Source organism: Salmo salar, chromosome 20 (assembly GCF_965601325.2).
Source record: "Salmo salar chromosome 20, fSalSal1, whole genome shotgun sequence".
NCBI classification, from domain to species: Eukaryota; Metazoa; Chordata; class Actinopteri; order Salmoniformes; family Salmonidae; genus Salmo; species Salmo salar.
In genome coordinates, this window is record NC_138310.1 from 76,337,075 (window position 1) to 76,481,253 (window position 144,179).

Sequence of the window (144,179 nt, forward strand, 5' to 3'; positions counted from 1 at the left end):
CCGTGAGAAGTGGTTTGTTAGGACCGTGAGAAGTGGTTTGTTAGGACCGTGAGAAGTGGTTTGTTAGGACCGTGAGAAGTGGTTTATTAGGACCGTGAGAAGTGGTTTGTTAGAACCGTGAGAAGTGGTTTGTTTGGACCGTGAGAAGTGGTTTGTTAGAACCGTCAGAAGTGGTTTGTTAGGACCGTGAGAAGTGGTTTATTAGGACCGTGAGAAGTGGTTTGTTAGGACCGTGAGAAGTGGTTTGTTAGAACCGTGAGAAGTGGTTTGTTAAGACCGTGAGAAGTGGTTTATTAGGACCGTGAGAAGTGGTTTGTTAGAACCGTGAGAAGTGGTTTGTTAGGACCGTGAGAAGTGGTTTGTTAGAACCGTGAGAAGTGGTTTGTTTGGACCGTGAGAAGTGGTTTGTTAGAACCGTGAGAAGTGGTTTGTTAGGACCGTGAGAAGTGGTTTATTAGGACCGTGAGAAGTGGTTTATTAGGACCGTGAGAAGTGGTTTGTTAGGACCGTGAGAAGTTGTTTGTTAGGACCGTGAGAAGTGGTTTGTTAGAACCGTGAGAAGTGGTTTGTTAAGACCGTGAGAAGTGATTTGTTAGGACCATGAGAAGTGGTTTGTTAGAACCGTGAGAAGTGGTTTAGAGGACCGTGAGAAGTGGTTTGTTAGGACCGTGAGAAGTGGTTTAGAGGACCGTGAGAAGTGGTTTGTTAGGACCGTGAGAGGCATTACAACATGGTACAAGACCCATGAGTAGAGAGGGGAGTGCCAGATGTTTATCATCAAGGGCTCTTTTTCAAGGAGCTGACTGTCATTTCCTTTATACGTTTATGAAAGTGCAATTCAACGCTTTACTGCTTCGTTTGTTCTTTTGCGATGCTAAGGGTAAGTGCCTGTCGAGGGCTCTCTGAAGCCCAATCAAACGCGAGAGTCAGCGAACTGTCAGCTTTATGGAGTTGCAAAAGCTTTTTAAAATGTAAAATGTTCCTGATTTTCCTGGCAATTTGTTAACCCTTCAGACCCCAATACAATTCTAGAATGCTGCTGTAGATTACTGAGAATGTTCACGGTGAAGCTCATTTTCTCACACATTTCAAACAAACAAACAGCTCAAAACAAACAACAAATGGGAATTACAAGTTCACTTAGTTTTAAAGAACACAACCTCTTCCTTAATATGACACCACATTCATGTCAATAGGAACAACATTCATTTTGTCTTCCATTGTGTAAAGACACTCACTATCAAAAAACTATTAACACTCAACACAATCAAATTTGTAAATGCAAAGAACTATTCAGAGACTATATCAAAATGTAGATATCTTCTCTCAATAAGATTTAGTACAGACCAGGCCTGACACAAAATGTAGATAACTTCTCTCAATAAGATTTAGGGCAGACCAGGCCTGACACAAAATGTAGATAACTTCTCTCAATAAGATTTTCTACAGACCAGGCCTGATACAAAATGTAGAAATAGTAGCCTACTTTGACAACAATTCAGTGAATGTAACAAGTATTAGATAGAGACAGATAAAGAGAGAAGATACACAACTCTTCAGAGACAATAAAATATATGTAAGACAAATTCATATTTCACACTGTCACTTTAGTGTTTGCATTTAGCCTACAATATATCATGGAACTTCTGGAAGCACTGCCCCATCCTGCTAAGTGGCTCAGAACACGTAGAGCACCCAAAGGAGGTTTATACACATCTGCCACTCTTTGCCCTGCGTCCACTCCAGATGCACACCACACACCCTCTCTTGTGCCCTTCAAACTTCACCTGCTTTCAAATGAGTTACAACTTGGTCTACACGCCCTGGTGCCACACTCTTGGCTCTCCTCTTCCTGCCACTGTAGCCATATCACAAAATGACTGCACAAGCTGCATTTTGAATGCTTTCTGGGACCAGCGCCTGCAGTTTCTGGGAAGGGGCCTTTGTAGGGTGCCCCACACAAGGTACAAACATTTGAATGGCTCTTCAGTTGGTCAAGATGGTCAACCCCGCCCATTTTCTTGTTGTAATCCATTACAAGCTCTGGAGCAGATATAACTTCCTACCACTTTTAAAAACAACTCCAAAACAAGTCACTTTAGGCCCTGGCTGTGTGGTACAAGGGTGAATGGTGGGACATGCGACAGAAACACTCCATGGAAACATAGGCTCCCCTCTCGTGTGTGATCTCCCTCTTCCCCTCCCTCTTCCTCCTCCTCCTCTCTCTGCTTCCTCCTCTCCCTCTACTGGCTCCTCACCCACTGTTTCTTCCTCCTCCTCTTCCTCATCATGTTCCTCTCCCTCCAATCTCCTCTCCTTCACTCTCCTCTTCCTCTCTCCCTCCACTCTCCTCTCGCTCCACATCTCTATCCCTCCAGTCATCTCTAACTCCTCTTTCTCCATGCCTTTTGCTGCTGAGCCCTGACTCTCCGCATCACTTCCTTCTCTTTCACTGACCTAGAGGAACAGAGTAACAGAGGGAGAGGAGAGGAGCAACAAATAAGACACAATAGTGGTCAGGAACATAATCTCTCTCTCTCCCTCTCACACCATCTCTCTCCCTCTCTCCCTCTCACACTGTCTCTCTCTTCCTCCTTCTCTCCCTCTCACACTCTCTGTCTTCCTCCCTCTTTCTTTTTCTCAACCATACACACTGTCTTCCTAATAAGGGGTTTCTATAATAAAGTGTGTTATACAGTTACAAGCCTCCCATTCAACACACACACACACACACACACACACACACACACACACACACACACACACACACACACACACACACACACACACACACACACACACACACACACACACACACACATACACACACCCTCTCTCTCTCCTCTCTCTCTCTCTCTCTCTCTCCTCCAATAAACTCTTACTTTCTTGCCTGAAAGACTAACTACTGAGTTCGCCAATGTTAGCTGATTAGTTACGAATCTGGGACAGTTTCCAAATGAATTGCATCGGTAGAAACAGGACAAAACAAGTAAGTTGTTAGCTGGCTATGTAAACAAATATCCAAACAAATATCCAGCTAAGCTGTCAAATAGGAAAACGAGGCAATATATAGCCTATGAATATCTGCACCTAGCAAACATGACAAAAAATAACCTAAGCCCAACATATAAACACAAATTATTCTAGCCTTCATTTCGGTGACTAGTTAGCTGGTTTTCTGTATGGCTGGCTAGTAAAAGTGACAGCTGAGGTTTGTGGCGGATGAATCAGAATTAGTTGGGTAACATAGATAATTAAGATGTTTTATTTGCATAATATGCTTATGTAAGATACTTGCCATATGTGAATGTATCTGTTAAACCATGTGAAGGGATGGCGTGATTAATGGGGAACCAATTACTTGTCTCCACAATGTCTGTGCGCAAATCACTCCCTCCTTTGGCATTGGGGGAAGGTGTATGGCAGTGTCTGGACCATTGTATGTCCCCTCTGATGTTGCACTTATCCTGGGATAGTGTATGACCTAGAGGCTCACTCCCCTCAGTGAGCTTGTCCAGGAGTGGAGTCAAGAGGGGGTTTACTTGAGATGGGAGTATCAAGAGTTGTCAATTGATTTATGCCATTGGATGAGCTAATGGTTCTGTTCTATACCGTACCAGGGAGGGACGGTTCCAGTTTGGAGTAGGAGGACCAGACACTGGTCTATACAATGAAAACTGTTGACACAGCAGTTGCTGTCTGATATGTTTTATAGATATCTTTCATACAAAACCTAACCTTGTGACCCATTCTATGTATCTGTGGTTCGTCATGTACGTTGAGAGGGGTGTATCTTGGCTATAAAAGATCTTTGTACTTTTGTGTAATCACTTTTTCAATGGTTCATTGAAAGTCAAAGTGCTTTTGCAAAAAGATCTTAACCTCTATGTGACCGGCGGGACGAATTCGTCCCACCTACGTAACATCCACTGCCAGCCTGTGGCGCGATTTTCAAAATCTTCAAAATCCTATTACTTCAATTTCTCAAACATATGACTATTTTACAGCCATTTAAAGATAAGACTCTCGTTAATCTAACCACACTGTCCGATTTCAAAAAGGCTTTACAACGAAAGCAAAACATTAGATTATGTCAGCAGAGTACCAAGCCAGAAATAATCAGACACCCATTTTTCAAGCCAGCATATAATGTCACCAAAACCCAGAAGACAGCTAAATGCAGCACTCACCTTTGATGATCTTCATCAGATGACAACCCTAGGACATTATGTTATACAATACATGCATGTTTTGTTCAATCAAGTTCATATTTATATCAAAAACCAGCTTTTTACATTAGCATGTGACGTTCAGAACTAGCATACCCCCCGCAAACTTACGGGGAATTCGCTAACATTTTACTAAATTACTCACGATAAACGTTCACAAAAAGCATAACAATTATTTTAAGAATTATAGATACAGACCTCCTCTATGCACTCGATATGTCCGATTTTAAAATAGCTTTTTGGTGAAAGCACATTTTGCAATATTCTAAGTATATAGCCCAGGCATCACGGGCTCGCTATTTAGACACCCGGCAAGTTTAGCACTCACCATAATCATATTTACTATTATAAAAATGTCATTACCTTTTGTTGTCTTCGTCAGAATGCACACCCAGGACGTCTACTTCAATAACAAATGTTGGTTTGGTCCAAAATAATCCATCGTTATATCCGAATAGCGGCGTTTTGTTCGTGCGTTCCAGACACTATCCGAAATAGTAAAGAAGTGTCGCGCGCTTGGCGCAATTCCTGACAATAAAATTCAAAGTATTCAATTGCCGTACGTCGAAGCATGTCAACCGCTGTTTAAAATCAATTTTTACGTCATTTTTCTCGTAGAAAAGCGGTAAAATTCCGACAGGGAATCTCCTTTTCGGCAAACAGAGGAAAAAATCCCAAAGGCGGGGGCGGTCGGGGTCACGCGCATAAGCTAGTGTCTCTTGATGGGCCACTTGAGAAAGGCGATAATGTGTTTCAGCCTGGGGCTGGAATGACGACATTCTCTTTTTTCCCGGGCTATGAGAGCCTATGGACGACGTGGGAAGTGTCACGTTAGAGCAGAGATCCTTAGTAAATGATAGAGATGGCAAAGAAGTTCCAGAAATGGTCAGACAGGCCACTTCCTGTAAAGGAATCTCTCAGGTTTTGACCTGCCATTTGAGTTCTGTTATACTCACAGACACCATTCAAACAGTTTTAGAAAATTTAGGGTGTTTTCTATCCATATGTAATAAGTATATGCATATTCTAGTTACTGAGTAGGAGTGGTAACCAGATTAAATCGGGTATGTTTTTTATCCAGCCGTGTCAATGCTGCCCCCTAGCCCTAACAGGTTAATTATTAAAGATGTAGTTATAAGTATAACTCTGACTGGTGTGTGAAGTTTGTAACTCTCCTCATTTGGTAATGCAGAAATTAGCCACCACAGGTTGACGCTTCGTGAGCGCAGCTCAAATTTACAGCTACATGCAACTTGTCTTGCCTGACAGACTAACAAGCTTGCTACAGTAGCTAGCTATAGCAAGCAGCTTGGGTCGTTTCCATATGATTTCCATAGAAACAACACAGAACAACCAACTAGTTAGCTGACTATATACAGTTTAACACTGCAACTACTTCCATGAGACAGAGAGCAGTCATTCGAGCTACACCGCTGATGTGCTCGCCTGTACCAACCAAGTTATCATGACAGGAATTTGCTAATCTGAGAGCTATTCCCCAAGTTTCCCAGCATCAAACATCGACAACACCAAACATAAATCTGCTGTTTACTTATTTCACTCACCTCGACATCATCGCTTTTCAAAGTGTAATGACGTGTCCGAATTTGTATCTTCAACCAACGTAGAGATAAAGCCTCTTTCACAGTGAAAAGTCGTGTCCCCTTCGGCGCCCTCATTTTGACTAATTATGTGCATAAAACTTTGAAAAATCTGGTTGATGACAACCGCCACGCAAATATGACAACAGGTTGTGAGCAAGTTAAGTTTGTGATATTGACACAGATATTATTGTTAGAAAAACAAGGCCATTCACGGCCGCTATAGTAATTTAAAGAAAGGCCTTCAACAGACGCTTTGGGTTCTAAAAAGTTAATCAGAGAAAAATTGCAGTCGGGGTAAGCATGGACCCAGACTTCTACATCGGATGCTACTGAAGTTGTTTTATACAGCAAAAGAGACAAACAAACACACACACAATAACACTGACACTTCACTGACAGTCTGACAACCTTAGTCTTGTCAGCTTTCCACCTCCTCCTTATTAGAGTGGTTGTTTATGCCCCTTTTACTACCCACCCCCAGTGTAATTCCGTTTCCCTCAGGCTCATCTTGTCCAGAACAATTTATAAAGTAATTTAGAGACTGTGTTTTGTCACTCTCAGAGTGTGACTCATCAGGCATGAGTTAGAGAGGGACTCATACAGACAGAAGCTCTTTCCCCCGCATAGATAGTTGTGGGTCTTTTGGCTTTTGTTAATATATGGTTATTGTTTTAAAAAATCGTACAAAAAAAGTGAATAAAATGAAATGAAAAGAGAGTTTTGGGTCTGTGTTGGGAAGCTACCACATGGACACGTGTTTTAACTCTGAATCACTTGACCAATAGACATACAGTTGAAGTCGGAAGTTTACATACACCTTAGCCAAATAAATTTCAACTCAGTTTTTCACAATTCCTGACATTTAATCCAAGTAAAAATTCCCTGTCTTAGGTCAGTTAAGATCACCACTTTATTTTAAGAATGTGAAATGTCAGAATAATAATAGAGAGAATTTTTTATTTCAGCTTTTATTTATTTCATCACATACCTAGTGGGTCAGAAGTTTACATACACTCAGTTAGTATTTGGTAGCATTGCCTTATAATTGTTTAACTTGGGTCAAATGTTTTGGGTAGCCTTCCACAAGCTTCACACTATAAGTTTGGTGAATTTTGGCCCATTCCTCCTGACAGAGCTTGTGTAACTGAGTCAGGTTTGTAGGCCTCCTTGCTCGTACACGCTTTTTCAGTTCTGCCCACACATTTTCTATGGGATTGAGGTCAGGGCTTTGTTATGGCCACTCCATTACCTTGACTTTGTTGTCCTTATGCCATTTTCCCACAACTTTGTATGTATGCTTGGGGTCATTGTCGATTTGGAAGACCCATTTGCGACCAAGCTTTAACTTCCTGACTGATGTCTTGAGATGTTGCTTCAATATATCCACATCATTTTCCTTCCTTATGAAGCCATCTATTTTGTGAAGTGCACCAGTCCCTCCTGCAGCAAAGATGGTGTTCTTCAGCTTGCAAGCGTCCCCCTTTTTCCTCCAAACATAACGATGGTCATTATGGCCAAACAGTTCTATTTTTTTTTCATCAGACAAGAGGACATTTCTCCAAAAAGTACGATCTTTGTCCCCATGTGCAGTTGCAAACCATAGTCTGGCTTATATATGAAGGTTTTGGAGCAGTGGCTTCTTCCTTGCTGTACGACCTTTCAGGTTATGTCAATATAGGACTCGTTTTACTGTGGATATAGATACTTTTGTACCTGTTTCCTCCAGCATCTTCACAAGGTCCTTTGCTGTTGTTCTGGGATTGATTTGCACTTTACGTTCATCTCTAGGAGACAGAACGCGTCTCCTTCCTGAGCGGTATGACAACTGCATGTTCCCATGGTGTTTATACTTGCGTACTATTGTTTGTACAGATGAACGTGGTATCTTCAGGTGTTTGGAAAATGCTCCCAAGGATGAACCAGAATTGTAGAGGTCTACAATTTAATTTCTGAGGTCTTGGCTGATTTCTTTTGATTTTCCCATGATGTCAGGCAAAGAGGCAGTGAGTTGGAAGGTAGGCCTTGAATTACATCCACAGGTACACCTCCAATTGACTCAAATGATGTCAATTAGCCTATCAGAAGCTTCTAAAGCCATGACATAATTTTCTGGAATTTTCCTAGCTGGTTAAAGGCACAGTCAACTTAGTGTATGTAAACTTCTGACCCACTGGAATTGTGATACAGTGAATTATAAGTGAAATAATCTGTCTGTAAACAATTGTTGGAAAAATTACTTGCACAAAGTAGATGTCCTAACCGACTTGACAAAACTATAGTTTGTTAACAAGATATTTGTGGAATGGTTGAAAAAAGAGTTTTAATGACTCCAACCTAAGTGTATGTAAACTTCCAACTTCAACTGTATCTGCCTCTCTGTACTGTTAGCTGAGTCTGACTTTCAGTTGGTAAGGCAGAGGGTCCTGAGCTAGGACAGGCTTGTCTGCCATGCTCCGATTTGGTCTGCTAAACATGGTCTATTTCTATAGACGATTGTGTCTTGGGCTTTTGCAGTGATGAAAAAGGGAGAGGGAGAGAGCACAGCGTATGCCAGAAGAGGAGAGAGGAGTCAGGAAAAACTACCCCTCTCATTCTGACATTTACACAAGTGACACAGCTGCACGGAGCACATATGCATTGGGAAGATTACCATTTGGAGGACAAGGAGCGAGCATGTGCATACATACAACAAACACACACGCAAACACACAGAAACACACAGATAAACACACACACAATGTGTACAACAAACACACTGTATGCAAAAACACACACTTACAGAGGGGGGTATGGAGTCCCCCAGGTATATTTGGGGGTAGGCCTAATCCCTCTGCCTGTTTCTCTCTCTCTCACACACACACACACACACACACACACACACACACACACACACACACACACACACACACACACACACACACACACACACACACACACACACACACACACACACACACACACACACACACACGCATGCACGCATATGCAGTCCCTCTACTTTGTAGAGCCAGTGAGGCCAACATCAAAGCAGATATGCCTTGGTGTTCATTCAGAGACAGACAGGCAGTTACATAACCTGTGAGCTCTTAACGAGACACGCGCTGGAACAATCAAACTCTGCCCCCGCGTGCGCACCAACACCAGGCAGGCACTGAGAAAACAACTCGCGCTTGAATGCTGTGTCCTCTCTTCTCAAGGGAAATGTTTAATCTGACATGTTTTTACCTATAGTTATTAATGCTGATAAAATATAATAATAATCTAGCCTAAATTATTATAGTAGTTCCGTTTCACACTCTGCGAGGCTGCTCAGGTCTGGACAGCAGGGTTTGTCACCTCCTTATCAGCTTTCGAACTGTGTGCTGTAGCCAAATCTACATTTTTAAATGTATAATTTATATAGCTGACAAATGTGACTCCGAAATCAAGAGGGCATGCTGTATCCAAAAGATAATAGTTTTTTGCTCCTTAAAAATACAACATTTACATATGATCCATCAAACAGCTCTGTTGATTTAGGATTACTTAACATTCATGAGAATAGATAGGCCTACAGGGAATGTAAACATACAGCACAAAGGCTTTGTGCTCCCTCCAGGCTGAAGTAAGGCGGGAAAGTGGGTGGTAGGTGGCGCTGGTAAATAACCGAAGAAATGTATAGACTATGTATGACCCGTCTTCCAGCACAGTCAAACTTGTGTCTGTCACACTAGCTCACCTCTTTGTGTCCCTAGACAGCAAACTCACTGATATACCAGGTGGCCCTACTGATAGTCAGAAGCTCACCGCAGGGCTGCCAGTACTGCCAGTGCCGACAGGAGAAACCCTTTGTAGCCTACATATAGGGGAAAGAACCCTCTTGAATTCCACACAGTTCAAGTTTCATTTGGGGAAGATCAGCTAGGCTATAACTTGTGGGCAGGCCTTATTTGAAGAGTTGAAAGGATGTCAAGTAGCCTGGTTCTAAAATCAAGTGTCCTCATGGTGTGAGGGCTGTAGCTTGTAAACAATGCTTTTGAGACTCTCAACCTTTTCTCCAACTTCATTTGTCCCTTTAACATCGTCATAGAACAATGTATAGTCTCGGATATCCTAGACTTTGGAGCAGCGTATGCTAGGCGTATGCTAAGCAACGGCATACGAAGTCTGGGGAGGATATCGTGTCGGACATTTCGAAAAGGGGAAATACGTTGTTCAGGGGAGGGTCCTTTTCAGACAGACAACTCTCCCAACAAATCACGAGTTTGGGGGGGCTGGGCTTAAAAGGCCAGCTTGAAATGTGTTCATGTTTAGCTAGCACAACAAGCGGATATGGAAGTGAAGTTACCGGTGACACACTTCCCATTTCGGACTTGTCCTCTCTGTCCCAACCAAGGACCCAGGGTTCCGATCTGGAAGCACGGTATTGACTGTGCCCAGAGGAAGGTATTGCAGAGATTATCTCTGACTCTATTCTGAGCGTGCACTATGTTGGCTGTGATAGGCCTATACAGGATAGTCGAGGCGCGCCAGCTCTGTTTTCACACCCTGATAACGTTGTATTGATGTTGTGAGAGAAGCTTTAGCTTGGCCCTCATTTGCCTTCAATTGTGTTCAAATCAATATAATGGAGATTTTAACCTGTGTGGTGTGACAAATGCTGCTGGCCTGTGAGTCTCTTGGTTGAAAAGGGAAGTTTCATTTTGTGCAGTCTGCAGTTATCCTCGTGCAAATACATTTCTCGCTCTGTCTCTCTCGCTCAATTCAATTCAATTCAATGGGCTTTATTGGCATGGGAAACATATGTTTACATTGCCATAGCAAGTGAAATAGAAAATAAACAAAACTGAAATAAACAATAAAAATGAACAGAAAACATTACACTCACACAAGTTCCAAAGGAATAGAGACATTTCAAATGTCATATTATGGCTATATACAGTGTTGTAACGATGTGCAAATAGTTAAAGTACAAAAGGGGAAATAAATAAACAGAAATATGGGTTGTATTTACAATGGTGTTTGTTCTTGTGGCAACAGGTCACAAATCTTGCTGCTGTGATGGCACACTGGTATTTTACCCTATAGATATGGGAGTTGACCAAAATTGGATTTGTTTTACCGATTCTTTGTGGGTCTGTGTCATCTGAGGGAAATATGTGTCTCTAATATGGTCATATATTTGGCAGGAGGTTAGGAAGTGCAGCTTAGTTGGCAGTGGGCAGTGTGCACATAGCCTGTCTTCTCTTGAGAGCCAGGTCTGCCTACAGCGACCTTTCTCAATAGCAAGGCTATGCTCACTGAGTTTGTACATAGTCAAAGCTTAATTTTGTGTCAGTCACAGTGATCAGGTATTCTGCCACTGTGTACTCTCTGTTTTGAGCCAAATAGCATTCTAGTTTGCTCAGTTTTTTATGTTTTTGTTAACTCATGATTTAGTAGGGTCAAATTGTTGCTGTCCTGGGGCTCTGTTTGTGTTTGTGAACAGAGACCCAGGACCAGCTTGCTTAGGGGACTCTTCTGCAGGTTTATCTCTCTGTTACGGAAGGATTGGGAAACGCTTCCTTTTAGGTGGTTGTAGAACTTAACAGCTTTTTTCTGGATTTTGATCATTAGCGGGTATCATTAGCACAGCCATCACCAGCTGGCGGGCGTCCCTGGCTGCGCCCGGCTGGCGGGCGTCCCTGGCGGCTCCGGTGGCACTGACCCAGGATTCACCAGGCTGAGGAGACATGTAAGAGGCCTGGCCCTAGGCGCAGGCACAGAACTCACCGGGCTGGCGGGCGGCTCTGACTGCTCTCCGGACAGGCGGGCGGCTCTGGCGGCTCCGGACAGGCGGGCGGCTCTGGCGGCTCCGGACAGGCGGGCGGCTCTGGCGGCTCCGGACAGGCGGCGGCTCTGGCGGCTCCGGACAGGCGGGCGGCTCTGGCGGTTCCGGACAGGCGGGCGGCTCTGGCGGCTCCGGACAGGTGGGCGGCTCTGGCGGCTCCTGACTGGCGGGCGGCTCTGGCGGCTCCTGACTGGCGGGCGGCTCTGGTGGCTCCGGACTGGCGGGCGGCTCCTGACTGGCGGGCGGCTCTTGACTGGCGGGCGGTTCTGGCGGCTCCTGACTGGTGGGCGGCTCTGGCGGCTCCGGACTGGCGGACGGCTCTGGCGGCTCCGGACTGGCGGGCGGCTCTGGTGGCTCCGGACTGGCGGGCAGCTCTGGCGGGCAGCTCTGGCGGCTGCGGACTGGCGGGCAGCTCTGGCGGCTCCGGACTGGCGGGCAGCTCTGGCTGCTCCGGACTGGCGGGCAGCTCTGGCGGCTCCGGACTGGCGAGACCTACTGGAGGCCTAGTCCTAGGAGGCGGCACAGGACGGACCAGGATGGGGAGACCCACTGGAGGCCTGGTCCGAGGAGGAGGCACAGGCTTAACCAGGATGGGGAGACCCACTGGAGGCCTAGTCCTGGGAGGTGGCACAGGACGGACCAGGCTGGAGAGATCCACTGGAGGCCTGGTCCGAGGAGGAGGCACAGGATAAACCGGGCTGTGGGGGAGCACTGGAGTTCTAGACTTGACGCTCTTTACCCATACTCCAGGCTGAATGCCCACTTTGTCCCGGAGAGCAGGCATTGGGCGAACTGGACCCTCCCAGCGCCCTGGAGACACAGTGCGCAGAGCCGGTGCAGGATACCCTGGCCCGAAAAGGCGCACTGGAGACCAGACGCGCTGAGCTGGCACAACCCGTCCTGGCTCGATGCCTGCCCTCGCATGGCACTTGCGGGGGGCTGGCCTATAGCGCACCGGGCTATGCACACGTACTGGGGACACCGTGCGCTTTACCGCATAACACGGTGTCTGACCAGTACTGCGCTGCCTCCTGTAAGAACGGGGAGTTGGCTCAGGTCTACCGCCTGACTGCGCCAATCTCCCCGTGTGCCCCCCCCAAAAATTGTTTTGGGGCTGCCTCTCGTGTCTGCTGCGCTCCCTTTCCTCACACCAGCGCCTCTCAGCTATCGCCGCCTCGATCTCCCACTGCGGGCGGCGATACTCCCCAGCTTGAGCCCATGGTCCACCTTCGTCCAGTAATTCCTCCCATATCCAGGAATCCTGAACGATCCTCTCCATTTTCTCCAAAGTCCATGAGTCCATACTATTCTCCTTCTCCTGCTGCCTCTCCTTCCTCCGCTGCTTGGTCCGTTTTTGGTGGGTAATTCTGTAACGGCTGTCTGAAGAGAGAGTAGACCAAGGTGCAGCGGAGTTAGTGTTCATCATGAATATTTAATTGACGAAAGAACACTGTACAAAAAACAGGAAAACCGACAGCCAAACAGTACTGACAGGTAATACACTGAACAGAAACAATTACCCACAAAACCCAAAGGAAAAACATGCTCCTTATGTGTGACTCCCAATCAGCAACAACGAACTTCAGCTGTGCCTGATTGGGAGCCACACATGGCCCAAAACAAAGAAATACAAAAAACCTAGAAAACGAACATCGAACGCCCACCCAATGTAACACCCTGGCCTAACCAAAATAAAGAACAAAAACCCCTCTCTATGGCCAGGGCGTTACAGCAGCAGTCAGACTAAATGGGGGATGGAGGACTTGAATGTGATCTCTTTGAAGATCACCATTTTTTTTTAATTCAGTAAGAACTCAAGTTTATTACTTATTTATTGAACCTTTATTTTAGCAATACATCAAATAAACAACACATCTATATAAACATATATTATATAGAGTGGAGAACAATGTGGTGAAGTGTTTGTACCAATTATTATATTTTATTTTTAATAAACCTTTATTTAATTTGGCAAGTCAATACAAATTCGTATTTACAATGACAACTTTTTTAGCAATACATCAAATAAACAACACATCTATAAACATATATTATATAGAGTGGAGAACACTGTGGTGAAGTGTGTGGACCAATTATTAATTTTTTATTAACATTTATTTAACCCCAGAGTTTGCAACACCACTAAGCAAGAGGCACCACCAAGCAAGCCGCGCCATGAAGACCAAGGAGCTCTCCAAACAGGTCAGGGACAAAGTTGTGGAGAAGTACAGATCAGGGTTGGATTAAGAAAAAATATCAGAAACTTTGAACATCCCACAGAGCGCCATTAAATCCATTATTAAAAAATGGAAAGAATATGGCACCACAACAAACCTGCCAAGAGAGGGCTGCCCACCAAAACTCACAGACCAGCCAATGATGGCATTAATCAGAGAGGCAACAAAGCAACCAAAGTTAACCCTGAAGGAGCTGCAAAGCTCCACAGCGGAGATTGGAGTATCTATCCACAGGACCACTTTAAGCCGTACACTCCACAGAGCTGGGCTTTACGGAAGAGTGGCCAGAAAAAAAGCCATTGCTTAAAGAAACAAATAAGCAAACATGTTTGGTGTTCGCCAAGAGGAAAGTGGGAGACTCCCCAAACATATGGAGGAAGGTACTTTGGTCAGATGGGACTAAAATTGAGCTTTTTAGCCATCAAGGCCACTGTCTGGCGCAAACCCAACACCTCTCATCACCCTGAGAACAGCATCCCCATAGTGAAGCATGGTGGTGGCAGCATCATGCTGTGGGGATGTTTTTCATCTGCAGAGACTGAGAAACTAGTCAGAATTGAAGGAATGATGGATGGCGCTAATTACAGGGAAGTTCATGGGGGGAAACTGTTTCAATCTTCAAGTGATTTGAGACTGGGACGGAGGTTCACCTTCCAGCAGGACAATGACCCTAAGCATACTGCAAAAGCAACACTTGAGTGGTTTAAGGGGAAACATTTTAAATGTCTTGGAATGGCCTAGTCAAAGCCCAGACCTCAATTCAATTGAGAATATGCCATTGGCTAGATGTGCCAAGCTTATAGAGACATACCCCAAGAGACTTGCAGCTGTAATTGCTGCAAAAGGTGGCTCTACAAAGTATTGACTTTAGGGAGATGAATAGTTATGCATGCTAAAGTTTTATGTTTTTTTTGTCTTATTTCTTGTTTGTTTCACAATAAAAAATATTTAGCATCTTCAAAGTGGTAGGCATGTTGTATAAATCAAATGATACAACCCCCCCAAAAATCTATTTTAATTCCAGGTTGTAAGGCAACAAAATAGGACAAATGCCAAGGGGGGTGAATACTTTCGCAAGCCACTGTATGCAAAACGCACTTTGACATGCTCTTGCATAAATGTCCAAACAGAACAAGACTCTTAGCGCGCGAGGTTAGCTCAAAGATTGTGTGATGGACAAAGGGTTTCCACCTACTCTCATAAAGCACAGCTCATTGGCTATCTAGCTAGCTTGGTTTCAAAATGATACGTGGTCATTTGACAAAGATACATTCAATCAAGTGAACACCGCCCATGTCATCGGCGCACAATGACGCCGTATCTTCCTTGCTAAAATTGCCTTTCCAGTGGATGTACTGAATGCAGAATGATATAGCAAAGGCTGGTTACTTTTTATGGTGTCTGAGGAATACATACGAATGTAATTTGACTGGTTGAAACAACGTTTAGCATTCAATTTTCACAGATTTCTTTCTTTGCAAGTTGAGCGAGTGGAAATACAAAATCGATTGTGCATACAAAATGGACCATTTTAGCATATGAAAAAGGATTTTATCTAACAAAACAACACTACATGTTATCTCTGGGACCCTTAGGATGACAAATCAGAGCAAGATTTCAGTAGACGGGACAACAATCCATAACTTTTAACAAGGCACACCTGTTAATTGAAATGCATCCAGGTGACTACCACATGAAGCTGGTTGAGAGAATGCCAAGAGTGTGCAAAGCTGCCATCAAGGCAAAGGGTGGCTACTTTGAAGAATCTAAAATCTAAAATATATTTTGACTTGTTTAACACTTTTTTGTTTACTACATGATTCCATGTATGTTATTTCATAGTTTTCATGTCTTCGCTATTATTCTACTTTGTAGAAAATAGTAAAAATAAAGAAAAACCCTTGAATGAGTAGGTGTGTCCAAACTTTTGACTGGTACTGTATACAGTTCAAGTCGGAAGTTTACATACACTTAGGTTGGAGTCATTGAAACTCATTTTTCAACCATTGTAGACCTCCACAAGTCTGGTTCATCCTTGGGAGAAATTTCCAAACGCCTGAAGGTACCACATTCACCTGTACAAACAATAGTACGCTAGTATAAACACCATGGGACCACGCAGCCGTCATACCGCTCAGGAAGGAGACGCGTTCTCTCTCCTAGAGATGAATGTACTTTGGTGCGAAAAGTGCAAATCAATCCCAGAACAACAGCAAAGGACCTTGTGAAGATACTGGAGGAAACAGGTACAAAAATATCTATATCCACAGTAAAACGAGTCCTATATCGACATAACCTGAAAGGCCGCTCAGCAAGGAAGAAGCCACTGCTCAAAAACCGCCATAAAAAAGCCAGACTACGGTTTGCAACTGCATATGGGGACAAAGATCATACTTTTTGGAGAAATGTCCTCTGGTCTGATGAAACAAAAATAGAACTGTTTGGCCATAATGACCATCGTTATGTTTGGAGGAAAAAGGGTGACGCTTGCAAGCTGAAGAACACCACCCAACCATGAAGTACGGGGGTGGCAGCATCATGTTGTGGGGGTGCTTTGCTGCAGGAGGGACTGGTGCACTTCACAAAATAGATGGCATCATGAGGGTGGAAAATGTTGTGGTTAAATTGAAGTAACATCTCAAGACAACAGTCAGGAAGTTAAAGCTTGGTCGCAAATGGGTCTTCCAAATGGACAATGCATACTTCTAAAGTTGCGGCAAAATGGCTTAAGGACAACAAAGTCAAGGTAATGGAGTGGCCATCACAAAGCCCTGACCTCATCCTATAGAAAATTTGTGGGCAGAACTGAAAACGCGTGTGCGAGCAAGGAGGCCTACAAACCTGACTCAGTTACACCAGCTCTGTCAGGAGGAATGGGCCAAAATTCACCCAACAATGTGGGAAGGTTGTGGAAGACTACCCGAAACTTTTGACCCAAGTTAAACAATTTAAATTGAGTGTATGTAAACTTCTGACCCACTGGGAATGTGATGAAAGAAATAAAAGCTGAAATAAATAATGATATCTATTTTTATTCTGACATTTCACATTCTTAAAATAAAGTGGTGATCTTAACTGACCTAAGACAGGGAATTTTTACTAGGATTAAATGTCAGAAATTGTGTAAACTGAGTTTAAACGTATTTGGCTAAGGTGTATGTAAACTTCCGACTTCAACTGTATATATATATATATATATATATATATATATATATATATATATATATATATATATATATAAAGCATATCTAGTTGTTGGGGCGAGAATATAGCACACTGGAACTGGTTGAGGGAACTCATAGGAGATCGTGCTCCCCAGAAGCCCAGAGAGGAGGTGCACAATACCCCCTCTGCACAGACATCATTTCAACATCTAGTTTTGAATTACATTTGGTTGAGTTGTCAACTAACGTGAATTCAAGGTGAAATCAATAAAATTCACCATGTCATTGGATGTTGGGTAAAAGTTGCGTGAAAAAAGACGAAATTCCCTTTCATAGATTACTTTTTGCCAATCCAGTCTGTTTTCCACGTTGATTCATCGTCATCACATTAAATGTTTTAGTTGAAATGACATTAAAACAATATTGATTCAACCCCTTTTTTTCCAGTGGGTCTGACATTCCAGTCCCTCATACCCAATTCGCGCTCCATGGTGCTAGCCAGTGCGCTCTTCATACTGGCAACTTGACACTTTTTGTTGTGAAAAGGTCGGTCACAGCCGGAATCTGCTGTGGAATGATAGTCATTTCGATGTCATACAACATTGTTTCCAGACGGCGCACCGCAGGCAGACAGACATCTTCAAATTAATGAACAAAATATTGTCACCGCGCTGAGCGGAAAAATAATTATGAAACAAACGCACGCTTCACTGAGCTCGGGTTCGAAGCACGAGTTAATGAATCCGCTTCCCCGATATATCCTCTTTCTGAATACAAACCAACCGTCTGGCTCTCGCTCGCTAGTCTGATTGCGCTGTGGATTCGCAATTCCGAGCGAATTTTGAAACAAATAATTCAGATTGCAGCCAGACTTTGCCAGAGGCAAGACACACGGCAGCTCACAGCACTGCGGGCAAGGTTCGGTCCGCACAGGAGAGAGGAGGTTTGAGAGAAAGCGATAGGCGCGTTCACACAGGGATAACAGCTGGACTGGATATGCAAATGAGCTGCCAGGAATGAGGGCACGGAGCACCCACGAGTCTTCTCAAGTATTTGATCAATAGGGGATATTAGGGTCAGCTAGCCAGAGCGGGCGCAGTTATAAACAACTCGATGAAGGCGCGCGCACTCGGAGCAAGTTGAGAAACTGTGTGCATCACAGACTGTCAAAACCCAACGCGACGTTTAACATATTCAGCTATCAAATGGGCTACAAGTCTACTTTTGCAACAACATGTCAGTGTTTTGTCAGAAGGACAGCGGGGTTTGAATGACTCGGACGGGGAGGACATAAATTGGCAGCCTTAAGGTTTTCGAAATGCCAGAGAATGTTTCGTTCTCCAGGAACCGCACGGAACTGGACGCGCGGCCGGGGGCGCGTCCTGCATGGGCTATCACGGTGCTGGCCAGCGTGCTGATCTTCACCACCGTAGTGGATGTCTTGGGCAACTTGCTGGTTATCATTTCAGTGCTTAGGAACCGGAAACTTAGGAATGCGGGTAAGTGGATAATTATTGTTCTTGTCTCTTTGTGTGTGTGTGTGTGTGTGTGTGTGTGTGTGTGTGTGGGTGTGTGTGTGTGCGTGCGTGCGTGCGTGCGTGCGTGCGTGCGTGCGTGTGTGTGTGTGTGTGTGTGTGTGAGAGAGAGAGAGAGAGAGAGATAGAGAGACGGAGAAAGATGGCACCCCTGGTTATAGCCTACCTTAATATTGTTGAAAGTATTTGGCATAACATTGACTTATCGACCAATAAAATATATATGTTATGAATGCAATGACAAGGAGAGATTCTGAAAATATGATTTCGGTCTTGTGCCTTATCTGAATCACTGAACGGTCTCATTCACACCAATAAGCCACGTTCAGTATCCTGAACATACTGAACGTATTCCTCCTATGCGGAAGGTGTGAACATCATATGCGTTTAGTTTACTTTATGCAGAGATAAAAAATTATGATTGTATCGAATGTTGGCGATTGTTATGGGAAAATGTTATGTCTTATTGTCTGTAAGGTGTTTTAACCTATGGCAATGCTTTGAGCGTCATTCGGGAGTCGCTTGTGATGAGCTACAGGGAGTTCTCAGATCTTATTGTCTGTAAGGTGTTTTAACCTATGGCAATGCTTTGAGCGTCATTCGGGAGTCGCTTGTGATGAGCTACAGGGAGTTCTCAGATCTTATTGTGGCACTCGATTCCTACCAAACAATGTACACATAAAGTATGGATAGATTATGATTAGGATAACATATTTAAATCTCATGGGATTCTTTTAGCTTGCTTTATTGTTGCCTTAATCTATTGTTTTATCAATATTGACCTTAATTGTTATTTAATAGTATTGTTATTAAATAATACATAAGCAAATATACATGTTTTTTGTGTGTGTATTAACAGAGGCCTACACTTTTTTATTTCCAAATTGGGTTTTGACAACATTTTTAAACTAGAACTCTTTTCATGGGCCTGTCGTGTCCATAGTGAAAATGCAAAAGTAACACAGTATAAACGATGGATTCCTGCCAGGGGTATCCACCATCGTGGAAAGACGGCGGAGGAGCACCAATTATACCAACACACGTCAGCTGTGTTACAGTTGCCGTAACATTATGTGCCCATTCGCGTGACATAATAGATTTAATTCGTTGGGCGTTTTCTGAACGGGCTAGTAGCTGTCTTCTAGGTTACTGATTCATCTTGTAATATATGTTTGAAAAAAGAAAAACAATTCAGTTGTGATGGTTTGGGGATTTATTGCAGGGGCCGGGGATTAGTTGTAGTACTGTCGGTCAATTCCAGTCTGTTGTTCTCAACACTGAGCTCTCAAACCTCTGTAGCACTTTAACAGCAGTCACAGTCGTAATTTATCGTGCTCGGTTCACTTGCTTTTTTTCAGGCATCATCTACTAGGGGCGTCATGCACCCTAAAAGTCTGAGGGGCAGCTTATTCCGGCAATCTAGAGCAATAATTATTAGGCTTAATTCTATGTATTTTTCTGCATATGCTCTGAATTTACGAACGCCCAGAGCACACTCTGAGCGCCCTCTGGCACTCCAGAGTAAATTTACTAACACTCCCTAAATATGCTTCTCTACATCTTTTCTCAAATCTGGATAAACAATTGAAAGGCATGTGAGTCTTATTCAGAACAACTTCATAAAACAACATCATAAAATTACAAGGGGGCTAGGAGTATTACAAAGAATCAACAACAAATAATAATAATAATACATCAAAAATATATATACAGTACCAGTCAAAAGTTTGGACACCTACTCATTCAAGGGTTTTTCTTTATTTTTACTATTTTCTACATTGTTGAATAATTGTGAAGACATCAATACTATGAAATAGCACATATGGAATCATGTAGTAACCAAAAAAGTGTTAAACAAATCAAAATATATTTTATATTTGAGATTCTTCAAAGTAGCCACCCTTTGCCTTGATGACAGCTTTGCACACTCTTGGCATTCTCTCAACCAGCTTCACCTGGAATGCTGGAATGCAAAGCAAATGGCTCTGAGATACAAATGATAAGATCATACACGTAACTTTAGCTAGCGAGCCAGCCAGCTAACGTTAGTTACCTAGCTAACAGTGCATTACATTTGGTTGAGTTGTCAACTAACGTGAATTCAAGGTGAAATCAATAAAATTCACCATGTCATTGGATGTTGGGTAAAAGTTGTGTGAAAAAAGACGAAATTCCCTTTCATAGATTACTTTTTGCCAATCCAGTCTGTTTTCCACGTTGATTCATCGTCATCACATTAAATGTTTTAGTTGAAATGACATTAAAACAATATTGATTCAACCCCTTTTTTTCCAGTGGGTCTGACATTCCAGTCCCTCATACCCAATTCGCGCTCCATGGTGCTAGCCAGTGCGCTCTTCATACTGGCAACTTGACACTTTTTGTTGTGAAAAGGTCGGTCACAGCCGGAATCTGCTGTGGAATGATAGTCATTTCGATGTCATACAACATTGTTTCCAGACGGCGCACCGCAGGCAGACAGACATCTTCAAATTAATGAACAAAATATTGTCACCGCGCTGAGCGGAAAAATAATTATGAAACAAACGCACGCTTCACTGAGCTCGGGTTCGAAGCACGAGTTAATGAATCCGCTTCCCCGATATATCCTCTTTCTGAATACAAACCAACCGTCTGGCTCTCGCTCGCTAGTCTGATTGCGCTGTGGATTCGCAATTCCGAGCGAATTTTGAAACAAATAATTCAGATTGCAGCCAGACTTTGCCAGAGGCAAGACACACGGCAGCTCACAGCACTGCGGGCAAGGTTCGGTCCGCACAGGAGAGAGGAGGTTTGAGAGAAAGCGATAGGTGCGTTCACACAGGGATAACAGCTGGACTGGATATGCAAATGAGCTGCCAGGAATGAGATTCTTCAAAGTAGCCACCCTTTGCCTTGATGAGAGCTTTGCACACTCTTGGCATTCTCTCAACCAGCTTCACCTGGAATGCTGGAATGCAAAGCAAATGGCTCTGAGATACAAATGATAAGATCATACACGTAACTTTAGCTAGCGAGCCAGCCAGCTAACGTTAGTTACCTAGCTAACAGTGCACTTTAACTTGAAATGAAAACAACTTTCTGTTGAAATTAGAAACGTTTAATATCTGAAAATGTAGCTAGCCGTTAGCTATACTATCTTACCCGTATACATCATGGATGAATGGACGCTTCTCTCTGTCACGGATGCCATGGTTGCCCTTAGTTTGAAGATGTAATCCGGAGACAGTTGTTTTCTCCATTCCCTTAGCTATCATACTCTAATTCCACTGATTTCAAAATTCGTTCCTCCAGAAAGTGGAGAGCAACACGTATGCAGTTCTACTATGTAATATAACACTATATATATATTTTTAACAGGATTACCTACAGATACTGACCAGCTCAAATAGACAAAAGCGTGCAATATGGCAAACCAATCCGAAGTCATCTCTAGGCATGTCCAGCCCACTCATTATCTCAGCCAATCATGGCTAGGGGGAAGGTTGCTGACTTTTTCTGTGGCTAAGGCAACCAAGCTCACAATTTAAAAATGTTATTCGTATTTACAGATGGCATACAAGTTTGCTATTAAGGCACATGAAGTTCACATGTTCCAGAAGGCATTTCTGCAAAAAAACACATTTTGATAAAATAAGTTTACGTTCAAATGGCTCTCCTGTGAAGTAGTGACCCGCGACATACACCTACTTTCCTGAAACGAGTCACATTTGAGCTGTTCTTGCCATAATATGGACTTGGTCTTTTACCAAATAGAACTATCTTCTGTATACCAACCCTACCTTGTCACAACACAACTGATTGGCTCAAACGCATTAAGAAGGAAATACATTCCACAATTAACTTTTAACAAGGGACACCTGTTAATTGAAATGCATTCCAGGTGACTACCTCATGAAGCTGGTTGAGAGAATGCCAAGAGTGTGCAAAGCTGTCATCATGGCAAAGGGTGGCTACTTTGAAGAATCTCAAGTCTAAAATATATTTTGATTTGTTTAACACTTTTTTGGTTACTACATGATTCCATATGTGTTATCTCATAGTTTTGATGTCTTCACTATTATTCTACAATTTAGAAAATAGTAAAAATAAAGAAAAACCCTTGAAAGAGTAGATGTGTCCAAACTTTTGACTCGTACTGTATATACATACATTGAGTGGACAAAGCATTAGGAACACCTTCCTAATATTGAGTTTCACACCATTTTTCCCTCAGAACAGCCTCAATTCATTGGGCATGGAGTACAAATGGTCGAAAGTGTTCCACATGGATGCTGGTCCATGTGGACTCGAATGCTTCCCACAGTTACTGTATGTCCAGTTGGCTGGTGGACCATTCTTGATACACATGGGAAACTGTTGAGCGTGAAAACCCCAGCAGCGTTGCAGTTACTACCATACCCCATTCAAAGGCACTTCAATCTTTTGTCTTGCCCATTCACCCTCTGGATGGCACACATACACAATCCATGTCTCAATTGACTCAAGGCTTAAAATTCCTTTAACCTCACTCCCCCCTTCATCTACATTGTTTTGAAGTGGATTTAACAGGTGACATCAATAACATTTTACATTTTAGTCATTTAGCAGACGCTCTTATCCAGAGCGACTTACAAATTGGTGCATTCACCTATAATATCCAGTGGAACAACCACTTTACAATAGTGCATCTAAATCTTTTAAGGGGGGGGTTAGAACGATTACTTTATCCTATCCCAGGTATTCCTTGAAGAGGTGGGGTTTCAGGTGTCTCCGGAAGGTGGTGATTGACTCCGCTGTCCTGGCGTCGTGAGGGAGCTTGTTCCACCATTGGGGTGCCAGAGCAGCGAACAGTTTTGACTGTTCGCTGGGGGTCATAGCTTTCACCTGGATTCACCTGGTCAGTTTATGTCACGGAAAGAGCTCCAAGAGGACCACTGTGAGGGGGCACGTGCCTCTCTGCCCCCTATGGACATGACACCTCTACCCTGATCTAACGCATGGGTGCAACCAGTCAAGATGCCAAGATGTGACAGTTCGCATCTAGCCTCAATACACAAAGAAAAAAATAAGTGCTCGTGTCATAGCCGCCTCCTAGTTGCATAAAAAAATGCATTCCAAAGACAACATCTATTGATAACAAGTATAGGTTTTGATGTCATTATTGTAATAAGAGAGAAATTGCTGTAGTCTGGGAATGGAGAGAGAATTCATTGGAATGGCTGTGCTAAACTGTAAAGAGCTAGTTCATCGTGCATTGGATTGTATTGTGTTGTGTAACACAGAGCGAGAGAATTGTCAGTATCACTGCACACACACACACACACACACACACACACACACACACACACACACACACACACACACACACACACACACACACACACACACACACACACACACACACACACACACACACACACACACACACACACACAAACAAACTACATGATCCTAAAGCTCTTAAACCAGAGGAAGAATACTGTAAGTACCACTGCAAGCAAAAATTGGCACTTTGCCTTGGGAACGTTCATTTTCAGTTTGATCAAACAGCACACATACAGGTAACTTCCAAAATAAAGGAAACACTTGAGTAAATAAGGAATACGAAATATATTGAAAGCAGGTGCTTCCACACTGGTGTGGTTCCTGAGTTAGTTAAGCAATTAACATCCCATCATGCCCAGTCGCCCATAAAGCTCGCCAGCTTGTAGTCCTAAAAAAGGAAATTAGTTACATTTGGTTCGTTCAGCCATTCATATGGCGGAAATGAATGGGGAAGGAATAGGGTTTTGGTATAAACACAGAAAACAAGGTCTGAGGTTAAGACAGGCTTGGGAGATCTTATACGTTTTGTTCAATGAGATAATATCACCCAGTAAACATGAATTATGAAGCCTTCATAAGCTTTGATGTGCTTTATGTGCTTTCTTTTATTACATAAATGCTTCCAAATTTACAAAAGGGAAGTTAGCTAATGAAAATGACCTCAAAGAAAAAAACATACAATATCTCCGAATCCTGTCTTTACAACAAACCTTATTTTCAGAGATTATCCAAAAACCCTACAAAAACTCAGTTAATTTCCCCCTTGGCTTTTGCCAACGAGCTATGGCGGAGTTAGTGCCTACAAAAAGACGCCATTACTATTGCTCTATATTATTTGGGTTACCATGGCTAGATGAAGAGACCTCAGTGACTTTGAAAGAGGGGTTTCAAAGGAGCATAGGGGGTTTAAAGTGTGTGCTTGTTTGTGTGTGTGTGGGTGTGTGTATGTGTGCCTCAGTCACCAGATCTCAAACTAATTGAACACTTTGGGAGATTCTGGAGCAGCGCCTGAGACAGCGTTTTTCACCACCATCAACAAAACATCAAATGATGGAATTTCTCATGGAAGAATGTTGTCGCATCCCTCTGATAGAGTTCCAGACACTTGTAGAAACCATGCCACGGCACATTGAAGCGTCCATCGAAATTGGACGTCTATCCATGTCCTGAGGACGTCAGGAAATGCCTTCAAAACCGTCCACTAGGGGTGAGAGTGAGCGCTATTACCATCAAGTAGGCTTGCGTTTTGCTAGGGTGTTGTGGACGGGGGTGGAGGATGGATGTAATCCCATGACTCTGGATCAGAAAGTTGTTTGATATCTGTAGTGGAGGCTGTTTATTTTTTGGGGGAAGTAGTTCTTGCCGCCTGTGTGTGTGTGTTTGTGCATGCGTGTGTGCATGTATTGACCTATAGGAGAAAAAATGACATGTTTTATTCCCACATACACAAAATAGGTGCAGTGAAATGTGTTGTTTTACTGGGTCAGCCATAGTAGTACAGCGCTCCTGGAGCAAATTAGGGTTAAGTGCCTTCCTCAAGGGCACATCAAAAGACTTTTCTTCTTGTCTGTTTGGGTATTCGAACCAGCGACCCTTCAGTTACTGACCCAATGCTCTAACTGCTAGGCTACCTGAGACCCCCATAGTCAGTGTGGCTGAATGGGGATATGAGGGTGAATATCTCATTGACCCTCTTATTAATATGCCTGGCTTGTTAACAGGTCCCAGAGCTCTCCTATCCCCCACTCTTAATGAGCAGGAGCCAATTAAAGGCAGGCACAGAGGTATTCTTCCTAAATGTGCCAGGGGGAGACCTTCCTAGAGCCAGACCTCATCCCAGACACAGCGCCCGGGCCCATTGACAGCACGTCGCCAGACATTGCCTTTGAAGCGTACATGGCACTCTATCTCACCCCAGATCTCTCTCTCTCTCTCTCTCTCTCTCTCTCTCTCTCTCTCTCTCTTCTCTCACTGTCTTCTCTCTTACTCTCCATTTCTCTCTCTCTCTCTCTCTTAACCCCCCTCTTTCTCCATATCATCTATCCCATTCCTCTCTCTTTCCCCCACTCCTCTGTCTATTTCCCTCTCTCTCCCTTGTGGAGTGTGCCAGAGCTGGTGAGTTGGTAGTATGTGTGTGTGTGTGTGTGTGTGTGTGTGTGTGTGTGTGTGTGTGTGTGTGTGTGTGTGTGTGTGTGTGTGTGTGCAGCACTCTACCCCTGCAGCTTCTCTTTTTATCCCCTCCAAAACTTTTTGAACGTCTGTTCTATGTGCTAATAATTGCCTTCCCCTGTGTGATGTTCACAGGTACTAAAGGTTAGAGGCTAAAATAACTGATAGTTGTCTCACCATGCTGAAATGCAACAAGTTTATAAGCATAAAGTTATAAACATTTTAACATCCTATTTTCTGACTGCCAGCCACCCATGCACTGTAAAACCTTCCCCCTAAATACCATTTACAGCTCCCTCCATCTAACTCTGCCCCTCTTTTACGATAACCATCGACCAGAAAATCTGTCTATTAATACCTTTTGCCACCTGATGTCTGAATATTTAATTGGTAGCGATATTCAAACTGTTTTGGTTTGGAAAAAGTGCAGTTAGAATTGATTCCATTAAAAAGTATTTATCAGGGTTACGGATATATTGCCTAAAATGTGTCTATTAATACCTTTTGCCACCTGCTGTCTGAATATTTAATTGGTAGAGATATTCAAACTATTTTGGTTTGGTAAAAGTTCAGTTAGAATTGATTCTATTAAAAAGTAATTATCTGGGCTACGGATATAATGTCTCAGATTATTATCAGTCTGCACCGATAATCACATTCTCTCTCTATTACACCTCCCTCTTCCTCCCCTCCTCTTTCTCCCTCCCTCTCTGTTCCTCTCCTTTCCTCCCTCTCTGTGCCTCCCCTCGTTCTCTCTCTCACTCTCTCTCCCCTCCGTCCCTCCCTGTCTTTCCTCCCTCCACCACATTTTTCTGTCCATCCAGTGGGAGTGATTAGCTGCTTAACAGGGTCTCTGTATGGTGCTTCTGCTGCTAGATTGTTGTGTGTGACCCCCTGGATCCTCTCCTATCCTCTATGTGTGACCTTAGAACTTCAAGACATGGACATAGTCCAACCCAGAGCCCAATGTGTTCAGATCACTGCATGGAGGTTAGTTTTATGCCAGTTGGTTGGAGAAAAAGAGAGGGAGGGAGGGAGGGAGGGAGGGAGGGAGGGAGGGAGGGAGGGAGGGAGGGAGGGAGGGAGGGAGGGAGGGAGGGAGGGAGGGCGGGAGGGAGGGAGGGAGGGAAAGAGCGAGAGAGCGAGAGAGTGGGAGGGAGGATGGTAGTAAAGGGCATGGAGTTAGACAGAGATAGGGAAAGAGGGAGTGAGTTTGTGTGGTAAATGTTGTGCAAATGTGTGTGTACACACTTGTGTGTGTCTGTGTTTCTGCGTATTACAGTGTGTGGTTTGAGTGTGGCCAGTGCTGTAAGTTGGTTGACCGTTCCCAGAAAATCGTTGGGGGCTTTGATCTGTACTTGCTCCTCTCCTCTGCTCCGAAGCACAAGCTGGTTTTCTGAATGGTTTCTGACTGCACTATTACTATTTTCTGATTAGTTTCTGAGTGTACAACTACTATTTTCTGATTGGTTTCTGAGAGTACTACAATTTTCTGACTGTTTTCTGAGTGCACTAACTCAATTTTTTGACTGGTTTCTGAGTGCACTATTTCTATTTTCTGACTGGTTTCTGAGTGCACTACTACTATTTTCTGACTGTTTTCTGAGTGCACTACTACTATTTTCTGACTGGTTTCTGAGTGCAACTACTACTATTTTCTGACTGTTTTCTGAGTGCACTACTACTATTTTCTGATTGGTTTCTGAGTGCACTACTACTATTTTCTGATTGGTTTCTGAGTGCAACTACTACTATTTTCTGATTGGTTTCTGAGTGCAACTACTACTATTTTCTGACTGGTTTCTGAGTGCACTACTACTATTTTCTGATTGGTTTCTGAGTGCACTACTACTATTTTCTGACTGGTTTCTGAGTGCACTACTACTATTTTCTGATTGGTTTCTGAGTGCAACTACTACTATTTTCTGATTGGTTTCTGAGTGCAACTACTACTATTTTCTGATTGGTTTCTGAGTGCACTACTACTATTTTCTGACTGGTTTCTGAGTGCACTACTACTATTTTCTGATTGGTTTCTGAGTGCAACTACTACTATTTTCTGATTGGTTTCTGAGTGCAACTACTACTATTTTCTGACTGGTTTCTGAGTGCACTACTACTATTTTCTGATTGGTTTCTGAGTGCAACTACTACTATTTTCTGATTGGTTTCTGAGTGCAACTACTACTATTTTCTGATTGGTTTCTGAGTGCAACTACTACTATTTTCTGATTGGTTTCTGAGTGCACTACTACTATTTTCTGATTGGTTTCTGAGTGCACTACTACTATTTTCTGACTGGTTTCTGAGTGCACTACTACTATTTTCTGATTGGTTTCTGAGTGCACTACTACTATTTTCTGATTGGTTTCTGAGTGCAACTACTACTATTTTCTGATTGGTTTCTGAGTGCAACTACTACTATTTTCTGATTGGTTTCTGAGTGTACTACCATTTTCTGACAGTTTTCTGAGTGCAACTACTACTATTTTCTGACTGGTTTCTGAGTGCACTACTACTATTTTCTGATTGGTTTCTGAGTGCACTACTACTATTTTCTGATTGATTTCTGAGTGCACTACTACTATTTTCTGATTGGTTTCTGAGTGCACTACTACTATTTTCTGATTGATTTCTGAGTGCACTACTACTATTCTCTGATTGGTTTCTGAGTGCACTACTACTATTTTCTGATTGATTTCTGAGTGCACTACTACTATTCTCTGGTTGGTTTCTGAATGCACTACTACTATTTTCTGATTGGTTTCTGAGTGCAACTACTACTATTTTCTGATTGGTTTCTGAGTGCAACTACTACTATTTTCTGATTGGTTTCTGAGTGCACTACTACTATTTTCTGATTGGTTTCTGAGTGCAACTACTACTATTTTCTGATTGATTTCTGAGTGCACTACTACTATTTTCTGACTGGTTTCTGAGTGCACTACTACTATTTTCTGATTGGTTTCTGAGTGTAACTACTACTATTTTCTGATTGGTTTCTGAGTGAAACTACTACTATTTTCTGACTGGTTTCTGAGTGCACTACTACTATTTTCTGATTGGTTTCTGAGTGTAACTACTACTATTTTCTGATTGGTTTCTGAGTGCACTACTACTATTTTCTGATTGGTTTCTGAGTGCACTACTACTATTTTCTGACTGGTTTCTGAGTGCACTACTACTATTTTCTGATTGGTTTCTGAGTGCACTACTACTATTTTCTGATTGGTTTCTGAGTGCAACTACTACTATTTTCTGATTGGTTTCTGAGTGCAACTACTACTATTTTCTGATTGGTTTCTGAGTGTACTACCATTTTCTGACAGTTTTCTGAGTGCAACTACTACTATTTTCTGACTGGTTTCTGAGTGCACTACTACTATTTTCTGATTGGTTTCTGAGTGCACTACTACTATTTTCTGATTGATTTCTGAGTGCACTACTACTATTTTCTGATTGGTTTCTGAGTGCACTACTACTATTTTCTGATTGATTTCTGAGTGCACTACTACTATTCTCTGATTGGTTTCTGAGGGCACTACTACTATTTTCTGATTGATTTCTGAGTGCACTACTACTATTCTCTGGTTGGTTTCTGAATGCACTACTACTATTTTCTGATTGGTTTCTGAGTGCACTACTACTATTTTCTGATTGGTTTCTGAGTGCACTACTACTATTTTCTGACTGGTTTCTGAGTGCACTACTACTATTTTCTGATTGGTTTCTGAGTGCAACTACTACTATTTTCTGATTGGTTTCTGAGTGCAACTACTACTATTTTCTGATTGGTTTCTGAGTGCACTACTACTATTTTCTGACTGGTTTCTGAGTGCACTACTACTATTTTCTGATTGGTTTCTGAGTGCAACTACTACTATTTTCTGATTGGTTTCTGAGTGCAACTACTACTATTTTCTGACTGGTTTCTGAGTGCACTACTACTATTTTCTGATTGGTTTCTGAGTGCAACTACTACTATTTTCTGATTGGTTTCTGAGTGCAACTACTACTATTTTCTGACTGGTTTCTGAGTGCACTACTACTATTTTCTGATTGGTTTCTGAGTGCACTACTACTATTTTCTGACTGGTTTCTGAGTGCAACTACTACTATTTTCTGATTGGTTTCTGAGTGCACTACTACTATTTTCTGACTGGTTTCTGAGTGCACTACTACTATTTTCTGATTGGTTTCTGAGTGCAACTACTACTATTTTCTGATTGGTTTCTGAGTGCACTACTACTATTTTCTGATTGGTTTCTGAGTGCACTACTACTATTTTCTGATTGGTTTCTGAGTGCACTACTACTATTTTCTGATTGATTTCTGAGTGCACTACTACTATTCTCTGATTGGTTTCTGAGTGCACTCCTACTATTCTCTGGTTGGTTTCTGAGTGCACTACTACTATTTTCTGATTGGTTTCTGAGTGCACTACTACTATTTTCTGATTGGTTTCTGAGTGCACTACTACTATTTTCTGATTGGTTTCTGAGTGCACTACTACTATTTTCTGATTGGTTTCTGAGTGCACTACTACTATTTTCTGGTTGGTTTCTGAGTGCACTACTACTATTTTCTGATTGGTTTCTGAGTGCAACTACTACTATTTTCTGATTGGTTTCTGAGTGCAACTACTACTATTTTCTGATTGGTTTCTGAGTGCACTACTACTATTTTCTGATTGGTTTCTGAGTGCAACTACTACTATTTTCTGATTGATTTCTGAGTGGACTACTACTATTTTCTGACTGGTTTCTGAGTGCACTACTACTATTTTCTGATTGGTTTCTGAGTGTAACTACTACTATTTTCTGATTGGTTTCTGAGTGAAACTACTACTATTTTCTGACTGGTTTCTGAGTGCACTACTACTATTTTCTGATTGGTTTCTGAGTGCAACTACTACTATTTTCTGATTGGTTTCTGAGTGCAACTACTACTATTTTCTGATTGGTTTCTGAGTGTACTACCATTTTCTGACAGTTTTCTGAGTGCAACTACTACTATTTTCTGACTGGTTTCTGAGTGCACTACTACTATTTTCTGATTGGTTTCTGAGTGCACTACTACTATTTTCTGATTGATTTCTGAGTGCACTACTACTATTTTCTGATTGGTTTCTGAGTGCACTACTACTATTTTCTGATTGATTTCTGAGTGCACTACTACTATTCTCTGATTGGTTTCTGAGGGCACTACTACTATTTTCTGATTGATTTCTGAGTGCACTACTACTATTCTCTGGTTGGTTTCTGAATGCACTACTACTATTTTCTGATTGGTTTCTGAGTGCACTACTACTATTTTCTGATTGGTTTCTGAGTGCACTACTACTATTTTCTGACTGGTTTCTGAGTGCACTACTACTATTTTCTGATTGGTTTCTGAGTGCAACTACTACTATTTTCTGATTGGTTTCTGAGTGCAACTACTACTATTTTCTGATTGGTTTCTGAGTGCACTACTACTATTTTCTGACTGGTTTCTGAGTGCACTACTACTATTTTCTGATTGGTTTCTGAGTGCAACTACTACTATTTTCTGATTGGTTTCTGAGTGCAACTACTACTATTTTCTGACTGGTTTCTGAGTGCACTACTACTATTTTCTGATTGGTTTCTGAGTGCACTACTACTATTTTCTGACTGGTTTCTGAGTGCACTACTACTATTTTCTGATTGGTTTCTGAGTGCAACTACTACTATTTTCTGATTGGTTTCTGAGTGCAACTACTACTATTTTCTGATTGGTTTCTGAGTGCACTACTACTATTTTCTGACTGGTTTCTGAGTGCACTACTACTATTTTCTGATTGGTTTCTGAGTGCAACTACTACTATTTTCTGATTGGTTTCTGAGTGCAACTACTACTATTTTCTGACTGGTTTCTGAGTGCAATACTACTATTTTCTGATTGGTTTCTGAGTGCAACTACTACTATTTTCTGATTGGTTTCTGAGTGCACTACTACTATTTTCTGATTGGTTTCTGAGTGCAACTACTACTATTTTCTGATTGGTTTCTGAGTGCACTACTACTATTTTCTGATTGGTTTCTGAGTGCACTACTACTATTTTCTGACTGGTTTCTGAGTGCACTACTACTATTTTCTGATTGGTTTCTGAGTGCACTACTACTATTTTCTGATTGGTTTCTGAGTGCAACTACTACTATTTTCTGATTGGTTTCTGAGTGCAACTACTACTATTTTCTGATTGGTTTCTGAGTGTACTACCATTTTCTGACAGTTTTCTGAGTGCAACTACTACTATTTTCTGACTGGTTTCTGAGTGCACTACTACTATTTTCTGATTGGTTTCTGAGTGCACTACTACTATTTTCTGATTGATTTCTGAGTGCACTACTACTATTTTCTGATTGGTTTCTGAGTGCACTACTACTATTTTCTGATTGATTTCTGAGTGCACTACTACTATTCTCTGATTGGTTTCTGAGTGCATTACTACTATTCTCTGATTGATTTCTGAGTGCACTACTACTATTCTCTGGTTGGTTTCTGAGTGCACTACTACTATTTTCTGATTGGTTTCTGAGTGCAACTACTACTATTTTCTGATTGGTTTCTGAGTGCAACTACTACTATTTTCTGATTGGTTTCTGAGTGCACTACTACTATTTTCTGATTGGTTTCTGAGTGCAACTACTACTATTTTCTGATTGATTTCTGAGTGCACTACTACTATTTTCTGACTGGTTTCTGAGTGCACTACTACTATTTTCTGATTGGTTTCTGAGTGTAACTACTACTATTTTCTGATTGGTTTCTGAGTGAAACTACTACTATTTTCTGACTGGTTTCTGAGTGCACTACTACTATTTTCTGATTGGTTTCTGAGTGTAACTACTACTATTTTCTGATTGGTTTCTGAGTGCACTACTACTATTTTCTGATTGGTTTCTGAGTGCACTACTACTATTTTCTGACTGGTTTCTGAGTGCACTACTACTATTTTCTGATTGGTTTCTGAGTGCACTACTACTATTTTCTGATTGGTTTCTGAGTGCAACTACTACTATTTTCTGATTGGTTTCTGAGTGCAACTACTACTATTTTCTGATTGGTTTCTGAGTGCACTACTACTATTTTCTGACTGGTTTCTGAGTGCACTACTACTATTTTCTGATTGGTTTCTGAGTGTAACTACTACTATTTTCTGATTGGTTTCTGAGTGCAACTACTACTATTTTCTGATTGGTTTCTGAGTGCACTACTACTATTTTCTGACTGGTTTCTGAGTGCACTACTACTATTTTCTGATTGGTTTCTGAGTGCACTACTACTATTTTCTGATTGGTTTCTGAGTGCACTACTACTATTTTCTGACTGGTTTCTGAGTGCACTACTACTATTTTCTGATTGGTTTCTGAGTGCACTACTACTATTTTCTGATTGGTTTCTGAGTGCACTACTACTATTTTCTGATTGGTTTCTGAGTGCACTACTACTATTTTCTGATTGGTTTCTGAGTGCACTACTACTATTTTCTGATTGATTTCTGAGTGCACTACTACTATTTTCTGATTGGTTTCTGAGTGCACTACTACTATTTTCTGATTGGTTTCTGAGTGCACTACTACTATTTTCTGATTGGTTTCTGAGTGCACTACTACTATTTTCTGATTGATTTCTGAGTGCACTACTACTATTTTCTGATTGGTTTCTGAGTGCACTACTACTATTTTCTGATTGGTTTCTGAGTGCACTACTACTATTTTCTGATTGGTTTCTGAGTGCAACTACTACTATTTTCTGATTGGTTTCTGAGTGCAACTACTACTATTTTCTGATTGGTTTCTGAGTGCACTACTACTATTTTCTGATTGGTTTCTGAGTGCAACTACTACTATTTTCTGATTGATTTCTGAGTGCACTACTACTATTTTCTGACTGGTTTCTGAGTGCACTACTACTATTTTCTGATTGGTTTCTGAGTGTAACTACTACTATTTTCTGATTGGTTTCTGAGTGAAACTACTACTATTTTCTGACTGGTTTCTGAGTGCACTACTACTATTTTCTGATTGGTTTCTGAGTGTAACTACTACTATTTTCTGATTGGTTTCTGAGTGCAACTACTACTATTTTCTGATTGGTTTCTGAGTGCAACTACTACTATTTTCTGACTGGTTTCTGAGTGCACTACTACTATTTTCTGACTGGTTTCTGAGTGCACTACTACTATTTTCTGATTGGTTTCTGAGTGCAACTACTACTATTTTCTGATTGGTTTCTGAGTGCAACTACTACTATTTTCTGACTGGTTTCTGAGTGCACTACTACTATTTTCTGATTGGTTTCTGAGTGCAACTACTACTATTTTCTGATTGGTTTCTGAGTGCACTACTACTATTTTCTGATTGGTTTCTGAGTGCACTACTACTATTTTCTGATTGGTTTCTGAGTGCAACTACTACTATTTTCTGATTGGTTTCTGAGTGCAACTACTACTATTTTCTGATTGGTTTCTGAGTGTACTACAATTTTCTGACAGTTTTCTGAGTGCAACTACTACTATTTTCTGACTGGTTTCTGAGTGCAACTACTACTATTTTCTGATTGGTTTCTGAGTGAAACTACTACTATTTTCTGATTGGTTTCTGAGTGCACTACTACTATTTTCTGATTGGTTTCTGAGTGCAACTACTACTATTTTCTGATTGGTTTCTGAGTGCACTACTACTATTTTCTGACTGGTTTCTGAGTGCACTACTACTATTTTCTGATTGGTTTCTGAGTGCACTACTACTATTTTCTGATTGATTTCTGAGTGCACTACTACTATTCTCTGATTGGTTTCTGAGTGCACTACTACTATTTTCTGATTGGTTTCTGAGTGCACTACTACTATTTTCTGATTGGTTTCTGAGTGCACTACTACTATTTTCTGATTGGTTTCTGAGTGCAACTACTACTATTTTCTGATTGATTTCTGAGTGCACTACTACTATTTTCTGACTGGTTTCTGAGTGCACTACTACTATTTTCTGATTGGTTTCTGAGTGTAACTACTACTATTTTCTGATTGGTTTCTGAGTGAAACTACTACTATTTTCTGACTGGTTTCTGAGTGCACTACTACTATTTTCTGATTGGTTTCTGAGTGTAACTACTACTATTTTCTGATTGGTTTCTGAGTGCAACTACTACTATTTTCTGATTGGTTTCTGAGTGCAACTACTACTATTTTCTGACTGGTTTCTGAGTGCACTACTACTATTTTCTGACTGGTTTCTGAGTGCACTACTACTATTTTCTGATTGGTTTCTGAGTGCAACTACTACTATTTTCTGATTGGTTTCTGAGTGCAACTACTACTATTTTCTGACTGGTTTCTGAGTGCACTACTACTATTTTCTGATTGGTTTCTGAGTGCAACTACTACTATTTTCTGATTGGTTTCTGAGTGCACTACTACTATTTTCTGATTGGTTTCTGAGTGCACTACTACTATTTTCTGACTGGTTTCTGAGTGCACTACTACTATTTTCTGATTGGTTTCTGAGTGCACTACTACTATTTTCTGATTGGTTTCTGAGTGCAACTACTACTATTTTCTGATTGGTTTCTGAGTGCACTACTACTATTTTCTGACTGGTTTCTGAGTGCAACTACTACTATTTTCTGACTGGTTTCTGAGTGCACTACTACTATTTTCTGATTGGTTTCTGAGTGCACTACTACTATTTTCTGATTGGTTTCTGAGTGCACTACTACTATTTTCTGATTGGTTTCTGAGTGCACTACTACTATTTTCTGATTGGTTTCTGAGTGCAACTACTACTATTTTCTGATTGGTTTCTGAGTGCAACTACTACTATTTTCTGATTGGTTTCTGAGTGCACTACTACTATTTTCTGATTGGTTTCTGAGTGCAACTACTACTATTTTCTGATTGATTTCTGAGTGCACTACTACTATTTTCTGACTGGTTTCTGAGTGCACTACTACTATTTTCTGATTGGTTTCTGAGTGTAACTACTACTATTTTCTGATTGGTTTCTGAGTGAAACTACTACTATTTTCTGACTGGTTTCTGAGTGCACTACTACTATTTTCTGATTGGTTTCTGAGTGCAACTACTACTATTTTCTGATTGGTTTCTGAGTGCAACTACTACTATTTTCTGATTGGTTTCTGAGTGCAACTACTACTATTTTCTGACTGGTTTCTGAGTGCACTACTACTATTTTCTGATTGGTTTCTGAGTGCACTACTACTATTTTCTGATTGGTTTCTGAGTGCACTACTACTATTTTCTGATTGGTTTCTGAGTGCACTACTACTATTTTCTGATTGGTTTCTGAGTGCACTACTACTATTTTCTGATTGGTTTCTGAGTGCACTACTACTATTTTCTGATTGGTTTCTGAGTGCAACTACTACTATTTTCTGATTGGTTTCTGAGTGCACTACTACTATTTTCTGACTGGTTTCTGAGTGCACTACTACTATTTTCTGATTGGTTTCTGAGTGCAACTACTACTATTTTCTGATTGGTTTCTGAGTGCAACTACTACTATTTTCTGACTGGTTTCTGAGTGCACTACTACTATTTTCTGATTGGTTTCTGAGTGCAACTACTACTATTTTCTGATTGGTTTCTGAGTGCACTACTACTATTTTCTGATTGGTTTCTGAGTGCACTACTACTATTTTCTGACTGGTTTCTGAGTGCACTACTACTATTTTCTGATTGGTTTCTGAGTGCACTACTACTATTTTCTGATTGGTTTCTGAGTGCAACTACTACTATTTTCTGATTGGTTTCTGAGTGTACTACAATTTTCTGACAGTTTTCTGAGTGCAACTACTACTATTTTCTGACTGGTTTCTGAGTGCACTACTACTATTTTCTGATTGGTTTCTGAGTGCACTACTACTATTTTCTGATTGATTTCTGAGTGCACTACTACTATTTTCTGATTGGTTTCTGAGTGCACTACTACTATTTTCTGATTGGTTTCTGAGTGCAACTACTACTATTTTCTGATTGGTTTCTGAGTGCAACTACTACTATTTTCTGATTGGTTTCTGAGTGCACTACTACTATTTTCTGATTGGTTTCTGAGTGCAACTACTACTATTTTCTGATTGATTTCTGAGTGCACTACTACTATTTTCTGACTGGTTTCTGAGTGCACTACTACTATTTTCTGATTGGTTTCTGAGTGTAACTACTACTATTTTCTGATTGGTTTCTGAGTGAAACTACTACTATTTTCTGACTGGTTTCTGAGTGCACTACTACTATTTTCTGATTGGTTTCTGAGTGTAACTACTACTATTTTCTGATTGGTTTCTGAGTGCAACTACTACTATTTTCTGATTGGTTTCTGAGTGCAACTACTACTATTTTCTGACTGGTTTCTGAGTGCACTACTACTATTTTCTGATTGGTTTCTGAGTGCACTACTACTATTTTCTGATTGGTTTCTGAGTGCACTACTACTATTTTCTGACTGGTTTCTGAGTGCACTACTACTATTTTCTGATTGGTTTCTGAGTGCACTACTACTATTTTCTGATTGGTTTCTGAGTGCACTACTACTATTTTCTGATTGGTTTCTGAGTGCACTACTACTATTTTCTGATTGGTTTCTGAGTGCAACTACTACTATTTTCTGATTGGTTTCTGAGTGCACTACTACTATTTTCTGACTGGTTTCTGAGTGCACTACTACTATTTTCTGATTGGTTTCTGAGTGCAACTACTACTATTTTCTGATTGGTTTCTGAGTGCAACTACTACTATTTTCTGACTGGTTTCTGAGTGCACTACTACTATTTTCTGATTGGTTTCTGAGTGCAACTACTACTATTTTCTGATTGGTTTCTGAGTGTACTACAATTTTCTGACAGTTTTCTGAGTGCAACTACTACTATTTTCTGATTGGTTTCTGAGTGCACTACTACTATTTTCTGATTGGTTTCTGAGTGCACTACTACTATTTTCTGACTGGTTTCTGAGTGCACTACTACTATTTTCTGATTGGTTTCTGAGTGCAACTACTACTATTTTCTGATTGGTTTCTGAGTGCAACTACTACTATTTTCTGATTGGTTTCTGAGTGCACTACTACTATTTTCTGACTGGTTTCTGAGTGCACTACTACTATTTTCTGATTGGTTTCTGAGTGCAACTACTACTATTTTCTGATTGGTTTCTGAGTGCAACTACTACTATTTTCTGACTGGTTTCTGAGTGCAACTACTACTATTTTCTGATTGGTTTCTGAGTGCACTACTACTCTTTTCTGATTGGTTTCTGAGTGCACTACTACTATTTTCTGACTGGTTTCTGAGTGCACTACTACTATTTTCTGATTGGTTTCTGAGTGCACTACTACTATTTTCTGATTGGTTTCTGAGTGCAACTACTACTATTTTCTGATTGGTTTCTGAGTGCAACTACTACTATTTTCTGATTGGTTTCTGAGTGCACTACTACTATTTTCTGACTGGTTTCTGAGTGCACTACTACTATTTTCTGATTGGTTTCTGAGTGCAACTACTACTATTTTCTGATTGGTTTCTGAGTGCAACTACTACTATTTTCTGACTGGTTTCTGAGTGCACTACTACTATTTTCTGATTGGTTTCTGAGTGCACTACTACTATTTTCTGATTGGTTTCTGAGTGCACTACTACTATTTTCTGACTGGTTTCTGAGTGCACTACTACTATTTTCTGATTGGTTTCTGAGTGCAACTACTACTATTTTCTGATTGGTTTCTGAGTGCAACTACTACTATTTTCTGATTGGTTTCTGAGTGCACTACTACTATTTTCTGACTGGTTTCTGAGTGCACTACTACTATTTTCTGATTGGTTTCTGAGTGCAACTACTACTATTTTCTGATTGGTTTCTGAGTGCAACTACTACTATTTTCTGACTGGTTTCTGAGTGCAACTACTACTATTTTCTGATTGGTTTCTGAGTGCACTACTACTCTTTTCTGATTGGTTTCTGAGTGCACTACTACTATTTTCTGACTGGTTTCTGAGTGCACTACTACTATTTTCTGATTGGTTTCTGAGTGCACTACTACTATTTTCTGATTGGTTTCTGAGTGCAACTACTACTATTTTCTGATTGGTTTCTGAGTGCAACTACTACTATTTTCTGATTGGTTTCTGAGTGCACTACTACTATTTTCTGACTGGTTTCTGAGTGCACTACTACTATTTTCTGATTGGTTTCTGAGTGCAACTACTACTATTTTCTGATTGGTTTCTGAGTGCAACTACTACTATTTTCTGATTGGTTTCTGAGTGCACTACTACTATTTTCTGACTGGTTTCTGAGTGCACTACTACTATTTTCTGATTGGTTTCTGAGTGCAACTACTACTATTTTCTGATTGGTTTCTGAGTGCAACTACTACTATTTTCTGACTGGTTTCTGAGTGCAACTACTACTATTTTCTGATTGGTTTCTGAGTGCACTACTACTATTTTCTGATTGGTTTCTGAGTGCACTACTACTATTTTCTGACTGGTTTCTGAGTGCACTACTACTATTTTCTGATTGGTTTCTGAGTGCACTACTACTATTTTCTGATTGGTTTCTGAGTGCAACTACTACTATTTTCTGATTGGTTTCTGAGTGCAACTACTACTATTTTCTGATTGGTTTCTGAGTGTACTACCATTTTCTGACAGTTTTCTGAGTGCAACTACTACTATTTTCTGACTGGTTTCTGAGTGCACTACTACTATTTTCTGATTGGTTTCTGAGTGCACTACTACTATTTTCTGATTGATTTCTGAGTGCACTACTACTATTTTCTGATTGGTTTCTGAGTGCACTACTACTATTTTCTGATTGATTTCTGAGTGCACTACTACTATTCTCTGATTGGTTTCTGAGTGCACTACTACTATTTTCTGATTGGTTTCTGAGTGCACTACTACTATTTTCTGATTGGTTTCTGAGTGCACTACTACTATTTTCTGATTGGTTTCTGAGTGCAACTACTACTATTTTCTGATTGGTTTCTGAGTGCAACTACTACTATTTTCTGATTGGTTTCTGAGTGCAACTACTACTATTTTCTGATTGGTTTCTGAGTGCAACTACTACTATTTTCTGATTGGTTTCTGAGTGCAACTACTACTATTTTCTGACTGGTTTCTGAGTGCACTACTACTATTTTCTGATTGGTTTCTGAGTGCAACTACTACTATTTTCTGATTGGTTTCTGAGTGCAACTACTACTATTTTCTGACTGGTTTCTGAGTGCACTACTACTATTTTCTGACTGGTTTCTGAGTGCAACTACTACTATTTTCTGATTGGTTTCTGAGTGCACTACTACTCTTTTCTGATTGGTTTCTGAGTGCACTACTACTATTTTCTGACTGGTTTCTGAGTGCACTACTACTATTTTCTGATTGGTTTCTGAGTGCACTACTACTATTTTCTGATTGGTTTCTGAGTGCAACTACTACTATTTTCTGATTGGTTTCTGAGTGCAACTACTACTATTTTCTGATTGGTTTCTGAGTGTACTACAATTTTCTGACAGTTTTCTGAGTGCAACTACTACTATTTTCTGACTGGTTTCTGAGTGCACTACTACTATTTTCTGATTGGTTTCTGAGTGCACTACTACTATTTTCTGATTGATTTCTGAGTGCACTACTACTATTTTCTGATTGGTTTCTGAGTGCACTACTACTATTTTCTGATTGATTTCTGAGTGCACTACTACTATTCTCTGGTTGGTTTCTGAATGCACTACTACTATTTTCTGATTGGTTTCTGAGTGCAACTACTACTATTTTCTGATTGATTTCTGAGTGCACTACTACTATTTTCTGATTGGTTTCTGAGTGCAACTACTACTATTTTCTGATTGGTTTCTGAGTGCAACTACTACTATTTTCTGATTGATTTCTGAGTGCAACTACTACTATTTTCTGATTGGTTTCTGAGTGCAACTACTACTATTTTCTGATTGGTTTCTGAGTGCAACTACTACTATTTTCTGATTGATTTCTGAGTGCACTACTACTATTTTCTGATTGGTTTCTGAGTGCAACTACTACTATTTTCTGATTGATTTCTGAGTGCAACTACTACTATTTTCTGATTGGTTTCTGAGTGCAACTACTACTATTTTCTGATTGATTTCTGAGTGCACTACTACTATTTTCTGATTGGTTTCTGAGTGTAAGTACTACGATTTTCTGATTGGTTTCTTGAGTGCACTACTACTATTTTCCTGAGTATGCTTAGGCACAGGTTCTCTGAAGGCACTAAAGCAGACTGGTCTCATTAAAGGGGCTTTTGAGTCTTTTTCATGGTCGTAGAGTAAAGATGAACACCCTGTCACGTACAGCAGCGTACATGCCTACACAAATCTACCAACCGACAAACTTGCTCCTTGGTCATCTTTATCGTGGGTTTGAGTTCAGAAAATATGACACCTTTTAATAAGTGGATGTGTGTGTGTGTGTGTGTGTGTGTGTGTGTGTGTGTGTGTGTGTGTGTGTGTGTGTGTGTGTGTGTGTGTGTGTGTGTGTGTGTGTGTGTGTGTGTGTGTGTGTGTGTGTGTGTGTGTGAGAGAGAGAGAGAATATCTGAGTGCGATTCAGAAAAATACAATAGTTTGTCTTGGTAAAAAGACAGAACTGTAGACAGAGAGAGAGAAAATAATAGCTTCATCGGGAGAGAGTGACAGAAAGATTCAGACAGCAGGTTCAAGTGCTGTATCACCAAGAAGTCACTCAAAGCAGGCTTTCAGCTTTCAGCTCGCTGTGTCTCCTAATGAATCCCCAGCGGACGTGTATGTTCAATTGTGTGTGGGGATTTTTTTATCTATAGAGTGTGTGTGTGTGCGTGTGTGTGTGTGTGTTTGACATTGTGTCAGTATGTCTCTATAGGATCTCTTCTCTGATAATGGATACTTTCTGTCAGGGATTTCTTCGTCGTCAGACGATATGGCGAAATCATCGTCGGAAAATGAGGACCAATATGCAGCAGAGTTGAGATAGTTCATTTTGAACTTTTAGTAAACTCAAAACGAACATACAAAAATAACAAAATAAACTCACGATTTACAGACAGTCCTGTTAGGCTCACACACGCTAAACAAGAAACAATCTCCCACAATTACACAGACAAAACCACCCAACTAATATAGGACTTCCAATCAAAGGCAACACCACACAGCTGCCTTCAATTGGAAGTCCACCCCAATTAACCAAACATAGACATACAACCAACTAGATCAACATAGAAATACGTAAACAAGGAACAGTGCCCAAAAACCCCGAAATACTTAAATCAAATGCCCTTTTAGAAAAAACACCACCCCGAACCACATAAACCAAATACCCTCTGCCACGTCCTGACCAAACTACAATAACAATTAACCCTTATACTGGCCAGGACGTGACAGTACCCCCCCCCTAAAGGTGCTAACCCCGGAAGCACCTCAAAAATAACAAACCCCCCCCCCCAAAAAAAAAAATCCCCCTAACTAAAGGGAGGGAAGGGAGGGTGGCTGCCGTCAACGACGGCACTGTGCTACACCCCCCCTCCCCAACCCACCTATATCTGGAGGTGGCTCTGGTTCAGGCAGTTCCGGGCAGACGACCCACCCCGGCAGCTCCGGGTAGACGGGCCACTCGGGCTGGCCCGGAAGACAGTCGGGCCACTCTGGCTGGCCGGAAGACAGTCGGGCCACTCTGGCAGACCCGGAAGACAGTCGGCCACTCTGGCAGACCCGGAAGACAGTCGGGCCACTCTGGCAGACCCGGAAGACAGTCGGGCCACTCTGGCAGACCCGGAAGACAGTCGGGGCAGTCTGGCATCGCCGGGCAGTCGGGCATCGCCGGGCAGTCTGGCATCGCCGGGCAGTCTGGCATCGCCGGGCAGTCTGGCCACTCTGGCATCGCCGGGCACTCTGGCATCTCCGGGCAGTCTGGCCACTCTGGCATCTCCGGGCTGTCTGGCCACTCTGGCATCTCCGGGCAGTCTGGCCACTCTGGCATCTCCGGGCAGTCTGGCCACTCTGGCATCTCCGGGCAGTCTGGCCACTCTGGCATCTCCGGGCAGTCTGGCCACTCTGGCAGCTCCTGACTAGTGGGTGGCTCTGGCGACTCTTCACTGACGGGCGGCTCTGGCGATTCCTCACTGACGGGCGGCTCCGGCGACTCTTGACTGACGGGCGGCTCCGGCGACTCTTGACTGACGGGCAGTTCGGGCGACTCTTGACTGACGGGCAGTTCAGGCGACTCTTGACTGACAGGCAGTTCGGGCGACTCTTGACTGACGGGCAGTTCTGGCGACTCTTGACTGAAGGGCAGTTCTGGCGACTCTTGACTGACGGGCAGCTCTAGCGACGTCGGACTGGGATGACGCACTTGAAGCCTGGTGCGTGGTGCTGGTACTGGACGTACCAGACTGGGAACACGCACCTCCAGGCTAGTGCGGGGAGCGGGAACAGGACGAGTCAGACTGGGCTGACGCACTTCCGGGTCCGCACGAGAGACAGGAGCTGGAAACCCAGGGCTATGGAGGCGCACAGGCGGTCTTGATCTTACCTCCTGCACAACCCGTCCTTGCTGGATGGAAATAGTAGCCCTGTACGAGCGGGGTGCTTGTACAGGGCAGACTGGGCTGTGCAGGGGCCTGATGGTAGCCGTGCGTAGAGCGGGAGTTGGGTAGCCTGGTCCTCGGAGGCGTACCGGCGACCAGATGCGCTGCGCAGGCATCCTCCTACCAGGCTGGATGCCCGCTCTAGCACGGCACCTGCGAGGGGCTGGAATAACGCGCACCGGACTGTGCGTGCGTATGTATGAGATAGTGCGCTCCTCAGCGAAACATGGCGCTCTCCACCTCATACGCTTCTCCATATAACCACGGGTAGCTGGCTTCTGGCTCTTGCTTGGCTTAGCCAAACTACCCGTGTGCCCCCCCAAAAAAAATTATTGGGGGTGCCTCTCGTGCTTCAACGCCAGTCGCGTTCCTCGGTAACGTTCCCGGTCCTTACCCGCCTTTCTCCATGGGCCCTCTCAGGCCATAACTTGCTCCCATGTCCATTTCTCCCTTTTGCTCAACTCAAATTCCCTCTGCTCCTTATTCTGCTGCTTGGTCCTGGTTTGGTGGGAGATTCTGTCAGGGATTTCTTCGTCGTCAGACGATATGGCGAAATCATCGTCGGAAAAAGAGGACCAATATGCAGCAGAGTTGAGATAGTTCATTTTGAACTTTTAATAAACTCAAAACGAACATACAAAAATAACAAAATAAACTCACGATTTACAGACAGTCCTGTTAGGCTCACACACGCTAAACAAGAAACAATCTCCCACAATTACACAGACAAAACCACCCAACTAATATAGGACTTCCAATCAAAGGCAACACCACACAGCTGCCTTCAATTGGAAGTCCACCCCAATTAACCAAACATAGACATACAACCAACTAGATCAACATAGAAATACGTAAACATAAACCAAATACCCTCTGCCACGTCCTGACCAAACTACAATAACAATTAACCCTTATACTGGCCAGGACGTGACACTTTCAGTGCTGATGTATGACTTGTATGTTATTAAGTGTAGCTCTCCATTGTGCTGTGATCTACCCGCTGTGCTGAGTGCATGATGTGTGTGTGTGTGTGTGTGTGTGTGTGTGTGTGTGTGTGTGTGTGTGTGTGTGTGTGTGTGTGTGTGTGTGTGTGTGTGTGTGTGTGTGTGTGTGTGTGTGTGTGTGTGGACGTGTTTAACTATAAGTCTCCACAAGGTCAAATGCTATTTCTAGGGAGTTTAGGGTAAAGGTTAGAACTAGTGTTAGGGTTAGAATCAGGTTTAGGGTTAGGAGCTAGGTTTAGTTTTAGGGTTAGGGTTAGGAGCAAGGGTTAGGTTTAGGGTTTGAATGGGTTTGAATTGTGTGTCCCCACAAGGTTAGTTATACAAGACTGTGTGTGTGTGTTTTGACTGATCATATAAGTGTCTTCTTGTGTACGGAGAGCGAGAGTGTGATGAGATAGAAACAGAAACAGAGCCATTGCTGGTGTAGCTCTCTCTCTCTCTCTCTCTCTCTCTCTCTCTCTCTCTCTCTCTCTCTCTCTGCTCTGCTCTCTCTGCTCTCTCTCTCTTCTCTCTCTCGCTCTCTCGCTCTCTTCTCTCTCTCACTCTGCTGCGCTCTTCACTAATGTAACGTGATTTGGTGGATTCCCATGACATTTACTTATCTGAAAGAGTGCAGGCTCCGTCACTTCACAGGCGTGTGCGGCTCTGCTCCGACAAAAGCCCCTCCCTCCTCCTCCTCCTCGCCAAACCAGAGAGAGACGCCGGGGCCACTAAGACTTCTGGCTGCTCCACTCCAGACCCCATTTACATGATTATATTCATGAAGTGTACCCAATGGAACCTCTCCAGAGCTCACTACAGAGAGCCAGAGAAGGTAGGCATGATGCGGCCATGAAGATGACTGCAACGCCCCCTATCATTCCCATTACAGAATTATGTGAAAGAGAGAAATGAGACAATGAGAGAATATTAGAGAGCATTAGAGAATATTATAAAGTAACTGTAATGGGACTAGTGGCTGTAATGGGACGATGAACTGTATGGGACTAATGTCTGTAATGGGACAAGTAACTGTTATGGCACTAGTAACTGTAATGGACTAGTGGCTGTAATGGGACTACTGACTGTAATGGGACTACTGACTGTAATGTGACAAATGACTATTGGGAATAGTGACTGTGATGGGACTATTGACTGTAATGGGACTAGTGCTGTAATGGGATTAATGGTTGTAATGGGACTAGTGGCTGTAATGGGACTAGTGCCTTTAATAGGACAAATGACTGTAATGGAACTTGTGGCTGTAATGTGACTAGTGCTGTAATGGGACTAGTAACTGTAATGGACTAGTAACGTTTATGGGACTAGTGACTGCAATGGGATTAGTGACTGTAATGGGACAAGTAACTGTAATAGACTAGTAACTGTAATGGGACGAATGGCTGTAATGGGTCTAGTTACTGTAATTGGACAAGTCACTGTAATGGGATTAGTGACTGTAATGGGACTGGTGACTGTAATGTGACAGGTGCTGTAATGGGCCTCGTGGCTGTAATGGGACTAGTAACTGTAGTGGGGCTAGTGACTGTAATGGGACTAGTGCCTGTAATTGGATGAGTGACTGTAATGGGACTGGTGGCTGTAATGGGACTAGTGCCTGTAATTGGATGAGTGACTGTAATGGGACTGGTGGCTGTAATGGGACCAGTGGCTGTAATGGGACTAGTGCTTTAATGGGCTACTGGCTGTAATCGGACTAGTGACTGTAATGGTACTAGTGTATGTAATGCGACAACAGACAGTTTTGGGACTAGTGACTGTAATGTGTCTAAGGACTGTATTGGGACTAGTAACTGTAATGGGACGTTTGAGTGTAATTGGACTAGTACTGTAATGGGACAAGTGCCTGTAATGGGACTTGTGACTGAAATGGTCATAGAGCTGTAATGGGACTAATGACTGTAATGGGACTAGTGACTGTAATGGGACTATTGACTGTAATGGGACTGGTCACTTTAATAGGACAAGTCGCTGTAGTGGGCCTAGTGCTGTAATGGGACCAGTGGCTGTAATGGTGACTGAAATGGGACATTTTCAGTAATGGGACTAATGTCTGTAATCGGACTAATGTCTGTAATGGGTCAAGCAGCTGTAATGGGACTAGTGACTGTAATGGGCCTAGTGACTGTAATGGGACTAGTGCCTGTAATGGGACTAGTAGTTGTAATGGTACTAGTGGCATTAATGGGACTTGTGACTGTAATGGGACTACTGACTGTGATGGGACTAATGACTGTAATGGGTCTAAGGACTGTAATGTGACTAGGGACTGTATTTGGACTAGTGACTGTATTGGGACTAGTGCCAGTAATGGGACTGGTGAGGTAATGGGACTTTTGACAGTAATGGGACGGGTGATGTAATGGGACTTTTGACAGTAATGGGACTGGTGATGTAATGGGACTAGTGCCTGTAATGGGACTAGTGGCTGTAATGGGACTAGTGACTGTAATGGGACTAGTGGCTGTAATGGGACTAGTGGCTGTAATGGGACAAGATATAATGGGACGAGTGGCTGTAATGGGACTAGTGACAGTAATGGGACAAGTAATGTAATGGGATTAGTGACTGTAATGGGAGTAGTGACTTTAATGGGACAGGTCACTGTAATGGGCCTAGTACTGTAATGGGACTAGTAGCTGTAGTGGGGCTAGTGACTCTAATGGGAATAGTGACTGTAATGGGACTAGTGGCTGTAATGGGACTAGTGACTGTAATGGGACCAGTGCTGTAATGGACTAGTGACTGTAATGGGACTAGTGGGTGTAATGGGACTAAAGTCTGTAATTGGACTAGTTCTGTAAATGGAGTAGTCACTGTAATAGAACTAGTTACTGTAATGGGACATGTGCTATAATAGGACTAATGACTGTAATGTGACTAATGTCTTTAAAGGGAAAAGTAGCTGTCATGGGACTAGTGACTGTAATGGGACTAGTGATGGTAATGGGACTAGTACCTGTAATGTGACTAATGTCTGTAATAGGACAGGTCGCTGTAATGGGATTAGTGACTGTAATGGGAGGAGTGACTCTAATGGGACATGTCTCTCTAATGGGTCTAGTGGCTGTAATGGGACTAGTAGATGTAGTGGGGCTAGTGACTCTAATGGGAGTAGTGCCTGTAATGGGACTGGTGCCTGTAATTGCACTAGTGCTGTAATGGGAGTAGTCACTGTAATGGGACCTTTGCAGTAATGGGACTAATGACTGTAATGGGAGATGCAGCTGTAATGGGACTAGTGACTGTAATGGGACTAGTGACTGTAATGGGACAAGGTCTTTAATGGGACGAGTGGCTGTAATGGTACTAGTGCCTGTAATGGGACTAGTGCCTGTAATTGGACAAGTGACTGTAATGGTACTAGTGGCTGTAATGGGACTAATGTCTGTAATAGGACAAGTCGCTGTAATGGGATTAGTTACTGTAATGGGACTAGTGACTCTAATGGGACAGGTGACTGTAATGGGCCTTGTGGCTGTAATGGGACTAGTAGCTGTAGTGGGGCTAGTGACTGTAATGGGACAAGAGCCTGTAATGGGACAAGAGCCTGTAATGGGACCAGTGGCTGTAATGGGACTAGTGCTGTAATTGGACTAGTGACTGTAATGGGACTAGTGCCTGTAATGGGACTACTGACTGTAATGGGACTACTGACTGTAATGGGACTTTCAACTGTAATGGGACTAGTGGTATTGGGACTAGTGACTGTAATGGAACTATTTACTGTAATGAGACTAGTGCTGTAATGGGACAATTGTATGTAATCGGACTAGTGACTGTATTGGGACTCGTGTATGTAATGCGACAACAGGCTGTAATGGGACTAGTGACTGTAATGTGTCTAAGGACTGTATTGGGACTAGTGACTGTATTGGGACTAGTAGGTGTAATGCGACAACAGGCTGTAATGGGACTAGTGACTGTAATGTGTCTAAGGACTGTATTGGGACTAGTGCCTGTAATGGGACTAGTGTGTGTAATGCGACAACAGACTGTAATGGGACTAGTTACTGTAATGTGTCTAAGGACTGTATTGGGACTAGTAACTGTAATGGTACTAGTGTATGTAATGCGACAACAGACTGTAATGGGACTAGTTACTGTAATGTGTCTAAGGACTGTATTGGGACTAGTGACTGTATTGGGACTAGTATGTGTAATGCGACAACAGACTGTAATGGGACTAGTTACTGTAATGTGTCTAAGGACTGTATTGGGAATAGTGACTGTAATGGGACTAGTGACTGTAATATGACTTTTGACAGTAATTGGACTAGTGTTGTAATGGGACAAGTGACTGTAATGGGACTTGTGACTGTAATGGGACTAGTGCCTGTAATGGGACTAGTGACTGTATTGGGACTAGTGACTGTAATGGTACTAGTGTATGTAATGCGACAACAGACTGTAATGGGACTAGTTACTGTAATATGTCTAAGGACTGTATTGGGACTAGTGACTGTATTGGGACAAGTGAATGTAATGCGACAACAGGCTGTAATGGGACTAGTGACTGTAATGTGTCTAAGGACTGTATTGGGACTAGTGACTGTAATGGGACTAGTGACTGTAATGGGACTTTTGACAGTAATTGGACTAGTGTTGTAATGGGACAAGTCTCTGTAATGGGACTTGTGACTGTAATGGTGCTAGAGCTGTAATGGGACTAATGACTGTAATTGGACTAGTACTGTAATGGGACAAGTGACTGTAATGGGACTTGTGACTGAAATGGTCATAGAGCTGTAATGGGACTAATGACTGTAATGGGACTAGTGACTGTAATGGGACTTTTTCAGTAATGGGACTAATGTCTGTAATCGGACTAATGTCTGTAATGGGTCAAGCAGCTGTAATGGGACTAGTGACTGTAATGGGCCTAGTGCCTGTAATGGGACTAGTGCCTGTAATGGGACTAGTAGTTGTAATGGTACTAGTGGCATTAATGGGACTTGTGACTGTAATGGGACTACTGACTGTGATGGGACTAATGACTGTAATGGGTCTAAGGACTGTAATGTGACTAGTGACTGTATTTGGACTAGTGACTGTATTGGGACTAGTGCCAGTAATGGGACGGGTGATGTAATGGGACTTTTGACAGTAATGGGACTGGTGATGTAATGGGACTAGTGCCTGTAATGGGACTAGTGGATGTAATGGGACTAGTGACTGTAATGGGACTAGTGCCTGTAATGGGACTAGTGGCTGTAATGGGACAAGATATAATGGTACGAGTGGCTGTAATGGGACTAGTGACTGTAATGGGACAAGTGATGTAATGGGATTAGTGACTGTAATGGGAGTAGTGACTTTAATGGGACAGGTCACTGTAATGGGCCTAGTACTGTAATGGGACTAGTAGCTGTAGTGGGGCTAGTGACTCTAATGGGAATAGTGACTGTAATGGGACTAGTGGCTGTAATGGGACTAGTGACTGTAATGGGACCAGTGGCTGTAATGGGACTAGTGACTGTAATGGAACTAGTGGGTGTAATGGGACTAGTGTCTGTAATTGGACTAGTTCTGTAAATGGAGTAGTCACTGTAATAGAACTAGTTACTGTAATGGGACATGTACTATAATAGGACTAATGACTGTAATGTGACTAATGTCTTTAAAGGGAAAAGTAGCTGTCATGGGACTAGTGACTGTAATGGGACTAGTGATGGTAATGGGACTAGTACCTGTAATGTGACTAATGTCTGTAATAGGACAGGTCGCTGTAATGGGATTAGTGACTGTAATGGGAGGAGTGACTCTAATGGGACATGTCTCTCTAATGGGTCTAGTGGCTGTAATGGGACTAGTAGATGTAGTGGGGCTAGTGACTCTAATGGGAGTAGTGCCTGTAATGGGACTGGTGCCTGTAATTGCACTAGTGCTGTAATGGGAGTAGTCACTGTAATGGGACTTTTGCAGTAATGGGACTAATGACTGTAATGGGAGATGCAGCTGTAATGGGACTAGTGACTGTAATGGGACAAGTGACTGTAATGGGACAAGGTTTATAATGGGACGAGTGGCTGTAATGGTACTAGTGGCTGTAATGGTACTAGTGCCTGGAATTGGACAAGTGACTGTAATGGTCTGGGACGGGACTAGTGGCTGTAATGGGACTAATGTCTGTAATAGGACAAGTCGCTGTAATGGGATTAGTTACTGTAATGGGAGTAGTGACTCTAATGGGACAGGTGACTTTAATTGGCCTTGTGGCTGTAATGGGACTAGTAGCTGTAGTGGGGCTAGTGACTGTAATGGGACAAGAGCCTGTAATGGGACAAGAGACTGTAATGGGACCATTGGCTGTAATGTGACTAGTAGCTGTAATTGGACTTGTGACTGTAATGGGACTAGTGCCTGTAATGGGACTACTGACTGTAATGGGACTACTGACTGTAATGGGACTTTCAACTGTAATGGGACTAGTAGTATTGGGACTAGTGACTGTAATGGAACTATTTACTGTAATGAGACTAGTGCTGTAATGGGACAATTGTATGTAATCGGACTAGTGACTGTATTGGGACTAGTGTATGTAATGCGACAACAGGCTGTAATGGGACTAGTGACTGTAATGTGTCTAAGTACTGTATTGGGACTAGTGACTGTATTGGGACTAGTGTGTGTAATGCGACAACAGGCTGTAATGGGACTAGTGACTGTAATGTGTCTAAGGACTGTATTGGGACTAGTGCCTGTAATGGGACTAGTGACTGTAATGTGTCTAAGGACTGTATTGGGACTAGTGCCTGTAATGGGACTAGTGACTGTAATGTGTCTAAGGACTGTATTGGGACTAGTGACTGTATTGGGACTAGTGTGTGTAATGCGACAACAGGCTGTAATGGGACTAGTGACTGTAATGTGTCTAAGGACTGTATTGGGACTAGTGACTGTATTGGGACTAGTGTGTGTAATGCGACAACAGGCTGTAATGGGACTAGTGACTGTAATGTGTCTAAGGACTGTATTGGGACTAGTGACTGTAATGGGACTAGTGTGGGTAATGCGACAACAGACTGTAATGGGACTAGTTACTGTAATGTGTCTAAGGACTGTATTGGGACTAGTGACTGTAATGGGACTAGTGTGTGTAATGCGACAACAGGCTGTAATGGGACTAGTTACTGTAATGTGTCTAAGGACTGTATTGGGACTAGTGACTGTAATGGGACTAGTACTGTAATGGGACTTTTGACAGTAATTGGACTAGTGTTGTAATGGGACAAGTTACTGTAATGGGACTTGTGACTGTAATGGGACTAGTGCCTGTAATGGGACTAGTGACTGTATTGGGACTAGTGACTGTAATGGTACTAGTGTATGTAATGCGACAACAGACTGTAATGGGACTAGTTACTGTAATGTGTCTAAGGACTGTATTGGGACTAGTGACTGTAATGGGACTAGCGACTGTAATGGGACTTTTGACAGTAATTGGACTAGTAGTTGTAATGGTACTAGTGGCATTAATGGGACTTGTGACTGTAATGGGACTACTGACTGTGATGGGACTAATGACTGTAATGGGTCTAAGGACTGTAATGTGACTAGTGACTGTATTTGGACTAGTGACTGTATTGGGACTAGTGCCAGTAATGGGACTGGTGGAGTAATGGGAATTTTGACAGTAATTGGACTAGTGTTGTAATGGGACAAGTCTCTGTAATGGGACTTGTGACTGTAATGGTGCTAGAGCTGTAATGGGACTAATGACTGTAATTGGACTAGTACTGTAATGGGACAAGTGACTGTAATGGGACTTGTGACTGAAATGGTCATAGAGCTGTAATGGGACTAATGACTGTAATGGGACTAGTGACTGTAATGGGACTATTGACTGTAATGGGACTGGTCACTTTAATAGGACAAGTCGATGTAATGGGCCTAGTGCTGTAATGGGACCCGTGGCTGTAATGGTGACTGTAATGGGACTTTTTCAGTAATGGGACTAATGTCTGTAATCGGACTAATGTCTGTAATGGGTCAAGCAGCTGTAATGGGACTAGTGACTGTAATGGGCCTAGTGACTGTTATGGGACTAGTGCCTGTAATGGGACTAGTAGTTGTAATGGTACTAGTGGCATTAATGGGACTTGTGACTGTAATGGGACTACTGACTGTGATGGGACTAATGACTGTAATGGGTCTAAGGACTGTAATGTGACTAGTGACTGTATTTGGACTAGTGACTGTATTGGGACTAGTGCCAGTAATGGGACTGGTGGAGTAATGGGACTTTTGACAGTAATGGGACGGGTGATGTAATGGGACTTTTGACAGTAATGGGACTGGTGATGTAATGGGACTAGTGCCTGTAATGGGACTAGTGGCTGTAATGGGACTAGTGCCTGTAATGGGACTAGTACTGTAATGGGACTAGTGGCTGTAATGGGACAAGATATAATGGGACGAGTGGCTGTAATGGGACTAGTGACAGTAATGGGACAAGTTGTGTAATGGGATTAGTGACTGTAATGGGAGTAGTGACTTTAATGGGACAGGTCACTGTAATGGGCCTAGTACTGTAATGGGACTAGTAGCTGTAGTGGGGCTAGTGACTCTAATGGGAATAGTGACTGTAATGGGACTAGTGGCTGTAATGGGACTAGTGACTGTAATGGGACCAGTGGCTGTAATGGGACTAGTGACTGTAATGGGACTTTTGACAGTAATTGGACTAGTGTTGTAATGGGACAAGTTACTGTAATGGGACTTGTGACTGTAATGGGACTAGTGCCTGTAATGGGACTAGTGACTATATTGGGACTAGTGACTGTAATGGTACTAGTGTATGTAATGCGACAACAGACTGTAATGGGACTAGTTCCTGTAATGTGTCTAAGGACTGTATTGGGACTAGTGCCTGTATTGGGACAAGTGTATGTAATGCGACAACAGGCTGTAATGGGACTAGTGACTGTAATGTGTCTAAGGACTGTATTGGGACTAGTGACTGTAATGGGACTAGTGACTGTAATGGGACTTTTGACAGTAATTGGACTAGTGTTGTAATGGGACAAGTCTCTGTAATGGGACTTGTGACTGTAATGGTGCTAGAGCTGTAATGGGACTAATGACTGTAATTGGACTAGTACTGTAATGGGACAAGTGACTGTAATGGGACTAATGACTGTAATGGGACTAGTGACTGTAATGGGACTATTGACTGTAATGGGACTGGTCACTTTAATAGGACAAGTCGATGTAATGGGCCTAGTGCTGTAATGGGACCCGTGGCTGTAATGGTGACTGTAATGGGACTTTTTCAGTAATGGGACTAATGTCTGTAATCGGACTAATGTCTGTAATGGGTCAAGCAGCTGTAATGGGACTAGTGACTGTAATGGGCCTAGTGACTGTTATGGGACTAGTAGCCTGTAATGGGACTAGTAGTTGTAATGGTACTAGTGGCATTAATGGGACTTGTGACTGTAATGGGACTACTGACTGTGATGGGACTAATGACTGTAATGGGTCTAAGGACTGTAATGTGACTAGTGGGTGTAATGGGACTAGTGTCTGTAATTGGACTAGTTCTGTAAATGGAGTCGTCACTGTAATAGAACTAGTTACTGTAATGGGACATGTGCTATAATAGGACTAATGACTGTAATGTGACTAATGTCTTTAAAGGGAAAAGTAGCTGTCATGGGACTAGTGACTGTATTGGGACTAGTGACTGTAATGGGACTAGTGACTGTAATGGGACTTTTGACAGTAATTGGACTAGTGATGTAATGGGACAAGTGACTGTAATGGGACTTGTGACTGTAATGGGACTAGTGCCTGTAATGGGACTAGTGACTGTATTGGGACTAGTGACTGTAATGGTACTAGTGTATGTAATGCGACAACAGACTGTAATGGGACTAGTTACTGTAATGTGTCTAAGGACTGTATTGGGACTAGTGACTGTATTGGGACAAGTGTATGTAATGCGACAACAGGCTGTAATGGGACTAGTGACTGTAATGTGTCTAAGGACTGTATTGGGACTAGTGACTGTAATGGGACTAGTGACTGTAATGGGACTTTTGACAGTAATTGGACTAGTACTGTAATGGGACAAGTCTCTGTAATGGGACTTGGGACTGTAATGGGACTAGTGCCTGTAATGGGACTAATGACTGTAATGGGACTAGTGACTGTAATGGGACTTGTAGCTGTAATGTGACTAGTGCTGTAGTAGGACTAGACACTGTAACGGGACTAGTGTCTGTAATGGGACTTGTGCCTGTAATAGAACAACTGTCTGTAATCGAACTAGTGACTGTATTGTGACTAGTGCTTAATGGGACTAATGTCTGTAATGGGACAAGTAGCTGTAATAGGACTAGTAGCTGTAATGGGAGTAGTGATCCAAATGGGACAGGTGACGGTAATGGGCCTAGTATATGTGATGGGACCTGTGGCTGTAATGGTGACTGAAATGGGACTTTTGCAGTAATGGGCCTAGTTCTGTAAAGGGACTAGTATCTGTAGTGGGGCTAGTGACTCTAATGGGACTTGTGACTGTAATGGGACAAGTAACTGTAATGGGACCATTGGCTGTAATGGGACCAGTGGCTGTAATGGGACTAGTGTCTGTAATTGGACTAATGTCCTTAATGGGACTAGTGACTGTAATGGGACTACTGACTGTAATGGGACTAGTTGCTATAAGGGGACTAGTGACTATTGGGACTAACGGCTGTAATGGGACTAATTACTGTAATGGTACTAGTGACTATTGGGACTAATGACTGTAATGGGACTAGTGAGGTAATGGGACTAGTAGTGTGATGGGACTAGTCAATGTAATGGGACTTGTGACTAATGGGACTAGTGCTGTAATTGGATTAATGACTGTAATGGGACAGGTGATGGAATGGGACTAGTTACTGTAATAGGACTAGTGGCTGTAATGGGACTATTGACAGAAATGGGACATTTGACTGTAATGGGATGAATAACTGTAATTGGACTAATGTCTGTAATGAGACATGTAGCTGTAATGGGACTAGTGGCTGTAATTGGACTAGTTACTGTAATGGGACTATTGACAGTAATGGGACATGTGGCTGTAATGGGATGAATGACTGTAATTGGACTAAAGTCTGTAATGAGACAAGTAGCTGTAATGGGACTAGTGACTGTAATGGGACTAGTGGCTGTAATGGGACTAGTGGCTGTAATGGGACTAGTGCCTGTAATGGGACAAGGTATGTAATGGGACGAGTGGCTGTAATTGGACTAGTTACTGTAATAGGACAAGTCGCTGTAATAGGATTAGTGACTGTAATGGGACTAGTGCCTCTAATGGGACAAGGAACTGTAATGGACTTGTGACTATATGGGACTAATGTCTGTAGTTGGACAAGTCACTGTAATGGGATTAGTGACTGTAATGGGACTGGTGACTGTAATGGGACAGGTACTGTAATGGGCCTCGTGGCTATAATGGGACTAGTGACTGTAGTGGGACTAGTGACTGTAATGGGACTAGTGACTGTAATGGGACTAGTAACTGTAATGGTACTAGTGACTGTATTGGGACTAGTGGTTGTAATAGGACTTGTAACTCTAATTGGACTAGTGACTGTAATGGGACTAGTGCCTGTAATTTGACTATTGACAGTAATGGGATTAGTGCTGTAATGGGACTTGTGACTGTAATGGGACTAGTCTCTTTAATAGAACTAGTTACTGTAATGGGACTACTGACTGTGATGGGACTAATGGCTGTAATGGGTCTAAGGACTGTAATGTGACTAGTGACTGTATTTGGACTAGTGACAGTAATGGGACTTTTGACAGTAATGGGACTGGTGCTGTAATGGGACTAGTGGCTGTAATGGGATTAGTGACTGTAATGGGACTACTGGCTGTAATGGGACAAGGGTTATAATGGGACGAGTGGCTGAAATGGGACTTGTGACTGTAATGGGACAAGTGCTGTAATGGGAATAATGTCCGTAATAGGACAAGTCGCTGTAATGGGATTAGTGACTGTAATGGGAGTAGTGACTCTAATGGGACAGGTTGCTGTAATGGGCCTAGTAGTGTAATGGGACTAGTAGCTGTAGTGGGGCTAGTGACTCTAATGGGACAAGTGACTGTAATGGGACCATTGGCTCTAATGGGACCAGTGCCTGTAATGGGACTAGTGTCTGTAATTGGATTAATGTCCTTAATGGGACTAGTGACTGTAATTGGACTAGTGGCTGTAATGGGACTACTGACTGTAATGGGACTAGTTGCTGTAAGGGGACTAGTGACTGTTTGGACTAATGACTGTAATGGGACTAGTGCCTATTGGGACTAATGACTGTAATGGGACTAGTACATAATGGGACTAGTAGTGTCATGGGACTAGTGACTGTAATGGGACTGGTGGTTGTAATGGGACTAGTGGCTGTAATGGGACTAATGTCTGTCATAGGACAAGTCGCTGTAATGGGATTAGTGACTGTAATGCATCTGGTGACTGTAATTGGACAGGTGACTGTAATTGGCCTAGTGGCTGTAGTGGAGCTAGTGACTGTAATGGGACTAGTGACTGTATGGGACTAATGTCTGTAAAGGGTCACTTGACTGTAATGGGACCTCTGTCTATTATAGGACTAGTGGCTTTAATGGGACTAGTGACAGTATTGTGACTGGTAACTGTAATGGGACTAGTGCCTGTAATGGGACTAGTGTCTGTAATGGGACTAGTGCTATAATGGGACTAGTGCTGTGATGGAACTAGTCACTGTAATGGGACTTGTGACTGTAATGGGACTAGTGCTGCAATTGGATTAATGACTGTAATGGGACTAGTGACTGTAATGGGACTAGTTACTGTAATGGGACTATTGACAGTATTGGGACTAGTGGGTGTAATTGGACTAGTGGCTGTAATGGGACTGGTGACTGTAATGGGACTAGTTACTGTAATGGGACTATTGACAGTATTGGGACTAGTTGGTGTAATTGGACTAGTGACTGTAATGGGACTAGTGCCTGTAATGGGACTAGTGCCTCTAATGGGTCTAGTGGCTATAATGGGACTAGTAACTGTAATGGGACTAGTGCCTGTAATGGGTCTAGTGGCTGTAATTGGACTTGTGACTGTAATGGGACTAGTGACTGTAATGGGACTAGTCACAGTAATGGGACTAATGGCTATAATGGGACTAGTGCCTGTAATGGGACAAGTGACTCTAATGGGACTAGTTGCTGTATTGGGACTAGTTGTTGTAATGGGACTAGTGACTGTAATGGGACTAGTTGCTGTATTGGGACAAGCGACTGTAATGGGACTAGTTTTTGTAATGGGACTAGTGTCTGTAATGGGACTGGTGGCTGTAATGTGACTAGTGACTGTAATGTTACTTGTGGCTGTAATGGGATAATTCGTTTTGACACCATGTGAAAGTTAGTCAGAATAAATCTTAAATCTTAATCATAGATTGAATGTGAAGGAGGTTTTTAAAAAATAATTAGTTAGGATGAGATCTGAGAATTTGTCTAATTTAGCCTTTAAAATATTTTCCCTGGCCGTGCTTGAAACATAATCAAACAAGTTATGTTATTTGTTGTGATTTGTATCCAAGATGGCGTAGCAGTTCAGACGTCCTCTACCCTCCTCTTGTCGTGTCCCGTGTATATATATATTTACAGATTTTTCTTCACTTATCTTTTTAAATTTTTTTCTTCTAAAAACTCAACCTCAAAGCACTCTCCTGCAACCCGCCTCACCAATTTAAAAAATAAAGTATTATTTACCTCATCTGAATTCCACAACAGAAGCCAGCCAGAGGTTAGCCATTTTCACTGGCTAACGTTGGAGTTCAGCTAGCCACGGTTAGCTGTCCTCAGCTATCCATTAGCTCGAAAAGCTATCGGCAGTTTTTGTACAGCGCGACTCAGACCAGAGCATACCGGACCTATTCTCTCTCCTTTCCCCGATTTCTACCGCAGGCTCTGGACATTTACACCTGGATCTTGCAGCTAACTAGCTGCTACCTGAGTGACTATTGGCAACGTCGGTCACGGAATTAACACACATTATTACGGAGCTAGCCAGCTGAAGAGTTCCGTCAGCCACTCGTGGGCTTTTCCTGAGCTAGCCAGCTGAAGTGTCTCCTGGGCTACAATCACCTATCCTGACCCTTTTTACTGCCGATGCGGAGCCCCATCGGGTCTTCACGACTGGACCACCGATGTTATCTGCCCGAGGGAGTTATCCAACTGGCCCCTCCGTCGCGACGTAACCTGATCGCCCATCTGCGGCCGGCTAATCGTTAGCTGTCTTATCGGCTGCGATCTGAATAGGTCTATCGGACACTTTTCTTGGGCCACTATAACTAACTATTTTGCCAACTTGGACTGGTCCCCCCTTCCACACGGAACCCCACTAACCCACAGACAGAAACGCACGAGGTGGCTAAAAACAGACCTCCCTCCATCTTCCACCAGCTTGCTACCTATGGCCCGGCTAGCTGTCTGAATCTCACTGGACCCTTTGATCACTCGGCTAAGCATGCCTCTCCTTAATGTCAATATGCAATGTCCATTGCTGTTCTGGTTAGTGTTTATTGGCTTATTTCACTGTAGAGCCTCTAGCCCTGCTCATTATACCTTATCCAACCTCTCAGTTCCTCCACCCTCACATGCTATGACATCTTCTGGTTTCAATGATGTTTCTAGAGACAATATCTCTCTCATAATCACTAAATGCCTAGGTTTACCTCCTCTGTACTCACATCCCACCATACCTTTGTCTGTACATTATACCTTGAAGCTATTTTATCGGCCCCAGAAACCTGCTCCTTTTTCTCTCTATTCTGGACGTCACAGACAACCAATTCTTATAGCTTTTAGCCGTACCCTCATACTTATTCTTCTCTGCTCCTCTGGGGATGTAGAGGTGAATCCAGGCCCTGCAGTGCCTGGCTCCACTCCTACTCCCCAGGCGCTCTCTTTTGATGACTTCTGTAACCGTAATAACCTTGGTTTCATGCATGTTAACATTAGAAGCCTCCTCCCTAAGTTTGTTTTATTCACTGCTTTAGCACACTCTGCCAACCCGGATGTCCTAGCTGTGTCTGAATCTTGGCTTTGGAAGTCCACCAAAAACTCTGAAATCTTCATCCCTAACTACAACGTTTTCAGACAAGATAGAACAACCAAAGGGGGCGGTGTTGCAATCTACTGCAGAGATAGCCTGCAGAGTTCTGTCCTGCTATCCAGGTCTGTACGCAAACAATTTGAACTTCTACTTTTAAAAATCCACCTCTCCAAAAACAAGTCTCTCACCGTTGCCGCCTGCTATAGACCCCCCTCGGCCCCTAGCTGTGCTCTGGACACCATATGTGAACTGATTGCCCCCCATCTATCTTCAGAGCTCGTGCTACTAGGTGACCTAAACTGGGACATGCTTAACACTCCAGCCATCCTACAATCCAAGCTTGATGCCCTCAATCTCACATAAATTATTAATGAACCCACCAGGTACAACCCCAAAGCCGCAAACACTGGCACCCTCAGAGATATCATCCTAACCAACGTGCCCTCTAAATACACCTCTGCTGTTTTCAACCAAGATCTCAGCGATCACTGCCTCATTGCCTGCACCCGTAATGGGTCAGCGGTCAAACGACCTCCACTCATCACTGTCAAACGCTCCCTGAAACATTTCAACGAGCAAGCCTTTCTAATCGACCTGGCCCTGGTATCCTGGAAGGATATTGACCTCATCCCGTCAGTAGAGGATGGCTGGTTATTTTTTATAAAATGCCTTCCTCACCATCTTAAATAAGCATGCCCCTTTCAAGAAATTTAGAACCAGGAACAGATATAGCCCTTGGTTCTCCCCAGACCTGACTGCCCTTAACCAACACAAAAATATCCTGTGGCGTTCTGCATTAGCATCGAACTGCTCCCGCGATATGCAACTTTTCAGGGAAGTTAGAAACCAATACACACAGGCAGTTAGAAACGCCAAGGCTAGCTTTTTCAAACAGAAATTTGCTTCCTGCAACTCAAACTCTAAAAAGTTCTGGGACATTGTAAAGTCCATGGAGAATAAGAACACCTCCTCCCAACTGCCCACTGCACTGAGGATAGGAAACTCTGTCACCACCGATAAGCCCACTATAATTGAGAATTTCAATAAGCATTTTTCTACGGCTGGCCATGCTTTCCACCTAACTACCCCTACTGCATTCAACAGCACTGCACCCCCCACAGCTACTCGCCCAAGCCTCCCCCATTTCTCCTTCTCCCAAATCCATTCAGCTGATGTTCTGAAAGAGCTGCAAAATCTGGACCCCTACAAATCAGCTGGGCTTGACAATCTGGACCCTTTCTTTCTAAAATTATCTGCCGAAATTATTGCAACCCCTATTACTAGCCTGTTCAATCTCTCTTTCGTGTCGTCTGAGATTCCCATAGATTGGAAAGCAGCTGCTGTCATCCCCCTCTTCAAAGGAGGTGACACTCTTGACCCAAATTGCTACAGACCTATATCCATCCTACCCTGCCTTTCTAAGGTCTTCGAAAGCCAAGTCAACAAACAGATTACCGACCATTTCGAATCCCACCGCACCCTCTCCGCTATGCAATCTGGTTTCAGAGCTGGTCATGGGTGCACCTCAGCCACGCTCAAGGTCCTTAACGACATCGTAACCTTCATCGATAAGAAACAATACTGTGCTGCCATATTCATTGACCTGGCCAAAGCTTTTGACTCTGTTAATCACCACATCCTCATCGGCAGACTCAGTAGCCTTGGTTTCTCAAACGATTGCGTCGCCTGGTTCACCAACTACTTCTCTGACAGAGTTCAGTGTGTCAAATCGGAGGGCCTGCTGTCCGGACCTCTGGCAGTCTCTATGGGGGTACCACAGGGTTCAATTCTTGGGCCAACTCTTTTCTCTGTATACATCAATGATGTCGCTCTTGCTGCTGGTGAATCTCTGATCCACCTCTACGCAGACGACACCATTCTGTATACTTCTGGCCCTTCTTTGGACACTCTGTTAACAACCCTCCAGACGAGCTTCAATGCCATTCAACTCTCCTTCTGTGGTCTCCAACTGCTCCTAAACACAAGTAAAACTAAATGCATGCTCTTCAACCGATCGCTGCCTGCACCTGCCCGCCTGTCCAGCATCACTTCTCTGGACGGTTCTAACTTAGAATTTGTGGACAACTACAAATACCTAGGTGTCTGGTTAGACTGTAAACTCTCCTTCCAGACTCACATCAATCATCTCCAATCCAAAGTTAAATCTAGAATTGGCTTCCTATTTCACAACAAAGCATCCTTCACTCATGCTGCCAAACATACCCTCGTAAAACTGACCATCCTACCAATCCTCGACTTCGGCGATGTCATTTACAAAATAGCCTCCAATACCCTACTCAACAAGCTGGATGCAGTCTATCACAGTGCCATCCGTTTTGTCACCAAAGCCCCATATACTACCCACCACTGCGACCTGTACGCTCTCGTTGGCTGGCCTTCGCTTCATAATCGTCGCCCAACACACTTTCTCCAGGTCATCTACAAGACCCTGCTAGGTAAAGTCCCCCCTTATCTCCGCTCACTGGTCACCATAGCAGCACCCACCTGTAGCACGCGCTCCAGCAGGTATATCTCTCTGGTCACCCCTAAAGCCAACTCCTCCTTTGGTCGTCTCTCCTTCCAGTTCTCTGCTGCCAATGACTGGAACGAACTACAAAAATCTCTGAAACTGGAAACACTTATCTCCCTCACTAGCTTTTAGCACCAGCTATCAGAGCAGCTCCCAGATCACTGCACCTGTACATAGGCCATCTATAATTTAGCCCAAACTACTACCTCTTCCCCTACTGTATTTATTTATTTTATTTATTTTGCTCCTTTGCACCATATTATTTATATTTTAACTTTGAACTTTCTTCAAACTACAAATCTACCATTCCAGTGTTTTACTTGCTATACTTTATTTACTTTGCCACCATGGCCTTTTTTGCCTTTACCTCCCTTATCTCACATCATTTGCTCACATTGTATATAGTCTTATTTTTTTCTACTGCATCATTGATTGTATGTTGTTTTACTCCATGTGTAACTCTGTGTTTTTGTATGTTGTCGAACTGCTTTGCTTTATCTTGGCCAGGTCGCAATTGTAAATGAGAACTTGTTCTCAACTTGCCTACCTGGTTAAATAAAGTTGAAATAAATAAATAGAAATTTGCTGTCGGGCCTAGCACCAGCTATCCCTACCTGATGGTATATCAACTGTCACCTCTACCCCCTACGGTAGCGTGTGTGTGTGTGTGTGTGTGTGTGTGTGTGTGTATTTGGGACTGCTTCCCTTGGAGGTCACCTTCTATCATACTGTCATTCACACTGTCATTCTATGAGGCCGTAGAAGAGGGGCTCTCGAGGGGTTGGGGAAGTTGTCTTGTGACTTCTAATACAACTGATGAGGGAGGAAGGGAATTCAGAGAGGGTATTGTCAGTGGCCATCATGCTAAGAGCTAAACACACGGAACAGGCCAAGGGTGTGTGGCATCAACGCTCTGTCGCCTCTGCTAGCACTCCCCTCCGTTTTCCGTGCTGTCAGCAAACAGCTTACACGCACATTATACTCGCGTGCCAAGGGACACACACACTATACTTGCGTGCCGAGGGACACACACTAAGACTGTGAGGGGTGCAAGGTGACTTTGAAATGTCAGCTTCATTTTCATTACATGATGAATATGGAGGGCTGACTTTGGTTTCAGATGATGTGAAGCGTAACCCAACACAAAGCCCCTCATCCCTCCAACCCTTCATCCACTCCCTCATCCACCCTCTCATCCACCCCCCCTCTCTCGCCTCCACGTAATTGGGCTGATAGAGATGAATGTGGCTGGCCCAGTGAGGCCCAAGTAAGAACCCAGCAGTCTCTGTGTTAGCATCCGGGCTGAGCTATGTTGGGATGTGTGTCGGCTGCTGGGGAGCTTGACCAACTGACTCATTGGCTGTTTTGAAGGGGATGACTAGACTGGTCTGGATGGCTCTCCCTCTCCTTTCCGTGGGTGGAGCGGGTGCTTTGTCAACAAGTTGAACAGAGGCTCAAAATGCTCAACTCTTGTTATGCCAGAGAGTCCATTTATTGTAGTTAAGAGCTTGCTTTGTGTGAAAATAATTAGTTTGGTGGATTTTCTCTTTACTGAAAAAGGGGTTCTGTCTGTTGCAACCTCTCCATACTACCCAGGCTTACCCATTAGGAAACTGGCCATTGCAGCGCCACAGTGGTCATCGCATGAGAATGGAACATGGCTTATGTAACCTGCGAGGTTCAGCCACAGGGGAGGAGTGTGTGTGTGTGTGTGTGTGTGTGTGTGTGTGTGTGTGTGTGTGTGTGTGTGTGTGTGTGTGTGTGTGTGTGTGTGTGTGTGTGTGTGTGTGTGTGTGTGTGTGTGTGTGTGTGTGTGTGTGTGTGTGTGTGTGTGTGTGTGTGTGTCAGGGTGGGTGGTAGGAGGTAATATTGGCTAGGCTTTGAGGTGGACCCAACGTTTCCATGAGCCTTTAAAAAGAATGGCAATCATTAGTGCACATTACACCAGCCACACACAAATACAGGTACGCACACAAACACAGGTACGCACACAAACTCAGCCACCACACACACACACACACACACACACACACACACACACACACACACACCACCCACACACACACACACACACACACACACACCACACACTCCCTCAACAGTCATCTTTATTCAACAGCGAGCTTTGTCACAGCTAAACCTCCCTGATGGCATGGTATAAAACTGAAGGAGCGTCTCTCCCAGACAATTGGCTCCCATTTCAAAGAGATGATCCCTCTGTACCCATGCACTCCGAATGGAGAGGGGAGGAGGGGGAAGAAAGGTAGAGGAGGTAGAAGGGAGAGGAGAGGGAATGGGGATAATTATGAATAGACAAGAGAAGATGAGAAAGGAAAGGATAGATCAGGGGGGAAAAAGCATGGAGAGGGAATGAAAGGGGACAGCAGAGAGAAGATGAAGAGGACGGAGCAAGGGGAAGTATAGGACACCAGAGAGGAGGAGTGGCGAGAAGAGGAGGGGAGGAAAGTGGAGGAAAGTAGAGGAGTGGAGAGACGGGAAGGAGGAGAGTGGAGGAAAGTGGAGGAGGGTGAAGAGATGAGAAGGGAAAAAGAGAGAAGGATAAGGGGGATAGAAGAGAGGAAAGGACATCGGAGTAGAGAAAAGAGCAGAGTGAGTACTGACACCAAGTAACTCTAGGTGGGTATAGTGAGCTGATAGTAACCCAGTTCACGTTCCTGTGTGTACCTCCAAATCCCCTGTGTGTTATTTTGGTAGGGAGCCATGGCCCAGAGCATATGCTAGAATGCTCTAACATCGTGTTTGCTTCCAGTGATGTATGATTCATTTGAATGACTTTGGCACCTTGGCCATCCTCTCTGATAAATTATTTCAATTAAACCTATTGGGACTATGCTTAATGCTAACTCTAGCCAGTTAACACACACTAAAACACACACGAGGTGGAAAATGGCGTCGACAGAGAGGGCTGCCTCACTTCTAGTCCTTAGGGAACTTTGCAGTATTTCGTTTTTTTATGTATTATTTCTTACATTGTTAGCCCAAAAAATCGTACGTTTTATTACATACAGCCGGGAAGAACTATTGGATATCAGAGCCACGTCAACTTACCAGCACTACAACCAGGAATATGACTTTCCCGAAGTGAATTCTTTGTCCGCACCACCCAGGGCATTTGAACTGATTCCAGAGCTGACCCAAAACAACGCCGCGGAGAAGAGGGAGTTGGAGCCACCGACGCGGTTCGCTACCAAGGCGTGTGGGCTCTCCTTCTCTGTTGCCGACATGAGTAAGACTGCACACTGCCTTATCCCATCTGGACAAGAGGAATATCTATGTAAGAATGCTGTTCATTGACTATAGTTCAGCATTCAACACCATAGTACCCTCCAAGCTCACCATTAAGCTTGAGGCCCTGGGTCTCAATCCCGCCCTGTGTAATTAGGTCCTGGACTTCCTGACGGGCCACCCCCAGGTGGCGAAGGTAGGAAACAACTTCTCCATTTTGCTGATCCTCATCACTGGGGCCCCACAAGGGTGCGTGCAGAGCCCCCTCCTGTACTCCCTGTTCACCCATGTACTGCATGGTCATGCACGCCTCCAACTCAATCATCAAATTTACAGACGACACAACAGTACTGTAATAGGCTTGATTACCAACAATGACGAGACAGGCTATAGGGAGGAGGTGAGGGCTCTTGGAGTGTGGTGTCAGGAAAATAACCTCTCACTCAACGTCAACAAAACAAAGGAGATGATCATGGACTTCAGGAAACAGCAGGGGGTGCACCCCCCATCCACATCGAAGGGACAGTAGTGGAGAAGGTGGAACGTTTTTAGTTCCTCGGCATACACATCACAGACAGACTGAAATGGTCCACCCACACAGATAGTGTGGTGAAGGTGCAACAGCGCCTCTTCAACCGCAGGAGGCTGAAGAAATTTGGCTTGTCACCTAAAACCCTCACAAACTTTTACAGATGCACAATTGAGAGGATCCTGTCGGGCAAACTACCTGCTCTCCAGGACACCTACAGCACCCAATATCACAGGAAGGCCAAAAAGATCATCAAGGACAACAACCACCCAAGCCACTGCCTGTTCACCCCGCTACCATCCAGAAGGCGGGGTCAGTACAGGTGCATCAAAGCTGGGACCGAGAAACTGAAAAACAGCTTCTATCTCATAGCCATCGGATTGTTAAACAGCCATCACTATCACAGAGAGGCTGCTGCCTGCATACAGACTTGAAATCATTGGCCACTTTAATAAATGGATCACTAGTCACTTTAATAATGCCACTTTAATAATGTTTACATATCTTGCATTACTCATCTCATATGTAGATACTGTATTCTATACTATCTATTGCATCTTAGCTTATGCCGCTCTGACATAGCTCATCCATATATTTATATTTATATATTCTTATTCCATTCCTTACTTAGATTTGTGTGTATTAGTTATTTGTTGTGGAATTGTTATATATTACTTGTTAGATGTAAGGGTTGCGGAACTGGTGGCAGTGAAGTCAGACGCAGGAGAGCAGAAATAGGTAATAGCCGGAGCAGTTTAATTACAAAACCCACGGCAATACAAAAAGAACCTAAAGGGGTACAAAACCCGACGCGCACCAGTAACATAGAGTACAAGCTCTTACAAACAAACAATTCCACACAAGGACATGGGGGGAACAGAGGGTTAAATACACAACAATTAATGAGGGAAATGGAAACCAGGGTGCCGGGGTGGTCGCGAGGCAGAAGACCGGACGCCGACACCGGCCTCGGGGATGACCCGGAGGGGGAGGTGCAGGGCGATCCGGACGGAGACGGTGGAACTCCCGCAGCATTGAAGGGTCCAACACATCCTCCACCGGAACCCAGCATCTCTCCTCCGGACCGTACCCCTCCCAGTCCACGAGGTACTGAAGGCCGCTCGCCCGACGTCTCGTATCCAGGATGGATCGAACGGTGTACGCCGGGGCCCCCTCGATGTCCAGAGGGGGCGGAGGAACCTCCCGCACCTCAGACTCCTGGAGCGGGCCAGCCACCACCGGCCTGAGGAGAGACACATGGACGAGGGGTTAATACGGTAATCGGAGGGAAGCTGTAACCTGTAACTCACTTTGTTCAGTCTCCTCAGGACTTTAACCGCTATGGGCTAGGTGGGACGCTAGCGTCCCCCCCGTGGTGCACTCCATCAACAGCAGGTGCATTTCAAGAGCGGCAAATTTGAAACCAAATAAATGTCAAAATTCAAATTTTTCAAACATACAACTATCTTACACCCTTTGAAAGATAAACATCTCCTTAATCTAACCACGTTGTCCGATTTCAAAAAGGTTTTACGGCGAAAGCATAAAGTTAGATTATGTTAGGAGAGTACATTGACAATAGCTGTGTGTAATGTTTTGTCAATTCAAAGACAGGGTCACCAAAACCATAAAACCAGCTAAAATGATGCACTAACCTTTTACAATCTCCATCAGATGACACTCCTAGGACATTATGTTAGACAATGCATGCATTTTTAGTTCTATCAAGTTCATATTTATATCCAAAAACAGCGTTTTACTATGGCATTGATGTTGAGGAAATCGTTTCCCTCCAATAACCGGCAGTCAAGTCAGCACCACAAATTAAATAATTAAAATTAGAAAACATTGGTAAAATATTATATTGTCATTTAAAGAATTATAGATTTACATCTCTTGAACGCAATCAACTTGCCAGATTTAAAAATAACCTTACTGGGAAATCACACTTTGCAATAATCTGAGCACTGCGCCCAGAAAAATACGCGTTGCGATACAGACTAGCCGCCATGTTGGGGAGATCTAAAATCGAAAATACTATGTAAATAATCCATTACCTTTGATTCTCTTCATCAGATGTCACTTCCAGGTATCACAGGTCCATAACGAATGTAGTTTTGTTCAAAAAAGCTCATCATTTATGTCCAAAAATCTCCGTCTTGTTAGCACATGATCTAAGCCCGCCGGACTTCACTTCATGAACGAGGGGAAAAAATATATTTACGTTCGTTCAAACATGTCAAACGTTGTATAGCATAAATCATTAGGGCCTTTTTTAACCAGAACATGAATAATATTCAAGGTGGACGAATGCATTCTCTTTTATAACGTATTGGAACGAGGGTACCCAACATGAACTCGCGCGCCAGAGTCTAATCGGCCACCGTCCAGGCCGTTCGGCGACTCCGGCTCCCTTTGTAAAGGCTGGTGACATCTAGTGGAAGCAATAGGAAGTGCCAAAACATTAATCAACCCCTGTGTGTTTCAATGGCATAGGCTTAAAGGTAATTCAACACATCAGGTATCCACTTCCTGTCAGAAAATGTCTCAGGGTATAAGATGCCAAATGAGTTCTGTTATACTCACAGACACCATTCAAACAGTTTTAGAAACTTTAGGGTGTTTTCTATCCATATATAATAAGTATATGCATATTCTAGTTACTGGGTAGGATTAGTAACCAGATTAAATCGGGTACGTTTTTTTATCCAGCCGTGAAAATACTGCCCCCTAGCCCCAACAGGTTAAATGGCCCCACAAACCGAGGACCCAGCTTCCGGCAGGGCAGGTGGAGGGGCAGGTTTCGGGTCGAGAGCCAGACCCGGTCCCTCGGTGCGAACACCGGGGCCTCACCGGGCCGGCTATCTGGCGCAGCACGGTGCGCTGAAGGTGAACATGGGTGGTGTCCCATGTTTCCTCCGCGCTCCAGAACCAGTCATCCACCGCAGGAGCCTCGGTCTGACTCTGATGCCAAGGAGCCAGAACCGGCTGATACCCCAGTACGCACTGGAAGGGGGAGAGGTTAGTGGAGGAGTAACGGAGCGAGTTCTGGACCATCTCTGCCCAGGGCACGAACGCTGCCCACTCCCCTGGCCGGTCCTGGCAATAAGATCTCAGAAACCTACCCACATCCTGGTTTACTCTCTCCACCTGCCCATTACTCTCGGGGTAAAAACCCGAGGTAAGGCTGATCGAGACCCCCAGATGTTCCATGAACTCCCTCCAGACCCTAACCACCCTAACCATGTGTATGTGACCAATACAATTTCATTTGATTTAATGCTAACTCTAACCATTCAAACACACTCTAAAACACACGCGCGCCCCCCCCCCCCCCTTTGCTAATGCTAACTCTAACCATTCAAACACACTCTAAAACACACACTTTGCTAATGCTAACTCTAACCATTCAAAGACACTCTAAAACACACAAAATGATAATGCTAACTCTAACTATTAAATTACACACTAAAATAAATGCAACGCGAATGGTAGACCTGGTGGAGCTGCTCATGTGTGTGTGTGTGTGTGTGTGTGTGTGTGTGTGTGTGTGTGTGTGTGTGTGTGTGTGTGTGTGTGTGTGTGTGTGTGTGTGTGTGTGTGTGTGTGTGTGTGTGTGCGTGTGTGTGTGTGTGTGTGTGTCGTACTCCTGGATGAAGTGTCTCACTGTCTGTCTGTCTGTCTGTCTGTCTGTCTGTGATGGTTGTGTAGCATAGTCACTGATGGGCAACGTTTTATTGTCCTTCAGATAATTCTGTTCTCCTCCTCTCCGGGAGGGAACTGCCTCTTTTCCTCTATACACAGTTTCATAGAGAACCTGAGTCTGCCAGGTTGGTCTTCATGTCATTTTCAGGATCATCCTGGCAACTGACGAGCTCGTTAACTCACAGCAGTGATGCCACCCTTAACGCTGTGCTGATGTCAACGCTGGAAAGTTACATTTTTTTTTTTTTTTTTTTTTTTTTTTTTGTCATTTAGCAGACGCTCTTATCCAGAGCGACTTACAGTAGTGAATGCATACATTTCATTTCATGCATTATTTTTTTTTTGTACTGGCCCCCAGTGGGAATCGAACCCACAACCCTGGTGTTGCACACACCATGCTCTACCAACTGAGCCACATACCTATGTTATGTAATGTCAATGAAAATATAATAACTGCCATAGGCTTGTGTTCTCACAGGCACAGCATGTACACTGATTGTACAAAACATTAGGAACACCTTCTCTTTCCATGGCATAGGCTGACCAGGTGAAACCAGGTGAAAAATATAATCCCATATTGATGTCACCTGTTAAATCCACTTATATGAGTGTAGATGAAGGGGATTACACAGGTTACAGAAGGATTTTTAAGCCTTGAGACAATTAAGACATTGATTGTGTATGTGTGCCATTCAGAGGGTGAGTAGGCAAGGGGAAAAATATTTAATGGGGTATGGTACTAGGTGTCAGTAGGTGCCAAGCTACTGCAACGCTGCTAGTTTTTTCACACCCAACAATTTCCTGTGTGTATCAAGAATGGCCCAACACCCAAAGAACATCCAGCTAACTTGACACAACTGTGGGAAGCATTGGAATCAATATCGGCCAGCATCCCTGTGGAACGCTTTTGACACCTTGTAGAGTCCATGCCCCAACGAATTGAGGCTGTTCTGAGGGCAAAAGGGGTACAACTCAATATTAGGAAGGTGTTGCTAATGTTTTGTACTCAGTGTATATATTGTATATACAGTGGATTTTTTTTACATCCCTGTTAGTGAGAATTTATTCCTTTGCCAAGATAATCCATCCACCTGACAGGTGTGGTATATCAAAAAGCTGAATAAACAGCATGATCATTGCACAGGTGCACCTTATGCTGGGGACAATAAAAGGCCACTCTAAAATGTACAGATATTGCCACAGATATTTCAAATTTTGAGGGGAGCGTGCAATTGGCATGATGACTGCAGGAATGTCCACCAGAGCTGTTGCCAGATAATTTTATATTAATTTATCAACCTTAAGCCGCATCCAACGTAGTATTAGACAATTTGGCAGATTGTCCAATTGGTGAGCGGTTTGCTGATGTCAACGTTGTGAACAGAGTGCCCTATGGTGGCAGTAGGATTATGGTATGAGCACGCATAAGCTACGGACAACAAACACAATTGCATTTTATCGATGGCAATTTGAATGCACAGAGATACCGTGACAAGATCCTGAGGCTTATTTTCATGCCATTCATCCACCTAGGGTTAGCAATGTGGTTAGGGTTAGGGTTAAGGTTAGCGTTAGGTTTAAAATCAGATTTTCCGACTTTGTGGCTGTGCCAGCTTGTGACCACTCTGCAGAGCTGCCTCCAGAATAAGATTTGTGACCGACTGGCTCAATTCGGTCTTATGTAGCAAAATTTGAAATTGTGTTTTTTTATATTTGATGGATGTAGAGACTCAGAGCTATAAAATGTTATATTATCATACTGTGACGAGATTGTGTTTGGAGGTAGGTGAAGGAGACAAGCGCAGGAGAGCAGAGATGTCCGAGATGCGTATTTTAATAGGCAAGTCCAACAAACATACAGGTCAGGACAATACCAAAAATAAACACCCTTGACAACAGTGAAACCAGTTACTCACGGAAGGAGGGAAGAAAAAACAACGCTCCTAAACTTATACACACTTTGTAATACACGCGAAAACAAATAAGGCACAACCTAAACGAGCAACCTCACATGAAAATAATCCAGCACAAACCTAGGCAGGCAACAGGGGTAATTATATACACAGAAATCAAGGCAAATGAAAACAGGTGTGAAGAACCCACAGACAAAACAAACGGAAAAGTAAAAAAGGATGGGTGATGGCTAGTAGGCCGGCGACGCCGAGCACCGCCCGAACAGGGAGAGGAACACATACACTACAGTTGAGGAACAATGGGAAAGTAATTCTGCTTTGAAAGTTGATAAACTTGTAACCTCACTTTTGAGAAAATGGCCCTTGAATGTTTTAGTACTACTACTGGAGAGCCCTTCTTTGTGGACACCCATTCAGCATCGTTCACACCCTTTTAAGCTTTAGCCCCACCCATCTCTTTAAGGATTCACATGTGAAACAAGCAAAGATTTCAAGACTAAAGGCTGGCTTATACTATGGGTGTTTTCATAATTTAATCTGGAGTGCCAGAGTGTGCTCTTAACGTTCTTAAACTCAGAGTGTTGTCAGATTAGCCGTTCGTAAATTCAGAGCGTTTTTCTCTGGAAGCATTCAGAGCCCAAACTGGATGCTCTGGCCGAAATGTATGGTTGATCCGAGCGTTCTGACCTAACAACAGTCAAACACCCAAGATAACTGGCTAACGTTGGCTAGCCATTTTACTCGCCCTAACAGAGCTGGTTAGGGTGTTTTTATGTTATCCAGAGTGTTGGTGACTGCAACTGTGCTGCTGGCAATAATTTAATTACACTTTTTTGCCAATGTTTACTGACACCGGCCATTTTCATCAGGTACGTAAACCGTACGTAAATTCATCATTAATTCTGCGCTCTGGCACACTCAGACAAGAGTGCTCTGAAATATGAGTAGATAGCCAGAGCAAATTTACCAGCTATGTCTATCATCAGTTGTAATTAAATTGTTGCCATAAACATTCTATTGAAATAGTTACTTGCAGAGTGGAGTCTTTTGTTTAGACATGTAGCTAGCTAGCTAAACAATGAACCATAATCCCAACTCATAACGTTACTACCCTGCATGAATCTGCAGGTAGCTAATCAACCAGGTTCAATGTTAGCTAGCTAAAATAAGTCAATAACTAGCAATGCAAATGGCTGAGAGATACCAATATTTCTACACAGGTCATACACGTAATTTTAGCTATCTAGCCAGCCAGCTAACGTTAGTTAACCTGTTAGGGCTAGGGGGCAGTATTTGCACGGCTGGATAAAAAAAATGTACCCGATTTAATCTGGTTACTAATCCTACCCAGTAACTAGAATATGCATATACTTATTATATATGGATAGAAAACACCCTAAAGTTTCTAAAACTGTTTGAATGGTGTCTGTGAGTATAACAGAACTCATTTGGCAGGCAAAACCCTGAGACATTTTCTGACAGGAAGTGGATACCTGATGTGTTGTATTACCTTTAAACCTATGCCATTGAAAAACACAGGGGCTGAGGAATATTTTGGCACTTCCTATTGCTTCCACTAGATGTCACCAGCCTTTACAAAGTGTTTTGAGTCTTCTGGAGGGAGATCTGACCGAACAAGAGCCATGGAACGATGATGGCCCATTAGACACCTGGCGCGCGAGTTCATGTTGGGTACCCTCGTTCCAATACGTTATAAAAGAGAATGCATTCGTCCACCTTGAATATTATTCATGTTCTGGTTAAAAAAGGCCCTAATGATTTATGCTATACAACGTTTGACATGTTTGAACGAACGTAAATATATTTTTTCCCCTCGTTCATGAAGTGAAGTCCGGCGGGCTTAGATCATGTGCTAACAAGACGGAGATTTTTGGACATAAATGATGAGCTTTTTTGAACAAAACTACATTCGTTATGGACCTGTGATACCTGGAAGTGACATCTGATGAAGAGAATCAAAGGTAATGGATTATTTACATAGTATTTTCGATTTTAGATCTCCCCAACATGACGGCTAGTCTGTATCGCAACGCGTATTTTTCTGGGCGCAGTGCTCAGATTATTGCAAAGTGTGATTTCCCAGTAAGGTTATTTTTAAATCTGGCAAGTTGATTGCGTTCAAGAGATGTAAATCTATAATTCTTTAAATGACAATATAATATTTTACCAATGTTTTCTAATTTTAATTATTTAATTTGTGGTGCTGACTTGACTGCCGGTTATTGGAGGGAAACGATTTCCTCAACATCAATGCCATAGTAAAACGCTGTTTTTGGATATAAATATGAACTTGATAGAACTAAAAATGCATGCATTGTCTAACATAATGTCCTAGGAGTGTCATCTGATGGAGATTGTAAAAGGTTAGTGCATCATTTTAGCTGGTTTTATGGTTTTGGTGACCCTGTCTTTGAATTGACAAAACATTACACACAACTCTTGTAAATGTACTGTCCTAACATACTCTAAATTTATGCTTTCGCCGTAAAACCTTTTTGAAATCGTAAAACGTGGTTAGATTAAGGAGATGTTTATCTTTCAAAGGGTGTAAAATAGTTGTATGTTTGAAAAATTTGAATTTTGACATTTATTTGGATTCAAATTTGCCGCTCTTGAAATGCACCTGCTGTTGATGGAGTGCACCACGGGTGGGACGCTTGCGTCCCACCTATCCCATAGAGGTTAACAGTACAACTTCAAATGAAAACAACTTTCTGACTAAATTAAAAACGTGTTGTTTCTGAAAATGTAGCTAGCTAGAATCTCTTACCCGATACATGGATGGACGCTTCTACCTCTCTGTCACGGATGCCATGGTTGCCCTTAGTTTGAAGATGTAATCCAGAGACAGGTGTTTTATACAACTTCTCATTTTGACTCCGTCTGCATATTTGCAATCAAATGCCCAAATTTTCTCCATCTCCTTAGCTATCATACTCGAATTCCACTGATTTTAAAACTCGGTCCTCCAGAAAGTGGAGAGCAATACTTATGCAGTTCTACTACATGATGTCTGTCAAAAAAGCCGTGTTATAAAGCAGCGGTCCCCAACCTTTTTTGGGCCACAGACCGGTTTAATGTCAGACAATATTTTCACGGACCGGCCTTTAAGGTGTGGCGGATAAATACACAAAATAAAATGATACGACCGGCATAAAAACTGTGGTATTTTTTAAATATAATAATAAATGTGAATCCACTGTGTACTCGTATGCAACTTTATTAGCAGCGTCCTCGTAACATCGCACCAACAACATAACATGAGTAACATCCTCTCTGCCCCCTAACACTCTCTGGTCGCTATGGTAATGTTTAAACATGCCTTAAAAATAAGATACAACACAAAAAAAAATATAAAGTGCATGAAAAATACAACTCACCATAATGCTAAATCAGTGGGAGCCCTGAGCTTGTTTCTCTGCAACGAGACGGTCCCATCTAGGGGTAATGGGAGACAATGACACCCGAAGTGTGTTGCTTATGTCCAGTCTACTCCGTAATTTTGTTTTGGTTGCTGTCATTGCAGAAAATCCCACTTCACACAAATAGGATGTCGGAAATGGCAACAGGGTTTTCAGTGCTGTTGTGGCGATCTCAGGGTATTCTGCTGTGACTTTAATCCAGAACACCGGCAGAGTTGTTTCTCGAACATACTTTTAAGGCCGCCGTCATTTGCGATCTCCAGCAGTTGATCTTCTTCTTGCATAGACATGCTGGATTCACCTGGTTTGTTGACAAATGGGTCCCGGATCCATTCCTTGGCAGTTCGTGGGTCTTTTGTGGTTGGGAAGTAGCGCTCAAACTCTTTTAAAAGCAAAGACAGGTGATCGTGCACCAGCTGGGACAATGAAGGCTCGGGCTCAGTCTCTTCCAAAATCCCTGCGAATGTTTTAAAAATGTCAAATATACCTCTGTTCACGCGCCGTCCCCACAAATCCAGTTTGGCTATAAATGCAGCTACTTTATCTGCCAACTTGAAGACAGTTGTCATTTTCCCCTGAAGTGACCGATTGAGTTCATTGAGCAGGTTGAATATGTCGCACAAGTAAGCGAGTTTTGTGACCCATTCCTCGTCACTGAAATGAGCTGCCAGAGGTGACTTTTTTCTGAAAAAAATCTCTGCAGCGGCTCTTGTAATTCAAACACTCTGGCCAGCGATCTCTCTCGGGATAACCATCTTATTTCTGTGTATAAGAGAAGGTGTCTGTGCTCCGCGTTCATCTCCTCACAAAGCTGCTCGAACAGGCGCGAGTTAAGGGCGTGTGCTTTGATGTGGTTAATAACTTTAACGACATCATTCAATATGCTGTTAAGTTCCGGTGGCATTTTTCGGCTAGCCAGCATTTCCCTGTGAATGACACAATACGTAGACTCACATTCAGGTGCAACCTCCTTAATCCGAGTAGTTAAACCAGACAGCCGTCTGGTCATGGCAGCAGCTCCATCTGTGCATATGCCGACACAAAAGGACCATTTCAGTTTTCCTGATATATAATCATCCAGCGACTTGAATAGTTCTGCGGCTGTGGTTTTGGTTGGCAACGATAGTGCACATAACATATCCTCATGCACATCCTCCTGATAAAGATATCGCACATAAACAAGTAGTATTGCCTTGTTGTCAAGATCTGTAGACTCGTCAACCTGGAGTGCGTACCACGGTGATGTATTAATCCTCTCCAACAATTGTTTCTCAATGTCCTCTGCTATTTCCTCAATGTGCCGAGTGACGGTGGTAGCCGAAAGAGGCACCTGTGCTATCTTTTTAACCGCAGCCTCTCCCAGAAGTTCAGGGCAAATGTCTTTAGTGGCGGGCAGGATCATTTCTTCACCAATGGTGAATGGCTTCTTAGCCTTAGCAATACGATTAGCCACCAAGTATGATGCTCTCAGTGCACTCACATTTGTTGATGTGGTGGCCCTCAGTAATTGCTTCTGTCCTTCTTGTTCATGCTTTTTTCTTTCAAAATACTCAGAAGGCTTGTCTTTTAATGCAGGGTGCTTGGTCTCCAAGTGGCGAAGCAGTTTTGAAGGCTTCATTGCCTCATTAGAGAGCCGGTCGCCGCATATTATGCAGAGTGGGCTTGGTGCGCGGGAATCACCTGTCGCGATAAATCTATATTTTAAGTAGGACTCCTGGTATTGTCTGTTAAATGCAGCTTTCTTTTTCTTGGAAGTCGTAGGCTCTCCTTCTGTCTCCTCACTGGGCCTTTTCCACTTCGCAAAGAAACTTCCAAAGACTTTTGTTTTTTATTCATTTTGCTAGCTTGTGGGTTTAATTTTAGCGGCAACGTATCACGTGACCGAGACAAGCGTCAAGAGTGAGTCATAGACGGATGTAACAGAGGGAATCCGGTCACTTTTCAAAATAAAACATCGTTCAGACTCAGATAATAAATAAAACGGAAATAATGTAAGTTATTTATTCTTTCTCTGCGGCCCGGTACCAAATGACCCACGGACCGGTACCGGTCTGCGGCCCGGGGGTTGGGGACCGCTGTTATAAAGGACTACCTACACATACTGACCAGCTCATATTATAGACAGAAGCACACTACATGGCAGACCAATCCAAACTCATCTCTCGGCATGTCCAGCCCACTCATTATCTCAGCCAATCATGGCTAGCAGAAGGTTGCTGACTTTTTCCAACCAACTAAGCTCGTAATTTAACAATTCTATTTGTCTTTACAGATGGCATACAAGTTTGTCATTAAGGCACATTAAAGTTCACATGTTCCAGAAGGCATTTCTACCCAAAAATGCATTTTGATAAAAAAAATAAGTTTACTTTAAAATGGCGCTCCTGTGAAATAGTGACGCGCGACATATGCCTAGTTTCCGGAAATTAGTCACATCTGTGACAAAAATCTCTAACCTGCATGGATTTAACAGCTCTAACGTGGTTCCACCTCCACCACTGCCAAAACAACCGCTATGCAGATGTCGGCTAAAACGGATTTAATAGAGCCCATAATCTATAAATAATAATTCTTTAAGAATGACCCACCGTTCCAATGAATGAAGCACGTTCCATGGGATGAGATTAATTTAGAGACTTCTCTGTATTCAGCAGAGAGCTTTTCTGTATTCAGCAGTTTGGCCCCGTGTTTTTATCCAGAACATTTGTTTTTCATTTCTTATTAAGGATTAACAGAGTTGGCAAGAATGATGAGGGGAAGAACATGCAGAGCTAAAAGGTCAAAAGTTGAGGGATTTTAGAGCGATGCCAACGCAACGCTTGGCCTCAGGGGTACGGCTTTTGATTGGCTACCTGAAACTAAAGGGATGAAAGGAGTAGCGAGGGCTTCTTTTTTGCTGCCACAGGGAAACCGCTCGGTGTCAGGTATCGCTTTGTGTGTGTTTGTGTGTGTGCCTGCATTTATGTGCGCCTTGGCGCATGTATATGCGTACATACGTTCCTGCTTGTGTGTGTCCCTGTCTTAAGGATTCTAACAGTGTTAGTCAATTCCTTTGTTCAGGGCCTACTTTCACGACTCCTATTTCACTCATTATCCATTCATACACGAAGCAAAACCAGCGAAGTGCTGTTTGTATCGAGCCATGCTGGCTGTAACGTCCTTGGACCTTGGTTAACCATTGTGTTAGACTAGTGTATTTTATCAACCTGTTGTTGCAGGAAATGCAAACTTATGGTGTATTCGAGGCTTCTAAAGTTTGTAATTTCCACTTTAAAATGCCAGACTTGATTTCCACTAACTAAAAATGTATCAACCCCTACAAAAATCTTCATTAATTATAATCCAAACAATAATCAATTGCTACGGGATTATTTTTCTGATGTAAATAACTGGTCAGATTAAGATCAAATCAAATCAAATGTTATTTGTCACATGAAATGCTTACTTACAAGCCCTTAACCAACAATGCAGTTTTAAGAAAAAAATTGTTAAGAAAGTACTTACTAAAATAAATTGAAGTAAAAAAAATAATCATAAAAGAATTAAAAAAATTAACAAAATAAGAAAAATGGAAAAATAACAAATAATTAAGGAGCAAAAATAAAATAACAGTAACGAGGCTATATACAGGGGGTACTGGTACAGAGTCAATGTGCGGGGGCACCGGTTAGTCAAAGTAATTGAGGTAATATGTACATGTAGGTTGAGGTAAAGTGACTATGCATGAACAATAAACAGAGAGTAGCAGCAGCGTAAAAATGGGGGTGGGGGGGCAATGCAAGTTGTCCGGGTAGCCATTTGATTAGCTGTTCAGGAGTCTTATGGCTTGGAGGTAGCAGCTGTTAAGAAGCCTTTTGGACCTAGACCTGGCGCTCCGGTACCGCTTGCCCTGCGATAGCAGAGAGAACAGTCTTTGACAAGGGTGGCTGGAATGTTTGGCAATTTTTTGGGGCCTTCCTCTAACACCGCCTGTTATAGAGGTCCTGGATGGCAGGAAGCTTGGCCCCAGTGATGTACCGGCCCATATGCACTACCCTCTGTAGTGCCTTGTGGTCGGATGCCAAGCAGTTGCCACCAAGCGGTGAAGCAACCGGTCAAGATGCTCTCGATAGTGCAGCTGTACAACTTTTTGAGGATCTGAGGACCCATGACAAATCTTTTTAGTCTCCTGAGGGGAAATAGGTATTGTCGTGCCCTCTTCATGACTGTCTTGGTGTGTTTGGACCATGATAGGTTGTTGGTGATGTGGACACCAAGGAACTTGAAGCTTTCAACCTGCTCCACTGCAGCCCCGTCAATGACAATGGGGGCGAGCTCAGTCCTCCTTTTTCTGTAGTCCACTATCATCTCTTTTGTCGTGATCACGTTGAGGAAGAGGTTGTTATCCTGGCACCACACCACCAGGTCTCTGACCTCCTCTCTATAGGCTGTCTCATCGTTGTCGGTGATCAGGCTGAGAGAGAGGGTAAGAGAGAGGGAAAGAGTGAGAGAGAGAGGGAGAGGGACAGAGAGAGAGAGAGAGAGAGAGAGAGAGAGAGAGAGAGAGAGAGAGAGAGAGAGAGAGAGAGAGAGAGAGAGAATCTACATTTTTAGAGGTTACGTTTATATTGGTCTAAGATCTGAGAAAATGGGAGGCAAAACAGATTTTTGAAAGGTCCATAATTCCGTGTGCCAGTGTCACCTTGCAGAGCGATGCAGTATGCACTTACACCTCAGTAATTTGATTAGGTGTTCATGAAGGGGAAATTGCTAGGTTACAGAGTGCTGCCCTGCACAGCGGTTTTGTTATTCTGTGTTTGTGTCTGTCTGTCTCTGTCTCCCTTACAGCTGTCTCTCTCTATCTCTCCCTATCTCTCTCTCTATCTCGCTCCATCTCTCTCTCGTTCTTTCCCTCTTTCTCTCTCGCTCTCTCTCAGTGCATAACTTGGACATAAGGCCATGGTCCTGTGCTTGTGGTGTGTTCCAATGTTTGTGCATGTGTGTGTGTTAGAGCCAGACAGTGGAAGGTAGTCAGGGTGCCAACATTTTGTTGATTCTAACCCTAATTTCATACAGAGTCACTCATCCTCTCTGCTTTTGCTGGGGCTGAAGACAGACAGACAGACACACACACACACATGCACAGAGTGTGTTTATCCTACCAACGGGACACACGGATGCAGTGATGGCGCTGGATCTTAACCAACCATGCTATTTTTTACATTTGTTTTGCTTTGTTTGTAACTTGTTTTGAACATAATGTTGCTGCTACCGTCTCTTATGACCGAAAAAAGCTTCTGGACATGCGACTGCTCACCTCAAACTGGACGAAGAGCTCTTCTTCAATGAGTCGGACGGGAGTGATTATACACACATATGACCAGGCCCAGATCCCCATTATTCGCTGGAGAAGGAAATGGAGACTTTGCGGAAAGAGATTGGGGTGCCTTGTGAGCATCAGGCAACGAGTGGCTAATCTGCCCATACCTTCCGTCCTGCTAGCTAACGTTCAATCGCTGGAAAATAAATGGGACGAGCTGAAAGCACGTTTATCCTACCAACGGGACATTAAGAACTGTAATATCTTATGTTTCACCGAGTCGTGTCTGAACGACGACATTAACCTCTATGGGCTAGGTGGGACGCAAGCGTCCCACCCGTGGTGCACTCCATCAACAGCAGGTGCATTTCAAGAGCGGCAAATTTGAATCCAAATAAATGTCAAAATTCAAATTTTTCAAACATACAACTATTTTACACCCTTTGAAAGATAAACATCTCCTTAATCTAACCACGTTTTACGATTTCAAAAAGGTTTTACGGCGAAAGCATACATTTAGAGTATGTTAGGACAGTACATTTACAAGAGTTGTGTGTAATGTTTTGTCAATTCAAAGACAGGGTCACCAAAACCATAAAACCAGCTAAAATGATGCACTAACCTTTTACAATCTCCATCAGATGACTCTCCTAGGACATTATGTTAGACAATGCATGCATTTTTAGTTCTATCAAGTTCATATTTATATCCAAAAACAGCGTTTTACTATGGCATTGATGTTGAGGAAATCGTTTCCCTCCAATAACCGGCAGTCAAGTCAGTACCACAAATTAAATAATTAAAATTAGAAAACATTGGTAAAATATTATATTGTCATTTAAAGAATTATAGATTTACATCTCTTGAACGCAATCAACTTGCCAGATTTAAAAATAACCTTACTGGGAAATCACACTTTGCAATAATCTGAGCACTGCGCCCAGAAAAATACGCGTTGCGATACAGACTAGACGTCATGTTGGGGAGATCTAAAATCGAAAATACTATGTAAATAATCCATTACCTTTGATTCTCTTCATCAGATGTCACTTCCAGGTATCACAGGTCCATAACGAATGTAGTTTTGTTCAAAAAAGCTCATCATTTATGTCCAAAAATCTCCGTCTTGTTAGCACATGATCTAAGCCAGCCGGACTTCTCGTCATGAACGAGGGGAAAAAATATATTTACGTTCGTTCAAACATGTCAAACGTTGTATAGCATAAATCATTAGGGCCTTTTTTAACCAGAACATGAATAATATTCAAGGTGGACGAATGCATTCTCTTTTATAACGTATTGGAACGAGGGTACCCAACATGAACTCGCGCGCCAGGTGTCTAATGGGCCATCATTGTTCCATGGCTCTTGTTCGGTCAGATCTCCCTCCAGAAGACTCAAAACACTTTGTAAAGGCTGGTGACATCTAGTGGAAGCAATAGGAAGTGCCAAAATATTCCTCAGCCCCTGTGTTTTTCAATGGCATAGGTTTAAAGGTAATACAACACATCAGGTATCCACTTCCTGTCAGAAAATGTCTCAGGGTTTTGCCTGCCAAATGAGTTCTGTTATACTCACAGACACCATTCAAACAGTTTTAGAAACTTTAGAGTGTTTTCTATCCATATATAATAAGTATATGCATATTCTAGTTACTGGGTAGGATTAGTAACCAGATTAAATCGGGTACATTTTTTTTATCCAGCCGTGCAAATACTGCCCCCTAGCCCTAACAGGTTAAGACTCTATCGGCAGGACAGAACAGCAGCCTCTGGTAAGACACGGGCGGGGCCTATGCATTTACGTAAACAACAGCTGGTGCACGATATCTAAGGAAGTCTCAAGGTGTAGACCACACTATCTACCTAGAGAGTTTTCATCTGAATTTTTCGTAGCTGTCTACATACCACCACAGACCGACGCTGGCACTAAAACCGCACTCAATGAGCTATATACCGCCATAAGCAAACAGGAAAATGCTCATCCAGAGGCGATGCTCCTAATGGCTGGGGACTTTAATGCAGGGAAACTTAAATCAGTTTTCCCTAATTTCTATCAGCATGTTAAATGTGCAACCAGAGGGAAATAAATTCTAGACCATCTTTACTCCACCCACAGAGACGCGCCCTCCATTAACTCTCGCCCTCCATTTGGCAAATTTGACCATAATTCTATCCTCCTGATTCCTGCTTACAAGAAAAATTGAAGAATGAAGCACCAGTGACTCGGTCTATAAAAAAGTGGTCAGATGAAGCAGATGCTAAACTACAGGACTGTTTTGCTAGCACAGACTAGAATATGTTCCGGGATTCTTCCGATGGCATTGAGGAGTACACCACATCAGTCACTGGCTTTATCAATAAGTGCATCAAGGACGTCGTCCCCACAGTGACTGTGTGTACATAACCCAACCAGAAGCCATGGATTACAGGCAACATTTGCACTGAGCTAAAGGGTAGAGCTGCTGCTTTCAAGGAGTGGGACTCTAACCCGGAAGCTTATAAGAAATCCCATTATTCCCTCCGATGAACCATCAGACAGGCAAAGCATCAATACAGGACTAAGATCAAATCGTACAACACCGGCACCGATGCTCGTCGGATGTGGCAGGGCCTACAAACTATTACATAGTACAAAGGGAAGCACAGCCGAGAGCTGCCCAGTGAGACGAGACAGATTACCAGGACGTGTACTCCGAGCATGCGCTGACCAACTGGCAAGTGTCTTCACTGACATTTTCAAACTCTCCCTGTCTGAGTTTGTAATACCGACATGTTTGAAGCAGACCACCATAGTCCCTGTGCCCAAGAACACTAAGGTAACCTGCCTAATTGACTATTGACCTGTAGCACTCACGTCTGTAGCCATAAAATTCTTTGAAAGGCTGTTCATGTCTCACATAGCACGCACTCCAGCAGGTATATCTCACTAGTCATCCCCAAAGCCAACACCTCTTTGGCTGCCTTTCCTTCCAGTTCTCTGCTGCCAATGACTGGAACGAATTGCAAAAATCACTGAAGTTGGAGACTTATACTTCCCTCACTAACTTTAAGTATCAGCTACCTGAGCAGCTTACCAATCGCTGCAGCTGTACACAGCCCATCTGTAGATACCTACCTCATCCCCATATTGTTTTTATTTACTTTTTTTGCTCTTTTGCACACCAGTACTTCTCATTGCACATCATCATCTGCACATCTATCACTCCAGTGTTAATTTGCTAAATTGTAATTACTTCGCTGCTATTGGCCTATTTATTGCTTACCTCCTTACTCCATTTGCACACAATGTATATAGATTTTTCTATTGTGTTATTGACTGTACTTTTGTTTATCTCATGTGTAACTCTGTGTTGTTGTTTTTTTGTTCTCAACTTGCCTACCTGGTTAAATAAAGGTGAACCCCCCCCCCCAAAAAAAAAACATCAACACCATTATCCCAGAAACCCTAGACCCACTCCAATTTGCATACTGCACCAACAGATCCACAGATGATGCAAAATGCTATTGCATTCCACACTACCCTTTCACACCTGGACAAAAGGAACACCTATGTGAAAATGCTATTCATTGACTACAGCTCAGCGTTCAACACCATTGTGCCCTCAAAGCACTTCACTAAGCTAAGGACCCTGGGACTAAACACCTCCCTAACTGGATCCTGGACTTCCTGATGGGCTGCCCCCAGGTGGTAAGGGTAGGTAACAACACATCCGCCACGCTGATCCTCAACATGGGGCCCGAGTGCGTGCTCAGTCCCCTCCTGTACTCCCTGTTCACTCATGACTGCATGGCCAGGCACGACTCCAACACCATCATTAACAACATAACATGGTCCAAGCACACCAAGACAGTCGTGAAGAGGGCTCAACAAAACCTATTCCCCCTCAGGAGACTGAAAAGATTTGGCACGGGTCCTCAGATCGTCAAAAGGTTTTATAGCGCACCATCGAGAGCATCCTGACGGGTTGCATAACTGCCTGGTATGGCAACTGCTCGGCCTCCGACCGCAAGGCACTACAGAGGGTAGTGCGTACGGCCCAGTACATCACCGGGGCCAAGGTGTCACTGCTGTCTGAAGAATGAACCAAGGCGCAGCGTGTGTATCATTCCACATTTTTATTTAAACTGTGAAACTATGCAAGACATACTAATAAACAAAATAACAAACCGTGACAAAGAGGTGCAACATACACTTACTCAAAATAATCTCCCACAAAACCTAGTGGGAAAAACAACAACTTAAATATGATCCCCAATTAGAGACAACGATGACCAGCTGCCTCTAATTGGAGATCATCCCAAAAAACAACAACATAGAAATACAGAAACTAGAACCCCACATAGAAATACATAAACTAGACAAAACCCCCAACATAGAAAAAAGAAAGTAGCGCCAACATAGACATAAATAACCTAGACAAAACCCCCTGTCATGCCCTGACCTACTCTACCATAGAAAATAAAAGCTTTCTATGGTCAGGACGTGACACAAGGTTCCAGCCTTCCAGGACGTCTATACCAGGCGGTGTCAGAGGAAGACCCTACAAATTGTCAAAGACTCCAGCCACCCTAGTCAAAGGCTGTTCTCTCTGCTACCCCATGGCAAGTGGTACCGGAGCGGCTCCTAAATAGCTTCTACCCCCAAGCCATAAGACTCCTGAACAGCTAATCAAATCCCCTCCCCCCCCCCCCCCCCCCGCAAATTGACCCTGTATATAGCCCGCTATTGTTATTTACTGCTGCTCTTTAATCATTTGTTATTCTTATCCCTTACTTTTTTACATTTTTTTTCTTAAAACTGCATTGTTGGTTAAAGGCTTGTAAGTAAGCATTTCACTGTAAGGTCTACACCTGTTGTATTCGGCGCATGTGATAAATAAAATGTGATTTGATTTGAAACACTGATTTGTACACACACAGGCACACACATACACACTCACACACACACACACACACACACACACACACACACACACACACACACACACACACACACACACACACACACACACACACACACACACACACACACACACACGTTTCTGTCTCTTCAGTGCAGCATGATTGATTGGGAAGCTCTGCCACAGTCCAGGGGAGGATTTCATTATTTGCATAGTAAATGGCTTGTTTGTTTATTCATCGCCTTGAGAGGGACAGGAGTGGAACGTCTGCCTGTCACTCTCACTCAGATCTCTAGGCAACTGTGCGTGCGTGCGTGTGTGTGTGTGTGTGTGTGTGTGTGTGTGTGTGTGTGTGTGTGTGTGTGTGTGTGTGTGTGTGCGTACGCGTGCGTGCGTACGCGCGTGTACGCGTGTGCGTGTGCGCGTGTGCGCGCGTGTGTGTACGTGTGTGCGTGCGTGCGTGCGTGCGTGCGTGTGTGTGTATGTTTTTTGTGTGAGATTGGGAGTAATGTACCCAAGCCTTCCAGTTAAACGTACAGTCATCTTGAGATAAGTGTAAACTCTGTTTTTGAATGCAGGTCATGATCAAAATTCAAAGAAAAAAGTCCAACCAACTTTTTTTTACCAAATTACTAATACCGGTTGTAATTGCAATTCAACGGTTCAGACACAAGACATATGTTGCAGGGTCTACAGACAATCACTACAAAAGAAAAACCAGCCACATCACGAACACCGACGTCTTGCTTCCAGACAAACTAAACACCTTCTTTCCCCGATTTGAGGATAATAATGTGCCACCGACGTGGCCCGTCGGTGGCACTGTATTATGTGGGCTCTCCTTCTCCGTGGCCGACGTGAGTAATACATTTAAACGTGTTAACCCTCGCAAGGCTGCCGGCCCAGACGGCATCCCTAACCGCGTCCTCAGAGCAGCCAGCTGGTGTGTTTACGGACATATTCAATCTCTCCCTATACTAGTCTGCTGTCCCCACATGCTTCAAGATGGCCACCATTGCTCCTGTACCCAAGAAGGCAAAGGTAACTGAACTAAATTACTATCACCCCGTAGCACTCACTTCTGTCATCATGAAGTGCTTTGAGAGACTAGTCAAGGATCATATCACCTCCACCTTACCTGTCACCCTAGACCCATTTCAATTTGCTTACCTCCCCAATTTGTCCACAGACGATGCAATCTCCATAACACTGCACACTGCCCTAACCCATCTGGACAAGAGGAATACCTATGTAAGAATGCAATTCATTGACTATAGCTCAGCATTCAACACCTACAGTACCCGATGTCACAGGAAGGCCAAAAAGATCATCAAGGACAACAACCACCTGAGCCACTGGCTGTTCACCCCGCTACCATCCAGAAGGCGAGGTCAGTACAGGTGCACCAAAGCTGGGACCGAGAGACTGAAAAACAGCTTCTACCTCAAGGCCATCAGACTGTTAAACAGCCATCACTAACACAGTGAGGCTGCTGCCTACATACGGACTTGAAATCATTGGCCACTTTAATAAATGGATCACTAGTCACTTCAATAATGCCACTTTAATAATGTTTACATATCTTTCATCACTCATCTCATATGTAGATACTGTATTCTATACAATCTATTGCATCTTAGCCTATGCCGCTCTGTCATTGCTCATCCATATATTTATATTTATATATTTATATTTCATTCCATACTTAGATTTGTATGTATTAGGTAGTTGTTGTGGAATTGTTAGATTACTTGTTAGATATTACTGCACTGTCAGAACTAGAAGCACAAGCACTTCACTACACTGAAATAAACAATAAAGAATTAACAGTACGCACACAAGTTCCAAAATAATAAAGACGATGGATATGATCAGTCTATAATTTTAATGGTTGGTTTATTTGAACAGTGAGAGACAGAATAACAACAAAAGAATCCAGAAAAAAGCATGTCAAAAATTTTATAAATTCATTTGCATTTTAATGAGGGAAATAAGTATTTGACTCCCTCTCAATCAGAAAGATTTCTGGCTGCCAGGTGTCTTTTATATGGGTAACGAGCTGAGATTAGGAGCACACTCTTAAAGGGAGTGCTCCTAATCTCAGTTTGTTACCTGTGTCATGACGTTGGCCTTTCTCCCTTCCCCTCTCTCTCTGACCCTACTGAAGGACTTTTGAATAGCCTTTGTTAAATATAGAGAGTCTGGGAACATCAAACAAGTTGGGGGAAAGGAAACATATTTCGGTAATAGAACCAGTTGGAAATATACCAGGTACATAATGAGTATGGATGTCAGTTCGGTTGTCATCTGAGACATTATGACTGATGACAGGACGACATAAACTGTACCTGGGAAAGTCTACACATTCTAGTTTCACATGAAATTGTTGTGCAATTTAAATGTTTTATATTGAAACGGTTTGTTAGGAGATTAAATTTAATTTTAGCTTGCAAATGAGAGAATTGGGTTTTTATAAAGAAAGAGCCCTGACCAATCAGTGGCCCGCCCCTGTGAAGAGACAGGGGTTATAAACGACGAAACACACCCTTCTCCCCTCCCCACTATATAAGCCAGTGACAAACTGTTCCTCAGTCTGTTCCGGGTACGTGAGGTCTGCAGCCTCTGCGTTAAAAGGACACACATGTCAAGTACAGAACTAAGCCAACCTCAGCGTGAGCCTTATTCACTACAGAAGTGATACTTCCAAGCCTTTGAGTTAGCAGCGGCCGCTGTAGACGTGGGTCAGGAAAGGACGAACGGCGTATCTAGTCTAACACACAACGAAGATACTACAACGTATCCATTTTACCACCAGTGACATTCTTCCGAGGACAAGAAGATCTCTGTTGGCCAACACGGCCAGCATCTACGACCAACCTACCGAAGTGCAGCTCAGAGTAAATATTTATTGCCTTTTCCTTTCCCAAATGGGCGGTAATTTAGAATGCATACGATAATGTATTTACGATGGCAAAGCTGTTTCTGTGTTCCTCAGTCTTCCCGCTCTTTCATTCAAGCCCAACCCCCTTTCTTTGTGTAACAAGCCGCCATGCCAGTTTAGCCCACTAGGGCACATTCTCCTATCATTTCCTTGTAACCATATCTGTTTGTTTATGCATTTCTGTGAATTATTTAGTTTAGTAAATAAATGATTTTAAGACAATTGATGTATGGATGACTCATAGTGAAGACTGGGTTCGTGCAGATAACCAACAATTTACGACGTTTGGAATGAGACTAACGTGAGGTAAACTAACACATCATTAAAGGAGGCTAATCGATCAGATATTATAATATCTGAAATATTAGGAAAATTATAACTTTGTAATCTGAATATTTTCCTTGGTGCCCCGACCTCCTAGTTAATTACAGTTACGCGATTAATCAGTTTAATCGCGTAATAATAATTACAGAGAGTTATTTGATAAACATGTCTTCTGTTTTAATGATGCCAAAGACACAACACCTGTATAAAAGACACCTGTCCACAGAAGCAATCAATCAATCAGATTCCAAACTCTCCACCATTGTCACGTCCTGACCAGTATAAAGGGTTATTTGTTATTGTAGTTTGGTCAGGACGTGGCAGGGGGTGTTTGTTTAGAGTGTTTCGGGGTTTGTTGGGCTATGTTCATATTTAAGAGGGGTGTTTGTTTAGAGTGTTTCGGGGTTTGTTGGGCTATGTTCTTTGTTTGTCTATTTCTATGTTAGTTCTGGTATGTCTATTTCTATGTGGTGTTTGTTGGGTTGACCTTCAATTGGAAGCAGCTGCTCCTAGTTGCTTCTAATTGAAGGTCCTATTTAAGAGGGGTGTTTTTTCTATGGAATTTTGTGAGTAGTTGTTCCTTGTTTAGTGTTTGTTGCACCTGACAGGACTGTTTCGTTTTGTTCTATTTTGTATACGTATTTAGTTGTTTCTCCTTCCTCAAATAAAAAGAAGATGAGTATACATATTCCCGCTGCATTTTGGTCCAATTCTTACGACAACCGTGACAGAACTACCCACCACAAACGGACCAAGCAGCGGAGGAAGGAGCAGCAGAGGAGCTTAGAATCGTGGACATGGGAGGAGATATTGGACAGAAAGAGATCCTACACATGGAAGGAGATCCAGGCTGGAAGAGATCGCCTTCCATGGGAACAGGTGGAGGCAGCCAGGAGAGCGGAGGCAGCCAGGAAGGCTGGAGAGGACCGGGAACGCTATGTGGGTACACGGCTAGCAAGGAAGCCTGAGAGGCACCCCCAAGACATTTTTTGGGGGGGCACACGGGTAGTTTGGCTGTGCCAAGGGTGAATCCTAAGCCAACTCCCCGTGCTTATTATGGGGAGCGTGTGAAGTGGAGAGCGCCGGTGTATGCGGAAGTGCGCACAATCTCGCCCATGCGCACGCTCAGTCCGGTGCGAGAGATCCCAGCCCCTCGCAAGTGCCGTGCTAGAGTGGGCATCCAGCCTGGGAGGAGGATGCCTGCGCAGCACATCTGGCCACCAGTGCGCCTCCTAGGCCCAGGCTACCCTACGCCTGCTCTATGCACGGCAGCCATCAGGCCTCTGCACAACCCAGTTTGCCCTGTGCCAGCACTCCGCTCGTGCAGGGCTACTATTACCATCCAGCCAGGACGGGTTGTGCAGGAGGTGCGCTCCAGACCTCCAGTGCCTACTCATGGCCCAGTGTATCCAGTTCCTGCTCCTCGCACTAGCCCTGAGGTGCGTGTCTCTAGTCTGGCGCCTCCAAAGCCAGCACCATGCACCAGGCCTCCAGTGCGTCAGCCCAGTCTAGTATATCCTGTTCCCGCTCCTCGCACTAGCCTTGGGGTGCGTGTCTCCAGTCTGGTACCTCCAGTACCAGCCCCACTCACCAGGCCTCCAGTGCGTCAGCCCAGTCCAACTCGTCCTGTTCCTGCTCCTCGCACTAGCCCTGTGGTGCGTGTCCCTAGTCTGGCGCTTCCTAAGCCAGCCCCACGCATCAGGCCTTCAGTGCGCAGTCCCCGTCCAGAGCTTCCGGCAACAGTGCCCTGTTCAGAGTGTCTGGCAACAGTGCCCCGTCCAGAGTGTCTGGCAACAGTGCCCCGTCCAGAGTGTCCGGCAACAGTGCCTCGTCCAGAGTGTCCGGCAACAGTGCCCCGTCCAGAGTGTCCGGCAACAGTGCCCCGTCCAGAGTGTCCGGCAACAGTGCCCCGTCCAGAGTGTCCGGCAACAGTGCCCCGTCCAGAGTGTACGGCAACAGTGCCCCGTCCAGAGCTTCCGGCGACAGTACCCCGTCTAGAGATGGCCCACAGTTCGGAGCCTGCAGAGACGGCCCACAGTCCGGAGCCAGCAGAGACGGCCCACAGTCCGTAACCGACAGAGACGGCCCACAGTCCGGAACCGACAGAGACGGCCCACAGTCCGGAACCGACAGAGACGGCACATAGTCCAGAACCGACAGAGACGGCCCACAGTCCGGAACCAACAGCGTCGCCCTACAGTCCGGAACCGACAGAGTCGCCCTCCAGTCCGGAGCTCCCAAAGTCGCCCTCCAGTCCGGAGCTCCCAGAGTCGCCCTCCAGTCCGGAGCTCCCAGAGTCGCCCTCCAGTCCAGAGCTCCCACAGTCGCCCTCCAGTCCGAGGTCTCTAGCAATGTGCATCAGCCCGAGGTCTTCAGCATTGCGCCATAGCCCAGAGACTTCGAGATGGGTAAAATTTGATAAGCATTTAGCGGGGGTGGACAGGTTAAGTTGGGGAGTAAGGCCGGAGCCTGAGCCACCTCCGTAGTAGGAGGTTGGGGGGGGTGTAGCCCAAGAACCGTCGGTGACAGTGGTTACCCTCCCTTCCCTCCCTTTAGTTAGGATTATTTTTTTTGTTTTGGGGTTTGTTTCTTTTTGTGTTTCTTTTTTGTGTGAGGTGCATCCGGGGTCTGCACCTTTGGGGGGGGTACTGTCACGTCCTGACCAGTATAAGGGGTTATTTGTTATTGTAGTTTTGTCAGGACGTGGCAGGGGGTGTTTGTTTAGAGTGTTTCGGGGTTTGTTGGGCTATGTTCATAGTTAAGAGGGGTGTTTGTTTAGAGTGTTTCGGGGTTTGTTGGGCTATGTTCTTTGTTTGTCTATTTGTATGTTAGTTCTATTATGTCTATTTCTATGTGATGTTTGTTGGGTTGACCTTCAATTGGAAGCAGCTGCTCCTAGTTGCTTCTAATTGAAGGTCCTATTTAAGAGGGGTGTTTTTTCTATGGGATTTTGTGAGTAGTTGTTCCTTGTTTAGTGTTTGTTGCACCTGATAGGACTGTTTCGTTTTGTTGTATTTTGTATACGTATTTAGTTGTTTCTCCTTCTTCAAATAAAAAGAACATGAGTATACATATTCCCGCTGCATTTTGGTTCAATCCTTACGACAACCTTGACAACCATGGCCAAGACCAAAGAGCTCTCTAAGGATGTCAGGGACAAGATTGTAGACCTACACAAGGCTGGAATGGGCTACAAGACCATCGCCAAGCAGCTTGGTGAGAAGGTGACAACAGTTGGTGCGATTATTCGCAAATGGAAGTAACACAAAAGAACTGTCAATCTCCCTCGGCCTGGGGCTCCATGCAAGATCTCACCTCGTGGAGTTGCAATGATCTTGAGAACGGTGAGGAATCAGCCCAGAACTACATGGGAGGATCTTGTCAATGATCTCAAGGCAGCTGGGTCCATAGTCACCAAGAAAACAATTGGTAACAAACTACGCCGTGAAGGACTGAAATCCTGCAGTGCCCGCAAGGTCCCCCTGCTCAAGAAAGCACATATACATGCCCGTCTGAAGTTTGCCAATGAACATCTGAATGATTCAGAGGACAACTGGGTAAAAGTGTTGTGGTCAGATGAGACCAAAAGGGAGCTCTTTGGCATCAACTCAACTCGCCGTGTTTGGAGGAGGAGGAATGCTGCTTATGACCCCAAGAACACCATCCCCACCGTCAAACATGGAGGTGGAAACATTATGCTTTGGGGGTGTTTTTCTGCTAAGGGGACAGGACAACTTCACCGCATAAAAGGGACGATGGACGGGGCCATGTACCGTCAAATCTTGGGTCAGAGCCTCCTTCCCTCAGCCAGGGCATTGAAAATGGGTTGTGGATGGGTATTCCAGCATGACAATGACCCAAAACACACGGCCAAGGCAACAAAGGAGTGGCACATTAAGGTCCTGGAGTGGCCTAGCCAGTCTCCAGACCTTAATCCCATAGAAAATCTGTGGAGGGAGCTGAAGGTTCGAGTCGCCAAACGTCAGCCTCGAAACCTTAATGACTTGGAGAAGATCTGCAAAGAGGACTGGGACAAAATCCCTCCTGAGATGTGTGCAACCCTGATGACCAACTACAAGAAACGTCTGACCTCTGTTATTGCCAACAAGGGCTTTGCCAACAAGGGTTTTGCCACCAAGTACTAAATAATGTTTTGCAGAGGGGTCAAATACTTATTTTCCTCATTAAAATGAAAATAATTTTATAACATTTTTGACATGTTTTTTTCTGGATTTCTTTGTTGTTATTCTGTCTCTCACTGTTCAAATAAATCTACCATTAAAATTATAGACTGATCATTTCTTTGTCAGTGGGCAAACGTACAAAATCAGCAGGGGATCAAATACTTTTTTCCCTCCTTGTAATCTGATTACAATATTTTTGCTGGTAATGTAACTGTCTGCAGTTACCGTTTTTTGTAATCCCTTACATGTAACGGATTACATATAATCCGTTTCTCCCGAACCCTGGCTGTTAATGGATACTCACTGTACAGCCGTGACTGAAGCTGGTAAACAGATAGACAGGTGAATGGAATTACTGGCAGAGCTGTTTCAAATCAAATCACATTTTATTGGTCACATACACATGGTTAGCAGATATTATTGCGGGTGTAGCGAAATTCTTGTGCTTTTAGTTTCGACAGTGCAGCAATATCTAACAAGTAATCTAACAATTCCACAACAATTACCTAATACACACAATTCTAAGTAAAGGAATGGAATATGAAAATATACATATAAATATATGGATGAGCAATGACCGAGCGGCATAGAGAAGATGCATTAGGTGGTATAAAATACAGTATATACATACGAGAGTAATGCAAGACATGTAACATTATTAAAGTGGCTCTCTGGAGAGCCCTGCAGTTATGGACGGTGCAGTTGCCGTACCAGGGGATGATGCAACCCGTTTCAGGACGATTTGTCCAAGTCGGCAGCCACTTGAATACAAATATGACCATGGCACTGTGGGATATAGCTGAGATGGTTGTAAATGTATACATGTTATATATATATCTCTGTGTTACATAGTTATATGATTGGTGTGAGGAAGAGGAACCGTCAGATGTCTTTGTTACTTGTCAGGATGGGTGTTGGACATTAAAGAGCACATCCGGTACAACTAATGAGATGCCAGGTTGATAAATGCAGGTATAATAGGAGCAGAGTAGGTTTCTGCCCAACGTTTGTACTGCCATGTCTTCTCTGAAGTGTGTCTGTATAGTCGGAGGGTGAGGAACTCACTTTAGAGTGCTCAATAGACAACAGTCAACACAGGGCTCATGTGATGGAGAGTAGAGAAAGGGTGAGGCTGTGACGCTAGCTAGAGCAGCGGACTGGGGTGGAGAATGAATGACCTAGGGCTCTTACCATTCATCAATCTGTAATATGCAGCTATATATATCTTGATAGTCAGCTCTGTCTTGGAGAGAAATGTTATTATTTATCCCCCAGACTGGTGTCTTCAATCAGAAGTCAGGCACACCAGACTAAAGATCACTTTACAGACACATCGCACTGAGCAGGGATCATGATCATTTAGCACTTTGATCAAAAGTGAATCCTCAGTTTTGACCAGGGTTCCCCAAATGGCGGTCCGCGGGTGATTTTATTTCTCCCCCCAGGTTTTCTGAGCAAGTAAATAAACTTTTTAAAATGTTTATTGTTGGAACGTAAAAGACTATAAAAACTCCAGCAAACAGCTCCATGTGATTTTAATTTTTGAAATCTGTTCCAAAGTATTCCCACGCATAATAGAGAGGTAGCCTACTGTATATATGATCATAAACAAATGGAAGCAAGGTTTGATTATGTTCTAGTCGCATATTATATTTGTGTGGTTTTCTTGCTGTCAATTTGGCATCTACAAATTATTTGTAGTTATGTTCCACCCACTTACTCAAGAAAAAATCGAGTTGATCATCTCTGGTTTAGACCATTTCATAGTGAAACCTACCGCACTGTTGTGGTGGTTTTGCCTCGCTCTCTCTCTCGGTCACTCTCTCTCAATTCAATTCAATTCAAGGGGCTTCATTGGCATGGGAAACATATGTTAACATTGCCAAAGCAAGTGAAGTACATAATATACAAAAGTGAAATAAACAATAAAAATGAACAGTAAAAATTACACTCACAGAAGATCCAAAAGAATGAAGACTACAAATGTCATATTATGTATATATACAGTGGGCTCCAAAATTACTGGCAGCCCTGACTGGCAATGCACAAACAATACTTTAAAAAATATAAACAATATAATAACATGTGAGAAATACTGTACTTTATTAATGTTTCAATGGAACCCACCAAAATCATACAATTATTTAATACAAAATACATTTCACCAAAATCAAGGTTTCATAATTATTGGCACTCCTCATTTAGTACTTAGTGCCACCACCTCTGACAAGGATAACAGCATGGAGTCTTTTCCTGTAATGTTTGACAAGGTTAAGGAACACATTTGGAGGGATTTTGGACCATTCCTCTATGCAGATCCTTTCAACAAGATCCTTCGCATTCTTGGGTTTGCGCTTATCAACTGCCCTCTTCCACTCAGCCCACAGGTTTTCGATTGGATTGAGGTCCGGCGACTGAGATGGCCATGCCAGAACATTGATTTTGTTGTCACAGAACCATTTCTGTGTGGATCTTGAGGTCTGTCTTGTTGGAAAGTCCACATACGGCCAAGTCCCAGCCTTCTGGCAGAGCCAACCAGATTGTCAGCCAAAATTGCCTGATATTTGGTGGAATTCATTATGCCATCAATCTTAACCAGTGCCCCTGGACCACTGGAATTAAAACAGCCCCAAAACATCACTGACCCCCCTCCATATTTCACCGTGGGTATGAGGTGCCTCTCCTTGTATGCATCTCTGTTTCGACGCCAAACATGCCGATGCTGTACCTGACCAAAACGTTCAATTTTGGTCTCATCTGACCAGAGCACCTTCTTCCAATCATAATTTAAATGACGTTTGGCAAACTCCAAGCGCTTGCGTCTGTGTCTTGGGGTCAGAAAGGGCTTTCTTCTGGCAACCCTTCCAAAGAGCCTGTGGTTGTGGCGTCTGATGGTGCTTTTTGAAACCTGGTGACCCCAAGACGCCACCAAGGCCTGCAATTCTTTCACAGTGATTCTTGGGGATTTTGTTGCTTCTCTCACGATCCTCATCCCTATCCTGGGGGGCAAAATGCATTTGCGTCCTCTACCCGAGAGGTTTTCAACTGTTCCATATCGTTTTAATTTTTAATAATTGCCCTGACAGTGCTCAGTGGTATATTCAATCGTTTGTGGATCTTCTTGTAGCCATTACCAAATTTATCAAGGTCTACGACCATCTGTCCCTTTTGAACTGCTAGTTCTTTTCTTTTCTTTATGGTGCTGGATGACAAAGGGATATTGCATGTGTGTTACCTCATTTTTGTACCCTAGTGAAAAAGGAAGTGATGTAATGGCTCAATATAGTTCCTTAACACTTGGATCAATTTAAATATGTGGAATATAATTCCTGGTTTAATTTTGGTAGATGTTATTTACAATAATATTTAAGGGTGTCATTAATTGTGAAACCTTGATTTGGAGGACATTGATTTTTAATTAAATCAATAAATGATTTTGGTGGGTTCCATTGAAACATTAATAAAGTACAGTATTTTTCACGTTGGTATTTTGAGTTTATCTCTATAATTATATTGTTTATATTTTTTAAGTATTGTTTGTGCATTGCCAGTCAAGGGTGCCAGCAATTTTGGAGCCTACTGTACAGTGTTGTAACGATGTGCAAATGGAAGTACAAAAGCTCTCGCTTTCTCTTACTCTCCAATTCAATTGATGTAGTGTTTCAGGTTTCAGGTTTCAGATCGTCCACCGGCACTGTGATGTAAAAGAAAATGTGGGTGTGTGTGGCAACGAGTACCACATTTTGCATAGTAGTCAGCATCCTCATCACCCTGACGTTCATCACCCTGATGTTCATCACCCTAACGTTCATCACCCTGATGTAATTGCAGTCAGACGTGGCTAGCTTTTAAAAGTAGATGTCTTTATACTCCCTTAATAGTTGTGTCTCATTTAGTGCTTCCTCAATACATGGGTTATGCAGGGGATTAGAGAGAGGGAATAAATAGCATTAACAGCACCAGAGATTAGATTATAGCTCATTAAGATTACAGGGCTATGTGGAATCACCTTCTGATGTGTTCATACTAGGATGCTATGCAGTGTAGCTTTTACCACAGGAGGTTAGTTGCACCTTAATTTTGGATGACGGGCTCGTCGTAATGGCTAGAGCGGAATAGGTGGAATGGTATCAAATACATCAGACACATTTACTCCGTTCTGGACATTATTATGAGCCATCCTCCCCTCAGCAGCCTCCACTGGCTTTTACCCACCCTATTCCCTATATAGTGCACTACTTTTACAAGGGTCCATAGGGCTTGGGTCATAAGTAGGCCACTATATAGGGAATAAGAGGCCAGATGTAGCCCAACACTTGTTCTATCCCTAACAATGCTCTGTTCCCCCTGTCTGTTTGTGTGGAGGAGCACATTAGCATGTCCACAACACCCCCATCCATCAGTTATACACCAATTAAAGAGCTCCAAGGGTGTAATTGGCTCATTAGCTAATTGGAAATGTATGAATGGAGGACATTTTTCAAATGGCCAAACAAGCACTAATGGCATATTTAGGATGTAAAAACCTTTTCCCTCCTCTCTCTTTTTTCTCCAACCCTCATTCTGTTTTTTCTTTCCCCCTCATTATCCTCAGGCCCTATTATGCCATTTTTTTACCCCCATACATCTTTTGGGTGACTTTTACTTGAGTAATTTTCTATTAAGGTATCTTTACTTTTACTCAAGTATGACAATTGAGTACTTTTTCCACGACCGGTGATTTTCTTAGTTACGGCAGAATGGTGAGATCCATTTGTTCTGTTCATCTTGTTATCTCTTTACCTACTTATGGTTTCTGTTGTTTAGCAGCACATTGGCTTGTCGACTGTCTCTGCACCATTTAGAAAGAGAGAGCAGAGCTGGTACTAGAATGAGACACCTCTAACATCGCGTATACCCCTCAATGCAAAGTGGTACCTAATGGGGGCTCTTTCTTTTTCTAGACTCGCTTCATTTCCCTCTTGCTGTTCTTGTATTTCTTAACTTGCCCTGACATCGTCTGCCTCAGTGTATGTCTGCCAAACCAGCCTTAGTTTTATTCTACAGAACCAGCCGTGGCTTTTGTTCCCCCTCAGTGTTAGTATCTAGACAAATGGTGTTGTCTCCTCCCCTCCAACCTGTAATTGTAAACCAACCAGGCGTAGCTATTGTAGCTGAGGCACCCTGCAGGAGGACGAGGTTCACTCACCCTTAGCCTCTCTTTCTAGATCCTGATTAACCTAGCTGTTGTTAGCACTGACCCCAACACACCCCATCCGGCCACCAGTGGTGCGCTACCCGCTCTCTGCTCTCTCCAGGCTGACCCAAACACCCCCATCCTGCCACCCACTTCACACTCTCTCCTCTACCCTCTGGCTTTCTCCAGCTAAGCTGTGATGATCATGATGAGTAAGAGCTGGCCCCGGGTCAAGGTTGTATAACAGGGTCACAGTTAGGGCTCTAGTAAATCTGTATCGCTAACTCACAGGAAGCTAAGAGATAAAACTGGGAACAGCTGTTTGTTTAATGAGGAAAGAAGGGATAAATGCATTCAGCACGCGATTAAAGCATTCATCGTTCAGAACAGAGGTTTTCTTCACAGTTCCTTATTCATATTTACTGGGAACAAGAGCAGAATGTGATACGGAATTTGAATATAAATATAGGAAGCTATGAATGACTCAACAAACATTTTTACATAACAACAGAGAAAATAGAAAAAGTACAAGATATTTCCTGAAAATCTTAACAATTTGGGATTAGCACAAAAAACTCAACTGAGATTGCCTTCGGTAGGTCAGTTGTTGCCTCTGTAGTGGTGGTGGTTGTTTCTTTCCATAGCTAGGTCCATCTTGGGGAATTATACACAGGCGTGTAGTGCTAAGCCTGGTAAGACCTTGAGGCTCTGCACTGCCCTATGGACTTACTTATTGATGTAAGCAATTACAAAACGGTGTTCTAAATGTGGTAAATAAAATAGACATGCTTTTTTATTTTACATGAGTGTAGGGGTTAACGTTTAGGTTGAGGTCTGACACTGTGGTTCACACTGTCGGTTTATCTGTCTGTCTGTCTGTCTGTCTGTCTGTCTGTCTGTCTGTCTGTCTGTCTGTCTCTCTCTCACTCTCTATCTCTTTCTCTGTCTCTTTCTCTATCTTTTTCAATTCAATTTGAGGGGCTTTATTGGCATGGGAAACATAAGTTTACATTGCCAAATCAAGTGAAATAGATAGTAAACAAAAGTGAAATAAACAATAAAAAATTAACAGTAAACATTACATGTCATATTATGTCTATATATGTACAGTGCTGGAATGATGTGAAAATAGTTAAACTACAAAAGGGAAAATAAATAAATATGGGTTGTATTTACAATGGTGTTTGTTATTCACTGGTTGCCCTTTTCTTGTGGCAACAGGTCACGAATCTTGCTGCTGTGATGGCACAATGTGATATTTCACCCAAGAGATATGGGAGGTATTTTTAATTCTTTGTGGGTCTGTTCTCTCTCTCTCTCTCTCTCTCTGATTACATCCATTGTGTGTGGCCTTGTCTGTGTGTAGTTATCAACATAGTTAGTATAGTTAGTGATACACCACATTGTGGTAGTTATAACGATGAAACACTCTGAAGTGTCAATAAATACTAAATGTATGTAAATCAGAAATGGTGCCCCAGGTTACTGAGTTAATTGTTACATGATTAAATTAATCACGTAATAATAAACATAGTTTCTTATTCGATAAATAGCATGTCATCACATTAACGATAGCAACGTCACGACACACCCTATTCCATATATAGTGAACCCATCGGGCTCTGATCAAAAGTAGGGCACTATGTACATTCTTAGAAAAAAGGGTTCCAAAAGGGTTCTTCAGCTGTCCCCATAGGAAAACAATTTCTGGTTCCAGGTAGAACCTTTTTTGGTTTCAGTTAGAACCCTTTTGGGTTCCATGTAGAACCCTCTGTGGAAAGAGTTCTAAATGGAACCCAAAATGGATCTACCTGGAACCAATAAGGGTTCTTCAAACAGTTCTCCTATGGGGACAGCCGAAGAACCCTTCTAGGTTCTAGATAGTACCATTTTTCTAAGAATGTAGTCAATAGGGTTCCAGACACACCCTGGGGGTTTCTCCAGGCAGAGTCCTGTGGACGGTAAACCTTTAGGTTGGAGGTGAAGGGTTAAAGTTCAGGTGTCTGATGATGCCATTAGAGAAGATGCGTAAGGTGACACCGAGTCAAACTTATCACACCACTGGGCTGCAAGGGAAAAGATTAACCATGACCCAGAGGTCATCATTTAGCAGTGTGTGTGTGTGTGTGTGTGTGTGTGTGTGTGTGTGTGTGTGTGTGTGTGTGTGTGTGTGTGTGTGTGTGTGTGTGTGTGTGTGTGTGTGTGTGTGTGTGTGTGTGTGTGTGTGTGTGTGTGTGTGTGTGTATGCGTGTGTCTGTGTGTGTGTGTGTGTGCATGTGTGTGTGAGAGACAGTGATTAAACTAGGAATAAAGTTAAATTGTTTGATGTAAAATGTGACCCGATTCAGGAAACTAGGCGTGTGTCGCAAGTCACCACTTCAAAATGTGTTTTTTTGGCAGAAATGCCATCTTGAACATGTGAACTTTCATGCGCCTTAATAACAAACTTGTATGCCATCTGTAAATACAAATAAAATGGTTAAATTACGAGCCTTGTTGGTTAAGCCACAGAAAAAGCGAACACCCTTCCCACTAGCCACGATTGGCTGAGATAATGAGTGGGCTGGACATGCCGAGAGAGGAGTTCAGATTGGTCTGCCATAGAAGCTTGCCAGTCTGTGTTGGTAATACTGTTGAACGCTGCTTGTAAAAAAAAAAATGTATTGTGTAGTGGAGCTGCTTAAGTGTTGCTCTCCACTTTCTGAAGGAGCACATTTTGAGTATGATAGCTACAGGAAACACCTGTCTCCGGATTACATCTTCAAACTAAGGGCAACCGTGGCATGGCATTCCTGACAGGGAGACACATTCATGCACGATGATGTATAGTGGATTGCGAAAGTATTCACCCCCTTGGAATTTTTGGGGGGTTTGTATCATTTGATTTACACAACATGCCTACCACTTTGAAGATACAAAATATTTTTTATTGTGAAACAACAAGAAATAACACCAAAACAATGAAAACTTGAGCGTGCATATCTATTCACCCCCCAAAAGTCAATACTTTGTAGAGCCACCTTTTGCAGCAATTACAGATGAAGGTCTCTTGGGGTATGTCTCTATAAGCTTGGCACATCTAGCCACTGGGATGTTTGCCCATTCTTCAAGGTAAAACTGCTCCAGCTCCTTCAAGTTGGATAGGTTCCGCTGGTGTACAGCAATCTTTATGTCATACCACAGATTCTCAATTGCATTGAGTTCTGGGCTTTGACTAGGCCATTCCAAGACATTTAAATGTTTCCCCTTAAACCACTCGAGTGTTGCTTTAACAGTATGCTTAGGGTCAATGTCCTGCTGGAAAGTTAACCTCCGTCCCAGTCTCAAATCTCTGGAAGACTGAAACAGGTTTCCCTCAAGAATTTCCTCTATTTAGCACCATCCATCATTCCTTCAATTCTGACCAGTTTCCCTGTCCCTGCCGATGAAAAACATCCCCACAGCATGATGCTGCCACCACCATGCTTCACTGTGGGGGTGGTGTTCTCGGGGTGATGAGAGGTGTTGGGTTTGCGCCAGACATAGCATTTTCCTTGATGGCCAAAAAGCTCAATTTTAGTCTCATCTGACCAGAGTACCTTCTTCCATATGTTTGGGGAGTCTCCCACATGCCTTTTGGCGAACACCAAACGTGTTTGCTTATTTTCTTCTTCATGCAATGGCTTTTTTTTCTGGCCACTCTTCTGTAAAGCCCAGCTCTGTGGAGTGTACCGTTTAAAGTGGTCCTATGGACAGATACTCCAATCTCTGCTGTGGAGCTTTGCAGCACCTTCAGGGTTATCTTTGATCTCTTTTTTGCCTCTCTGATCAATGACCTCCTTGCCAAGTCTATGAGTTTTGGTGGGCGGCCCTCTTTTTGCAGGTTTGTTGTGGTGCGATATTCTTTCCATTTTTTAATAATGTATTTAATTGTGCTCCGTGGGATATTCAAAGTTTCTGATATTGATGGCAAATTTCTGATAAAGATGACAATTCTCCACGTGACTATAGGGCTGACAAGAGTGGCGTTGACCTCACGGCAGGCACAGGATGAACTCTGGTTGACACTCAGAGCTCCTGCTGGGTAGAGATGATCAGGCACAGTAATGGCCAGCCAAGGACTGCCATGCCAGTGGAGGGGAGTGGGATGGAGGCTGCTGGAGGGTGGCTGTTGGGGCTGTCCTGTCCTGTCTTGCATGGGCATTACCCAACATCAAATAAAGAAGAGATGGATAAGGAAAATAGTATAGTAATGGACACTACTATGGCCACCTTTTCTCCATTAAAAACCATTAGGCCAGCCTAGGGGACACTGAGACAGAAAAGTGGTGAATTGCTTGGCAGTTAGGACTGTCCTTGGTCTTGTCTGACCATAAGAGTGATGGATGAGGAAGGTTAGTGTGTGAACAGGCTCTTCTATGGCCATCTTTTCCAGTGAAAATCCTAGGAGAATTGGAAACTGTAGCGGGGGCAAGTAGGGTGCTAGATTAGTTTGGTCTGGCCTTGCCTAACCACAAAACAAGGTGTGATGAATGACAGAATCAGCACCTGTACATCGATAAAAGGATATCGATTGCCACTCCCCTTAAAAATGTATAGATGAGTTACGTGCCAGAGATACTGGAGACAGCTTTAAAAGTTTGGACAAACCTACGTATTGAAGGGTTTTTCTTTATTTTTACTATTTACTACATTGTAGAATAATAGTGAAGATATCAAAACTATTAAATAACACATATGGAAACATGTAGTAACCTAAAAAGTGTTAAACAAATGGATGCAATCAGAGAAAGAGACAGACAGCGAGAGAGAGAAAGAGAGAGAGACAGTTTCATCATAGCGCTTGGTGGTTTTTGTGACTGCACTTGAAGAAACTTTCAAAGTTCTTGACAATTTCCGGATTGACTGATCTTCATGTCTTAATAAAGTAATGATGGACTGTTGTTTCTCTTTTCTTATTTGAGTTGTTCTTGCCATAATATGGACTTGGTCTTTTACGAAATATCTTCTGTATACCACCCCTACCTTGTCACAACACAACTGATTGGCTCAAACGCATTAAGAAGGAAAGAAATTCCACAAATCAACTTTTAATAAAGGCACACCTGTTAATTGAAATGCACTCCAGGTGACTACCTCATGAAGCTGGTTGAGAGAATGCCAAGAGTGTGCAAAGCTGTCATCAAGGCAACGGGTGGCTACTTTGAAGAATCTCAAATACAAAAAGTTTATTTTAGTGCAGTTGCAAAAATCATCAAGTGCTCTGATGAAACTGTCTCTCTTTCTCTCTCTTTCTCTCTCTCTGTCTCTCTTTCTCTGATTGCGTCCATTTGTTTAACACTTTATTGGTTACTACATGATTCCATATGTGTTATTTCATAGTTTTGATGTCATCACTATTATTCTACAATGCAGACAATAGTAAAAATAAAGAAAAACCCTTGAATGAGTAGGTGTTCTAAAACTTTTGACCGGTAGTGTATATAGAGAGACTTCTAAATCAAAGAGTGTGAGAGGCAGAAAAGTGCCAGAGGGACCACAGTGCCAATGTGGTTGGGGAATGCCAAAGGGGGTGGTAGGATGAAATTGCATTGGCAGAGAAGGGTGTATTAGATCATGTTAAATCAATAACAAAGCACAGTTTTCCTCATCAGTTAATGCACATTTTGAATTAACATTGCATTCTAAGTGGGTTATGCCAACTGAGACAACGAATGTGTTTGTGTGTGCCTAGCAACTGGATTGTGTAATTGCTGTTTGATGGAACACTCCAAAGACGCGCTTGTGTTTGTGCATGTGTTTGTGCCTGCGTGTGTTTGTGCGTGTGTATGTTTGTGTGTGTGTTTGTGCATGCGTGTGTTTGTGCGTGCGTGCGTGTGTTTGTGCGTCTGTGTATTTGTGCGTGTGTTTGTGCGTGTGTGTGTTTGTGCGTGTGTGTCTCTGTCTCTCTCCCAGAGGAAAAGTTCTCAGATCGCACATAGCCTTGGCCCCGTTTGTGCTTGCGTGGAGAGGGAAATTAAAAAAGGCCGACAGCAGTCCTCTTCTCTCTGTCTCTCTCTCTATCTCTCTTCTCTCTCTGTGTCTCTCTTCTCTCTCTGTCTCTGTCTCTCTTTCTCTGTCCCTCTCTCTTCTCTCTCTGTCTGTCTCTCTCTCTGTCTCTCTCTCTTCTCTCTCTCTCTCTCTCTCTCTCTCTCTCTGTATTCAACCGGATAATCTCTTATATTCCCTCGCTCCCGCCCCAGGGGTCTGAAGCTTTACTCTCCAAAGAGTCTGTTGGTGGGTTTTTACATCTCCCAATCTCCAGTAGACTGTATTGGTGCCAAGTACTGTAACTACCCAGTAAACATGCCCACATTGGCATCAAGGGGCTGTAACCAGCATTTGAGTTTTAGTGAGGTCCATCTGGGAGGGGTGGCATGGTGGGGAGCTACAAATAGCTACAGTATCTATGTAAAGAGAGCTACTGTATGAGATGTTCACATTGAAACATATCTTATTTTTTTAAAGTTCCTAACTTGTTTGATAAGATTAGTACAGATTTTCTCAGGAACCCCGCACGGGGGTCCGACCCCAAGTTTGGGAACCACTATACGAACCTCTCTTTCTGCTTGCTCTCTCGCTCGCTCTTTCGCTCTGCTTCTCCTGCGTGCATTGCAGCCTGCCTCACCACTGAGCGCCACATCACTGTCTGTCTCAGTAACCTACTCTATGTAAAGCAAAGTTATTATGAGAACTTCGTAGCCTATTTTTTGCAGATGTGATTAGAACTCACTCAGATCAAGAATATAAGCATTCTGAGCTTTGATCAACGCTGGGAGCAATATTTAGATGTTGACCCATAATTGATTTTCTTAATTGTGTACATACAGTTGAAGTCGGAAGTTTACATACACTTAGGTTGGAGTCATTAAAAGTCGTTTTTCAACCACTCCACAAATGTATTGTTAACAAAGTATAGTTTTGGCATGTCGGTTAGGACATCTACTTCGTGCATGACACAAGTCATTTTTCCAACAATTGTTTAAAGACAATCATGTCCGAATCAACACAACATTGTTTAAAGACAATCATGTCCGAATCAACACAACATTGTTTAAAGACAATCATGTCCGAATCAACACAACATTGTTTAAAGACAATCATGTCCGAATCAACACAACATTGTTTAAAGACAATCATGTCCGAATCAACACAACATTGTTTAAAGACAATCATGTCCGAATCAACACAACATTGTTTAAAGACAATCATGTCCGAATCAACACAACATTGTTTAAAGACAATCATGTCCGAATCAACACAACATTGTTTAAAGACAATCATGTCCGAATCAACACAACATTGTTTAAAGACAATCATGTCCGAATCAACACAACATTGTTTAAAGACAATCATGTCCGAATCAACACAACATTGTTCAAAGACAATCATGTCCGAATCAACACAACATTGTTTAAAGACAATCATGTCCGAATCAACACAACATTGTTCAAAGACAATCATGTCCGAATCAACACAACATTGTTTAAAGACAATCATGTCCGAATCAACACAACATTGTTCAAAGACAATCATGTCCGAATCAACACAACATTGTTTAAAGACAATCATGTCCGAATCAACACAACATTGTTCAAAGACAATCATGTCCGAATCAACACAACATTGTTTAAAGACAATCATGTCCGAATCAACACAACATTGTTTAAAGACAATCATGTCCGAATCAACACAACATTGTTTAAAGACAATCATGTCCGAATCAACACAACATTGTTTAAAGACAATCATGTCCGAATCAACACAACATTGTTTAAAGACAATCATGTCCGAATCAACACAACATTGTTTAAAGACAATCATGTCCGAATCAACACAACATTGTTTAAAGACAATCATGTCCGAATCAACACAACATTGTTTAAAGACAATCATGTCCGAATCAACACAACATTGTTTAAAGACAATCATGTCCGAATCAACACAACATTGTTTAAAGACAATCATGTCCGAATCAACACAACATTGTTTAAAGACAATCATGTCCGAATCAACACAACATTGTTTAAAGACAATCATGTCCGAATCAACACAACATTGTTTAAAGACAATCATGTCCGAATCAACACAACATTGTTTAAAGACAATCATGTCCGAATCAACACAACATTGTTTAAAAACAATCATGTCCGAATCAACACAACATTGTTTAAAGACAATCATGTCCGAATCAACACAACATTGTTTAAAAACAATCATGTCCGAATCAACACAACATTGCAATACGATGTCATTGCTTGTTGTTTCTTCTTTTTTTTACAAGAAGCACAAATAAGTTGTGTGAGACCATAATGAGCACATTACGTAGCAGGTAATGTGCAATATTTAGCAAATTTGGTATTTACCAGTTTTTTTCATATTATATTTCATTCTCAACAATCATTTTTACAGGCTAAATTCCTGTCTAATCATTCAAAATGGTTAAATTTCCGTTTCATTACAAGGGTTCTATTTCTTGCTGTAAATGTTTTTTTATTTCACAATTTTATATCACAATTCCAGTGGGTCATTTGTTCCCAATGTGAGCTCATGATATTGTCCCTATGTGTTTCGCCCACCATGTGCCAATTTATCCATACATCCATAGCTCTGTCTATGTGGTGACATTTTTCCAGCCTCTTCCCTCAGCTTTTTACCAAAACAGTGATTGGGGGGGGGGGGGGGGGGTCAGCTTTGTTATTGTTTGAACTGCAGATTGCCTCTTCAAGGTATGTTGTTTAGCACCTATTATAACTTCACAACTGTTGTTTTAATAGGTGTAGAAAGTATAGCGATAAATATGAGGAAGTAGAAATGACAGAGAGTGATAGAGATGGGGAAAAGGACAAGCAGAGGGGAATAGTAAACAGAGTAGAGATGGAAGCACAGTGGAAAAGTCTGAAGGAGAGAAATGTCTTTGAAGTGGCAGGAAATGTTTGGAAATCATTTTTGCATGAAGCATAGGCCTCTTTCTCTTCCTTCCGTAGTCATTGGACCAGAGCAGCAATATCATTCATTTTAATACCTGTAATATTAACTGGAGGAGACAGTAATGGGTAATTCCACGGTAACAAAATTGCACTGAGACTCTGATTTTTTCACCTATAATGTATGCCAAAGACGATTGATTTAAAATTTTAACAAACCATACAATTCCATGCACAAGGACTATTTTTAACAATTTACACTGAAAATGTTACAAAAACACATTTACTGGAAAAACTTTGCAGATGCAAAGTTTGGTAACAGAATTTAGGTCAAATCTCCCTCAGTTTTTTATGTGACCATGTTTTCTAAAAACTCTGTATCGAAGATGTCTGCAGAAGAATGAGATGTCAGCTATGACATGGATCCTTGACTTTGAAAAAATATATTTTGGTTATTGAACTACAGTAAGTGAAGTGGAATTACACCCTGTAACGGAATTGCGGTAACAGAATTTCATCATTGGTCCCTAATCTGTACTATACAGAAATGCATAATTATGTATATGAATGTCATTCTCTTCATAGTGATGTATCCTGAATAGGTACACAAAGGTAGAAATATCCAACATCCTCCTCTGCATATTTTGGGTATTATTCTACACACTGGCTATTATTTTTATGAGCTCTGCCCCCAAACAAGACCAAATCTGAACCACAAGTTTGGACATCAAAGTATAGCATAGTAGAGCTCAGTAGTGTACAGTAGAGTACAGTAGAGTACAGCACGGCACGGCACAGTACAGTTGAGTTCAGTTCAGTACAGTAGAGTTCAGAACACTACAGTACAGTAGAGTAGAGTTCAATGGAGTACAGTACTGTACAGTAGAGTAGAGTTCAGTACAAAACAGTACATTGTAGAGGGAGAATGGCTGGTCTGAGGTAAGGCCTTGCATCGGAACAATTTAGACTGACGAATATGAATATTAGTACGCAGGCTAAGGTGGAAATTAACTGCCATTCAAATGAGGAGTGAATCTAGGGGAATGAAAAGTACATAGTGCATGCTAATATGCTAACGCTAACAATCTTCTCCCCCTGTGTCCACTGCACAGTACACATACTTTATTTTGTCTTGGCAAAGTGGGAGTGACTTGACACAATGATTGTTTTCACAAGGCAATTAGGAGCCGTGTACCTTTTCTCATTCAATTAGCTGGGTGACGAGCGATCGAGTGAGTCAGCTCTGAGACCACATGGCTTAGTATCCTGCGTGCTAACAACACAGCAGATCTGTCTGAGAAATCCTGCTCACATCACTCTAGTTTATATATTCTTCTCCTAAAGATACATCCTCTTTCTATTCTCTCTACGCCGTCTCTAAGTGTCTTAATATTCCATACTTGTCCTCAAGTCATTCTCGACTTCCAAGTCCTTACCGAGCAGAAGTCTCCTTTAATCTTGATTGACCCGTGTGGTGGGAATAGTGTAGTATAACACAGGAAATTAGGCCCAGGAAAAAGGTAATGAGATGTGATTCAATGAAAAAATGTATTTGAATGATAGCAGGTGTTTGTTTCTCAGTGGATAGTTGTGTCTGTGTGATTGATATGCAAGGTAGGATGATAGCAGGTGTGTGTTTCTAGTTGGATGGTTGTGCCTGTGTGATTGATATGCAATGAAGTATGAATAGTACACAGTATGCATTTTAAGTATGCAGATTAAATAAGTAGTAGGTAAACCAGATTTTGGGCACGGCCCTTGACTTCCAGCCTGATCGTGAAGCAGCAGAGTATGCCATGTACTGTATATGTATGGAGGCTGCTGAGGGGAGGACGGCTCATAATAATGGCTGGATCGGCGCTAATGGAATGGTATCAAACACATGGAAACCACGTGTTTGATGTATTTTCCACCATTCCACTTATTCCGCTCCAGCCATTACCACAAGCCCGTCCTCCCCAATTAAGGTGCAACTAACCTCCTGTGTACTACATACTATTTATAATGTACTGTTTAGTAAAATCCTACTGAGAATGGGTCATCTAATGCACTATTGCGTTGATTCCAGCCATGCGTTCATTTGGGTACAGCGCATCACCTCAGCTGATTATCAGCTGTTGTCAGTCACACGTGGGTCTCGAAAGACGATTCTCTTCCTTAATTGTGTGCAGCGAATTCTACTAGATCAAAAGCCTAAATGAATATGACATCCTGGCATTTAAAGCATATAAAACTTACTACATTTTTTCACATACCGTAAATGTCTACTATTTAGAACAGAAATACAGGTATTGAGACACGGCCAAGCACTTTTTAACTCAAATGCAATTTTAAGCACTAACCCTAACCTTTCCCTTCACACTAACCCTAGCTTCATGTGCACACCCCGGTTCAACCCTAACCCCAAACCTATCCCTAGCCTCAAACCTAACCTAACCCTATCCCTAGCCTTAAACCTAACCCTATCCCTAGCCTCAAACCTAACCCTATCCCTAGCCTTAAACCTAACCCTATCCCTAGCCTCAAACCTAACCTAACCCTATCCCTAGCCTTAAACCTAACCCTATCCCTAGCCTCAAACCTAACCCTATCCCTAGCCTTAAACCTAACCCTATCCCTAGCCTCAAACCTAACCCTATCCCTAGCCTCAAACCTAACCCTATCCCTAGCCTCAAACCTTAGCCTAACCCTAGCCTCAATCCTAACCCTTACCTGTAACCCGAACCCTTTCGCTTGATAAAGGACCAATAAGCTAATGTGTTGTGGTCTCTCTCCTCTGTAGGGAACGTGTTTGTGGTGAGCCTGGCCTTTGCTGACCTCGTGGTGGCCTTCTACCCCTATCCATTGGTGCTCTACGCCATCTTCCATGACGGCTGGTCGCTGGGAGAGACACAGTGCAAAGTGACTAAGATCTGTCTGTCTGTCTGTCTGTCTGTCTGTCTGTCTGTCTGTGTGTCTGTCTGTCTGTCTGTCTGTCTGTCTGTCTGTCTGTCTGTCTGTCTGTCTGTCTGTCTGTCTGTCTGTCTGTCTGTCTGTCTCTCTCTCTCTCTCTCTCTCTCTCTCTCTCTCTCTCTCTCTCTCTCTCTCTCTCTCTCTCTCTCTGCCTCTCTAGCCCTATTTATACCTGGTTCTAACAGGTTATTTGTCTTGATCTTGTCCTCATTCTGATTGTGCCCACATTTTTATACAGATGTAGATGATTAAAATACAGATTGTCATCTGACTATGATTAGATCTTCCTGACCACCTCGGGAGGTAGGTGGCACCATTGACTTATGGCATCCATATGGCTTAAAATAAATACATATTATTTTGAAAGAATAGCTGTCAAAGAATTTGCATACAGGGAGGGATGAGGAAATATGGTCACAATGCGGAGACATATTTCTGAAAATGTGGGCAAATTAAGAATGTGGACAAAATCAGGACAAAGGCTGAATGTTAGAACCAGGTATAAACAGGGCTTCTGTTTTCTCTCTCTCTTTCTAGGTCAGTGGTTTCCTGATGGGCCTGAGCGTCATCGGCTCCATCTTCAACATCACCGGCATCGCCATCAACCGCTACTGCTACATCTGCCACAGCTTTACCTATGACAGGCTCTACAGCTACCGCAACACCCTCTTACTGGTGGGGCTCATCTGGCTCCTCACCATCCTGGCCATCATACCAAACTTCTTCGTAGGGTCACTCCAGTACGACCCCAGGGTGTATTCGTGTACCTTTGCCCAGGCCGTCAGTACATCGTACACCATCACCGTGGTGGTGATTCATTTCTTTGTGCCCATCGCCGTGGTTACCTTCTGCTACCTGAGGATCTGGATCCTGGTCATCCAGGTGAGGAGGAAGGTGAAGTCAGAGGTGAAGCCCCGCCTCAAACCCAGCGACATGCGCAACTTCATCACCATGTTCGTGGTGTTCGTGCTCTTTGCCATCTGCTGGGCGCCGCTCAACTTCATCGGTCTAGCCGTGGCCATCGACCCGGAGACGGTGGCGCCACGGATCCCCGAGTGGCTGTTCGTGGTCAGCTACTTCATGGCGTACTTCAACAGTTGCCTTAACGCCATCATCTACGGCCTGCTCAACCAGAACTTCCGTAAGGAATACAAACGGATTATCATGTCCATGTGGATGCCTGGTCTGTTCTTCCAGGAGGCGTCACAGGGGGGTACAGAGGGTATGAGGAGCAAGCCCTCACCCAGACTGGGACTCAACAACAACGATCACGTCAAGGGAGAGGCTTTGTGACGCTGACTCCAAGGTTCTTCTCTCCTCCACTCCTCTCCTCCACTCCTCTCCTCCACTCCTCCCCTATGGTGTTGTTGGACTTGTTTCTTTTTTCTTCTCTCTCTCTCTCTTTTTTCAATCGTGGAGTTCCATTTCTCTCCTGTATCTCACTGACGGCACAGTTGTGCTGTTACCGAAGCCTCAAAGAACTCTCGGGAATGGTGCGTATTAAAGAGAGAGAGAGACATACACAAAGGTGTTGATTGATGCTAACTGACTGTGTTATTCACAATTCGAAGAGTGCCATTCATGAAGCATATATGTTCTAACTTATTATGTATCATGTCCTTAAGTATACACCTCAGGCTGCCTGCCTCCTCTCTGCTGCTGTAGCATTATGCATTTCAAAGTGTAAGCCCCAAAAGTATTATTACATTTTTTTTACACCATTACGTCCATGACATTTTTGTATAAGACAGGGTATTTAAAGACACATTTGTTATCTTCACAGTTTCCTCTGTAAAAGTATTTATCACACAGTTTATTTTATTTTCTATATCGATATATCTATATCATTATGACAATCTTTATGGCCAGCGTACATTAGCGTAGAAAACAATTTGTAAAAACCCTATTGGTTGTAAATAACAAATAAGCGATGGAGCATGCCAACGGTAGGAGCTCACAAGGTCCTACTACTAACTAGGCAATTGGATTGTCAAAAGGTGCCTGATTTTATGCTCATGGTCTCAAACAGGAGATTTACCAAAAACAACCCCTTTACGATTGAACCCAGTTAGTATGGGTTAACTCGTTGGGGTTGGAGTCAGCATACAGCGTTAGGCTTAGAGTTACACAAGGATATAAGACTGAGTAGACAACTACATTAGATACATCAGCAGAGTTGGTCATTTCTGTTGAGTCAGGAATGGGGTGCTGTGATGCCCCTCGACGGAGTGTCCTGAAAAACCCTCGCTGGTATATTATAAGCACAATAAAGCTGTTTTAACTCGGATGACATTGTACTTATGCAGTTTACAGGTTTCAACTGTACTCTTAGTAATGCATGAAGACATATGACCTATTCTATGCATTTTACACTTCATGTCATTATCTTAAAACACTACAGCAAACCAACTTACTCAATACTATATGTGAATAAGGACAATACTGTTTTTATGAACAAGTTAATCTTAGTACAAATCAAGTGAATTAATTCAGGCCGTAATGACGCTGAATACCATTGTTGTGACACTGTGTTCCATGATGATGAAGAATGTGCATGATACAACTTTGATGCTTTGTGTATTGTTTTGGTTGTTTGTTTGTTTTTTATTTTTGTTTTGCTCTGAAGAAAGTAGCATCTCTATTCAATCCGTATCGCGGAAGTTCAGCGTTACAGCGTGATTGAAATGTAAAAGCAATGTTCCCACGTTAGCAGAGACTACATTCACTGTACACACTGCATATGTTAGTTCAATCGGAAATGACCGGCACATTTCTATTGATGATCTTCTGAAAACTGCTGCTGAAGATATCGATGATGTTGACAAAGATTATAGGATGATGATGATGGTAAGAGGAAGATAATTCTTAATTGGCATGTATGCATGTGGATGCACAGGGAGAAGGAGTGCAGTGGTCAAGCTATAAGATTTTTTATTTTTTAATTAAGCGAAATACATTGTATTTATTGCTGTGATTTACGTATAAAACTGATGAAGAATATGCTTTCGAAAGGTTGTCAATGTAAAAGTTTAGATGTTAATAAAGACCTTTACTTTTAATAACTTTTCTCAGTTATTATTACTGCTTTTCAGACACATTGAAAGGGGGGAAATAATAAATGAGATGGCTAAGACAATTCATTTAGAGGATGCATATGCACTTTTGGAAATTGCTGGGTTTGTAAAATACACTTACATGTTTTTCTGTGCAGTGATGTGAAAACTACAGCTGCTGGTGAGAAGTCTCTCTCCCTCTTCCTCTCCCTCTCTTTCTCCTTGCTCTCTCTTTCTCGCTCTGTCCTTTAAGCACTGTTTTTCATTCTTTTTTTCATTCCCCTCACACCCTCTCCTCCTCCCTCTTTCTCTCGCCTTTCTCACACTCTTTCTCTCATTATTTCCTGTCTGCTCTTAGCTATTCCTTCTCCGTTCACTCCACTGCTTGCCCCATGATTCTGCACATGCGCAGTACTTGAGGACGCCCTCTGTGAGCACTGCTTAGGGGTTGATGGGAGATTAATGCATACAAATTGCCTCTGTCAGCCCAAACATTGCTGAAGTTCCAGAGCACCCTTCATCTCCCTGATTTATATATTTATTTGTTTATTTACATCCCCATTAGCTTTTGCAGAAGCAGCAGCTACTTTTCCTGGGGTCCAGTGTGTGTGTGTGTGTGGGGGTGGGGAGGGTGCGGTGCATGTGTGTGTGAGAAACCTGCTCATTCTGCCATAACCAGGTCAACTCTGCACTTTCTCCTGGAACATCTCCCAGTGGGTGAGACCACACAAGTTCTGACAGACAGTACTGCTGCACTGGCCCAGATAGTGTGGATATTTTAGGGTTTGTTCCAAGGTGCACACTTGTCACCTTTATTTGGTTTGTTCACATATGACATCGTGTTAACACACATATCTCCAGGCAAAGTCTCTTCCATCTTAGTTATTCCACACACACACACACACACACACACACACACACACACACACACACACACACACACACACACGGACAGACGGACAGACAGAGACATGTTTCACAGAGGATAGTGCACAACAGAGGTGTTTAATTGATCTCTCAGCGAGAGGCTGGCAGATTGCCATGGCTGAAAGGCAAATGACAAAGTCATTGCGGTGAGATAAAGCGTCTGAACAGCCCTGTAAAAAAGCTTGTCAGGGGGGGGGGGGGGGGGGGGGGGTGTGTGTGTGTGTGTGTGTGTGTGTGTGTGTGTGTGTGTGTGTGTGTGTGTGTGTGTGTGTGTGTGTGTGTGTGTGTGTGTGTGTGTGTGTGTGTGTGTGTGTGTGTCTGAGTAACGAGAAGAGATGTGGGCCTGCCTGCATGACAGCAGCCTGAGATTTATGTCTTGACGCATCAGAATAGGAACAGACTTAACAATGGCAGGATTACATTTCTCTGACAGTTACGTCCGACCTGGCATGGATCATGGAAGGGTGGGTGGTAAGGTAGTTAGGGGATGAAGAGAAAGCGAGGACGATAGGATGGCATAGAGTAAGCCATTGGAGTATCAAATCAAATGAAATAAAAACATTTCTGTACACAGTTTAGCAGGTGTTATGACGGATGTAGCAAAATGCTTTTGTTCCTAGTTCCTATCAATCAATGCAGTAAATGTCAACAAGCACAGAATAATCCAAAATCTTTAAATAAATCCAAAATGTTGTACAACAGTAGATATATAAATAGTATGTAAACATTATTAAAGTGACCAGTGTTCAATGACTATGTACATAGGGCAGCAGTCCCTAAGGTGCATGGTAGAGTACCCCGGCTAGTGACTGAAAGGCAGAGTAGGGTACTGGGCAGAGTAGGGTACTGGGCGGATGGCAGGGTACAGGGCAGAGGCTGTCTAGTGGTGGCTCTTTAACAGTCTGATGGCCTGGGGATAGAAGTTGTTTTTCAGTCTCTCGGTCCCAGCTTTATGCACCTGTACCGTCTCTGCCTTCTAGATGATAGTGGGGTGAATAGGCCGCGGCTCAGGTGGCTGAAGTCCTTGACAAAACAGAGATGCTAGTTTTAGGTCCCAAGGAACAAAGAGATCTGCTGTCGGATCTCACAATGAATCTCGAATATTGCACGATGTTTGTTATCTCAAATAAGGACCTCAAGTTACTCTGGACCCTGATCTCTCTTTTGAGCAGCCTTTTTCATTTTCATAACATTGCAGAAATCTGAAACTTTTTGTCGAAAAATGCTTTTGTCACTTCAAGATTAGACTACTGCAATGCTCTACTCTCCGGCTACCCAGATAAGGCACTAAATAAACTTCAGTTAGTTCTAAATACAGCAGGCCTCCTTATTGTTCATAAAATTTCCAAGCAAACAGCTGGAGGCAGGGCTTTCTCCTATAGAGCTCCATTTTTATGGAATGGTCTGCCAATCTATGTGAGAGATGCCGACTCGGACTCAACATTTAAGTCTTTACTGAAGACTCATCTTTTCAGTACGTCCTATGATTAAGTGTAGTTTGGCCCAGAGGTGCGAAGGTGAACGGCAAGGCACTGGAGTGACAAAACACCCTTGCTGTCTCTGCCTTGCCGGCTCCCCTCTCTCTACTGGGATTCTCTGCCGCTGACCCTATTACGGGGGCTGAGTCACTGGCTTGTTCAGGCTCTCCCATGCTGTCCCTAGCAGGGGTGCATCATGCTGTACTCGACCTGAGTGGGTTGAGTCACTGATGTGATCTTCCTTCCTGTCCTCGGGCTTGTGCGGTGGGGGAGATCTTCGTGGGCTATACTCAGCCTTGTCTCAGGGTAGTAAGTTAGTGTTGATAACTCTTTGGTGGTGTGGGGGCTGTGCTTTGGCAAAGTGGGTAGGGTTATATCCTGCCTGGTTTGCCCTGTCTGGGGGTAACTTTGGACAGGGCTATAGTGTCCCCTGACCCCCCCTGTCTCAGTCTCCAGTATCTCTGCTGCAATAGTCTATGTGCCCGGAGTCTGGCTCCTGGAGGTCCCTGTCCCCAGTCCAACTGGTCGTGCTGCTGGTCCAATTCCTGCTGTTCTGCCTGCGGCTATGGAACCCTGACCTGTTCACCATTTGTATTTCCTTGTCCCAGACCTTCTGTTTTGACCCTCCATCTCTCTGTCTCTCTCTCTCACACCAGCTGTCTCAACCTCTGAATGATCGGCTATGAAAAGCCAACTGACATTTATTCCCGAGGTGCTGACCTGTTGCACCCTCTATAACCACTATGATTATTATTTGACCCTGCTGGTCATCTATGAACGTTTGAACATCTTGAAGAACGATCTGGCCTTAATGGCCATGTACTCTTATCTACATCTGCATTGCTTGCTCCCTGGGGTTTTAGTCTCGGTTTCTGTGTAAGCACTTTGTGACAACTGCTGATATAAAAAGGGCTTTATAAATACATTTTAATTTATTGGCCTTCCTGTGACACCGGGTGCTGTGACACCGGGTGCTGTAGGTGTCCTGTCAGGCAGGCAGTGTGCTCCCGATGGTGTATTGGGCTGACCGCATCACACTTTGGAGAGTCCTGCGGTTGCAGACAGTGTAATTGCCGTACAAGGCGATGATACAGCCTGACAGAATGCGCTCAATGGTGCATCTGTAATAGTTTGTGAGGGACTTAGGGGCAAACTACATTTCTCCAGTCTCCTGATGTTGAAGAGGTGCTGTTGCACATTCTTCACCACACCGTCTGTGTGATAAGACCATTTCAGGTCCTCAGTGATGTGCACGCCGCTTTAGACACTCTTCACTACGGCCCCGTAGTCCACGATCATCTCTTTCGTTTTGTTGACGTTGAGGGAGAGGTTATTTTTCCACAAAGGCACTCGCATCCTCCCTGTAGGCTGTCTCGTCATTGTTGGTAATCAGGCCAACCATTGTTGTGTCGTCAACAAACTTGATGATTGAGTTGGAGACGTGCGCACCCATAAAGTCATGGGTGAACACGGTGTACAGGAGGGGGCTGTGCATGCGCCCCTGTGGGGCCCCATGTTGTGGATCAGTGTGGCGGAGTTGTTGTTGCCTACCTTCACCACCTGGGGTGAGCCCGTCAGGAAGTCCAGGAACTAGTTGCACAGGGAGGGGTTCAGACCCAGGGTCCTGAGCTTAGTGCTGAGGTTGGAGGGCACTATGGTGTTGAAGGCTGAGCTGTAGTCGAAGAACAGCGAACAGCATTCTTATATAGGTATTCCTCTTGTCCAGTTGGGAAAGGGCAGTGTGCCGTGCAATATGCCTTGTCCATGGATCTGTTCGGGCGGTATGCAAATTGTAGTTGGTCAAGGGTGTCAGGTAAGGTGGAGGTGATATGGTCCTTAGCTAGCCTCTCAAAACACTTCATGATTACAGAAGTGAGTGCTACAGGGTGATAGTCATCTAATTCAGTAACAGTACCTTTGCTTTCTTGGGAACAGGAACGATGATGGACATCGTGAAGCAAGTGGGGACAACAGACTGGGATAGTGAGAGATTGAATATGTCCGTGAACACTCCAGCCAGCTGGTCTGCGCATGCTCTGAGGATGCAGCTTGAGATGCCTTCTGGGCCAGCAGCCCTGCGAGGTTTAACACGCTTAAATGTATTACTCACGTCGGCCACAGAGATCAGGAGCACAAAGTCCTCGTGAGCAGCAGCATTTGATGCGGTCGGCATTTGATGGTGAGCTATTCAAGATCGGGAGATACAAGGAGTTCTTTGTTCCTGTCCACGCGATGAATGAAAAACCCCACTGGCTGTATGGACGGGGACAATATATAGGGAGAGAGCCACGATTCCATAAAACAGAGTATGTTATGGTCCCTTATGTCTCTATGGAAGGAGATCCTTACCCTGAGTGTGTCTACTTTATTGTCCAGGGACTGAACGTTAGCGAGTAATATACTTGGAATGGTTTGCTCGCCGCCTGAGTCTGACTAAGACCCACCCCTTTTCTCCTCCGATATAAAGCTTTTTTGTACCCTAAAGCAGTGTTCTTCACTTCTGGTCCTGGAGGGCCACATGGCTAGAGTTAGGGTAATGATTGTGGTTAAGGCTAGGGTTAGGGTTAGGGTGGGTGTTAAGGGTTATGGTTGTGGTTGTGGTTGAGGCTAGGAATAGGGTTGAACATGAAGCTAGGATTAGGGTTGTGGTAGAGGCTAGGTTAAGGGTAAGGGTTGAACCGAGATGTGGACATGAAGCTATGATTAGGGTTGTGGTGGAGGCTAGGTTAAGGGTAAGGGTTGAACCGGGATGTGGACATGAAGCTATGATTAGGGTTGTGGTGGAGGCTAGGTTAAGGGTAAGGGTTGAACCGGGATGTGGACATGAAGCTATGATTAGGGTTGTGGTGGAGGCTAGGTTAAGGGTAAGGGTTGAACCGGGATGTGGACATGAAGCTATGATTAGGGTTGTGGTGGAGGCTAGGTTAAGGGTAAGGGTTGAACTGGGATGTGGACATGAAGCTAGGGTTAGGTTTGTGGTTACGGGTTAGGTTTGTGGTTGAGGGTTATGGTTGTGGTTGAGGGTTAGGGTTGAACTGGGTTGTGTACATGCAGCTAGGGTTTGGGCATAGACATAGTTAGAGGACTCAACTTGGCTATAACCTGTTTTTGCATGGACATTGCCATTGAGTGCTTCCACCATTTTAATGTAGTCAACTGGATGGGGATTCCTATTAGTTGAGAACAATCAGTCAATGATCATATCATTGTCTTCGTCTTCAAAATGGCTTTAGCACTGCTGGTGGCGGTAAATCACAAATATTAGCTTTCACTTTTTTCGGACACAACAGAAGAAGAAAAATGACTATATAGCCTCAATGGCGCTACGGCGCTGCTCATGCTTCACAGACGCCGTAATGGCATAGATACAGAGTTAATACCTCTTTCCATCTCTATGGGTTATGACTTTACTTTCTATTGTCTTTGTGATGTGACTGCTCACTTCCTGTTTTCTCTATGTCACTAACCAGTCTAATTGGGGCGTAAAACCCCAGTGATGCTTCCTCTCACAGTTCAGTTATGAATAATTGAGTTGCTATCACTGTTCTGTCTAGTGCTGCTTTGGCTTTGCCTTCTGTTTTCACCCTGCTTCTCTAGCAGCGGCACAGTACGTTCGCTGTCCTCTGGTATGTTTCCAGTCCATAATTGAGACCTAACATGTCCTCCCTGCCAACTACTTTTTGTCAGTTACCATAGAAAAGGTCAGGCAGACACAAATGCCACACACACACAGACTACACACACTAAAACTATGAGCAGCAGAGAATAATGTGGTCTTCAAGTTTTCTGACATTTTGAATAAATACAGGTTTCTATTTGGTGTGGTAAATCTTCACTCTATGTTTACAGTAGTGCCCTTTGTCTAGACTTCATTCTACCCTCTTCTATTTGCTTTGATAATGCTCTTGAATATAAAATCTGATGTATAATCCACAGCTCGCTAGTGTATGTTTCTGGCACAGCAGCGGCAACAGATATATTCATTCAGTATTTAAGAGAGCTGGGGCCAACTGCAAAGCAGCACAATAACATATTATTATTCACTAAGAGGAATTTACACCTTTTCTACACACTTATCAGCATTTGGTAATCAGACTTACCTTATTCAGTTGCATAACCCGCTCTGCAGGTGTGGCTAACTTGAACGCTCTGAATAAATGTAATTAAACAGCTGAAAACGCTCCCACTTGCTAGCCAATAGATTTTCTCGTGGTTTTCATTCAATAGGAGTTTCAGTACATTTATCTTAAACCATCTTTTTAAATACAGTGTACCTTTTAGTTAGAATTTTGTCGACAGACTAACTAAAATATATTGAGATAACCGGTTCAGAATATTAGGGATCAGGAAGACATCTCAATATATACATATTCGAATCCGTTTCAGCACCAATTGGTAGATTTAAAAATACTCTGATCTTGTAGATTATTTAGGTTTAGGTAATGATTTATTAATCATAAAAAAAGGTTAGCAGAGTCTTTACGCACGAAATGAAAATGGTTGTTTGATTCATTGGTAACACTTTACTTGACACCCAGCGTCATAACCATGTCATAATATGCCATAACAGCTGACATAACTTGTCATAACCTTTCATAATATGGTCATAACACTGTCATGACCCATATATTTACACCAGTTTTGACATACAGGGCATTCGTAAAGTTACAGCCTTATTCTAAAATTGATTAAATATTTTTTCCCACATCAATCTACACACAATACCCCATAATGACAAAGCGAAAATAATTTTGGGGAATTTTTTTGCAAATGTATAAACAAACAAAAACAGAAATACCTTATTTACATAAGTATTCAGACCCTTTACTATGAGACTAGAAATTGAGCTCAGGTGCGTCCTGTTTCCATTGATCATCCTTTAGATGTTTCTACAACTTGATTGGAGTCCACCTGTGGCAAACTCAATTGATTGGACATGACACACCTGTCTATATAAGGTCCCACAGTTGACAGTGCATGTCAGAGCAAAAATCAAGCCATGAGGTCGAAGGAATTGTCCGTACAGCTCAGAGACAGGATTTTGTCGAGGAACAGATCTGGGAAGGATACCAAAACATTTCTACATCATTGAAGGTCCCCAAGAACAAAGTGGCCTCCATCATTCTTAAATGGAAGAAGTTTGGAACCACCAAGGTTCTTCCTAGAGCTGCCCGCACGACCAAACTGAGCATTTGGGTGCCTTGGTCAGGGAGGTAACCAATAACCCGATAGTCACTCTGACAGAGCTCCAGAGTTCCTCTGTGGAGATGGGAGAACCTTACAGAAGGACAACCATCTCTGCAGCTCTCCACCAATAAAAGCCTTTATGGTAGATTGGCCAGAAGGAAGCGTCTCCTCAGTAAAAGAAACATGACCACCCGCTTGTAGTTTGCCAAAAGGCAAAGATTGAACTGTGGGGATGTTTTTCAGCGGAAGGGACTGGGAGACTAGTCAGGATCGAGGGAAAGATGAATGGAGTAATGTACAGAGAGACCCTTGATGAAAACCTGCTCAGGAGTGCTCAGGACCTCAGACTGGGGCGAAGGTTCACCTTCCAACAGGACAACGACCCTAACCACACAGCCAAGACAATGCAGGAGTGTCTCCGGGACAAGTCTCTTGGTGTCTTTGAGTGGCCCAGCCAGAGCCCGACTTGAACCCGATCGAACATCTCTGGAGAGAACTGAAAGTAGCTGTGCAGTGAAGCTCCCCATCCAACCTGACAGAGCTTGAGAGGATCTGCAGAGAAGAATGGGAGAAACTCCCCAAATACAGGTGTGCCAAGCTTGTAGCATCATACCCAAGAAAACTCAAGGCTGTAATCACTTCCAAAGGTGCTTTGATAAAGTATTGAGTAAAGGTTCTGAATACTTATGTAAATTCGATATTTCAGTTTTTTATTTTTCATACATTTGCAAAAAGTTCTAAAACCTGTTTTTGCCTTGACATTATGGGGTATTGTGTTTATATTGATGAGGTAAAAAAAATCTATTTAATCCATTTTAGAATAAGGCTGTAACGTAATAAGATGAAGAAAAAGTATAGTGGTCTGAATACTTTCTGAATGCACTGTATATTGCATTATTTTATGGCTGGTTATGACACCTACATATGAGTGTCAAAACTCACATTTATTCAAATGTGTTTTTTTCCCTGCCAAGAAGTTTCCATTGGTTTGAAAGTTTGTTTCTGAAGTCCTTTGTTGTTGTTGTAATGACTTCTTAACAGTCATGTTTTTTTCATCATATTTTAAATAACTTAAATCCCAAAGTCCAGTTCAGACTATGGGAGGCGCACAGTATTACATAGAGCCATGACTACATGGAACTCTATTCCACATCAAGTAACTCATGCAAGCAGTAAAATCTAATTTAAAAAACAGATACAAATACACCTTATAAAACAGCGGGGACTGTGAAGAGACGCAAGCACAGACACATGCATACACACACGATAACATACACACAATACACACACGTACACATGGATTTTGTGTTGTAGATATGTGGTAGTGGCCTGAGGCACACAATTCATGTGTTGGGAATGCATTGTAATGTTTTAAAAATGGTATAACTGCCTTCATTTTGCTGGACCACAGAAAAGGTAGCTGCCGCCTTGGCAGGAACTAATGGGGATCCATAATGAATGCAAATTATCCTAAGCAACACAGATGTGACGGTGTTCAGACAGGAAGCAAATTAAGGTAAACGAAACAATGTAATTAAATGGAATGATAATGTCGGCTATACCAACTGAAGGGAAATAACAGTAAATTCACAGTTGAATATGTGTTGTTATACAACGAGTGGGTCTAATCCTGGATGCTGATTGGTTAAAACCGCATTCCAGCCAGTGTCTATTCCACAAGTTACCTAAATCTATGACATTAAAATACCTATTTACTCTGTTCCATCTGACTGCGCAATCCACTGTCTCATCAGCCCATCCAGGCAACTAACAAACTTGATCTCCACTATAAAATGCATCTAGACATTATCTCACATGGACTAAGATTTAGTTTTCAACAGTGGAGATTTGTATAACCCTTGCTGTCTGTCTCGTCAACATTTGCAACATTGTTTCAATATTCAAATAAAATATCCATCTGTCTCATAGTAATGAACGTTTCGAGAATCGAAATGAGACAGACAGGCAGGCAGCGTTTCTCAGCCAGTCGAAATCATGAATCAGCTGGCATCATTTTTATGGATATATATACAAAGAAATTTAAATTGAAAAAAGGTAAAATGAAATGGAGTGCAGCTAGTTTGCAGTGTTTCCAGCTTCAGTTTGAAGTGATTGTGTTAGCTGTGTTGTTGGCTAGCTCTCGAACAACAGTGACCTGACGAGAGAGCACATTTTCTATGCCAGGCGAAATCGCGCCTCATTAAATGTGTTCATTAGAACACATTTAGAACAAACGACTGGGTTGCGTCCATAGATACAGAACAAAAAGACTGAATGACTGGGTCACGTCTCTGGTAAACGAACCGGCTTGGGTAGCAACCCTAGATTTGTGTCAGGACTATATCTTGTGGAAGGATGAAATAGTATGAATAAATTCATCAAAATAGTGTTTTTAATGAAAATATGTCAACCATTATTTCAATATGTTGGTAACTCTTTATATAAAAGTGATAATGCGCTCGAAGCCAGTGTTTGGAGGATATATTGGCCCAATATATCCTCCAAACACTGGCTTCGAGGGCATTATCACTTTATTATTAGGCCTTCTGGTCAATATTGATAGTGGCTAATATTTAACATGATAGAAATAGGAAACAGAGAAAGTTGGGGTAGACTATAATGTTTTACTGCAGTGGGCTAAATCAAAAAGTATACACCTCACACACATGGTTATGTGCTTAAAAAACAAGAGGACACCTGTACCATGTCAGATATAGAGTTGAAATGTATTACATTTTGAGATTTCATCCCAATATTACACTTTATATACATCACAGAAGACTGAAATACAATAAAACCGTTTGACATAGAAACACCAGATTTTTGGTGTTTAAAAAATATAAATGTTTATTAATTAGAAAATTTGGAAAAATATTAAGAACATTCCACCCATGAGACTACTAGAGCACAATTTGGTCATTTGATTGGCTACTCGGGTCGGAATTCCCCCCATGCTAGCAGGCCAACAGGCAGTAAATACAGACAGGAGAGGCAGAGAGGGAAATCATCATTGGACGATTCAAAGTCTCAGGAGCCATTCACCTTCAGCTACAAATGTCCTCTGCAAAGTTAAAGAGAAACAGGAAAGTTATTTATATGGAAGAAATCCCAGACTTAATGGAAATGTGACAATACGCAGAAAGGTCACCCGTGATAGAAGTCACTATTAAACACCCATCCATGTCTGAGGAAAACATGGAATCTGGTCACTGTGAGCACTGTTACCTTCAAAAAGGTTTCAGTTTAGCTAAGACATTATGGATGGCAGATTTGCATAAGCATATTTTATTTTACCAGGTAAGTTGACTGAGAACACTCTCATTTACAGCAGCGACCTGGGGAATAGTTACAGGGGAGAGGAATAAGCCAATTAGAAGCTGGGGATGATTAGTTGGCCATGATGGTATGAGGGCCAGATTGGGAATTTAACCAGGACACCAGGGTTAACACCCTACTCTTACTATAAGTGTCATGGGATCTTAAGTGGCCACGGAGAGTCAGGACACCCGTTTAACGTTCCAACCCGAAAGACTGCACCCTACACAGGGCAATGTCCCCAATCACTGCCCTGGGATATTTATTTTTAGACCAGAGGGAAGAGTGCCTCCTACTGGCCCTCCAACACCACTTCCAGCAGCACATGGTCAACAATCCAGGACAAAACCAGGACCAAACCTGGACCAAACCAGGACAAACCTGCTTAGACCAGGACCAAACCTGACCAGGACCAAACCTGCTTAGCTTCAGAGGCAAGACAGCAGTGGGATGCAGGGTGGCTATCTGCCCCTGGTCCCAAAGGTTGCATGTTTGAAACCAGAGATATGCATTATTTTTTATATTTTTATTTTAAGCCTATCCCAAACCTTAACCCTTACCTTAACCATTCAGAGTTAATGACTATCCTTAAGATTTCTAAATGTCAATGTCTAAACTTAACCCTAAATTCTGAGTTAATGCCTAAACTTAACTTTAAACAGTTCAAAATGTGACGTTTGGAACAACTTTGAAATGTAACATTTGAGAAACATGGATGAATGAATGTCTAATTCTGACATGTTACTGCACAAGCCAGAATATTTGTTTATTGTCTTCTGTTCATAAGTTCAATTTACATTTTAATATGTGATCTAAATGCAAATGATTAATCTCAACAGCTGATTTCCCAGAGTGTGTCGGTGGGCACATGATGTAATTGTTAGTGTGTGTTTCTAACAAAGAAGGAAAGGAAACAGTTGATGAAGGACCAAATTAGACATACATGCTCTACTACCTGTTCAACAACAGTCACTGGACTGACATCAGGACATTGAGCCTAGTCAACGGACTGACATCAGAATATTGAGCCTAGTCACTGGACTGACATCAGGACATTGAGCCTAGTCACCGGACTGACATCAGGACATTGAGCCTAGTCACTGGACTGACATAAGGACATTGAGCCTAGTCACTGGACTGACATCAGAATATTGAGCCTAGTCACTGGACTGACATCAGGACATTGAGCCTAGTCACCGGACTGACATCAGGACATTGAGCCTAGTCACTGGACTGACATCAGGACATTGAGCCTAGTCACCGGACTGACATCAGAATATTGAGCCTAGTCAACGGACTGACATCAGGACATTGAGCCTAGTCACCGGACTGACATCAGAATATTGAGCCTAGTCACTGGACTGACATCAGGACATTGAGCCTAGTCACTGGACTGACATCAGGGCATTGAGCCTAGTCACCGGACTGACATCAGGACTTTGAGCCTAGTCACTGGACTGACATCAGGACATTGAGCCTAGTCACTGGACTGACAACAGAATATTGAGCCTAATCACTGGACTGACATCAGGACATTGAGCCTAGTCACCGGACTGACATCAGAATATTGAGCCTAGTCACTGGACAAGGACATTGAGCCTAGTCACTGGACTGACATCAGAATATTGAGCCTAGTCACTGGACTGACATCAGGACATTGAGCCTAGTCACCGGACTGACATCAGGACATTGAGCCTAGTCACTGGACTGACATCAGGACATTGAGCCTAGTCACCGGACTGACATCAGAATATTGAGCCTAGTCACCGGACTGACATCAGGACATTGAGCCTAGTCACTGGACTGACATCAGGGCATTGAGCCTAGTCACTGGACTGACATCAGGGCATTGAGCCTAGGCATTGGACTGACATCAGGGCATTGAGCCTAGTCCCCGGACTGACATCAGAATATTGAGCCTAGTCACTGGACTGACATCAGAATATTGAGCCTAGTCATTGGACTGACATCAGGGCATTGAGCCTAGTCACTGGACTGACATCAGGACATTGAGCCTAGTCACCAGACTGACATCAGAATATTGAGCCTAGTCACTGGACTGACATCAGGACATTGAGCCTAGTCACCAGACTGACATCAGAATATTGAGCCTAGTCCCTGGACTGACATCAGAATATTGAGCCTAGTCACCGGACTGACATCGGGACATTGAGCATAGTCATTGGACTGACATCAGGACATTGAGCCTAGTCCCTGGACTGACATCAGAATATTGAGCCTAGTCACCGGACTGACATCAGGGATATTGAGCCTAGTCACTGGACTGACATCAGAATACTGAGCCTAGTCACCGGACTGACATCAGGACATTGAGCCTAGTCACCGGACTGACATCAGAATATTGAGCCTAGTCACTGGACTGACATCAGGACATTGAGCCTAGTCACTGGACTGACATCAGGGCATTGAGCATAGTCACTGGACTGACATCAGGACATTGAGCCTAGTCACCAGACTGACATCAGAATATTGAGCCTAGTCACTGGACTGACATCAGGACATTGAGCCTAGTCACCAGACTGACATCAGAATATTGAGCCTAGTCACTGGACTGACATCAGGACATTGAGCCTAGTCACCAGACTGACATCAGGACATTGAGCCTAGTCACTGGACTGACATCAGGACATTGAGCCTAGTCATTGGACTGACATCAGGACATTGAGCCTAGTCACCGGACTGACATCAGGACATTGAGCCTAGTCACCAGACTGACATCAGGACATTGAGCCTAGTCACTGGACTGACATCAGGGCATTGAGCCTAGTCACTGGACTGACATCAGGGCATTGAGCCTAGTCACTGGACTGACATCAGGGTATTGAGGCTAGTCACCAGACTGACATAAGGACATTGAGCCTAGTCACTGGACTGACATCAGGACATTGAGCCTAGTCACTGGACTGACATCAGGACATTGATCCTAGTCACTGGACTGACATCAGGACATTGAGCCTAGTCACTGGACTGACATCAGGGCATTGAGCCTAGTCACTGGACTGACATCAGGACATTGAGCCTAGTCACTGGACTGACATCAGGACATTGAGCCTAGTCACTGGACTGACATCAGGACATTGAGCCTAGTCCCTGGACTGACATCAGAATATTGAGCCTAGTCACCGGACTGACATCAGGACATTGAGCCTAGTCATAGGACAGACATCAGAATTTTGAGCCTAGTCACTGGACTGACATCAGGACATTGAGCCTAGTCATTGGACTAACATCAGGGCATTGAGCCTAGTCACTGGACTGACATCAGGACATTGAGCCTAGTCACCAGACTGACAACAGAATATTGAGCCTAGTCACTGGACTGACATCAGGACATTGAGCCTAGTCACCAGACTGACATCAGAATATTGAGCCTAGTCACTGGACTGACATCAGGACATTGAGCCTAGTCACCAGACTGACATCAGGACATTGAGCCTAGTCACTGGACTGACATCAGGACATTGAGCCAAGTCACTGGACTGACATCAGAATATTGAGCCTAATCACTGGACTGACATCAGGACATTGAGCCTAGTCACCGGACTGACATCAGAATATTGAGCCTAGTCCCTGGACTGACATCAGGACATTGAGCCTAGTCACCGGACTGACATCAGAATATTGAGCCTAGTCACTGGACTGACATCAGGACATTGAGCCTAGTCACTGGACTGACATCAGAATATTGAGCCTAGTCACTGGACCGACATCAGGGCATTGAGCCTAGTCATTGGACTGACATCAGAATATTGAGCCTAGTCCCCGGACTGACATCAGAATATTGAGCCTAGTCACTGGACTGACATCAGAATATTGAGCCTAGTCATTGGACTGACATCAGGACATTGAGCCTAGTCACCAGACTTACATCAGAATATTGAGCCTAGTCACTGGACTGACATCAGGACATTGAGCCTAGTCACCAGACTGACATCAGAATATTGAGCCTAGTCACTGGACTGACATCAGGACATTGAGCCTAGTCACCAGACTGACATCAGGACATTGAGCCTAGTCACTGGACTGACATCAGGACATTGAGCCTAGTCATTGGACTGACATAAGGACATTGAGCCTAGTCACCGGACTGACATCAGGACATTGAGCCTAGTCACCAGACTGACATCAGGACATTGAGCCTAGTCACTGGACTGACATCAGGGCATTGAGCCTAGTCACTGGACTGACATCAGGGCATTGAGCCTAGTCCCTGGACTGACATCAGAATATTGAGCCTAGTCACCGGACTGACATCAGGACATTGAGCCTAGTCCCTGGACTGACATCAGAATATTGAGCCTAGTCACCGGACTGACATCATAATATTGAGCCTAGTCACTGGACTGACATCAGGACATTGAGCCTAGTCACTTGACGGACATCAGGGCATTGAGCCTAGTCACTGGACTGACATCAGGACATTGAGCCTAGTCACCGGACTGACATCATAATATTGAGCCTAGTCACTGGACTGACATCAGGACATTGAGCCTAGTCACTGGACTGACATCAGGGCATTGAGCCTAGTCACTGGACTGACATCAGGACATTGAGCCTAGTCACTGGACTGACATCAGGACATTGAGCCTAGTCACTGGACTGACCACTTGGACTGACATCAGAATATTGAGCCTAATCACTGGACTGACATCAGGACATTGAGCCTAGTCACCGGACTGACATCAGAATATTGAGCCTAGTCACTGGACAAACATCAGGACATTGAGCCTAGTCACTGGACTGACATCAGGGTATTGAGCCTAGTCACTGGACTGACATCAGGGCATTGAGCCTAGTCACTGGACTGACATCAGGGTATTGAGGCTAGTCACTGGACAGACATCAGGACATTGAGCCTAGTCACTGGACTGACATCAGGGTATTGAGCCTAGTCACTGGACAGACATCAGGACATTGAGCCTAGTCACCGGACTGACATCAGGACATTGAGCCTAGTCACTGGACTGACATCAGGACATTGAGCCTAGTCACTGGACTGACATCAGGACATTGAGCCTAGTCACCGGACTGACATCAGAATGTTGAGCCTAGTCACTGGACTGACATCAGGACATTGAGCCTAGTCACTGGACTGACATCAGAATATTGAGCCTAGTCACTGGACTGACATCAGGACATTGAGCCTAGTCACTGGACTGACATCAGGACATTGAGCCTAGTCACTAGACTGACATCAGGACATTGAGCCTAGTCACTGGACTGACATCAGGACATTGAGCCTTGTCACTGGACTGACATCAGGACATTGAGCCTAGTCACCGGACTGACATCAGAATATTAAGCCTAGTCACTGGACTGACATCAGGACATTGAGCCTAGTCACTGGACTGACATCAGAATATTGAGCCTAGTCACTGGACTGACATCAGGGCATTGAGCCTAGTCACTGGACTGACATCAGAATATTGAGCCTAGTCACTGGACTGACATCAGGACATTGAGCCTAGTCACCAGACTGACAGCAGGACATTGAGCCTAGTCACCGGACTGACATCAGAATATTGAGCCTAGTCACCGGACTGACATCAGGACATTGAGCCTAGTCACCGGACTGACATCAGGACATTGAGCCTAGTCACCGGACTGACATCAGAATATTGAGCCTAGTCACTGGACTGACATCAGGACATTGAGCCTAGTCACTGGACTGACATCAGAATATTGAGCCTAGTCACTGGACTGACATCAGAATATTGAGCCTAGTCACTGGACTGACATCAGGACATTGAGCCTAGTCACTGGACTGACATCAGAATATTGAGCCTAGTCACTGGACTGACATCAGGGCATTGAGCCTAGTCATTGGACTGACATCAGGGCATTGAGCCTAGTCCCCGGACTGACATCAGAATATTGAGCCTAGTCACTGGACTGACATCAGGACATTGAGCCTAGTCACCAGACTGACATCAGAATATTGAGCCTAGTCACTGGACTGACATCAGGACATTGAGCCTAGTCACTGGACTGACATCAGGACATTGAGCCTAGTCATTGGACTGACATCAGGACATTGAGCCTAGTCACCGGACTGACATCAGGACATTGAGCCTAGTCACCAGATTGACATCAGGACATTAAGCCTAGTCACTGGACTGACATCAGGGCATTGAGCCTAGTCACTGGATTGACATCTGGGCATTGAGCCTAGTCACTGGACTGACATCAGGGCATTGAGCCTAGTCACTGGACTGACATCAGGACATTGAGCCTAGTCACTGGACTGACATCAGGACATTGAGCCTAGTCACTGGACTGACATCAGGGCATTGAGCCTAGTCACTGGACTGACATCAGGGCATTGAGCCTAGTCACTGGACTGACATCAGGGTATTGACGCCTAGTCACTGGACAGACATCAGGACATTGAGCCTAGTCACTGGACTGACATCAGGGTATTGAGCCTAGTCACTGGACTGACATCAGGACATTGAGCCTAGTCACTGGACTGACATCAGGATATTGAGCCTAGTCACTGGACAGACATCAGGACATTGAGCCTAGTCACTGGACTGACATCAGGACATTGAGCCTAGTCACTGGACTGACATCAGAATATTGAGCCTAGTCACTGGACTGACATCAGGACATTGAGCCTAGTCACCGGACTGACATCAGAATATTGAGCCTAGTCACTGGACTGACATCAGGACATTGAGCCTAGTCACTGGACTGACATCAGGACATTGAGCCTAGTCACCGGACTGACATCAGAATATTGAGCCTAGTCACTGGACTGACATCAGGACATTGAGCCTAGTCACTGGACTGACATCAGAATATTGAGCCTAGTCACTGGACTGACATCAGGGCATTGAGCCTAGTCATTGGACTGACATCAGGGCATTGAGCCTAGTCACTGGACTGACATCAGGACATTGAGCCTAGTCACTAGACTGACATCAGGACATTGAGCCTAGTCACTGGACTGACATCAGGACATTGAGCCTTGTCACTGGACTGACATCAGGACATTGAGCCTAGTCACCGGACTGACATCAGTATATTAAGCCTAGTCACTGGACTGACATCAGGACATTGAGCCTAGTCACTGGACTGACATCAGAATATTGAGCCTAGTCACTGGACTGACATCAGGACATTGAGCCTAGTCACCAGACTGACAGCAGGACATTGAGCCTAGTCACCGGACTGACATCAGAATATTAAGCCTAGTCACCGGACTGACATCAGGACATTGAGCCTAGTCACCGGACTGACATCAGGACATTGAGCCTAGTCACCGGACTGACATCAGAATATTGAGCCTAGTCACTGGACTGACATCAGGACATTGAGCCTAGTCACTGGACTGACATCAGAATATTGAGCCTAGTCACTGGACTGACATCAGAATATTGAGCCTAGTCACTGGACTGACATCAGGGCATTGAGCCTAGTCACTGGACTGACATCAGAATATTGAGCCTAGTCACTGGACTGACATCAGGACATTGAGCCTAGTCACTGGACTGACATCAGAATATTGAGCCTAGTCACTGGACTGACATCAGGGCATTGAGCCTAGTCATTTGACTGACATCAGGGCATTGAGCCTAGTCCCCAGACTGACATCAGAATATTGAGCCTAGTCACTGGACTGACATCAGGACATTGAGCAAATTCACCAGACTGACATCAGAATATTGAGCCTAGTCACTGGACTGACATCAGGACATTGAGCCTAGTCACTGGACTGACATCAGGACATTGAGCCTAGTCATTGGACTGACATCAGGACATTGAGCCTAGTCACCGGACTGACATCAGGACATTGAGCCTAGTCACCAGATTGACATCAGGACATTAAGCCTAGTCACTGGACTGACATCAGGGCATTGAGCCTAGTCACTGGATTGACATCTGGGCATTGAGCCTAGTCACTGGACTGACATCAGGGCATTGAGCCTAGTCACTGGACTGACATCAGGACATTGAGCCTAGTCACTGGACTGACATCAGGACATTGAGCCTAGTCACTGGACTGACATCAGGGTATTGAGCCTAGTCACTGGACTGACATCAGGGCATTGAGCCTAGTCACTGGACTGACATCAGGGTATTGACGCTAGTCACTGGACAGACATCAGGACATTGAGCCTAGTCACTGGACTGACATCAGGGTATTGAGGCTAGTCACTGGACAGACATCAGGACATTGAGCCTAGTCACCGGACTAACATCAGGACATTGAGCCTAGTCACTGGACTGACATCAGGACATTGAGCCTAGTCACTGGACTGACATCTGGACATTGAGCCTAGTCACCGGACTGACATCAGAATGTTGAGCCTAGTCACTGGACTGACATCAGGACATTGAGCCTAGTCACTGGACTGACATCAGAATATTGAGCCTAGTCACTGCACTGACATCAGGGCATTGAGCCTAGTCATTGGACTGACATCAGGACATTGAGCCTAGTCACCGGACTGACATCAGGACATTGAGCCTAGTCACCAGACTGACATCAGGACATTGAGCCTAGTCACTGGACTGACATCAGGGCATTGAGCCTAGTCACTGGACTGACATCAGGGTATTGAGGCTAGTCACTGGACTGACATCAGGACATTGAGCCTAGTCACTGGACTGACATCAGGACATTGAGCCTAGTCACTGGACTGACATCAGGACATTGAGCCTAGTCACTGGACTGACATCAGGACATTGAGCCTAGTCACTGGACTGACATCAGGACATTGAGCCTAGTCACCGGACTGACATCAGGACATTGAGCCTAGTCACCGGACTGACATCAGGATATTAAGCCTAGTCACTGGACTGACATCAGGACATTGAGCCTAGTCACTGGACTGACATCAGGATATTGAGCCTAGTCACTGGACTGACATCAGGACATTGAGCCTAGTCACCGGACTGACATCAGAATATTGAGCCTAGTCACCGGACTGACATCAGGACATTGAGCCTAGTCACCGGACTGACATCAGGACATTGAGCCTAGTCACCGGACTGACATCAGAATATTGAGCCTAGTCACTGGACTGACATCAGGACATTGAGCCTAGTCACTGGACTGACATCAGAATATTGAGCCTAGTCACTGGACTGACATCAGAATATTGAGCCTAGTCACTGGACTGACATCAGGGCATTGAGCCTAGTCACTGGACTGACATCAGGACATTGAGCCTAGTCACTGGACTGACATCAGGACATTGAGCCTAGTCACTGGACTGACATCAGGACATTGAGCCTAGTCACTGGACTGACATCAGGACATTGAGCCTAGTCACTGGACTGACATCAGGACATTGAGCCTAGTCACCGGACTGACATCAGGACATTGAGCCTAGTCACTGGACTGACATCAGGACATTGAGCCTAGTCACTGGACTGACATCAGAATATTGAGCCTAGTCACTGGACTGACATCAGGACATTGAGCCTAGTCACTGGACTGACATCAGAATATTGAGCCTAGTCACTGGACTGACATCAGGACATTGAGCCTAGTCACCGGACTGACATCAGGACATTGAGCCTAGTCACCGGACTGACATCAGAATATTGAGCCTAGTCACTGGACTGACATCAGGACATTGAGCCTAGTCACTGGACTGACATCAGGACATTGAGCCTAGTCACCGGACTGACATCAGAATATTGAGCCTAGTCACTGGACTGACATCAGGACATTGAGCCTAGTCACTGGACTGACATCAGAATATTGAGCCTAGTCACTGGACTGACATCAGGGCATTGAGCCTAGTCATTGGACTGACATCAGGGCATTGAGCCTAGTCCCCGGACTGACATCAGAATATTGAGCCTAGTCACTGGACTGACATCAGAATATTGAGCCTAGTCATTGGACTGACATCAGGACATTGAGCCTAGTCACCAGACTGACATCAGAATATTGAGCCTAGTCACTGGACTGACATCAGGACATTGAGCCTAGTCACCAGACTGACATCAGAATATTGAGCCTAGTCACTGGACTGACATCAGGACATTGAGCCTAGTCACCAGACTGACATCAGGACATTGAGCCTAGTCACTGGACTGACATCAGGACATTGAGCCTAGTCACCGGACTGACATCAGGACATTGAGCCTAGTCACCGGACTGACATCAGGACATTGAGCCTAGTCACTGGACTGACATCAGGGCATTGAGCCTAGTCACTGGACTGACATCAGGACATTGAGCCTAGTCACCGGACTGACATCAGAATATTGAGCCTAGTCACTGGACTGACATCAGGACATTGAGCCTAGTCACCGGACTGACATCAGAATATTGAGCCTAGTCACTGGACTGACATCAGGACATTGAGCCTAGTCACTGGACTGACATCAGGACATTGAGCCTAGTCACTGGACTGACATCAGGGTATTGAGCCTAGTCACTGGACTGACATCAGGACATTGAGCCTAGTCACTGGACTGACATCAGGATATTGAGCCTAGTCACTGGACTGACATCAGGACATTGAGCCTAGTCACTGGACTGACATCAGGACATTGAGCCTAGTCACTGGACTGACATCAGGACATTGAGCCTAGTCACCGGACTGACATCAGGACATTGAGCCTAGTCACCGGACTGACATCAGGACATTGAGCCTAGTCACCGGACTGACATCAGAATATTGAGCCTAGTCACTGGACTGACATCAGGGCATTGAGCCTAGTCACTGGACTGACATCAGAATATTGAGCCTAGTCACTGGACTGACATCAGGACATTGAGCCTAGTCACTGGACTGACATCAGGACATTGAGCCTAGTCACTGGACTGACATCAGGACATTGAGCCTAGTCACCGGACTGACATCAGGACATTGAGCCTAGTCACTGGACTGACATCAGGACATTGAGCCTAGTCACTGGACTGACATCAGGATATTGAGCCTAGTCACTGGACTGACATCAGGACATTGAGCCTAGTCACTGGACTGACATCAGGACATTGAGCCTAGTCACTGGACTGACATCAGGACATTGAGCCTAGTCACTGGACTGACATCAGGACATTGAGCCTAGTCACTGGACTGACATCAGGACATTGAGCCTAGTCACTGGACTGACATCAGAATATTGAGCCTAGTCACTGGACTGACATCAGGACATTGAGCCTAGTCACTGGACTGACATCAGAATATTGAGCCTAGTCACTGGACTGACATCAGGACATTGAGCCTAGTCACTGGACTGACATCAGGACATTGAGCCTAGTCACCGGACTGACATCAGGACATTGAGCCTAGTCACCGGACTGACATCAGGACATTGAGCCTAGTCACCGGACTGACATCAGGACATTGAGCCTAGTCACCGGACTGACATCAGAACATTGAGCCTAGTCACTGGACTGACATCAGGACATTGAGCCTAGTCACTGGACTGACATCAGAACATTGAGCCTAGTCACTGGACTGACATCAGGGCATTGAGCCTAGTCACTGGACTGACATCAGGGCATTGAGCCTAGTCCGGCTGACATCAGTGAGCCCATTGAGCCTAGTCCCCAGACTGACATCAGAATATTGAGCCTAGTCACTGGACTGACATCAGGACATTGAGCCTAGTCACCAGACTGACATCAGAATATTGAGCCTAGTCACTGGACTGACATCAGGACATTGAGCCTAGTCACCGGACTGACATCAGGACATTGAGCCTAGTCACTGGACTGACATCAGGACATTGAGCCTAGTCACCGGACTGACATCAGAATATTGAGCCTAGTCACCGGACTGACATCAGGACATTGAGCCTAGTCACTGGACTGACATCAGAATATTGAGCCTAGTCACTGGACTGACATCAGGGCATTGAGCCTAGTCACTGGACTGACATCAGAATATTGAGCCTAGTCACTGGACTGACATCAGGACATTGAGCCTAGTCACTGGACTGACATCAGAATATTGAGCCTAGTCACTGGACTGACATCAGGACATTGAGCCTAGTCACTGGACTGACATCAGGACATTGAGCCTAGTCACCGGACTGACATCAGAATATTGAGCCTAGTCACTGGACTGACATCAGGACATTGAGCCTAGTCACTGGACTGACATCAGAATATTGAGCCTAGTCACTGGACTGACATCAGGATATTGAGCCTAGTCACTGGACTGACATCAGGACATTGAGCCTAGTCACTGGACTGACATCAGGACATTGAGCCTAGTCACTGGACTGACATCAGGACATTGAGCCTAGTCACTGGACTGACATCAGGACATTGAGCCTAGTCACCGGACTGACATCAGAATATTGAGCCTAGTCACTGGACTGACATCAGGACATTGAGCCTAGTCACTGGACTGACATCAGAATATTGAGCCTAGTCACTGGACTGACATCAGGACATTGAGCCTAGTCACTGGACTGACATCAGAATATTGAGCCTAGTCACTGGACTGACATCAGGACATTGAGCCTAGTCACCAGACTGACAGCAGGACATTGAGCCTAGTCACCGGACTGACATCAGAATATTAAGCCTAGTCACCGGACTGACATCAGGACATTGAGCCTAGTCACTGGACTGACATCAGGACATTGAGCCTAGTCACCGGACTGACATCAGAATATTGAGCCTAGTCACTGGACTGACATCAGGACATTGAGCCTAGTCACTGGACTGACATCAGAATATTGAGCCTAGTCACTGGACTGACATCAGGGCATTGAGCCTAGTCATTTGACTGACATCAGGGCATTGAGCCTAGTCCCCAGACTGACATCAGAATATTGAGCCTAGTCACTGGACTGACATCAGGACATTGAGCAAATTCACCAGACTGACATCAGAATATTGAGCCTAGTCACTGGACTGACATCAGGACATTGAGCCTAGTCACTGGACTGACATCAGGACATTGAGCCTAGTCATTGGACTGACATCAGGACATTGAGCCTAGTCACCGGACTGACATCAGGACATTGAGCCTAGTCACCAGATTGACATCAGGACATTAAGCCTAGTCACTGGACTGACATCAGGGCATTGAGCCTAGTCACTGGATTGACATCTGGGCATTGAGCCTAGTCACTGGACTGACATCAGGGCATTGAGCCTAGTCACTGGACTGACATCAGGACATTGAGCCTAGTCACTGGACTGACATCAGGACATTGAGCCTAGTCACTGGACTGACATCAGGGTATTGAGCCTAGTCACTGGACTGACATCAGGGCATTGAGCCTAGTCACTGGACTGACATCAGGGCATTGAGCCTAGTCACTGGACTGACATCAGGACATTGAGCCTAGTCACTGGACTGACATCAGGACATTGAGCCTAGTCACTGGACTGACATCAGGACATTGAGCCTAGTCACTGGACTGACATCAGGACATTGAGCCTAGTCACTGGACTGACATCAGGACATTGAGCCTAGTCACTGGACTGACATCTGGACATTGAGCCTAGTCACCGGACTGACATCAGAATGTTGAGCCTAGTCACTGGACTGACATCAGGACATTGAGCCTAGTCACTGGACTGACATCAGAATATTGAGCCTAGTCACTGGACTGACATCAGGGCATTGAGCCTAGTCACTGGACTGACATCAGGACATTGAGCCTAGTCACTGGACTGACATCAGGACATTGAGCCTAGTCACCAGACTGACATCAGAATATTGAGCCTTGTCACTGGACTGACATCAGGACATTGAGCCTAGTCACCAGACTGACATCCGAATATTGAGCCTAGTCACTGGACTGGCATCAGGACATTGAGCCTAGTCAACAGACTGACATCAGGACATTGAGCCTAGTCACTGGACTGACATCAGGGCATTGAGCCTAGTCACTGGACTGACATCAGGGTATTGAGGCTAGTCACTGGACTGACATCAGGACATTGAGCCTAGTCACTGGACTGACATCAGGACATTGAGCCTAGTCACTGGACTGACATCAGGACATTGAGCCTAGTCACCGGACTGACATCAGGACATTGAGCCTAGTCACCGGACTGACATCAGAATATTAAGCCTAGTCACCGGACTGACATCAGGACATTGAGCCTAGTCACCGGACTGACATCAGAATATTGAGCCTAGTCACTGGACTGACATCAGGACATTGAGCCTAGTCACTGGACTGACATCAGAATATTGAGCCTAGTCACTGGACTGACATCAGGACATTGAGCCTAGTCACTGGACTGACATCAGGACATTGAGCCTAGTCACCGGACTGACATCAGAATATTGAGCCTAGTCACTGGACTGACATCAGGACATTGAGCCTAGTCACCGGACTGACATCAGAATATTGAGCCTAGTCACTGGACTGACATCAGGACATTGAGCCTAGTCACTGGACTGACATCAGAATATTGAGCCTAGTCACTGGACTGACATCAGGGCATTGAGCCTAGTCATTGGACTGACATCAGGGCATTGAGCCCAGTCCCCGGACTGACATCAGAATATTGAGCCTAGTCACTGGACTGACATCAGAATATTGAGCCTAGTCACTGGACTGACATCAGGACATTGAGCCTAGTCACCAGACTGACAGCAGAATATTGAGCCTAGTCACTGGACTGACATCAGGACATTGAGCCTAGTCACCGGACTGACATCAGGACATTGAGCCTAGTCACTGGACTGACATCAGGGCATTGAGCCTAGTCACTGGACTGACATCAGGACATTGAGCCTAGTCACCGGACTGACATCAGGACATTGAGCCTAGTCACTGGACTGACATCAGGACATTGAGCCTAGTCACTGGACTGACATCAGGGCATTGAGCCTAGTCCCTGGACTGACATCAGAATATTGAGCCTAGTCACTGGACTGACATCAGGACATTGAGCCTAGTCACCGGACTGTCATCAGAATATTGAGCCTAGTCACTGGACTGACATCAGGACATTGAGCCTAGTCACCGGACTGACATCAGAATATTGAGCCTAGTCACTGGACTGACATCAGGACATTGAGCCTAGTCACTGGACTGACATCAGAATATTGAGCCTAGTCACTGGACTGACATCAGGGCATTGAGCCTAGTCATTGGACTGACATCAGGGCATTGAGCCTAGTCCCCGGACTGACATCAGAATATTGAGCCTAGTCACTGGACTGACATCAGGACATTGAGCCTAGTCACTGGACTGACATCAGAATATTGAGCCTAGTCATTGGACTGACATCAGGACATTGAGCCTAGTCACCAGACTGACATCAGAATATTGAGCCTAGTCACTGGACTGACATCAGGACATTGAGCCTAGTCACCAGACTGACAGCAGAATATTGAGCCTAGTCACTGGACTGACATCAGGACATTGAGCCTAGTCACCAGACTGACATCAGGACATTGAGCCTAGTCACTGGACTGACATCAGGACATTGAGCCTAGTCATTGGACTGACATCAGGACATTGAGCCTAGTCACCAGACTGACATCAGGACATTGAGCCTAGTCACTGGACTGACATCAGGGCATTGAGCCTAGTCACTGGACTGACATCAGGACATTGAGCCTAGTCACCGGACTGACATCAGAATATTGAGCCTAGTCACTGGACTGACATCAGGACATTGAGCCTAGTCACTGGACTGACATCAGAATATTGAGCCTAGTCACTGGACTGACATCAGGACATTGAGCCTAATCACTGGACTGACATCAGAATATTGAGACTAATCACTGGACTGACATCAGGACATTGAGCCTAGTCACCGGACTGACATCAGAATATTGAGCCTAGTCACTGGACTGACATCAGGACATTGAGCCTAGTCATTGGACTGACATCAGGACATTGAGCCTAGTGACTGGACTGACATCGGGGTATTGAGGCTAATCACTGGACTGACATCAGGACATTGAGCCTAGTCACTGGACTGACATCAGGACATTGAGCCTAGTCACTGGACTGACATCAGGACATTGAGCCTAGTCACTGGACTGACATCAGGGCATTGAGCCTAGTCACTGGACTGACATCAGGACATTGAGCCTAGTCACCAGACTGACATCAGAATATTGAGCCTAGTCACTGGACTGACATCAGGGCATTGAGCCTAGTCCCCGGACTGACATCAGAATATTGAGCCTAGTCACTGGACTGACATCAGAATATTGAGCCTAGTAATTGGACTGACATCAGGGTATTGAGCCTAGTCACTGGACTGACATCAGGACATTGAGCCTAGTCACCAGACTGACATCAGAATATTGAGCCTAGTCACTGGACTGACATCAGGACATTGAGCCTAGTCACTGGACTGACATCAGAATATTGAGCCTAGTCACTGGACTGACATCAGGACATTGAGCCTAGTCACCGGACTGACATCAGGATATTGAGCCTAGTCACTGGACTGACATCAGGACATTGAGCCTAGTCACTGGACTGACATCAGGACATTGAGCCTAGTCACTGGACTGACATCAGGGCATTGAGCCTAGTCACTGGACTGACATCAGGACATTGAGCCTAGTCACTGGACTGACATCAGGACATTGAGCCTAGTCACCGGACTGACATCAGAATATTGAGCCTAGTCACTGGACTGACATCAGGACATTGAGCCTAGTCACTGGACTGACATCAGAATATTGAGCCTAGTCACTGGACTGACATCAGGACATTGAGCCTAGTCACTGGACTGACATCAGGACATTGAGCCTAGTCACTGGACTGACATCAGGACATTGAGCCTAGTCACTGGACTGACATCAGGGCATTGAGCCTAGTCACTGGACTGACATCAGGATATTGAGCCTAGTCACTGGACTGACATCAGAATATTGAGCCTAGTCACTGGACTGACATCAGGGTATTGAGCCTAGTCACTGGACTGACATCAGGACATTGAGCCTAGTCACTGGACTGACATCAGAATATTGAGCCTAGTCACTGGACTGACATCAGGACATTGAGCCTAGTCACTGGACTGACATCAGGACATTGAGCCTAGTCACCGGACTGACATCAGAATATTGAGCCTAGTCACTGGACTGACATCAGGACATTGAGCCTAGTCACTGGACTGACATCAGAATATTGAGCCTAGTCACTGGACTGACATCAGGACATTGAGCCTAGTCACTGGACTGACATCAGGACATTGAGCCTAGTCACTGGACTGACATCAGGACATTGAGCCTAGTCACTGGACTGACATCAGGACTATTGAGCCTAGTCACTCGGACTGACATCAGGACATTGAGCCTAGTCACCGGACTGACATCAGAATATTAAGCCTAGTCACCGGACTGACATCAGGACAATGAGCCTAGTCACCGGACTGACATCAGAATATTGAGCCTAGTCACTGGACTGACATCAGGGCATTGAGCCTAGTCCCCGGACTGACATCAGAATATTGAGCCTAGTCACTGGACTGACATCAGAATATTGAGCCTAGTCATTGGACTGACATCAGGGTATTGAGCCTAGTCACTGGACTGACATCAGGACATTGAGCCTAGTCACCAGCCTGACATCAGGACATTGAGCCTTGTCACTGGACTGACATCAGGACATTGAGCCTAGTCACCAGACTGACATCAGAATATTGAGCCTAGTCACTGGACTGACATCAGGACATTGAGCCTAGTCACCAGACTGACATCAGGACATTGAGCCTAGTCACTGGACTGACATCAGGACATTGAGCCTAGTCACCGGACTGACATCAGAATATTAAGCCTAGTCACCGGACTGACATCAGGTCATTGAGCCTAGTCACTGGACTGACATCAGAATATTGAGCCTAGTCACTGGACTGACATCAGGGCATTGAGCCTAGTCACTGGACTGACATCAGAATATTGAGCCTAGTCACTGGACTGACATCAGGACATTGAGCCTAGTCACCGGACTGACATCAGAATATTAAGCCTAGTCACCGGACTGACATCAGAATATTAAGCCTAGTCACCGGACTGACATCAGGACATTGAGCCTAGTGACCGGACTGACATCAGGACATTGAGCCTAGTCACCGGACTGACATCAGAATATTGAGCCTAGTCACTGGACTGACATCAGGACATTGTGCCTAGTCACTGGAATGACATCAGAATATTGAGCCTAGTCACTGGACTGACATCAGGGCATTGAGCCTAGCCATTGGACTGACATCAGGGCATTGAGCCTAGTCCCCGGGCTGACATCAGAATATTGAGCCTAGTCACTGGACTGCCATAAGAATATTGAGCCTAGTCATTGGACTGACATCAGGGTATTGAGCCTAGTCACTGGACTGACATCAGGACATTGAGCCTTGTCACCAGACTGACATCAGAATATTGAGCCTAGTCACTGGACTGACATCAGGACATTGAGACTAGTCACCAGACTGACATCAGAATATTGAGCCTAGTCACTGGACTGACATCAGGACATTGAGCCTAGTCACCAGACTGACATCAGGACATTGAGCCTAGTCACTGGACTGACATCAGGACATTGAGCCTAGTCACCGGACTGACATCAGAATATTAAGCCTAGTCACCGGACTGACATCAGGACATTGAGCCTAGTCACTGGACTGACATCAGAATATTGAGCCTAGTCACTGGACTGACATCAGGGCATTGAGCCTAGTCACTGGACTGACATCAGAATATTGAGCCTAGTCACTGGACTGACATCAGGACATTGAGCCTAGTCACCGGACTGACATCAGAATATTAAGCCTAGTCACCGGACTGACATCAGAATATTAAGCCTAGTCACCGGACTGACATCAGGACATTGAGCCTAGTCACCGGACTGACATCAGAATATTGAGCCTAGTCACTGGACTGACATCAGGACATTGAGCCTAGTCACTGGACTGACATCAGAATATTGAGCCTAGTCACTGGACTGACATCAGAATATTGAGCCTAGTCACTGGACTGACATCAGGGCATTGAGCCTAGTCACTGGACTGACATCAGGACATTGAGCCTAGTCACTGGACTGACATCAGGACATTGAGCCTAGTCACTGGACTGACATCAGGACATTGAGCCTAGTCACCGGACTGACATCAGAATATTGAGCCTAGTCACTGGACTGACATCAGGACATTGAGCCTAGTCACTGGACTGACATCAGGACATTGAGCCTAGTCACTGGACTGACATCAGAATATTGAGCCTAGTCACTGGACTGACATCAGGACATTGAGCCTAGTCACCAGACTGACATCAGGACATTGAGCCTAGTCACTGGACTGACATCAGGACATTGAGCCTAGTCACTGGACTGACATCAGGATATTGAGCCTAGTCACTGGACTGACATCAGGACATTGAGCCTAGTCACTGGACTGACATCAGAATATTGAGCCTAGTCACTGGACTGACATCAGGACATTGAGCCTAGTCACTGGACTGACATCAGAATATTGAGCCTAGTCACTGGACTGACATCAGGACATTGAGCCTAGTCACTGGACTGACATCAGGATATTGAGCCTAGTCACCGGACTGACATCAGAATATTGAGCCTAGTCACTGGACTGACATCAGGACATTGAGCCTAGTCACCGGACTGACATCAGAATATTGAGCCTAGTCACTGGACTGACATCAGGACATTGAGCCTAGTCACTGGACTGACATCAGAATATTGAGCCTAGTCACTGGACTGACATCAGGGCATTGAGCCTAGTCATTGGACTGACATCAGGGCATTGAGCCTAGTCCCCGGGCTGACATCAGAATATTGAGCCTAGTCACTGGACTGACATCAGAATATTGAGCCTAGTCACTGGACTGACATCAGGGTATTGAGCCTAGTCACTGGACTGACATCAGGACATTGAGCCTAGTCACTGGACTGACATCAGGACATTGAGCCTAGTCACTGGACTGACATCAGGACATTGAGCCTAGTCACTGGACTGACATCAGGACATTGAGCCTAGTCACCGGACTGACATCAGAATATTGAGCCTAGTCACTGGACTGACATCAGAACATTGAGCCTAGTCACTGGACTGACATCAGGACATTGAGCCTAGTCACCGGACTGACATCAGAATATTGAGCCTAGTCACTGGACTGACATCAGGACATTGAGCCTAGTCACCGGACTGACATCAGGACATTGAGCCTAGTCACTGGACTGACATCAGGACATTGAGCCTAGTCACCGGACTGACATCAGAATATTAAGCCTAGTCACTGGACTGACATCAGGACATTGAGCCTAGTCACTGGACTGACATCAGAATATTGAGCCTAGTCACTGGACTGACATCAGGGCATTGAGCCTAGTCACTGGACTGACATCAGAATATTGAGCCTAGTCACCTGGACTGACATCAGGAC

The 144,179-nt window shown here is 43.8% G+C and overlaps 1 protein-coding gene across 1 annotated transcript; it reads left to right on the forward strand.

Annotated features, from left to right (window-relative positions):
• Positions 1 to 18,361: 18,361 nt before the first annotated feature.
• On the forward strand, positions 18,362 to 112,950 carry LOC106581214 (melatonin receptor type 1B-B). The gene is made up of 3 exons (XM_045703958.2): positions 18,362 to 18,542; positions 109,719 to 109,837; positions 110,426 to 112,950. Exons 1-3 carry the CDS (start codon positions 18,362 to 18,364, stop codon positions 111,179 to 111,181), a joined length of 1,056 nt encoding a protein of 351 aa, XP_045559914.2. The 3' UTR covers positions 111,182 to 112,950.
• Positions 112,951 to 144,179: the final 31,229 nt, after the last annotated feature.

Coding starts and splice junctions, on each gene's coding strand:
- LOC106581214 (XM_045703958.2), top strand. CDS start 18,362: ATGCCAGAGAATGTTTCGTTCTCCAGGAACCGCACGGAACTGGACGCG. Junction 18,543..109,718: donor CCGGAAACTTAGGAATGCGG/GTAAGTGGATAA, acceptor TCTCCTCTGTAG/GGAACGTGTTTGTGGTGAGC. Junction 109,838..110,425: donor TGGGAGAGACACAGTGCAAA/GTGACTAAGATC, acceptor CTCTCTTTCTAG/GTCAGTGGTTTCCTGATGGG.